General features: G+C 39.9%; 5 protein-coding genes, 1 long non-coding RNA gene and 1 pseudogene across 8 annotated transcripts in view; 3 read left to right on the plus strand and 4 right to left on the minus strand.

Annotated features, from left to right (window-relative positions):
* Positions 1–3,412, minus strand: part of LOC140557615 (uncharacterized) — a 16,557-nt gene extending 13,145 nt beyond the window's left edge. The window contains exon 1 of the long non-coding RNA XR_011979835.1: positions 3,330–3,412. This is a non-coding gene — a long non-coding RNA (uncharacterized lncRNA). The remainder of the gene's footprint in view (positions 1–3,329) is intronic.
* A 60,524-nt stretch (positions 3,413–63,936) lies between these two features.
* On the plus strand, positions 63,937–66,725 carry trh (thyrotropin-releasing hormone). The gene is made up of 3 exons (XM_072681035.1): positions 63,937–64,092; positions 64,302–64,515; positions 65,368–66,725. The coding sequence occupies exons 2-3, from the start codon at positions 64,326–64,328 to the stop codon at positions 65,940–65,942; spliced, it is 765 nt and encodes a 254-aa protein (XP_072537136.1). The 5' UTR covers positions 63,937–64,092; positions 64,302–64,325; the 3' UTR covers positions 65,943–66,725.
* A 7,449-nt stretch (positions 66,726–74,174) lies between these two features.
* Positions 74,175–74,349, minus strand: LOC140557851 (U2 spliceosomal RNA; annotated as a pseudogene).
* Positions 74,350–80,682: 6,333 nt separating this feature from the next.
* Positions 80,683–89,905, plus strand: rbsn (rabenosyn, RAB effector). The gene is made up of 12 exons (XM_072682231.1): positions 80,683–80,836; positions 82,527–82,803; positions 83,656–83,787; positions 84,215–84,315; positions 84,516–84,561; positions 84,662–84,823; positions 85,180–85,448; positions 86,834–86,904; positions 87,347–87,433; positions 87,530–87,632; positions 87,927–88,031; positions 88,773–89,905. Exons 2-12 carry the CDS (start codon positions 82,641–82,643, stop codon positions 89,871–89,873), a joined length of 2,340 nt encoding a protein of 779 aa, XP_072538332.1. The 5' UTR covers positions 80,683–80,836; positions 82,527–82,640; the 3' UTR covers positions 89,874–89,905.
* Positions 89,906–93,858: 3,953 nt separating this feature from the next.
* Positions 93,859–97,319, minus strand: mrps25 (mitochondrial ribosomal protein S25). The gene is made up of 4 exons (XM_072682232.1): positions 97,087–97,319; positions 95,363–95,469; positions 95,154–95,241; positions 93,859–94,239 (listed from the first exon to the last, which is right to left on the minus strand). Exons 1-4 carry the CDS (start codon positions 97,218–97,220, stop codon positions 94,047–94,049), a joined length of 522 nt encoding a protein of 173 aa, XP_072538333.1. The 5' UTR covers positions 97,221–97,319; the 3' UTR covers positions 93,859–94,046.
* Positions 97,320–99,635: 2,316 nt separating this feature from the next.
* Positions 99,636–111,348, minus strand: nr2c2 (nuclear receptor subfamily 2, group C, member 2). 3 transcript variants are annotated; one of them, XR_011979836.1, is made up of 16 exons: positions 111,168–111,348; positions 108,825–108,952; positions 108,172–108,273; positions 107,759–107,959; positions 106,535–106,640; positions 106,187–106,366; positions 105,850–105,997; positions 105,588–105,678; positions 105,278–105,408; positions 104,962–105,136; positions 104,650–104,771; positions 104,374–104,513; positions 103,236–103,373; positions 102,636–102,741; positions 99,940–102,281; positions 99,636–99,828 (listed from the first exon to the last, which is right to left on the minus strand). XR_011979836.1 is itself a non-coding variant. In XM_072682233.1 (15 exons), the coding sequence occupies exons 2-15, from the start codon at positions 108,882–108,884 to the stop codon at positions 102,107–102,109; spliced, it is 1,875 nt and encodes a 624-aa protein (XP_072538334.1). In that variant the 5' UTR covers positions 108,885–108,952; positions 111,168–111,348; the 3' UTR covers positions 99,869–102,106. The 3 variants fall into 3 exon arrangements, 1 of the variants encoding a protein (XP_072538334.1); XR_011979837.1 differs by lacking the exon at positions 111,168–111,348 and adding an exon at positions 109,634–110,401; XM_072682233.1 differs by lacking the exon at positions 99,636–99,828 and having other exon boundaries at positions 99,869–102,281.
* A 3,063-nt stretch (positions 111,349–114,411) lies between these two features.
* On the plus strand, positions 114,412–121,659 carry b3galt4 (UDP-Gal:betaGlcNAc beta 1,3-galactosyltransferase, polypeptide 4). The gene is given in 3 exon segments (XM_072682235.1): positions 114,412–114,861; positions 115,712–115,885; positions 115,888–121,659. Coding segments are annotated over 2 exon segments (1,170 nt in total). The 5' UTR covers positions 114,412–114,861; positions 115,712–115,849; the 3' UTR covers positions 117,022–121,659.
* The last annotated feature ends 237 nt before the right edge of the window (positions 121,660–121,896 follow it).

Consider the following 121,896-nt stretch of genomic DNA (forward strand, 5'->3'; position numbering starts at 1 on the left):
GAACCCACAACCCTGTTATCGATATCCTGGCGCTCTAACCGCTGAGCCACCACTGCCCGCTGAGCCACCACTGCCCACTGAGCCACCACTGCCCACTGTTTTGGATGATGATGCTCTGATTTAACATATCCTAACATATCCACCCCTTCACAGAGGCCACCGTAACAAGATGACCAATGCTTTTCACTTCACCTGTCAGTTCAGTGCTGTTAATGTTATGGTTGATCAGTATATATAAAACACACACCTACAGCGATTTCTGCTCTTCTGGAGTTCAATACATACTGGGCTCCTAATAAACAGTTGTCCATGTATTGGCCCGAGGCTGGAAGTTCAAGAGTGCATTACTGGCCTCGCGCTCTTAGGGTAGTTAAGATGAACCTCTATCTCCCCTCGTCACTTATTGGGCATCTCCTAACTGATGTAACAGAATTGACCGTTATTCTGACCGTTGAATTTTCCAATGACCTTGCGTTAACTTCAACAACCATCCACTCAGCAACAGAAAGCAAAATGAATCAATTAGGCCTTTATGTTATTATGCATATATGACTTCGGTGTAAATACGCCTTATGCTCCAGCTACAGTCCTGAAGAATTTAGGCTTGGCTGAGCTGGAGCTAAACACTGTCCTCCAGCTTGTCCAGATGATGATGTCATCACAAAGAATCTGTCCTCCAAGTTGGCCATGGAGCAGAAGTCAGGACCTCTTGACCCCATGTCAAATCAGCCGTGTCAGAATCTCTCTGGCACCTTCTTCACCTACACCTGGAACTACCTGCCACGTCTACCCAGGAGTTCATCTTAGTCCCGATCAGTGTTAAAGAGATTTAATGACACACTGCCAAGTCTTACCACCTTCAGTGAGCAACAGCAGCAGCTGCTGCTCTAACACATATGCAGCAAAGCGAACTGAACAGGATCAGTGAAGTGGGACCGACTAAAGTACAGCTAACTGTCAACACAGCGGTCCAAATGGCAACGGTCAGTCCTTTAGTAAACCAGAGAACCAGAGAAGGCTGGGCTACTCACACAGCAGCGTGTCTCGGGGCAGTCCCGCTGTTGCAGTGTGATTTCAGTGCTCAGCTGTTTGAACGCAGCCCTGCTCCGCGCAGATTACGCGAGCGGCTACGTCACAGAGCGGCGAGTCAACGTGAGAACGGGAATTGCTTTCCCACCCGTATTCCGGCAAAGCCACGCCCCTGCTATCGGATTGGCTACAACTTTCCAGCCGCCTCCGCTGTGATTGGTTAGTGGTATAACGCCATTCGGTGGACTGCGGCGAGTGTAATGTAGTAGCCAATCGCGGCGTATGTGGGTGTGGTTTGTCGCAAAAACGGGTGGGGCAAAAGCGACGTCCTGTGTACGTCAGTATAATGGCCTGAGCTTCAGACAGTGATGGGGCTGACTGTGTGGTCGGAAGCCTTGGGGGAGCTAATATGGAACTAATATGGTCGAAGAGCGTTAATGCCCTTCTCGGTAAAGTGGTGTTTGCAGTGTCGTAGGGTTCATTTCAACTTCAGGCGGGCGGTGGGACGGGACACACTGCTCATACCACCTGACCAATCATATGATGAGTGTTTTTTTTTACTTGTTATTAGCATTAAGTTTATTTACACTTAATATATACAAAAACATGCTTAATTATCCATCTCTCACCAGAACTACTCACAGTTATAATGCAGCATCACCACAGTCATGCTAATAGCTTTCTGCTTGGTTCATGAACATAGCTCATAAATATAACAATATAAAAATGTCCTGCATTTCTTTAAAGCCATACAAGCTGCTCTTTTAAAGATGCAGTTTAGCAAAGAATTCAAATTAGCAGGATTTTTTTACTGACCCTCAGATGCAGTCCAGCATCCAGGTCTGTCATCTGAAGTTTGCCTCTTTAGTTCAGAGGAGGAGATGCTGGGCTAATGTTGCTATCAGTGGACATAAAATAGCAACCTCATAAATCCTCATAAATATGAGCCCAGAAACATCTCTCTGCTCACTCAAAATGCACCCAGAGCTTCATTTGCTTCACACAGACAAACGCATCCATGGTATGACTTATTATAATCTATTACAACAAAGCTGAACTGTGAGGACTGTAACATTTTGCTTAAAATGATGCCATTAAATGATGCCACTAAACATACTTAAAATATGTATTAGTTTATGTAGTTTATGGCTATATATATATAGTATAAAGTTTGGGTATGCATTTATAGAAACAAGATGACAGTTCAGGCCATTGCTTTTTGTTTTTTGTTTTTATCGACATCAGCTCAGCATCTTCCATTCTAAACCAAAAAAAGCAAAGTGATATATCATGTATGGTAATTAGATTTTTTGCTGGACTATTTATCTAAGGTCAACTAAACTAAACAAACAAAACAAAAGTACTAAATAAAGAGTAGACACTACTAAAAGTGGCTTGCTAGCAAATTCTAACAAACAAGGCCACAGTTTTATTTGTATATATTTGAGGGTACCAGCTGCAGCTGGTAGTGTCTTACATTATGACTAATAGTCTTCTCAGTTTACCTCACATTTAAACCTTCAGAGCAGTCTTAAACTTCAGAAAAGTGGAGCTGTAGTATAGTCTCATTTCCAATGAGGTTTTTATGCACTGAGACGTAAATATAGTATAGGGTATATATATATATTTATCCCTATCTTTGGTGTTTTTTACTTTTTGATATAATGGGAATCGGACAGTTGTTCTTTACATTGTGTCAAAATGTTGTGATGAATGGAAATGCTGCAAAATTACATGGGATTAAATATTGTAACATTGACTTGGAGCAGATAAACATGACCTTTTGGCACCAAACCTAATTACAGACATGAGCTAGAGAGGCATCAAGCCACCCTAGCACCCAGCATTGAGCTGTGGAGCAGTGGAACTGAGTTCTATTGGAATGATGGTTTGTGCTCCATCCAACACTTTTTGGGAGTTTGGGATGAGGTGGGGTGGTGATCATCCAACATCTTGACCTCACTAACACCCTTGTTGCTGAAAGCAATCAAATCCTCACTGTGTCCCAATACATATGTCCCTATAGTGTATATGTTTCACATATTGTTTCATAATGAATAGACCAACAGAAATGTAGAATATAACACATTCAGCATAGAAGAAAAATGTGAAATGATAACCAATTCCAATTAAACCAATTAGTCTGTTCCACCAATTAGTATTAGTCTGTGCTAATACTAGTGCTAGCTAGTCTGTGCTAGCTAGTCATTCATTTCATGTACACATTCCATATAATAGACATATACAGTATATATGTGTTTAGGTGTGTTAAAGAGGAAGGTGTCAAAACATGGTCTTACCAAAGATTCAAATGGTCTCCTTCTCCAGTTGCATATGTGCCATTTTTCAGAGAAAAACACCTAAACCCTTCAGTCCAGTCTTGCCCAGAACCAGCAGCTGATCACTGTTTCAGATCGTGGCTGTAGTTCCTGTAGTGCAGGTCGGAGGCCACTGAGCCAAGCGGCTCCACAACAGGCTGTGAGAGAAAGTGGGAAAGACAAAGGCTTGTCACAGGCAAAATACACCATTTGTTCCCCTGAACTGAACGCATGCGAGAACACATAATGTAGCTTTGTTTTGGGTGTCACAGACACACACACACACACACACACACACACACACACACACACACACATACACACACACATACACACGCTCACACAAAGTGCTGATTTCAAACATTAGCCTACACAAAATACGTCAAACATTTCCATATGGAATCATCTTAGGCCAATAAAGTTAAATATAAGCTAGTTCATGCAAAACATCAATTTAATGACTTATATACTTGAAGACCATGGGCAATACAACTTTAGAGGCCTATACCACATGCCATGATTAGAATCTATATGGCTTCTGCAGGCTAGGGCCATTTCTGTGATTACTACCATATCTTGTCCATATCCTACTCATGTTCTCATAGAAATCATCTCCAAGCATCATTTGCAATTTTTTGCCTTCTGCCCTATGAAAGTAAGCTACTTGCAGTGAGAGCTAGCCAGGCTAAAGTACAGCCCCCACACAGCAGGGGTCCGTTTAAACCCAGTGTTACAATTACACTCTCAAAGTAAACAAGGACAGACCATGTACCCCGATTTACACTTTTTATTTAATAATCCATCTGTCAGACAGTGAAAACGACTTCTCTTTTTTCTCACTTATCATTATCCGCTGATATAAAGACCTGACATACAACATTGTTAAGCATTACACAAAGCAGTTGGTGATGAATGAATTAATAGAAATGCTCCAAAATGACATGGGATTAAATATTGATAAGATATAATTGAAAGTTAATATTGTCAAGAGAATAAGACTTTGTGGAGCAGATAAACATTAACTTATTGGCAACTTAGGGTGAGAATGTCCCACTGACCATAAAGGAAAGTGCTGAAAGTGCTCAAACGTATGATCTCATGGTGGACAAGCAGTTAGTTACAGCTCTGAAACCAATGCACTGTTCAGTGTCCAATAAAGAATGAAAATATCTGTATGACCCCTAGAACATTGTACACACACCAGTGCTACAGTTTCCATAGGTGTCCAGGTAGGTATACACACCAAATACATGTACTATTTCAGTGTCTGAATCTTGTACTTTAATGCTTGTTTATGCTTGTCTTTTAGTGAAGCAGACAACATATAATTGAACTGAACCCATTGTGTTAGCATCGATTTACCAGAGTTTTAACAAGGTCCACACTCTGGAAAATTTACAAAAAGAAAAGATTTCTACAAAGTAATGCCAATTACATAAAAATGTAGAATGTGAAATAGGTTATTAATAGGTCAGAAAACTATTTTATTCAGTCTTTGAATATTTAAATTAAAATGACTGACCTAATTCAGGGGTCCAGGTAGTTGGTGCTAGTAGTCTGACAATTAGTGTAATGGAAATCACCTGAGTGCAATAAATGGGTATAAAATGATGGTCTGAAAAGACCCGTCACTGGTTAATCAGTATTCCTGGCTACAAATACACCATGAAGACAAAAGTACGCTCCACACAACTCTTAGCTAATCTTATTGAAGAGTAAAAGTCAGGGGACGGATACAAAAAAAGTCAAAAAGTTAAAGCCATCATTAAGAAATGGATCGGGATAGAGCACATGTATAAATCTGCCTAGAGCAGGCCGTCCTCACAAACTGAGTGGCCACGCAAGCTAGAGACACCTAAGAGGTTAGCCATGATTCCATTCATAAAAGCATTAAAAGGGAAACATCCAAGGGGCTAAATACTTTCTACAGGTACACCGTGTGGTAAGTTGGAATGTTTGCACTCACTCTAATTTGGTCAAGTTGTATATAAACATATTATACCACATCACACCAGCATGCAAAAAAGCACCATGTGAATGAACTTGACAGTTAATATTCCAGTAAGAAGCAGTTGTGGATTTTATTGTCTTTTCTATAAGTTTCCAAAAATGCATGGTCTAGGTGTGCCTACACACACTCCGCTTTTTGAACAGAGCCTCACACCAGGCACTAGTTAATAGATACCAGTTAATTAAGTTAATGGTGGGATATTACTAAATTCAATATTGATTATTTTACAATGATTTTACTTTGCTCAGCCTATCAGAATACAAAGAAACAGACATAAATTACAGACATACATAAAACTGTATGTTTATTTTGATGCTTTTTGCTTTCATTTTTTTGAATGGATCATGGAAAGTTATTGTCACATTTGATACCATGTTGATTCTGTTTGTTTCTGAAATATTTGCATTTTATTCCTGTTGTTTGCTTGTTTCTGTTTAGCTAACAGCAGTGTTTATTAGAATCTATGACTCATCTATGAGATTTTTGGTCCAATTTGACATCCAAACAGGCCTTGAGTGTTGGTCATTAATATGCATGAGTGATTTTGACTGTCTGTTCCTGAGATCATGTGGAAAAAGAGGCCGTAGTATTAAACAGGGTGTGGTGCACCTCTTAAATAAGACTCAAATACAGCGTCATATTTTGCATCACATCTGGCCCAAAGTGTGTTAGGTTGTGCCCTGCTCTTCCTTGCTTAGTTTTACTGTTTATAGTAAAAAGATTAATTAAAGGATGCCTCTGCAAGCCTCTGCAAGCCACTTGTGTCCATACAACCTGAAAGGCAGGGATCTAATTACGTGACAGTGGCTAACTAGTTTGCCTGTTGTGAATTAGTTGTTTTTGTGATGTTATGAAGACCAATGCATTTACACATGTCTGCCTTTTCAGCCTACAACAGTTTAGCCCCACCCATTGATGCTGGTGCTATAATGAGTGTTTTAGGAAACGGTAACAAAAACAGTGGTAGAAAATGATCAAGTACAAATTATTTTAAATTTTTGTTTTTGGTAAATTGTGATTCAGAATAAAAACAAACAAGAAACATATAGCATATTGAACCTTTGATTATAGTTCACATTCAAAAACCTTGTTCCTATCATTCAGTAAGTTCAATAAATGTTATACTTTGTCCTTGATTTAAGGTATACAAAACAGATTATACAACAGTATTTTTTAGCAATCTCAAAACCTGTAGAAATCTTTAGAAGGCTATAATGTATCCATATAACAGGAGACCATGAAACTCAGTATAGCCATCAAATTATATAAACATTTTTAAAGCAATTGTGAAGACTTCAATAAAATAGCAAGATAATCCAGCTGTTCAGAAAATCCTTTACAATCTGGTCTTCAGCAACCGGCATATAGCACCAGTCAACATGCTGCGTATGCCTAATTGAAACTATTTTTTATATATTTTATACCTCTATATAATGCTTTGTGTAATGCTTAACAATGTTGTATGTCAGGTCTTTATATCAGCGGATAATGATAAGTGAGAAAAAAGAGAAGTAGTTTTCACTGTCTGACAGATGGCCACCCCATCCCAGCTATAAGCCCTGCTTCAAAACAACAGATTACGCAGCATTGTCTTAACGCAGACTTTAGAATTGTGGGATCTTACAAATGATGGGCTTGAAACATCTGGCACTGCATTTTCACCTTCTCAACCAAATAAGCAGACGTCCAACAGATGGCAGTAAAGTCTAAGCAACTCAGGCACTAGAAGCGGCAATGCACTTTTCCAAAGCCTCTGAGGGATGACTTTCAATTATATCTTAGTGTTACAATATTTAATCCCATGTCATTTTGGAGCATTTCTATTAATTAATTCATCACCAACTGCTTTGTGTAATGCTTAACAATGTTGTATATCAGGTCTTTATATCAGCGGATAATGATAAGTGAGAAAAGACAAATATTTCATTAACTGTTCTGAGGACAGGTAAACTACAAGACTACTTTAAGCTTATTGGCAAAACCTATGACAAGAACATAGAAAGTAAGAACTCATTAATAAAAGAAGTGTGAAAATGAATAGGCCACTGTGAAGGCTAATAGAGTAGTGATGAACGAAGGGCTAACGCTAAAAATAGAATTCAGTCTTGTATTTGGTATTCTACCAAATTCTAGCAAATATTCTTGCAAATCCAAGAACCAGTGAAATCAGTATACCTATTTCCTACAGTCCATTGTTTTGCATGATTTATAACATGCTAGAACCTGATACCAATTGCTAATGTTAACTAGAGAGTCATAAACAGTCATAAAGTCATAAGAAAACCAGTGCTATCATTATGTTAATTTTTGCTAGTGTCCCGGACTGATTTATTGACACACAACTAAATAGCAGTGCTAATAAACTGTATAACATGTATACTGCTTTTATTACTGTTGATGTACTGTTGGCGTGGCTTGGATTTTGAACTCAGGGTTGGTCAGCCTCTCCCAACTTTCTGAATAGTAAATCTGACTTGTCGGGGGTGTTCCAACTGAAATTTCCTAAGTGGAACTCAAAACGTCCCAGTTCAGATGCAAGCATTTGCGCTAACCAGTAACGGTCAGATGGCATTCTTCATCTGGTTTGCATACTGAGAGGCTAACGTTAATATCAAGTCAAGTCAAGTCAAGTCAAGTGGGTTTTATTGTCATTTCAACTATATACAGAGTACACAGTGAAACGAAACAACATTTCTCCAGGACCCTGGTCAGAACACAAGTGCAACACAGTACAAGTGCGGACAGACAACACAACACAGTACAGACAGAGAATAATAAATAATTGGGGGTAGTGTGCAAATTATGCAGTGTGTAATAAATATTGAGTCCAGTGAGGTAGTAAAGTTATGCTTCCCATTTTATCTGGGGTAGATGGTTGGAGAGAGAGAGAGAGAGAGAGAGAGAGCGAGTATGTAACAGAAAATACATCAGTTCAGAAGTTGAGTTGAGTTGAGGAGTCTGATGGCTTGGGGGAAGAAACTATTGCAGAGTCTGGTCGTGTTGGACCGGATGCTGCGGTACCTTCTTCCTGATGGCAGGGGGGAAAACAGTCTGTGTGAAGGGTGGGTGGAGTCATCCACAATGCTGGTTGCTTTGCGGATGCAGCGGGCAGTGTAAATGTCCAAAAAAAAAAGCTCTCATTCATGTTTCTTCCATATTTTCAGGGGTCATAAAAGTTAGCGAACTTTCTTTGACATAACTAACAACAACAACACTTCTCAAGAAATACTGTGGTCACATGAAAAATAGGGTGATAGCAGGGTGAGCAGGAAATACAGTAATATGTTTTGGGTCAACTGTTGAATCTTTGCAGCTCACCTTCAAAAGCACTGAAAATGAATGATGTATCAAATTTCAAGGGTTTCATCAGAATGGTAGAATGAAAGAAAGGATAGATAACATGGCAGCTGAGTTTTACCAGCATGCAATGCATCCTTATTCTTCACCTGAATCTTTCTGAATCAGATGTGCTGGTTTGTGACAGTTCAATGTGTAATGAAATTAAACGGACTCTATAAGATGATGATGGGGGAACAAACAAATATATGTCACACTTAGATTCCTGTGATATTGGAAGTGTGCACTCTAAGCAAACAGGGTTCTATATAGTACTGACCCATATGGATATTCTGATACATCACAATATCACATATTGGAATATATGGCCAATCCTTTATTATATATCTGCATAGATGGATATGTCTTTGATTTCCGTGAAGGGGGGGGGGGGGGGGGGTGATTCTTTGTTGTGTAACAATAATGTAAACCATCAACAAAAGGTTTTTCATGTGAGGAACCATTTAACCAGCAAAGAACCATTTATGCATCCAGTTGGTTCTCTTTCTTTTTCAAGTCTGATGGCTCTATCTTGAAAATCCCAGTATCAGAATCAATAGGTCTCAGTGGGATGGTGGAAAATGAAAAAAAAAAGAATAAAAAGGTTACATAGAAGAGGATTCTTGGAGTGAAATACGGCTGTGTGTGCTGGGACAGCAGGTCAATGCTTTTGGTGAGTTTGATGCTTCTGCTTTGAAATTCCAAGGAGTAGCAGAATCAATGATTTTCTATTGGAGGATGGAGAGATGAAGGAAAGGACAGCAGGTTGAGACAGACCAGTGTCATCAGTGTGAAATACAGTTATACAGTGGTTTGCTTGGTGTCAACAGCTGAAACTGTGTAGCACATTGATGACTCTGGTGGAAAGAGACTACAGTAATAACAGTGATTTTGAAGAGGTGATGAAAGGAAATGGTTTGTATAATGGTTTATAGTGTATAGTGGGTAATTCCACTGCCCACCGCTTGCCATACTCGAAGTTGGCTCACTTCCTGGGCAAACATACCACAGTACACGAGTAGTCCATACCTGTATAAGATGATTGAATTGTAAATCGCTCTGGATAAGAGTATCTGATAAATGTAGTAAATTGAAATACATATGTAAAGTAAGTGTACTAAAAAGTTTAAACATTTGTAAAGCCATTTTAGGTGTAATAATAACATTGCATTTTACAATAAAATGAAAGCAGTATGATTTGAAATGTAATAAATATTTAATTAGCTATACGAGATTGTAATGATAAGTTGACTAATACCAAATAGTGATTCCAAATGTCTAAATACTAGTGCAAACATTGTACATTAACTTGTGTACTTTTTTTGTTTTTACAAAGGTTTAAGCAATTTTGCTTATTTTTTAACAAAATGACATTGTACTCTAATGAGTTTTCTGTAAGTAATGTAACTAAGTTGATATACATTATAATGTAAATATTCTGTAGAATTCTTATCTTTTAATCTTTCTGTAACTCGTGCACTACTTTACTTAATGGTTAATACAATTTGAATATATATAGTTTTTTCTATATATAGAAAAAATATAATTATATTTTATATGATATTATATGGCATTTTATATTATATTTTTTATGTTCTTCTTCTTATTATTATTATTATTATTATTATTTTATAATTTAATAAATAAGATTAGAGTTAGAATTGTTTTTTGTTCATTGTTTTTTGACCTTACATACTATAGAGTAGAGGTTCTGTGAATACAAGAACAATAAGAAGTCATTTAAATGATGAAAATATATATTTATACCATAACAATAACATTTTTGTTTTGGAAAGGATTCAAGTTATTTAAAAAGAAATGTTTCAGGCCTAAAATGAATGTAATAATGTACTGGCTGTACGGGAGGAAACTGGCAACTAACTTTACCGTTTTTATTGACCAACAACAATAATTTGTCATTTTTGTGAGGAGGAAGATGAAGAGATGAACAGCTGGTTGACACTGGCAAGTCATCTTAATAAACTAAATCTCTCTCTCCCTCCCTCTCTCTCTCGCTCTCCTCCCAGTTCTGTCTCTGCTCAGTATCTCATCTCTTTTTTCCCCCCTTGTTACGTCTTTGGTTTCATGCGTCGGCCTCTCTCTTCTCTTTGTCACTTTCTTTCCCTCCACTTCCTTCGTTCTCCCTTTCATCCTTTGTCGGCCACCCACTTCCACTTTCCCTGCTGTGTGGGACCTCCCTATAGTCTCCGTATCTGCGCTCTGCTGGCCTTTTCTTTCTGCTCGTGGTGGTAAAATGTGTTTGGCTGTTGTTGTGTGTGGGGTTTTTTTGTGCCACCGCTCAGCCTGGGCTTGCTGAGAGCATGAAACATGTCCATTAAAGGCAAATAAACAACTGCGTCATTGTGAACCACTGGGCCTGAAAAGCTGCTAAAAACACTAGTGCGAGGAAAAAAGACGGAACTGGATTTCCAAAAAAACCTGCAAAGTCTCTCATTAAAAAAGAGCAAAAAAAGAGAAAAACACCTTGCAGCGAAACATCAAACATGTTGACGACAAACAACCAACCCCTTGCATTTATTCCTTACTCTTTCACAAATACACTCACTCAACATCTACACACTACAAATTCAACAAGCTCCTGTGCTAGGAATCACATTTGCTAGCATATAGGCTCATACACATAAACACCTATACACAGTCACACATACACAAACACACACACAGGCTGTTTTTCTCTCGCACATTGAAGAAAGATAATGGAAAACATTAGTGTGAGTGGACGGCTCTTGATATCTCGCTCCGAGCCGGCACAACGCACACACACCTCACACACACACTCCCTGTGGCTCGCTCCAATTACGCTTGGCCGTCTGGCCGCCGCGTGCTAATGGAGAACAGGCTTGGCCGGCCTGGAGGGGGGGAAGAACCATCCATCTCCACACGCACAGGAGGTGTGTTATACAGCTCATCCACTAAGGAAGGCCTGAGGACCCACCTCGCTGTGAGCATACACTCGAGAGAACAACAGCAACACACACACACACACATAAGTGTTTATGTGTATTAAATCCATCATTTTTTTTGTATTATTTAGTTGTCAAATTTTTCCCCTTTTCTCCCAATTTGATACTGCCAATTAACCCACGCTTGGACAAAAGCCCCAGGTCTCCAGCTCCACTGCACCAGCTAAAGAACTGGCACAGGCGCCAAGATAGCTTTTAGAGTGATGAGGGCAAAGAGCACCATCTACCCACCAGGAGAGAGCACAGCCAATTGTACTCACTTTGACTCTGATGGCAAAGTGGCATGGCTCGGGATTCGAACTCGCTACCCATGAGCTAATTGCCTAAATGGTCCTTTGCCTGGTATGGTTCTACATGGTTCTTTATTTATAAGAAAATTCTTGAGGAAAACCTGGTAGAGGGTTGTTTATAGAGCCCATTTGCTTGTAATGTAGCTGTAAAACTCACAAGTTCTCCTAACTCACTTTTCAACTCACACTCATTTTTTCATTTCTGGTTCTTCCCCTCAATTTACTTACTGTTTATTCCCATCTGCATGTTACGACTTCCCCAATCACATGATATCACCAGACTGGGAGGCTTTACACAATGGAGCGTTGAGGCCTGAGTAGATTCACTTGCCACTCTTTCCTGAAAATAGAAATGTACATGGCTTTGCAGCTCTAAAGTGGTGTGACTGTCTAACTGTCTGCCTGTTAGGAGACAGGAGATAACTCTCAAGTGAACAGAAAGACAGTAGATAATAGGTAATAGAAAAGGAAACTGAAAAAAGTATAGCAAAATGCCAGAACTCTGTAAGCACTCCGGACTCCTAAGGGGAGTATATTAGTATATTAAAGGCTTGTGTCAAAATCACGTTGCTTGGGAAACAAATCAAGTATCCCTTATGAACTTGCTTCATTAAAATACAGGAGGCTTCGGAGCCCGCAAAACACAAAACCACATCTAGTGTGTCTCATCTCAATAAAAGAATTTTAATAAAAGCACACACAAGCATGCACACACACATACAAAAGTGAAATCAGTAGGCGAGTACATTCATACAACCTTTGACCCCTAGTAATACACTAGCGTCTTTGGTTTGGGGGCTACTAAAAAGATGCATTTACTTCACCGCCCAGTCGAGAGAGAGAGAGCGAGAGATAGAGAAAGAGGGAGAGTTGTGTTGTTTGCACTCCCAGGGGGCCATCAAAATGGAAGTAATAATTAAAGCTGTGCAACACTTCTCTCTGACGAGAACACACACTCTGTAGCCTCGCTGCTTCCTCTGCCACAGGGTTATTGTTTTATCTTGATGACCCAATAATTACACTTAATAATAAGCTTAGCCTGGTGTGATCAGGTTGCTGACTTATACATGCAGACACACACACAGACACATACAAATGTGTATTCGTGTTGTTAGGGGTGGTCCCACTGACTTCTGTGTTACTGTATCCACTCAGCCTACAGCTAACCCAACCAACCCTACTGTCACACTGTCAGACCTGATGTTGAAATTTATTAGAATGAGGAAAAAAGCCTATAAATATTCATTATATGAATATACAGTGCACACACACGCACACACATTCAAAATGGCACCAATCAGCCATAACATTAAAACTTAATATTGCTTAATATTGTTTAGGTCCTCCCAAACAGTTACCAACAGCTCTGGCACATCTAGGCATGGTAAAGTCTTGGTATCAGGCACCAGTATGTAAGCAGCAGACCCTTTAAGCCCTGTAAATTGGGAGGTGGGGCCTCCATGGATCACATCCATGAGCCATGGGCACTCATGACCTAATGAACCACGTTTGGTAGGTTCTGTCCACTGCATACCAGGAACACCCCACAAGACCTACTCACCTCCTTTTACACTGATGCATCTTTACTTCACTATTCTCATGAGTAGCATCATTAGGGTTCATGAGGGATTAGCCACCTGGGATGTTTTTCCCAACAGGTTTGAAGATCCACACTTGCAGAGGCCTTGCTAAGTGCTGAAAATGCTACTTACTAGAAACACCTTTAAGTGCGTCTTAAGACTATATGTTAGAATTATTGTTATGTGTAATACCTTGTAAAGTACTGTCTATGGGCTTTTATAAGTTGTCAAAAGCAACACCGACTTCCTGCAAACCTGCCACTGTGTTTGTGTGATTTCGTTTACCTGCCCTCTGCTTCAGTATTCAGAGCATGCTGGGTGCAGCCGCAACCTCAAAAGGTCAGGACCCCCTCACACTTGGCTGGAGTGGCACTGTCGTGGTAGGCAGCATGTGAATGAGGCTAATTGCTGAGAGATGCTCATTAGCATAATGTGCAATGGAATCTCCCCGGCTTTATGCTGCAGCCGGAGACAGGCATTTTCACATTTACATACCGCCAAGGGAGCGGGTTGTCACTGAGGTGGCACTGAGGGGCTTCATATGGAAATCCCAAGAGTGAACTGCTCCTGAGGAGTGACTCTCTCTCACACACGTGAGTGGGGTCCAAAGGTCTAAGACCACTAATTCCATTTTGCATTCCGTTTGGATTTTAGATTTGGCATCATAAATGATTAACAACCTGAGTGAAAAGTAAGTATGGATGATGTTTTAGTACACTTTTGTTCAAATTGAAATATACAATATGAGCATGCATCATCTAAAAGATGAACACTATTGAAATCCTTCACATACACTCCAGAAGTGTTTTGTCATCGTCTCACTGGTGCTGTGTTAAATGCTGCTTGCTTATTTCTGGTACCACAGTCTGTTTTCATGCATGCGCAGACTGAGAAATCCAAGTTAAGAAGAGGCATACTCTGAGAAATACGACTACTGGGCTAAAATTCAGCTCTCTTTATTGGGATTTCTTAATCTGATCTCCAGACCTTACTCCATTCTAAGAAATTGGAGTATGCTGTTTACATGACAATAATCAGATAACTGAAGAAATTAACAGATTCATGAGTGCATGTAAACACACGCACAGCAAAGGACACCTTTTGCCTTTCATATCAATTATATAAAAAAGCGAACAATGGAGAAACAATATGATATACTGAGCACAGCAGCCGTCTACTGTGTGAACATTTCATGTTGACCTATAGAAATCATATGGAGCCCTGCAAGGACTTGGTTTTGGACATTAGGTAGAGCGGGTCCTTGGTAGGACTGTCCCATTAACCCCCTTCTTAGTAGCTTATTGGTTACACAGATGGAAAAGTGACATCACTGGAAAGGTGCCACCTCTTGTAATCGCAGTGCGAAACTCATGTGCTTCATGTGTCTTCACAGAAATGAAATATAATGATAACTAACATTTTTAAACACACTGTGCTGTGGTAGCTCAATTTTCTGCTATTTTCGCAGTGCTGTTTTTTCCTTTTTGTTCCAGGTAAGTATGTGCACAGAGAACTGTGGGTAACCAATGGCCAGGACATCAGTTGCGTCCTTCAAACCGCCCAGAATATATGCTGCATTTCTGGGATGTATATGAAGGGTCCTTAACTGGAACAATCCTCTATAACATAGCTGCCGAGAAATGCAGCCTACCTCGGTTGCAGCCTAGGTTCTGGAACGCAGCTAAGGACATTTTCCTTTAGTTAACATTTTGTAGAGCAAACTCCTGTGAGAACTTTACATTACCAATCAACCACTGTAATCTATAGTCACAGCAGTTCAGGAGTTCAGGAGAACTTCAGAAAGAAACTGTGGGCAGAACAAATAAAGAGTATGGTCAGGCTTTGCCTTCAAAACAACGACAGAGCTTGCATTGCATTCAAACAGTGTGGGGAAGGATACTGACCGTTCATTACATAAATATTCAGTGATGTTTAGATGGTGCATCACAATGACAGGGAAGGTGACTGACTTCCTCAACTGCTCATGAATTTGTTTACCAGTGCATATGAGCACATTATTATCTCGAAATATGGAACCGCCATGAGGGAATAGCCCTTGCATCACACTGTGCACCTGATCCTGGAGAAATTCAGTGCATCATTGTCAAACCACACACAGCAATCAACAGCCTAGATACAGCCAACAAAATAGCTCTCCATACCATGTTTAATTGCAGTTATTTATACACTGATTAGCCATTCCATTAACACCACCTCCTTGTTGTCCATTTTATCAACTCCACTTCCCATTTAGGAGCCCTTTGTAGTTCCATAACTCCAGGCTGTAGTTTATCTGTCTCTCTGCCTATTTTGTTAGCCTCCCTTCTTTGTTAGCCTCCTGTTCTTCAATGGGAAGGTCATGGTGGGTCATTTCCAGCACTGCAGAGACACTGACATGGTGGCGGTGTGTTGTAGCATGTGTTGCGCTGGTATGAGTGGATCAGACACAGCAGTGCTGTTGGAGTTTTTAAACATGTTAGCCCCACAGCTGGACTGAGAACTTCCTGTGGGCAACATCCTTTGACCACTGATTAAGGACTAGAGGTTGACCAGCACAAACTACTGTGCAGCAACAGCTTCTGTCTCTAACTGGACCGACTAGGAGTGTCCAAAAGAGTGGACTATCACCTATAATTCTAATTCTAATTCCAGTTAATCTGATGTTTTCAGGTGCTGATGTTTTAGTCTGATATGTGCTTGGTTGGTTGCATCTACCCAGCTAACATGTCAATGTGGGGCCTGTATGGGTCACCCAACTCGAAACCAAAACGTTTTGTCCTCAGGTTCCATGTTAGCCCTACATATGCATGCCTACCAAGGTCAGTGATGGGACCAAGAGGGGCTAAGCATGATTCCCATCTGGGTTTTACAATGAGACCTAGATGAGACACATGTAAGATTAAGGTTGAATGTAACAAAGGGGCTCATTTGGGAAGCCCAACTGGGTCCCAGCAACAAAGTATGTACAAACCCATGTAGAGCCCATGCCCACCTGGAACCCACCTCGCCATGTTCCACCCACAGGAGATCCACATGAGCATGTTGGCTGGGTCATTTTTTTGGGTACAAATGTCCATTTGGAGGTTGAAAACTTTGTTCCCAACCAGAACTAAACAATGGATTAAAAGTAGAGCTGAAACACTTAAATACATTGTCCTACTGATTGTGAAAATGTGAGAATTCCCAAAAATTATTCCAAGATTTACACTCCTCGAACCCAGTGATGTATCTTGGTGTATCGGTTTCGAGTATAAGCGGTTTCTTAACATCAGTGCTGCCACAATTTTCTATTTTGCGAACAATCTGAAGCCCTTTTGTGGATTTTAGCAACTAATCCTATCTCTTTCAGTGCAGTCTGTTCTTGTTTGGCACATTCGTCAGGGTTTCTGACAGAGACTGTTCCCTTGATGCATGAAAAATGTTGCACTTTTTGTGGAAGATGCACCTGCTGCTTGGAAGCTAATTGGATTCATTGAAACACTGTTCGTTGCCTCGTGTTGGTTTGAAAACCCACAAAGTGCTGACTGTTAGGCCTCTTGTGTAGCTGACACATTCAGTGGAACATGACTCACTTGTTTTGTAATTGTGATTCAGTTGCTTGAAACTTGTGGCGTTTGTTTAACTTGTCCATCCACTATAGATAGCAAGGTAACCAGCTGAAAGATATCCATTATTTTAGCTGCCACAAATTCCATCTATAAATTTATGCAGTTCATTATCCAGAAGCTTTCCTCTCATGAATATCCTTGCAAGAGAAAATCCATCTTTCAATACAAAAATGAATACAGCAGACTTTGGCCCAGGTTACTGATCGGTGTATAGATAGAAAAATAACAAGGAAAAGACCATTCCCTGCTCTTTTAAAATATATGAACATTTGGCATGTAAACACCATACCATACACACTCCAGATGTACCATACACACCCCATTACAAAGGCCATAAATGCAAGCTAGGCTGCATAATCAGCCTGTTTTTTAATTCATCATGGTTGCAATGTCACAGACACATTTGCATATGTGTGTTCATTCAGACTATTTAATGCAGCCAAAGGTGTCACTCTGAAATGACCAGTTCTTTGTACATCTTCATATACCAGTCTTAGAGGCACAGTATCATCAGAAAAAGGACTTACTAGGTATTACTAACATGTTATCAGTCCTAATGCAGTAATCATTATGAATGATTTGGTAATCATTAGGTTTAGCACATTTTGTGGTGTCCCAGAGGGCTCTGTTTTAGGGTTTATGGAGCTGATTGGTAAGTGTGAAAATAATGTAGTTATGAGAGTGAAAGACTGAAGTGCGGGTCTACACACAAGGTTTAAGAGGTATAAAACTCCACACTAACATTTTGCAACATGGCAGATATCACGGGCCTTCATCGTAAACCATCAAGCATTCCAAACTTAAGCATCCTGACTTCTGATGACGTCAAAGCAGAAAGCATCAGCTTTGATTACCATTTGCAGAAGCGAGCTGGTTCCCATCGCATTTAGTGTCCATATGCTGATAACGTTGGTTTTCCGAGCCTCCTGGTGAGGCTGGTGTCACCATATGACAGTTCCATATGTTATAGCATGTGGTAAAACTAAAACAAACGAAATGAAAATAATCTATACATACAACACTAAAATTCATGAACAATTCCCCCACATAAGCAATGATTGAGGGACAAAATAAAGAAGGTGGGGCTTATGGACATACTCTTAGTATATAAGTATAAAAAGCTCACAAGAATCAAATCAGTCTAAAAAAAAAAAACCCAAATGTTAGAAATTTAACTTGACGCTGGGCCTGGCTACTCTAACCAATTTTTTTGGGTTAAGTAGCTACGTTAGCTAAGTAACTCTGTTGATAGACCAATGTTATACAATAGTATAATTAAAACACAGATAGCAATAAATTCAAGTACCCAATATTCAGCTAGACACTAACAAATATCTGTTTCTAAATTATATGGATACAACTTCCAGGGATTAGTAAAATAGTGGAAACAAACTTTATAGCAAGCTAACGTTTGCTTAACAACAACTCAAATATAGCATTTCTATCTTCATAGGTTTCCTTAATAAGAAACAGTAAAGCACCTATATTCTATGGACGTGTATTTATTAACTCCAGTCAGTTGTGACTCTGCGCTGTTGCCTGATGAGAAGCAGTTTAACCAACTCTGCTCTAATCAGCTTCCTTAGGTGCTGGGAATCAAGTCTGAAAATGAACTCGCTGGCTGCGGTGTTTTTGTGACATAGCTACTAACCCAGCAGCTGGGCTAAACCCACACTATCCAGCATCTGGGTAGAAAAACTTACCCAGCAGTTTTAGAGAGTAGAATTTGCGCCACAGAACCACCTTTAAGTATTAAACAATCTTTACTTTGGAATAGATGGATAATGAGAGTTTGTTACATGAATCTGACAGACTGTGGCTATGTCTAGACTGTTATAACCTCCAAAATTTAAAGACACCCAGGTTACTAGCGAAAGCCCTTTGTCAAAGCTGGCGAAGCAGTGAAAGGCGATGGCCACTTTGGGATAATGTGGTGTTGTTGATACTGAGGAGAAGCACATCAACACCGGACTATGCTAGTTATGGGAATACGGGTTGTTACATGAACCTCCAACTGCGAGGCCTGTTTTTTTTCTTAAACTCGGCATGCAAGAAAGCAAAAGCCGGGGGAGTTAGTGGGTATCCATGCTCAGCTCAAAGCTAAAGTTAGCTGTAAAAAAACGAACTGTCTTCTAATTTTCTTCCGGTAAAATTTGAGAAAACCAAGCCTGGGGAAGCAAGGCAAAAAAGCAAAGCCAGCTACAATCGCTTCAGCTTGCTAACCGAACATCATTTTGTTCATTAATCATTAATTACAATACAGTGTTTTTGTTACAGTGCTAAAACAAAGCAACGCCAAGCAACAGGGCCGACCCAAGCCTTTATGGGGACCTAAGCAGATTTTCATTTGGGGCCCCCCATACCACCACATCAGCACGAGATTCTTCATGATTCCATAGGGAGAGAGATATTGTGCAATACGCTGAAGCGCCCGGGCCTTTATCGACCACCCAAGCGGCGCATATCTGCATTTGCCCAACAGTGGCAGCAGCCAACAGCAGGAATTGATGAACCTAGTATTGGTGTGCCGACTATAAAAATATTTATTTTAAAAGGAATTTATTTATAAAGATTTATTTTACCTGTGTAATACATTTTGTTTTATTATTCTATGTTTTTTTTTTTAATATGTACTTTCTTCCTGATATCTTGGTGCTCTTGGGGGCCCCCTGGTGGCATTGGGGCCCTAAGCGGCCGTGTAATTCGAGCATGCCTTAGGCCAGCCCAGCTAAGCAGTAGCTGTTAGTTGTACAGTGCCATAAACCAAAAAAGCCAATAAAAGAAAATCATATAATCATAACAGGAAAAACAGTGTGTTTTATTTGGAGGGCATGTAAAACAAAGTCACTCAAAGTTAGTAAGGGTGTTTGGCTCCATCAGGGCTGAATTTTAACTCCAATACAAATGAGAAACCTTTGCAATGTGTGCTTTGGTGTCTGTCAATTTGTGGCCTTTTGCATTCTCTCTAGTTAGTCAATCAATGCTCACGTGTGTACCATTAACTGTAATTCACATGCATATAAACGTTTACAATGTGTGCGTATATGTGTGTGTGTGCAAGTGCACCAAGTGCCGAAAAGACCCCACTAATTAGAGAGAGAAAAGAGTGACAGGATCAAGACAACTCATCAAAGGCTTCCCACACACAGACACACACACCCACCCACACAGAATTGAAACACTGGAGCAGTACACTTCCATGTCCCATATATGCTGTACTACAGATCCATCTAAATGAATAAACAGAGATTCTAATTGGCAACAGAGTCCTAAAATCTGCAGTCACTGTCAATTTAGGTGGCGGATTGTCATAGGTGTTTTGGAGCTGTTGATGACTTCTCTGAAGGAAGTATACGGAGGTCCTGAGACATAGTGTACTTGGTAGAAGGCAAGAGAACAAGCAGTAACAAGGTTCATAATTCCCTCTGACTTCAGGAAAACGCTAATTGCCTGGTTGTACCGGTACTAGAATGCGGATCATTTACAGTTCACATGCTGAGCCTCCGTCTCACTGTTAAGCTGTTACAGCCCATATTGCCGCATTAGGTAAACACAACCGTCAGTTCATATAAGCCATCAAATTGACTAAATTGTGAACTTTATTTAAAGGGGTGCTCAGAACACAGCATTTGAGCTCATCCCCAAAAAATCACACGTAGGAAAATGACTCACTTCTGTCAAGCTTGACGGAGCATAAATGAGAGAATGGCATATTGAAGGAGAGACTTTAAATTCTGCATCGCTAATAAGACACGTCACAGTTGAGCACAGAGCAACTTTGTAGCCCACCTTGTTAAAGTGTTCTTTTGACAACCTGCAATATGAATTACACAGCGTCTGTGATGAGGTCAAATTAAATCCTCCCCATTCCTCATATTTTCTCCTCATTAGGAATCAGTTGAAGTAGCATTCTTGATCTGTGGCTGGGGTGCAACCGAACATGTGCATTGTGTCCAGAATGCTGAAAAGAAGTATGACGTCTTTGTAACATTTTAAAGAGACAGAATGGAGAATGCCCTAACTTTTACAAAGATTTTATCTTCTTATCTGTTTCTTTCTTTCAGAGCCTGCCCGGTGTGAACAACTCCTCACAGACAGTAATGGGAACAATGATTGAACCCTTGATGCTAGGCCCCTCAAGCTGTGCACTTGTTTATTAACTACTCTGAAATCAATGCATGGATTGTTGTTAGATAAATCCCTTGACTTATAAATCACTGAGCTGATCAGTTATTTACCTCAGTCTTACTGAGCTCTACTAAAGCATGAGTAGACTGATAAATCACTGTGCTGATCAGTTATTTATCTCAGTGTTACTGAGCTCTACTAAAGCCTGAGTAGACCGATAAATCACTGTGCTGGTCAGTTATTTATCTCAGTGTTACTGAGCTCTACTAAAGCATGAGTAGACCGATAAATCACTGTGCTGATCAGTTATTTATCTCAGTGTTACTGAACTCTACTAAAGCATGAGTAGACCGATAAATCACTGTGCTGATCAGTTATTTATCTCAGTGTTACTGAGCTCTGCTAAAGCATGAGTAGACTGATAAATCACTGTGCTGATCAGTTATTTATCTCAGTGTTACTGAGCTCTGCTAAAGCATGAGTAGACTGATAAATCACTGTGCTGATCAGTTATTTATCTCAGTGTTACTGAGCTCTACTAAAGCCTGAGTAGACTGATAAATCACTGTGCTGATCAGTTATTTATCTCAGTGTTACTGAGCTCTACTAAAGCCTGAGTAGACCGATAAATCACTGTGCTGGTCAGTTATTTATCTCAGTGTTACTGAGCTCTACTAAAGCATGAGTAGACCGATAAATCACTGTGCTGATCAGTTATTTATCTCAGTGTTACTGAACTCTACTAAAGCATGAGTAGACCGATAAATCACTGTGCTGATCAGTTATTTATCTCAGTGTTACTGAGCTCTACTAAAGCCTGAGTAGACTGATAAATCACTGTGCTGATCAGTTATTTATCTCAGTGTTACTGAGCTCTGCTAAAGCATGAGTAGACTGATAAATCACTGTGCTGATCAGTTATTTATCTCAGTGTTACTGAGCTCTGCTAAAGCATGAGTAGACTGATAAATCACTGTGCTGATCAGTTATTTATCTCAGTGTTACTGAGCTCTACTAAAGCCTGAGTAGACTGATAAATCACTGTGCTGATCAGTTATTTATCTCAGTGTTACTGAGCTCTGCTAAAGCATGAGTAGACTGATAAATCACTGTGCTGATCAGTTATTTATCTCAGTGTTACTGAGCTCTGCTAAAGCATGAGTAGACTGATAAATCACTGTTCTGATCAGTTATTTATCTCAGTGTTACTGAGCTCTACTAAAGCCTGAGTAGACTGATAAATCACTGTTCTGATCAGTTATTTATCTCAGTGTTACTGAGCTCTGCTAAAGCATAAGTAGACTGATAAATCACTGTGTTTCATTATGCACTGAATACTGACAAATCTGTGAAATTCCCTTTTAACTTATGTAAGGCCATATGCATCTTTTTAAAACTTTTAATAAGTTAATATTTTCCTTTTAAAAGTGTAGCTCTACACCATTATGGGGGCAGCCTGTAGAGGCTGTACTACAAATTTAGTTTTATTACCAGATTGCATTTCTCAGTGTTTGTATTAGCTACAATCAGCAGCACATCAGCAGCACAGCAACAATAAAACCCAAACCAAATCATGAATTGGGCACAAAGGCAAAGGCATATGTCTGTCATATTAACTAAGAACAGCTCAAGTTGGCCTGAACACTTTTTAAGTTCATTGTGAGCATGCAATCATTTCTACAAATCTGTTTTACAGGCTGTGGAATCCAGCTGGAAGGTAAGTGCTATCTTAATCAGCAGCATGTGAGATGAGGCGTGTTGAGGAAACCAGCAAAATGAGCAGATTTGACCTTTAACAGTGACAGCATCTGCCTAGTCTAATCACATCCACTCCACACCATCTGATAGCCCTCTCAATCTGTCTTACCCAATTAAAAAGCTTTCCATATATCCAGAGATGGGGTTACGGCCGCTGTTGCCTAAACACAGCGAACTGATGTTCAGCACCACACTTCTGACAAAAAAATGCCTTTTGCACAAATTGTGGTATCATTTGCAGTTTGTAATGTAGCTGCTGTCATATCTGAACTATACAGCTCCATTTTTCATTATCTGTTTGAAATGTCAGTCATCCCTATATGTTGTGTGAACATGACTGTGGACAATAGAAGTGGTCTGAAATTACTTACAATTATGGATTCCTACTTTTACAAAATGCTACTTTGAATGGCACTGCCTACTTCAGGCACCCGACACTAACATTAGACTTAATAATTTGCATCACATGTTAATTATGTTATTACATAATTGCGAGAAATAAGGCTATATATAGAATGCAGCTGCTTGTTGGTTGATTAATCACAGTACGAATGAAGCATGTTCAATGATATAGCTAGCAGCTCCTGTCACAAGCTAGAAAGAAGCTATTACTTATTTCATACTGCTGGATAGAAATTATTTACCGTAACATTTTTAGTTTAAGATTAACTTTTGTTAAGATAACGTTTAAGATAATTTGCGATATAAAAGAAGCTAACAAAGGCACCTTTTACTGAACTGCATGTGTATAATAATTACATTATAATAATAATTAGCAACAATATTCTATGATTACTTCTGATTAATCAAAAGTTAAAAATGCTGGCTGGCACATCCTTGAATTTTTGGGCAAATAAATATGCCTAATATGTTGGCTAGAGAAAATTTTTTTATTGTCTTATAATATCTCAGTGTAGATTTTTAGAACTTTAGCCTTGAACACAATGACGCTCAGACACAGAAGCTTTAACAGAAAAAATGCTTCAACTTTTTAAGAGATAATCAGATGATCAATCTGATGATCCGTCCATTGGCTGGATTAAGCAAGCTAACAGAGGAGCAGCTATGTGTGAGAAGAGATTATGAGTTAGTTATGAGATTTAGTCCATATTTCAGCATAAATAAAGTGTAATCTCAACTGTAGCAATGCTGTGTTTCCATTGCTAAATAAAACCGCCAATATGTCACTAGGCTCTGTAATGATGTACAGGAGAAAGTTGGGACCAAACTTGGTAAGAGGATTCATTTGCATTTTAAAAAGTTTGCACAATAATCATATTAATTGTGTGTGTTAATGCATTAATGTTGACAGCACTAATTAATGTTTCAATGTTAGCTCAAAAGGTAAGGAGTTAATGCTTCACTAGCAAATTTTGACTCGTCTGATGTATGACATTAAGTATACTGCAATGCAATTTCCATAGAAAAAACACTGGAAGTAGAATGGGCCATACTGAAGAGCTCAGTGACCTTTCAAAAGTGGCACTGTCATTAGATGCCACCTTCGCCCCCTACTAGATCTTCCCCGGTCAACTGTAAGTGCAATGATTGTGAATTGGGAGCGTATTGGAGCAACGACAGCACAGCCATTAGGCAGTAGACCTCACAAACTCGACATTAATGCCCATAATTTTTTAATGGGATGTACAGCAAGCTCACACAGGTGTGGTGGTCAGGTGTACACATACGTTTGGCCAGTCAGTGAATCTGGAACCTTCAGCAGGTTCAACAAGTTCAAGTAAATCTGTTTACTGAGCAAAATGATCTCAGAACTTTAATTTGGTCTACTGAAAAACCAACGTGCTACGTGTCAATAGAAAATTAGAAGTTGGCGATTCTTGAATTTCTTTAGTTGTATGGCTTACTACAGCTCTCCATTCATTTTTCTCCATGAAACGACTTAAAATTCTAAATTAGTAACACAGCCGAGATCACCAGCTTGAGCAAGAGAAGAAGAGGTCGTTTTTTCTGAGAATTCAGAAAGATGGAGCGGAGGGGCAGCAGATGACTCACACTTCCCACTTAACTATCCCTGCTGGAGTCACCTATGCTGGAGCTTGTTATGCTATTGATCCCTTTAAACTCCTTAAACGTCTTTCCAGAGCACACACTCTCTGGAGTTTATACCGCCTACTTAATTTTTGCAGGGTTAAAATTCCCAAAAACAATGTGACTGAAAAGCAAGGCCATGTGATTTATATGAAGTAGTTGAAAAGCCAGGAAAATGTGAGCACATATTCGGATTATATACGTCCGTTGATGAAGAGTTTTCCACAGCCGGGCTCAGTCCTGTTTACCTGAATCTAAAATAGTACAGGACCTAATATAGAGCCCTGTGGGACAATTCTCTTGTCACAAATAAGGATGAGCTTACTTAGGAACCCTCTTCCTACCCTCTTTAACATACAGATGGATTGTTTGTGTGTATTTATATCTATATTGTATATATATATATATATATATATATATATATATATATATATATATATATATATATATATATATAATGGTTCCAAAAAACACAAAAGCGTTGGTTAGGTCAGGATGTTGGATGATCACCACCCCATCCCCAACTCCCCAAATCCTTTTTAGCCCTTTTAGCCAATCCTCCACAGTTTTGTCAGGTTGCCAGCATAAGAGACTACAACTGAATGGGAAGCCTTGCCCACCAGAATCTGAAACTAGCCCAAAACATGGATGCTGTAGTACATTTTAAAAAATGCCCCCAAAAATGACCCTGCAAATTGATTATTTTCACATTTTATTAATTAAATTCAGCTTAAATTGATCATGCTCACAACTGTGCTTTCAAACAGGAACCCCATGGGGAAAAGAATTCGAGAAGGAAACAGCAATAGTTCTTGTAGGTTGCTGTAGCTATCCATCTGAAGATTCTTCTATAAAACCCACTGTTTTCACACTTTTACAATTTTACTAGCCCCACTGTTTTTTATATGTCTAGCAATATTCTAGTATTACTGTCATTGCTTTTCTCAAGTTGCCACTAGAATTGCTAGGTTTCAAACTTTTTATTTAGTTCTGTATGAAGGTGAATGATCTAATGCTCCTCCTTAACCCCTTAATGCAAAAAGTTGGATTACACCTTAAGATGTATTACTCAGTAACTACAGGGTCTTCTGTTCAAGCTGGTGAGGCTATTCTTTGGTAATAAAAGGGGTTATTTTAAGAGATTAATTGAAGCCTTTTACGTTTGGTGTCAATATCAAATATGTCAGTGTGAATGCCAAACGAACTACATTGAAAATCAGTTTTTGCTTTGGTCAGTACTACAAGTATAAACACAGCCTTAGTGTGTCAGGGCCTAAAGGTCTAGTGTCACTAGAAAAGAATACCATGCCATGTTGCTATTGTTACTTTGGACACTTGAGCACAAGGAAAGTGAGGGTGAAACACTTAAGGAAAGTGAGGGTGAAACAGATATCTCAAAAGAGTGAAATAACCTTAAAATGACTTACTTACTTCTGTGCCTTTTCTGCTGCGTCTCTGAAGAGAGTCTCTGTGAAATCGCTCTTATTACACTTGTTCAAAATGAGGTTTTTATAAGAAAGTGAAGAGACTAGGAACAATAACTGTTGGAGGTGAAAAGAAAGGAAAAAGAGAGGATGAGCAATAGGTATGAGATAAAAAAAAAAAAAGAAGAAAATCTTCTAAGCAGGAACCATACATCAAAAACGCTCCTCTCAAAGCCGAGGCAAGCAGAAAAAGACAGGTGAAGCTGCAATACGTCAAAGAGGGAAAGCAACGGCTAAGTGTCGTGCTAACTGAATAACAAGGCTGCATGTGGTTAACATTCCTGACAGAAAACCTCATTCATTTTCAGTACAGTCATCTCTGGTATGCATCATTGACAGCAGATTGAATCACAGTGTGATGCCCCATATCTTTCACTTGGTTAGAGGCCAGCCCAGGCTGTTCAAACAGTTTGATCTGAAGGCTGATTCATAGGAGACTTCCAAATGTCAGGCTTCCCTTTCACTCTTAAACTTAATTTCAAAAGAGCATGAGCAATGAACACATACACACACGTCTGAAATATCAGCGCATGCGAACTTTGGCCAAAGGTGAATAAGTTCCAGTTGATTCGGTTGAGAGCACATGCTATTCGATATGTGGATCAACCATTCACTCACAGCGCACTAGACCAAGCATAACCTGCGCCAATGAAAGCATAAATTTATAAATCAGAGAAATGTGGAAGCAACGCAACATTGGAAACGATGGTTATCACTCTAATATTGAGTTTAAAAAAAAGCCATTCCTGGCACTAAAGCTACGCTTCTGCTTCATGTGATTTCTCAGTGATTCTATATTTTTAATGAAAAGGACCTAATCTATTCCTCAGTCCCTTTTAGTTCATTATTTTATTTTATTGTCATTTATTTATTTTTAACATGGGCATATTCTTTTTCAGAAACTATCACGGTGCACCCAATAATAAAGGCAGTATTGTGCTGTAACAACACTGTAGCAGACAGAAACCTTTTCCACAATTAAATTGCTGTAATAAAAACTCAGGAAAAAGTATTGCAAAATAGTCTTTGGCTATTTGACCTTATTCCCCTTATTGAATAGAGTGTGTAATGTCAGTTATGTCCACAGGGTAGCAGTGTTGTAAAAGGATGTCAATGTCTGAAAGCTGAGAAAGGAAAGTCGAAAATGCTAGAAATTCCTGTTCTACACCTCTAACAATCATTTTTGTTGAATGGCAAAAATGTGACAATCAAATGTATTTCTGTTGTATCGATGTTGCACAACAATTTGACCTCATTCATGCATACTGTACATCCTGTTTGTCAGACTAAAGTTCGATTGCAGTTTGCATTTAGTCATTTAGCAAATGCTCTCATCCTTAACTTCCAAAGCATGCAAACAATAAAAATAAAAACAACACAAAGTACATGCAGATATTCCAAGAACCTATACCATAACCACTTAAAGCACCTATTACAAACTTATTTTACCAAGAAAATAGCCCCACCAGTTTGTACAGAAGTCCCTGTAGTTACTGAGTAATATGTCTTAGTGTGTAATAAGCCCTTCTGCGTTAAGGGGTTATGACCTAAGATATACTAAAGCTTGATCTGGTTAAATGAATAAGTGCAAGTTTGGACAATGAAGCAATACAACCCAGAGGTAACATATAAAAGATTAAAGGGAACTAATACAGTGAACCAAAAATGATGAGCACTGTAAGAATATACTTTGTGAGCAAAGGTTTGTACATTACTCTCAAAAAGTTAGCATCACCCTACTAGAAACCACCCTAGTAACCACTTAGCCACACCCTAAAAATGCAATTTTGCATTATGTGTGAGATTAGATTTTAAGGACGATATGAAGATCCCAGAAGTGGAAAACCTGAGCTGGTGTGCAGGCTGTAGTTCTGAATCAAAGTGCATAGTTAATGAGGGGAAGAACCCCTTTGAAGCCTAGAATGTGAGATCCAAATCTTTGTATCTGAATGAGTCATAGCGGGAAACTTTGGGTTGGATATGGATCCATAGGGTACGAACTGTGCAGTTCATCTTAAAACACAAACCAATTGCCTGACTGTGTTTATGGCCTAAACACTCTCAAGTTTGTAGTATCATGCAATGCCATGCCTCTCAAAATGAGGTCCACATTTTGTTTCCGAGCCAATTTTAACATTGGCATTGAGCCTAAAGAAATGTGGACTCTATGCCAAAAGCCAAAAGCCATACATCGTACAGCAAAGCTATGCTATCCTTGATAGTGTTTAAGCCATAACCACAATAAGGTAAGTGGGGTGTGTTTTGAGCTAAATTACACAATTTGTACCCTGTAGATCCATAGCATCATGCTAATGCTTTCTCAGAGTAGTGAGAACAGAGGCTAACTTCTACATTCCACTCCAAGCAAATAGTTGGCATGGGCCTTTTTCCAAAAGTGTCAGGCATTTGAGGAAAATGGACCTTCCTAAAAACTTTTTACCAAATTCAGGAACACTATATTTATAGATACCAGTGGTTTGCAAATTGGGCACGCATGCACATGTCTGTACAATTACCGTACCACTACCACGGGTCATTTTAATTAAAGTGTAGTCATGTCAAATGGCACTGGGGGATTCTCAATACAAAGTCAACCAAGTTCGGACTGGTAAAGGTGCACGTATTTGTCACTGTACAGTGTACAGCGAAATGTGTCCTCCGCATTTAACCCATCTGGTACACTCACACACACTCACACACACACGTGTCAGGGGCAGTGAGTACACACACACCCAGAGCGGTGGGCAGCCAACTCCAGCGCCCAGGGAGCAGAGAGGGTAAAGGGCCTTGCTCAAGGGCCCAGCAGTGGCAGCTTGCCGAGCCCGGGTATCGAACCCACAACCTTGTTATCGATATCCCGGTGCTCTAACCGCTGAGCCACCACTGCCCCATGTACTTGGTTGAACTGACTTGGCAAGTTTGACTCACAAATACAAACTTCTGAGTACGGTGGGACGCTGTATGGTAATTTTGCAATTGGAACAGCAGCGTGGTGTGAAATGCATTCTGGGGTCCACACAAGTCACGTCCTGATGTATCCTCGATAACACAGGCAAAACAAGATCACATCCGGGCGTTCAGACTGTACATGGCTAGATGTGAGCTTTTAAATGGGGCAGTACTTGAGCTGCAACTGATGCCATTTCACAAGTCCACAGGAACACAAGCACAGACGAGGATGCAGATTGAGAATTGGCCACTTTGAGTGTCTTTCAGATGTTACGCACACTTTGCATGTGGTCAGGAGCAAGTGTACATTTTGTTTGTACTTACGAACATTTTGAGTCTGCAAACTCTTTAATGAATCTGGGTATTTATGAAGAAAATTGTGCGCAAAAAGATTTATGTGCAAATTCGTTCTGCTCGTGTTTTACGAACGAGCACACATATGAGCACAGTATTCAGCCTGTTGTCGCTTGCTTGCACTTTCTATCTAAACGTGACCCAATTGCAATAGCATGCAATAGTGCACAGCAGGAAAGGGTATAACAGGTATCTCAAAAGAGTAAAATAACCTTAAAATGACTTACTGCTCACTTCACTCACTGATGTGAGCAGTTGCACAATTGGCAAGTAAAGCTATTAACTTGGCTGTAATAAAAATGCTGCTCTCAGTCCTCTCTGTCTACAGCTGTGATCTGATCGACAGCTGTCATCTGGCTGGACTTAGTTCTGTGTGATGCTATATTTAAAGATCCTGTCTATTAGGTATATTATTGGTATATGGTATATGTTGGTATATGTCACATATATTTGAATGTATCACAAATATATGTTGTATATAAAGGAATTACATACATTTTATATATATAAATATGGCAGCTTTTTTACAACAAGTTCTGCCCTTTAATTAAAAATGGCTATCAGGATGGCTAAGAACACTACTAAAAAAGTAGAGTAGACTTATCTGGCTTGCTGAAGAATAATGTATTTTAATTCATCACATACAATATTTTAAACCTGTTATTGGTCATATTATTTAGGGAGACAAATGTAGTATATTTGAATACTGGAAGGGCATATCGCCCCTTCCCACCTTGTTCATTTGCACCTTTTTTGGTGAAAAACTGCTGGTAATTGGGCCTGTAGTTTTCTCATGGGAGAAGAGAGAAAATACCAGGATGATTGACCTGTCTTCTAATGTGTACAATCTCTATCCAGAAAGAATCCTTAGACTTAGAATAAACAGGGTCTGTATATATCCACAATAGGCCAGATAAGGTTCAATAGAAAAACGACAGACCAGTGGCTTTTGTCAACTTTAAAGCGTCCCTAGGGCACTGAAAAAGTCATCATGCCCACCATGTCCATTCTGAAATCATAATTTTTTTTGTATATGCAGCCCATTACACTGAAATCACTAGAACTTCTCCTTTGCTAAGTACTGTTTTGACCAGAGACAAAAGCTTCGGGGCTCTACTGTATTGCTGCCATTCACATCCAAGCAGCTGTTCAACCATCTGTTTATCTTTTGTGTTGCTGTCTCTATCTGTGCCCTCACCCTCCACCAACACCCCCACCAAATCCACCTTCAAATCCCTAGCGGAGAGACGCATTTTCTAGGAGATGCTTCGAAAGAAAAGCCCCCGATCAATCTCGTCCTACGCGAACACAAGTTGTCTTCGAGACCCAATCACCTCAATTAAAGTAAATCAGGTCCATTCATGGAAAGCATGAGGGTTGTCACAATGGGCTTCTGTCTTCACCTAAACAGGATACTGTTTATGTGTGCATTCGGTTAAAAGAATAAGAAGCTACTAAGACATTGGATATAGTATGTACAATTAGGCATTCAATGACAAACTGTATGGGAACTGCTTGAATGATCCCAATCAACATGCTATATAATGGCCCTGTCCGTGCTGCAGCCAAAAACGCCTCCTCCACAACGACTGTTGGTAGCTTGGACAAGTTTTGTAGAACACTGGGTGAAATCTGACTCATTCTAATAAGAAACTGTAGCCTATGTAGCAATGCTACATTTCTAAGCTGAACTATTGCTAAACAGATTAGAAATAACAGTGCAGAATATAAATCTGAGCTGCTGTCAACTGGTCAATTCTAACAGTAGACCAGTTGTATGCTACCTATATTTTGCCATGTATTTTACCTATATTTTGGTGTATTGAATAAATAAGTTGCAAACAAATGCTGCCACGTCGTGCAACCATCTGAATGCTGGCAATATTACAGTCCATGTTGATGCCACTATAGCCATAGCATTTTAGCATTAGTGATCTATAATAAACCAAGCAGCTTCTAGCACAAAAGCATATCTCTCAGTATATGCTTAGCATGCTAAGAAACAATAGACAGTATTATGAATTATGAAATTTCGAAATGGACTAATTACATTTGACACTCATTAATCATTTCTTCTAAGAGCACTATCTTCAGAGGACGGATGCTGTATAACATGCTAAACAAGCACACAATGGCTATTGGTCATTTATTTGTCATTCTGTTACAGTTTAGCAAGGAATTATTCTTTTCAGTAAACCACTTTATACATTTTTATCAGTGTATGAGTATGAAATCACATGAATAGGGAATCATGCAAATTGCAAACCAATGGCTACCAGAACAGTACTATATACATTTACATTTACATTTATGGCATTTAGCAGATGCTCTTATCCAGAGCAACTTACAAGGTTACTTGCATCACAGAGCCGGGTAATGTTAGGAATCCGGCCCAAGGACTCTTATTGGTGTAGTGCAGCATAGTCATCCAGACTATCCACACCGGGTATCGAACCCTGGTCTCCCACATAGTGTTGTAACTCAGTGGTAGGTAGTGGTGTTATCTGTTGCGCCACACCAACCTACTATATGTGGTGCATTTAAGAATTTTGGTAATAGGAGGACTAGTGACCTTACCTGTATTTAATAGCCGATACACATTTTAAGACAGAGAAGAAATGCATCTTTGAAAGAAAAAAAAGGCAGGACTTTTATTATGAAGAACTATCACAAATACATAGATATACAGTAGTGTATAGCAGGGCATGAAGCTCCTTTTTATTAAGATTTTCTTTTATCCAGTACAAAAACAAACTCGTCTGCTGTCCTAGTTTATTGCCTGGGTGTAGGCTTCTGCTCCATCATCCTCTACATGATAAACTCTGTATTTCCAAATTCATGTCAGTGTTCTGCAAGCTTGCCCACTGCTGCTTCAAGTGTTATTGACATTTTGATTATGCTGGACTGCCCCATCTTTGAAAGGTTTTCATTATCAAATAAAGACACAAAAGCCTCAAGTGTCTATCAACCTTCCTGTCTCTGACCTTTAGAACATTCCAGAAACATTTATCAAACATTCACAGCTCTCGCTGAAACAATGAGCTGTCAACTCTGCTCTTTACAAAATGGCTGCCTAGCGTGGTTCCACGCAGAGGTTCGAGACGATGAAGCCAAGAGCCGCCCATGACATTACAGAAACAAATAAGCAACATGGAGGCTGATGGATTTGAAGGCATGAAAGACAGATGCATTGTGTTGAAAGAAATAGCCAAAGATATTTGGCTTTAGCCAGATCATGAGGTTTCACAGATGTTAGCCAGTGGATACCATGGCAAGTTTTTGTGCCGTTATCAAGCAGAAATTAGGAGAAAAATTTCACCTATTGTGACTAGGATGTTAGGCTGTGGGTTACTGTTGTCATAGACATATATATGTAGACACTGTTATATTAGTCCAGACAACTTCTCATCATTCTCATAAGATTGTCCTGGCAAAGAAGATGCCTAGTTAGTCAGCAACCTGGGTCTGTACAAAACGCCATACCGTCCAAACCATGTCTCAGAAAGAACTCAGATTTACCTTTCACAGATAAGGCTGAACAATTGTTTTTGGTTGTTTTTGGCCACTATAACATTATGTTAAGAGCTACAAAGTATTATATTATTACTATAGCAAACGATTATTATACAATTCAATACTCACTATTTTATTTATTATATTTATACTACTATTATACCACTATGTATACTTTATATACTATTGTTGATTTCATCACTCTATTATTATTTATTAGACTACAACTCATTGTATTTATAGGCCAATAATAACATGCTTTACTTCTGTACTATACTGTATATTGTTGTGCTACTATTGTGTGGGCAGTGGTGGCTCAGCGGTTAGCGTGCCGGACTATTGATAACAGGGTTATGGCTTTGATTCCTGGGCTGTGTGTGTACTCACTGCCCCTAGTTCACTTGTGTGTGTGTGTTCACTACTACAGATGGGTTAAATGCGGAGGACACATTTCGCTGTACAGTGTACAGTGACAAATACGTGCACTTTTACTACTTCTTACTTTACACTATATTATGCATACATTCCATATAATTTATACTGTTTACTATTTATACTGCAATAACACCTGAATGCCCCCTCTAAAGTCTTATCACTGCAATAAAAATATAGAAAGCATAAAATATACAATATTTTATCTATATTTGCTGACTTTGTTCCATTTTTGCTTTACAGTGGTCAATTATTATAACTAAGATGTGTTATTTGGATATTTTTTCAACATTTCAAAGTGAATGAGTTGTGTTCTGACCTAAAAAAAACATTTTATGTACATTGAATTCTAAAGGGACATGCCACACTTATTTACCAATTAGGATAATCCAAATCCATGCATAACACATTGAGTGAGTTTTTACAATTTCTCACAACAATTAATTGTTTTGTACCACATTAGTTTAGGGCTAACACTGATACCCACTCGTCTGTTTCAAGATCCAAAGTAATTGGAGTCAGAAGTTTTTTTTGAACTCCATGTAGATCAAAAATGTAATGTTGAAAAAGAAATGCAGTGGTGGCTCAGCGGTTAGAGCGCCGGGCTGTCGATGACAAGGTTGTGGGTTAGATTCCTGGGACTGTTGGGCCCTTGAGCAAGGCCCTTTACCCTCTCTGCTCCCTGGGTGCTGGAGTTGGCTGCCCACTGCTCTGGGTGTGTGTGTTCACTACCCAAGATGGGTTAAATGCGCAGGACACATTCCACTGTGTGGTGTACACTGCACAGTGACAAATACATGCACCTTGACCTTTAAACATTTTAGTCAGAAGAACATCAGCTCCTCCATTTACTTATTGTGTATCAGTTGATGTATCGCAGCATCAGGCCGTAGTGGGCAGGTCTACATGTCAACATGTATGTTAGCTTCAGGCTAGATTAGGACACAATGAAGAAGCTTTTGTTTTTTAAATACTGTACTTAATAATAAATATTGTACTAATAAATAGAAATGTATGAACAAAATTTTATGTGGGACCAAATCTGGGGTGCCTTAAGGTGAGTGCCAGTAAAGAAGATTTTACTACAAATTTTGCAGCCAAAGAACAAGACAGTAAATAGGAACCAGGTGATAGTAGATAAGCATAAGGAACATTAACATAAAAAACCCTTTCTTACTCAAAGCTCACAGTCAAAAACTTGTCTATAGACTGGTTACTACTTTCAGACCTGTTTTTAAAACAGATATATTTATCAATGGGTTTTCTTTTTCATCACTCTAAGCAACCTCCCTTAGCAAAGTTTAAACATATTGACCACTATTATAGAGCATTAAGACCCCATGTTGTCACATCATTCTGACAACAAAACGACCTGTTGAGAGAAATGTCTGGAACAAGAATCTGTTCGGCCAGCAAAAGTTTCGCAATTAAAAATTTTCATTGCAACTCATGTGTAAATAAAATGAGTAAGTATGGCTGTAAGCTTCTGCACAGTTACCAGTGGAGAAGTGGCTGGTGTTTGGGGGAGTTGAATGAATGGGTGCATGGGGATTATTGAGGGCTGATGGAAGAGACTCTACTGGGCCATACTTCATTCAGCCCTGAGCCAGGCTATCTCTATTTAGGGGCGTCTGAGCGCAGAGAAACAGGAGTGCATCTATTTGGTTGTCAGTGAGTGTGTGTGTGTGTGTGTGTGTGAGAGTTGAGTGTTCTTTTTTATGGTGCTTCATGTGAGGTGGGAAATCAGTCTCTACGTGATCTGCGTTACTATGTACCCTCTGTGTGTGTGTGCGTGTACCTCTAGGGGAAATTTTGTTTGTGTGCATTTACGATTATTTAAAAAGTAGTCAACAATGCAGTCAACAGTTACTTTAGACCTGATTTCTAGATGTAAATTATATTTTTTAATTATTTATGCATGAACTGACTCTTTAGGCTAGGTTAGACAGGTTGTAAATTGCTTTTGGGAATTGGCAGCTGATGGCGAATCCAGAGTGTAATAAGTTTTACCTGGCTCCTCAAACCTTGTGCTAACATTCAATAAACATGGGCACCATGAGCTGTTGACTGAGGCCCCCTAATAGCTTTATTAAGCCCATCCAGTCACATGCTGCCCATAGGGAATATTGAGGGTCCTAAAACACAAGCACAGCACAGCCACATACATCCATTTAAATGTCAACTAACTCCCCTCTTCTGTCACTCTGCCTCATAATCTATAGCACAAATAAAAGTGCTATAGATTATGCAAATATTAATGAAGTTGATGCTGCCTTCTTTCCTCCTGCTTTTAATTCAATACAAATAATCACAATCACACACAGGAATTTGTCCTCCACCTTTAACCCATCTGTGCAGTGAACACATACAAGTGCCCTGGGCAGTGGGCGGCCGTAGCTGTGGCACCCGGGAAGCAGTTGGGGGTTAGGTGCCATGCTGAAGGGCACTTCAGTCATCTCCTGTTGGTTCAGAGGATTGCACTGTTGACCATCCGATCACAAGGTCACTTCTCTTACCTTCAGGCCATGGCTGCAAACTAATAAACTGTGCACACTTTGTAAACAGAAAACACCACTGCTTGAAATGAACCCAACAGCTGAGGTAAAAGGGAAGCAAGGAAGTTAAAGCAGAGAAAACAAGCAGGTATCTGCACTAGACTAAATCTCTTTTACCATCTCTTTTCTTCAACATCCGCTTCTTCGAAAACAAACTGGACTACCTCAGACTACTGCTAACTAGAAGGCAAACTTAAAAACGCTGCATAAGAAAGCCAGCAGGTGCTAGGCTAAAAGCTAACCCCGCTACAATCTCTTAAACTAGCTAACCGAACAGATGAGATCAATGTTTTTGTTACAGTGCAAAAAAAAAAGCTATGATATGCTTTGCTAAGTGGCTCCTGGGATTATTGAAAGCCCAGTATTCCCATAACATTCATGTCTATGACAATTATGGTCTAATGCGCTGCTATTATGGCAAGGGGGGTTGCGAGTTTGAATCCCGAGTCATGTCACTTTGCCATCAGTACCCAGAGTCAGAGAGAGCACAATTGGCCATGCTCTCTTTGAGTGGGCAAACAACATCTGTTAGCTAATGACTCCAAGCATGTCAGCTGCCCAGTGATGCTCAAAAAAGAGATGTTGGATGTCTTTATCCTCTACCCTCCTAGTGTCAGCAGTGAATGGATGGGTTAATTGGACAAATATTTGTAAAAAATACATTTAAAAATATATAGTATATATATTACATAATAATTTATATATAGTGCTAAAAACAAAAGTATGCTATGCTTTGGTATGTGGCTCCTGTGAGCCGTTGCAGTTCCATTAACCAGCAAATCTGAGCAGAATTGACTGTTTTTATTATACTACATTTACATTTAAGGCATTTAGCAGATGCTCTTACAAAGGCGCTTCACTATTTACTCAGGAAATATCCTTAGCTAAGGATCCTTACCTAGTTTGTGTGTGTAATATATTACATCTGACATTTTTTTTCACAAAGCCCATGTTAAAAGGAAATCAGTGTGTTTCATTCTAAGGCAAAATAACAGAATTTTTAATGGCAGTGTTAAACCATGTCAGCATTATTTCGCTGCAGAGGTTGTGTGTGTTTATTTGTGTCTTTTGTGTATCTGTCTGTGTGTGTGTGTGCTCAGTGTGTGTTTTAGTCAGTGATGGTAACTGCTCTTCTCTTCTCTTCTCCCAGGCCGCAGTGTCTTATCGATCAGCACAGGCCTGTTTAGCCATAACTAGCTGATCACACTCTGCTCCACACACTGCCAATAAACCACTGCTCACCACACCTGCATCAGCACGAACCCTGATTGTATAAAACTGCCTGATAGGTACCACATGGTGGCAGAGAGAGTGGCGGGCAGGATGTGTTTTTGTCATAGGGCAGCTCAGGACAGATCACTCAGATCATTATGAGACAGAACACAAGCTCAAATATCAAAGAAAACACCCACAATGTATTTCCAAGCATACAGCGATTTACGTATGTGCTTATTGAACATCTTGTTCCAAACTTTGGATATTAATATGGAATTGGTTCCTCTCTTGCTACTGTAACAGCCAGTGCTCTTCTGGAAAGGCTTTGGGCTGGATCTTGGAACATAGTTATGGGGATTTGCTTCCATTCAGCCACAAGAGGATTTGTGTGGTTACTGATAATCAACGATAAGCCCTGGCTCACAGTCAGCGTTCCAGTTCATCCCAAAGAGGTTCGGTGTTGCGTTCAAGGATTTAGACTCAGTACACCATTTCTTTGTGGCCTTTACTTTGTGCTCAGGAGCCTTGGCATGCTAAAACAGAAAAGTGCTTTTTCCCAAACTGTTGCCACCAAAATGAAAGTGCACATTTCGTTAAAGCATACATTCAGGCATGTAGCAACAAAAATTCAAACACAATTCAGAAAGCTCCCAGACAACAGCTTTGCCATCAAAACATCTGGTGAGTTTATGGAAGTAAGGTGTTCCACTTCTTTAGTACAGTCCAGGCAGTGGTCTCCAACCTAGAGAATCTCCTAGAAAGCTCCCTTCCTGCAGGTTTAAACTCAATACCAAATCTAACGCACCCCATTCTGCCAATCAAGGCAGTAATCAGCTGCATCAGGAGGGTTGGATTAGGGTTTACAGGAGCAGGTTTGAAGACTACTGCTGTAGAATCTATGACAATGCGGACTTGACTATGACAAAGTTGTCCTGGCATCTTCTGACGGTCAAACAGCATAACACATTTTGGGCTAGATACAGAAAACGCTGCCAGATGTACGGTATGGTGGGGTGTTAAGACTGTATGCTGTCACTGTAACACATTTGCCTTTATTATGTGGCTCTCTTGTTTGATTTTGCTGCTGTAAAAACTGACTTTCCCCGTGGGATAAATAAAGTGATCTATCTATCTATCTATCTATTTGCTCACTCATAAACACAGGCTACTGGTGTGTTTTATTATTTGCATGACATCTGACATTATCTAGCTTTATCTTCCATGTCCATTAGCAATCCATAACACCACATCACCCTTTTTAAAAAAATGTCACTGACTGAGTTAAATTAAATGATCTATTTTTTTTTCAAACATGTTTGGGCGCACAGGTCCTTATGAATCTGATGAATGACATTAAAACCAGATAAGGGCTGAAAGGGAATGTCATTTTGCTGTTCTGCCACAATTTAAAAATATTCTCTGACCATCCAAGCACTAGGATGCTTCAAGTGAAAACCTGCCAAGGGTGTCTTGCCACCACCTTTGACACTAGAATAAAATTATTATTACAATTGATGTCATTTAAACATCCTTGCCATTAAAATTAATTAGTTAATTAATCAATTAATGGATATACAGTAATATATTATAAATATACAAATTATACTTGATTAGATATTATTATAAGTATAGTAATATATAGCAATGTAGTAATACTACAGATATTGTGTAAATCAATGATAATCTTTGTTAGATCTGCACCTTGAACTTTCCCATTGCATATCACTGGCTATAGCTACCAGCTATAGTCAATTATGATCACTAACATTAATGTTAAGAGCCCTTGGCCAGTTAAAAGCTATTTGAATTAATAATCTAAGTGGGTGTGTGTATATGTTTGGCCCTATATGTACAATTTTGATACACAATGATCTTATGCAGCAATTTTTTCCCCATAAAGCTGAATGTTGTAAACTCATTCTTTCCCGTAAAAGGACAAATTCCAAGAAATCATCGAAGGCCCAATATTCCAATGAGATTTGTGTCTGAGTGTATATAAACTTCTGATCAAAATTGTGTAACTTTCAGGCTCATCTCCAATCGAAATGACTTTTATCTGACTTTGGCTGAAGAGATGATTGTAAAAACGATTGCTTCTGTGCTCTTGCCAAAAGAGTTTCTCGAGTTAAAGGTTGTTGCTTTAACTTCATCCCTGTGGAACAGAAAGAAGTCCACTACATTACAAACTAGATTTTAATGAAGAAAGACTAATGCAGTAAACTCATATTAAGGTATTGTCTGTTTATTTGCATGTTTTAGGCATTGATGATTATAACTCCAACAGTTTATAATGTAAATGATGTATAACCCAGGCAGTGTCACGTTATTATACACGAATATATGCAAAACGCCTCAGCTGGAGTTCAGAGGCAAAACTCATCTCCATATATCATCGTTTTTTTCTTGGTCTTTCTCTCACGGCGCACATGCTCTGAAGTCAGAGGCGCTCATCTTTGCATCATTTATTCACAGAATTCTATCTGCGTCCTACTCTTCCTGCGCTTTATCTACAGGCCATTATCTCTCAATAACCCACACAGTGGTTCTGCGTCTCTGCAGTAGAAGTCTATGATCACAACTCGACCCCTCAACACACACACAGTCACACACTGTTTTTCAGTCTCTCTCCCACTCTGTCACTCAATCTCTATCCTCTCTTGCTTTTAAAGTGGTAGTTTTAAAAAAAAATCAATTTACACCGTATTCCTGTTATCCGTAATGTTGCCTGTCAGCCAATAAAGACATGTTTGGTATCTGACATTTAGCCAAACATATTTAAAATGTTATCCTTCAAAAAAGCTGGATTTTACTTCTTAACTTATAATATATAAAATATGTTTTGTTAACCTTAGGCTGTCTTATATTGTAAGAGTTAAGATAAAACATCCCTAAATTGATTGTTTAAATAGCTAAATTACTAATATGTCTAATTTAGCATTTGCATATCCACTGCACAGGTTTAACTGAATATAAGCATAAAAGACTATGTTCTAATTTGCCTAAATGGAAAAACATGGAAAACAATGGAAAGACTTGCTAACCAGAAGCTGGAAGACTGTCAAAAGGATTTGGTGTCACTATTTGCAAGACTGCACCTAGATTCCTTTTATTATTAAATAATTTCCCATCATGCTCCTGGTAGAAATTTACAAGTACAGATAATGTTAAACAATGGAGCAGAAACAGAAGCAGAACTTGTGTGTTTGTTTGTTTGGAAAAAATCAATAAAAATAAATTAATTCATTAATGAATTAATTAAAAAGATGCCACAGGATGTGGACACAATCCTGGTTAAATAAACAAGGGAATAGAAAGGTGTTCTCATTTATTGTTTTTTCACAATGTCCACATTACAATTTGCATGCACAAAGACTAAAAACTTAATATTGATCATATTAAACACAGTTGATTTTTTTTTTTTTTTTTGGAACAGATGAGAAAAAGGTTATCCTGGCTATCCTAAACCATCTTACACCAAATGATCAAGGTGATGGGTGTGTGTTGTAACTTTAGCAAGACTTGTTGCAGGACTGAGTCCAGATTTAGGCTTTTTTTGAATATTGGAGAACTTTTTTAGATTTTTAGAGAATTGCATTTAAGATCTAAGGGTTAAGAGGGACCACACCCCAACTCCTTCTCCTCCTCTGCCCAGTGTTGTTTGACCTTCGTGTCGAGCAACAATGCACCCGCCACCAAGCCACCCAGAACCCTAGCCCACTCCTTATATTTGCTATTTTGTGAAATGTGACCATGTTGCTTCTGGTCAAATGATGAATTTTGAAACATAGGAAAATGCAAACATCCTACACTGACTACATGTTGAGTAACAGTGTAAGGTTGTGTAAGTCAGATTCTTGGTCTGAAGTCCAGAACCATTCCTTTCAGCAGTTCTTTCTGAGACCCTCTCCTTCATCATTTGTAGCTTCTCTTTTTATTTTTTTCTTCATTTCTTCTCTCTATCTCTCTCTCTCTTTCTCTCTATCTCTGTCTCCCACTGGTAGCGACTTGGACCGTGTGCAATAGTGGCTGATTGATCTGATCTTTCTGTGTCAACGCTAGAGCTTGGCCACCGTCGATATCACAATTTAGCTTCATTCCCTTGAGTGACCAACCAGAGAGCTCAGTAATTTAGATTTTCAAAAAAAAAAAATCTGAAATAGCTTTCATGATACTTAAAGCCATTTCTTTCACTGAGCAAAACTCAAAAGTGAGCGCAATTTGCTCGACGTGCTTTGGGTTGAGGCCAAGGTGAGAAAGAAGTGTCTCCAGTTTGTTATTGGAGTAGAAAGGGGGTTGACATGTTTCACTTTGCAGGCTAGCGTCTCACTGGAAGGCACAACAGCATTAGCCAGTATTTTGAACCCTTGACCCTCAAGAAACCACCGCTGCTCTGCGACCCCTGCAGCATTCCCATGTCCAGGCTGTTGTCATGGAAACAACCCATCTTTTAATGACATGACATTAGGAGAGGTACACATGCACACAGCTAGCCCTCTCCATACGTCTGTGCTCACAGCACTGCAAATAAAGTCTTCCGCTACTTCATGCACACTAATGTGTCCAAATGTTTGTGGACACCCCTTCAAATGAATGCATTCAGCCACTTTAAGCAGTGGAACTGTGTTCTCTGGAATGATACTGCTCCATCCAATCCTTCTGAGATGAGTTGAGGAGTTGGGGGGTGAGGTAGGGTGGTGATCATCCAACATCCTGACATCACTAATGCTTTTGTCACTAAATACAGTCAAATCCTCACAGCAATGCTCCAAAATCTAAGAAAAGACTTCACTGGACAGTAGAGACAATTACTCCAACAACGGCAGGATAAACATTGTATGTAGTAATGTGCAGTAAAGCAGGATAAATGTAATACTAGATTTCGGAAGAAACAATAAATGAGCAGGTGACTCAATACTTTTGTCCATATAGCATATGTATGTTGTCCCATATTATTTTATAGATATGGTAATATGGGACAACATAGATAAACTAAATGGACAATAATATACATCTGCAACACTAGTTTATGTATGTATTAACTAGACAAAGACCAGTAATAGAGAGAGCACAAATAACAACCAGGGTTTAGAAACTGTGAAAACTAGAGCAGGTTATCCAGGCAAATCCTGAGGGCTTGTTGGGACAACATTTGAGGAGTTAGAGTGTTTCTAAAGCTTTGAAATTTGCATTACCTGGCATTTCCTAATAATAGTGAACACGTCATAGCCCTAACAAGCTAATTAAAGTCTAAGACCTTGAGAAAATTCATCTGAGAGCTCAAATCTCTTGGGAGTGTCTTTTGCATGGTGCTTCTGCCCTTTTCCACTCTACAATTCAACAAAACAAAAATATTACACTGATCTTGTTGAGAAGAAAATGTTGAAAAGAATGTTTCATCCTTAACTTCATAACTTTTGGAGATCAGTTCTACTCTTCACTCACTTAACACAGAAACAGAAATTCTGACCAGGGATGCTCAAACATTTGTAAGCCACTGTATTTCCCCAGATTCCATCTTGTTTTGTTACCATAAAAGTAAATCTATTAAAGTTTAATTGCATTAATTACAACAATACTCTGCTGTGAATCTGCTGAGAGAGAGAGAGAAAGAGAATTAATGAAAGTTAGGAGAGTTAGTAGTTATAAGATTTAATCCATATTTCAGCATAAATAAAGTAAAATAGACAGTAGTGATGCTGTGATGCTAAATAAAACTGCTAATACATCACTAGGCTCTGTAAAGAAAGTGACCTTTAGGTGGAAGTTGGGGACAAACTTGGTAAAATGATTCATTTGTGTACTAAAGTTGCAATAATTCTGTTGCTTTTGTTGCTTTTAAAGCATTTGATGCATGAAAATAACTCATGGTGAAAGCTATCCAGGCTTCACACTATGGAGTTAGCTGCAACAAAAAGTAAGTCTCCAAATGAAACCATCGGAGTAAAGTTTACATTCTCACATCCAAACACACCCAGAAAGATAAATTTGTCATGTTTGGCAGAAATGCTTTTTTACTAAACATGATTATTAGGTACAATATTTGGAACAAAGTATTGGGACGTTTACTCATTCATTGTTATTTTCAAGATCAAAGGTATTAAAAAGAGTCTGTCCTGTTTTATTAAAGTAACTGTCTCTACTGTCCAGGAAAGGCTTTTTTACTTGATTTTGGAGCCTTGCTGTGAGGATTTGATTGCATTCAGCAACCAGAGCTGTTTAGGGTGTTGGATGATTCCCATCCCACCTCATCCCCAACTCCCTATCTCCTACCAATTCCAGAAAACACAGTTCCACTGCTACACAGCTCAATGCTGGCGGACATTTTTAGGCTCCTACAGAACAGTTGAAACAGGCATCTCAATACATTAGGAAAGGGAGAGAGTGAAAACAGAAAGGAGGGGAAAAGAAAGGGGTTTAGAGGTAAAAAAAAAATAGATTTAAAAAGGGTAGGCACCAGCACCTAACCACAAATGGACTTGTGTCAGCAGACAGCAGGGTTGTTTGTAAGCCTCAGAGAGATTGCATATCATATATCATGAAAAAGGGATTGTATATTTTTGCCATATTGTCCACTGCTTAACTGTCCTGCTCATTGTAGTGTTCTTGCTGTTCTAACACACTTGATTCAATTCATTAACTAAATAATGAGCTTTCCTGGGTTGATGATGGAAATCTATGATGGATACTAAAGGAAGTGGATGGTAAACCAGTCAAATAGTATGAAATGTTGAGTGATGATGAAGTGTTCACAGCTTTAAATGTAATGATTTCCAATTCATGAAGATTTGATTTTTTCCATGTCATGAAAATCTGATTTGTGAAAAAAAAGAATTATAAAAATATAAAAATATATCAACTCCCCAGCCCATATGGTCTATCCATAGACATAAAGCTGCAATTTAATTTTCAGCCCATTTGATTGATTCATTGATTTTGAAAATCAACACATAACATATGTCCACTTATTATTTCCACAGTACGTTAACCTGCCTATAAATAGTTGTAATGATATTTTAGCCTGGACTAGGGCATGATACAGAGTATCCAGTCAGAACAGAGGTGATTTGCATATATCAGTCTTAAAAGCCCAGTAACCCAAACAGCTTTATTTAACTTATTTATTTTTTTAATTTTTTAACCAATGTTCTCCTCAATTTAGCTGAGCCAATAAACCCACCCACTCACTAGGACTCCCCTTAACACATGCAAGGGGAGAGAACGCCATCTACCCATCCAGAAAGAGTAGGGATAAAGGGATGAAGAGGTGTTGCATGGAAAATGGCCATGCAAACTAACAACATGAACAAAATGAATATAAGAAAGATTAGATTAGGAGCTACATTGTGTGTGATGTGCAGTTGGGTCATGCATCAAGACAATGATCCAAAGTGCAGAAGCATGTCTGCCTCACAATGAATATAAAATATGAAGAGTAAACTTCATGAATCATGGTCCTGACCTAAACTCTGTTGAAATGCTGTGGCAATACCTGAAACATGGAGTTCATACACACAGGCCTGCAAATCGCTAACCTGAGAACATTCTCCCCTACTAGTTAGATTGCAGTTATTGCTGATATGGGGACCTGACCATATATTGAAAGGAAGGGAGCAATAACTTTTTTCCACAGGGGAATTGGGTGTTATCTTTTATTAATTATAAATAAAGTGTCTATGACACTGTTGTGGTTTTGTTCCCTCAGGCCCCCTTTTATATGCATTACTAGTTTCTGGGTTTAGATGTAATGTCGCACATTCAGGAATTCCATGTCCCATAAGAAATCAAATAATAATCACCTGGACTTGACAGAAGGCCATCACTCTTATAGCTGGTCAATAGAGCAGGCCTAGGGGAGGTTTATCCTTAGACCTGATTAGATTCACTGCAGTGCAGAACAGACTTCCCTTCGAGAATAGGGAGATGTCTTTCACAAGTCTGCCATTTATTTTAGCAAATCACATAACGGTCCAGTCATGACCCAGAATCGATACACAGATATTACAGAGCAGTGAGTGAGGGCTGAGGAGTCATCTGGAATTCTTTCCTCCCAGACAGGCTCTCTTAGATATCTTTTGCTGGTGATGTTAAATCTGAAGGGTATTACAGCATACATTTAGGTTTATTCTGTAACCACTTATGCCCTAATCCCTCTATCGTCCTTGCACTACTGTCCCATGTCCCTTATCTATTACTGCACCAGAGATTTGGCCTTACAATAATGTTGAGTTGAATTGAATAAAATATCTGATATTTCTTTATAATAAACTGTAACTCTAAGGGGGGTTAATTAAAGCTTTATTCATGTAATGCTTTAATTGCAGCACCAATAATAAATAAATGGACATTAAAAAATGTTAATTTTTGTTTTTAAATGTTAGTGCCAGAGTTAGCTATCTGAAGCCTACAGGGCATGTTATTTTATCCATATGTTTATGCTGTGTTTTGAAGCTATCGCTAAGATAATGCTAATTTCCGCTATGCACCTGACAGTTTCTTGCTCATTCTAAACAGATTAATTAAACAGACATTGCTTTACTTTAGTGTTGCCATGATGCTTTTTTTTTGACAGCCTTGCACACCTTCCATGAAAATCAAACATGTTCACTCTCTTTCTGATGGTAGATGCTCTATACTTTGACTCATATTGTGGCAAGAGCTACCTGTAATGACATTTTAGGATTCTTGGACATCTGTACACATCTTGCAGTTCGCTCCTGGGCTGAAGTTGCTAGGACAGCCTGACCTAGCCATGTTGGGAGTCAAAATCAACAAAATTAAGAGCACATCAAACTAAATGTCTGAGGTTTAAAAAAGACAGGCTCCTCCAAAATCCTCTGCAACGATGTTCTAATAATTTGTAGCTGATGTGGGGATCCTGAATCAAATCAGGGATCCTAACTTTTTATCTGTGATTTTTTTTTTAAATGAATATAAGAAAGATTAGATTAGGAGCTACATTGTGTGTTATGTGCAGTTGGGTCATGCATCAAGACAATGATCTGAAGTACACAAGCAAGTCTGCTTCACAATGAATACAAAATACGAAGAGTAAACTTCATGAATGGCCTAATCATAGTCCTGACCTAAACTCTGTTGAAATGCTGTGGCAAGACCTGAAACATGGAGTTCATACATACAGGCCTAAAAGATTTTTAAATTAGTGATACTGATAAAAGTGCACGTATTTGTCACTGTACAGCATACAGCGAAATGTGTCCTCTGCATTTAACCCATCTGGTAGTGAACACATACGTGTTAGGGGCAGTGAGTACACACACACACCCAGAGCAGTGGGCAGCCAACTACAGCGCCCGGGGAGCAGAGAGGGTAAAGGGCCTTGCTCAAGGGCCCAACAGTGGCAGCTTGCCGAGCCCAGGAACCGAACCCACAACCCTGTTATCGACAGCCCGGAGCTCTAACCGCTGAGCCACCACTGCCACTGATATGAATCTGATCTCATTTTACATCCCTGGTGTTTGCCAAATAAACCGAAACCAGGTTCTGAGCAGTAACTTTTATAAAGTAGTAAACGTTCATTAATTGAAATCTATCACAGAAATCTAAGCATGTTTAAAATGCTTCGGGCCCTAGTTCACCCTAGCTAGAAAGCAATTCTGGACCAATGCACAAAGACCTGATGGGAAGTGATACTTGACAGGAAGTCAGGTTAGGGATACCGTACTGTCACTTGAACATCTCCCTTCCCTAAAGTCAGGACAAAAACAGTCCGAGTTCATCTCATTCAAACGCAGAGACAGCTGGTCAACAGAGGACATAGTGGACTCTTTACATGAAAACAGTAATCTGCATGAAAGTGATTCATATTTTTTATGCTAAAACTGCAGTGTACAACGTATTTTGTCTTCTATAACACTTCAGGTAATTATACAAGGATTGCAGGTTTGAATCTGAGGTCAGAGAGAGCATAATTGACCTTGCTTTCTCAGGCTGGATAGATTGCATTTCCTTCCAAGATCACTCTCAGAGTGATGTTGGCCAGCACAGGTGTCTGTTAGCTGGGCTGTCTGATAGGTGTCTGTTAGCTCTCCTCAGAGCATGCTAGCTACCTAGCAATGCTGCATCAGCGACAGTTCGAAAAAAAGAGGCGGTGGCTGGCTTCACGTCACTTCTTCATAATTATGTTAGAAAAAAATAAAGTTAAATTCTTAGTTTCATATTTTTGTTGTTGTATTTGGTAAGCTGGCTCAGTTTACCAGCAAACTTGTCTTACCAAGAGATTAGATGAGACACATAGACTCATACTGCCTTTCTTATTATTGGACATTAAAACACAAATCTAAATTTAATCATTGTTAACCCCTTAAACAGCTTATGACCTGACCATGTGCCAAAAGTGTTATTACAAACTTCTATTACCACAGAAAAGCACCACCAGTTTGCACAGAGGTCCCTGTAGTTACTAAGTCAGTAAGAAGTAAGAGGTTGACACTGTAAATACATTTTTCCCTACTGGTTTTTAGATATTTCAGTTGTAGTAAGAACTGTTGTTGAGTTGTGGTTGGAAATGTACATACTCATGCTCATACTCACCATAGATGTAAATGGAATGGCAATATTAAACTTTTAGGTTCACCTAATATTTGGTTAAATGTTTCTTTGTAAGTTGCACTATGACTAGATGTTGTTTATATTTATCAGCAACCTTCTGGCAGAATTGGTAGAGTCTGTGTTGATTTTCTGGCACAGATCCAGCTTTCAAGCCCAGTCCACATATGGTACTTTCGACAGGGTTGAGGTCAGGACTTTGGAAAGGCCATTCCAAAAGCTTAATGTTAGCCTGCTTTGTCCACCATGCTCAACAGTTGGTTTGATGCCCCTGGGGTTATTCATCGTGTCCAAAAAACTATATCTTTTTTTTCTGACCATAAAACTTTTCTTTTGCTTGAAGGTGTTGATCTTGGAGCAGACACTTCTTTCTTGGACGGCAGCCTTTCAGTCCATGGTGTTAAACAGATGCCAGGTCATGGCAGGCCTGTGCCTTGGTGGTTCTTGGACTGTTTCTGACAATCCAAACCAATTTCCTCTCAGCTAACGGCTGACAGTTTGGGTCTTTTTCCAGACTTGAGCAAAGTGGCTGCAGCTTTCAGTAACTTGTACTTATGTGCAATTGTTTGAACTGATGATCTTAGAATCAGTTGTTTAGAAATGGCTCCAAGAGACATTACTGACCTTGTGTGACCCATTCTTCTCATATCTGCACTGAGCTCCTTGGTCTTTTCCAATGTAATGTGGTTGGTCGATCCAATGAGTACTTTTAAATAAACTGTGGACATAAGAAGCTGTCAGCTGTAGTCAATCATGATCACTAACAGAAAGTTAAATGACATTTAGAACTCTCAGCACCACTAATTTAATATGTGAGCTTTTATATTTTGACCCTGTATGTATAGTTTGGATTTTAGACCCCCCCCCCAACATAAAATGCACCAAATTCTTGCTTTTTCTCTTTTAAAAGATGTGTTTATACATTAGTGTGGACAAAGATATCTATTTAGTGACAATTGAGACTCATTGTAAATGTTCTATATCAAGCGTTATTTCTAGAACTTGTACATTCTGCAGAAGTTCTTTAACTCTTCATGGATGAAGATGGTCACCCACTACACACCAGCATTATGGACTAAAGGAGCAAGTTCAGTAGCAGGTTGCTGTCACAGAGCTGTTCTGCAGACAGAATTAGGAGATCCTTTGTTCCGAGAGCAATCAGACTCTATAACTCTTCCCAGTGGGGCCAGAAGAGGGAGGAGGAAGGATGAGGACTGAGTCTCTTATATTTAATCATAGGTTTAATCTGCACTATTTACACTTTACTGTACATCGTGTACATCTGCACTCCTGGACACTACTGACACTTTACTTTAATATCATATAAGCACATAGTTACTCAGTATTGTCATCTGTCTGCATCGTTCCTTATTCTTTATAACTGCACTGCCTTTCATCTCCAGTTGGTTTCAAATGCATATTTTTTGACATTTATTCTATTTATTGTAATTTTTGTAAGTATTGTATTGTATTATTGTGCTGCATTGTGCAATTTCTACTGGCTGCTAAATTTCTTTCGGGATCAATAAAGTATCTATCTATATATCTATCTATCCTTTTAAAAGGTTCGTCAATGCCACTAACATCTCCTAAAGTCAGAGAAGACAAAGACAAAAAATATTGACAGGTTCTTCTATGAAAATTGTGCAAATTATATATATATAATGTACTGTTCATTTGTCATCTTGCTTGACCTAACCTAGATAACCAATTAAACCATGTCAATTGTCTGATAAGTTAATTTATAATTTACGTTACTTTACAACATTTTATGACTTTTTTACAGTATGTTTAAATCGTCCCATTTTGATTCTCAGTTCAGTTATTTACTGTAGTCTACTGCAGTTACATTTGCTAAAGCTTGGCGATACAACACCTTTAACGCTTACCTTGGCCTATTGGTGACCTCAACCTTTATCTACCCTCCTGCCCAAAAGCTATCCATTATCAGAATGCCCGTTTCTCCAGGGAGAAGCCAATGATAATACTCTATGCCATGTTTTCTTTCTTTTTCTCCTCAAAGTTTCCCTTTCCGTCAGAGTTGCTGAGCCCTCTGTCGTCAGCATGTGTGTGAGCGCTGCTGTGTTGTGAAGGCTGACTGGGTGACTAAGCCCGTAGCTTGTCACCAAGGGAGAAGGAGCATCACCCCTTGACCTCTAATGCAATGCCATCCTGACACAACCTTGCAGCTGTCAGTCACATATCGTCATAGTGACCCCTGTCAAAGGGGTGTCACGAAGAGTAAAAGGGAAATGGCGTATGTGTGTGTTGAGGGGTCTGTGTTGGACTGTGCTGTTGTCATGTAACTCAAAGCCTTGGGTCGGCGTTGGCCGTGCATTTATTTGTTTGTTTATCCGAGTGTGTCCGCTGCCTTTCTGTCTGTCATCCGCTCACTATCAGTCCTGGCAGTGTGTGCATGTGTGTGTGTGTGTGTGTGCGTGTGTGTGTCCAGTCCGTCATTCAAGCCAGGGTATTTGGGACTATGCTGTCCACTCTATTCTCATTCAAGCTTAGGAGTGTGGAGTGTTTGGTGATGCTCACAAACTTCCTGTGAACCCTCCATTGAAACGGAAAGCACACAAATCTGTGTAAGCTGGGCTTCTCTGTGGAATCTTCAGAAATGAATGGGATTTTCTTGTAATAAATATGTTCTGTCCTGTGTACATGTTCCCTAGCATGCCACTGGATCAATAAATAAGGTTGTTAAAGCAACACTATGTAGCATTCGTACCTTAAAATTGCAGTTTATAAATTATTGTGATGCTCCACCTCTAATAGGGAGAATAGCATCCCTGTCATTGCTGTGTTGGGCTCAACACACTGCTTACTGCAGTGCACTTTGGAGAAGCAGGCATGATAACGCTTGTGAGAACTGTCTAATGCTGTACTATTACTCTGCTATGATAGTGAACATGTTTCTCTCACTTTCAGGGACAGTTCTGCATCTTTCAGCTTGTCCAGAAAATGTTTTGGCTAATGTGGTGGCTTAAATTGTGAATTACACTTCCCAACTTTCCAACTAAAGTAACACTATGGAAAACAGGCATTTCTTGCTCCTGGTTTCCCCCTACAATCGGGATGTGTAATGTGCACTAAGGACATGTTTTCCTGGACAAGCTGAGAGATAGAGAACTGAAAGCAGTGCATTTTTGTGAGTTGCCTGATTTTGCGCCTTTGTATTTTAACTGTAACAAATAAATGTACCATACATGAAACCAGATATATGTTTTAATCCTATGTTGAACACTATGTTGAACATCATTCTAAATCAATTCCATGTCAAGACACATCAACACTTACACCAAGACTCCTGCTCATTGATATGTCTGCACAAAAAGCCAACTACCACACTATTATAAACCACATAAAGCACTACATGCTAACATCATTAGGGCATTGCCCCACTGAACAATGGTTTCAGATGGTCTAAGCTGGTCTTTGATGGTTAAAAAGCTGGTCATCCAAATGTAAACATGCCCTATGCAGGTAAGCCAACTGGTTAACCAGTTCTTGGCCCGCATAGTGCATGTTTCATTTGGTTGATCAACTTAGTCATGGTGGTCCTGCTGGTCATGTTGGTTAACAAGTTAGGTAATGCCCTATCCTGGTCAGAGCTGAGGCCAGTCTCTTCAGTTCTCTTCACTGGCTTCCTGTAGCTGCCAGCATCAGATTCAAAACCCTGACGCTGGCCTACAAAGCCAAGAACGGACCAGCCCCTCCATACTTGATGGCAATGGTCAAAAGCCAATCAGTACAAGAGCCCTTCGAGCTTCAAGTACAGTTCGGCTTGACCTGCCATCCCTCAAAATCCACAGAAGACAAGCGTCCAGGCCTTTTTCTATCCTGGCACCAAAGTGGTGAAACGAACTTCCTCTGGGTGTCTGAACGGCAGTCGCTCACTGTCTTCAAACGCAGACTGAAGACCCTCCTCTTCTGAGAATACTTGGGCGAATATTAGAGTGGTCACCTTATTGACTTGTGCTTAGTAATGTCTAAACTTAGAGGTATCTTTGAGGTTCTAGCTCTAGCTGAGGTTTTTCTTGGGTAAATAGCAAAGCAGTTTTGTAAGTCGCTCTGGATAAGTGCCTTAAATGTAAATGTAAATGTAATGCACAACTTCTTGTGGGTTATTACATTATTGTAAATGCAGTCTTGTGTTTCATTCTATGCCATGTGCAAGCCTTTACACTCCTAAAAATAAATGCGCTCCCTTGACATAGAAGAACCAATTTTGGAGCCCTAAAGAACTATTTTACTAGAAATGTGTGCTGGAGAAAACTGGCATCACTCAAAGAACCCTTTTGTAGCACCTTTATTTTTAGTGTAGGGTTTTTTGCACTGCATGTTACTTCAGAAGCACACATTATAGAAACTCTGGAAACTGGAAACTAGTTTTTTTGGAAGAAATCTTGCACCATTTATATAAGGATTCAGAGTGACAGCAAATGATCAGTTGTGTTTCTTATGTCAGCCCATGAAATGCCTCCGAACAATACTTCAGATGATTTGTGCAGCAAAATTGCCTTTGTTGTATTGTTATTTAGTCTTGACAAATACCAGCTGTCATGCGATCCGCTCTGATAAATTTGGGTTTCAGTACAATTTTACTATGTAATTAAAAAAGCCTAGCAGTGTGGAATTAGGCAAGGCTATGCTGATTGGCTGAGTCCACCACAGAGAAAAGAAGAAAGTAGTGAAGCTCTTGTACTTGAAATGCTTGTCTCTCTTCCAGACGGAAGGTTTGATTCTGCTCACTGTGGCTCTGTTGCTCATTCACTCTGTCACAGGACAATTGCTTAAGAAGTGAAATGAAGGAGTTGCTTTTACTAAATCAAACCTTCCCAGTTAGTCAAATGCATTAACATTAGCATTCACAGAAATTAACCTCAAGTTCAACCATTCATTTAATTTCATTCAACTTTAAAGGTTCCTAGTGCTGTTACATTTCTTTAGTAAAGCTGGTTTAGTAAAATGGGTGAAAATACCACCAATGGGGTTTCTACTACGGCTACAAGTCAAAAAACTTATTTTTAGTGATATATAGAACTATATACACCAATCAGCCATAACATAAACACCACTAAAGTGATAAACACTGATTATCTGCATGTATCCATCTACAGTGGCATCTGTCAAGAAGTGGATCTATTAGGTAAGTAAACAGTCATTTCCTGAAGGTGATGTGTTGAAAGCAATACAAAATGGTCAAGCACAATCATAGGAGCAACTTTTCTAAGGGCCATACTGTCAGAGCATCTTCTGGACAGGTCTTGTGGGATTTTTCTGGTACACAGTGTAAACTGGTGATGGTCACTGAAGTGATCCATGAAGGCCCAACCTCACAACTTACAGGACTTCAAAGATCTACAGCTAACGTCTTGGTACCAGATACCGCAGGACGTCTTCAGAGGTCATCTGGAGTCAATGCCTAGAATGGTCAGATTTGTTGTGGTGGCACAAGGGGGACCTACTCAGTATTAGGCAGGTGCTGTTAAATATTTCCTGTAAATATTTGATGGCATATGTGACAAGAGCATTAATAAGGTCAGTATGTTGGATGATAACCATCCCACCTCATATCCATAATTTTCATAACCCACTGCTCCACAGCTCAGTGCTGAGGGGCTTTATACCCCATGTCTTATAGCCCATGCCTGGCATTACACACAGTGCCAATAGCTTCATATTTATCTGCTCCAGAGAGTGCTATTCTATTGGCAGTACTTCTCTACAGGGGTTAAACTGTCTTTTGTGCATTTGCACACCTGTGTTCATTTGAAGGGGTGTCCACAAACATTTAAACATATAGTGTATATGACTGTAGGATAGGAAAGACACATAAATCCACTTATGTAAAATAGCATGATAATAATTGGGGCAAACAGACAAAGCCCTCTTTGTTAATGACATTACATGACATAATTACATATCTTCTATATAGTCACATTTTTAATGATCAACCCTCAGGCAACTGTGTGTCTCAGGGACAGTATCCGTGGATACAGTGCAAAGTCCATTACAGGAGCTGTGTGAGCTCTGCCAAAAGCTGCTAAAGCTATCTCGGAGGCAGATATAGGAAAGGAAGTGACAGGTCCATTGAGCACAGGCTCGAAACAGAGCTGCATGTGGAGAGCCACTCGAATGGAGCTACGTGGAGAGGCCCCCCATGGTGAATAACATCGCCACAAGCAAGTGGCTGCTTGAGGGGATTCATTATAGAAGAACATCTGCCTAGAATTGTTTTTCACCTTGCTACCTATAGTTCAATACTGCCCTCACGGTGGAAGCATTGCAGGCACAGTTTAGAACCCTAAACCAGAACTGACAAACATGACTTTGATGTAGTAAAGCCAGGATTAAAATTAGGGCCTGGTTTATGTGTAGATTTTGGGTTGAGGGACAAATGTAAACTTTTACTTTTACATACCTTAAAGGTGCTTCCATCAATAGGGTTCTTTGAGTGTTGCCAAAGATGAACATTTGGTTCCATTAAGAACTATTTTTGTAAAGAAAATGTGTGAGCAACCTTTTATATGTTTAAAGAAGTGGATGTAAAGTTTTTTTTAATCAAATTAAAGATTCCTCTCACTCACATCTCACATAAGCCTAGTTCTTTATGAAGCCAAAAAATATTCTTCCATAGCATCACTCATAGAACCCTTTGTAGGACCTTTATTTTTAAAAGGGTAGCTCAGTCCTTAACAACACAGGAGGCACACGAGCATACAGTATGTCAGAACAGATAATGCAGTATTTTAGCAACAATTTACGCATCTACTGGTGACATCCCAAGGCTGCGAGTGCTTGCCTGACATTGCCAGATATGCTTGATATGCAAGACCATAAAGTTTAGTCAAGAAGCACGTTTCAAGTTGCGACAACATTCTTAAAAAGCAGCTCCAGAGGCTCCCGAGTGGCGCATCCATCTAAGTGTTGGCAGTATCATGGGGAGATCATAAGTTCGGTCCTCTATTCCACAGTCATTCGTAGCCGGGAGTCCAAGAGAGTGTCATTTGCGTCACTCTCCCTTGGTGGATAGGATGACCCTCCCTCTTCCCCATTATTCAGCATGATGTTAGCCAGCGATGCATTAGCAGCAGATCAAGAAGGATGTGGTTTGCTGGTTTCACATGTCTCGTAGGAAGCACATGCTAGTAGTCACCCTCCCAGTGCGGGTGGTATTGTATGATGTGGGTAGTCATGTCTAATGGGAATTGGTGATGATGAAATTGGGAAAGATAAACTGTATGAATAAAAAATGGAACGTGATAAAAGAATATATGTGACTGAATGGTTCTAGGCAGTGTTGTCGATAAACAGGAAGGCACAGAGAAATAGCAGCCTACTTACAGCTAAAGAACATCCGGCTCACCAACAATGTAAAAGTATCTCCTACTCTACTGAGCAGCGACATGCTGGACCATGCTGTCAACTACCAAAAAGCTTCAATCAGCTTCTCTCTAAAGAAGATTATACAGATCTGATGGCCCAACACCATCAGAAATGAAGATCTGTTTTAGAGGTCAGGGGCTGCCCTGGAGGAGGAAGCCATAAAAAGATGCTAGAGATGGATTGGCCACACCCTTCTCAAGCTTACAGAAGTCCCTAGGCAAACCTTCACCTGGAATCTCCAAGACAAATGGTAAAGAGGGTATCCACACAGTACCGGGTGCAGAGACCTGGATGCAAACAGGAAGGAAAGGCCTAGGAGAGGGATGACTTGACAACTCTCATTAGTGGCCTATGTTTCAAGAATTACCGCACAGTTAAATGAAAACCATCAGCATATTTGAATATAAGATTTTTTATAAGGCTGGACCAGAGTTTCTGTTTAGGGACCACATAATTACCTTAGGGGAAAACCTTTTACTTCTAATTAAAGGCTGCCCTGTAAACATCATCTAAAACAGAAGGAAAAATGTAAACCTTTAATTTATTTCTCTTTGTTTAAGCTCTTTTAAAGGGCAAGCGTCTGATGACGACTAAAGCAATTCTGTGCAGGTTTAGATGATTAAATGGATGTTTTATTTTAGCGACCAATCAGACACTTGGAGGTGAGTGAAAGGCAAGGGGCACTTAGGCTAAAAAAACTGTAGGTGTTCTGCACAGCCTATTTGTCCTGGGCTTTACACTGCATTTTGAACACTGCTTATGGCTGCACATCTCCCTGTTGCTAAGCAACGACTGTATAACAACAGTCAATCAGCTGCTGTACTTATCCCCCCACGTGTCTTTGCCTGTGTTTGGTTTGGTTTTTGGCTCTTCCCTTTGTCCCGCCTTCTTGTCATTACCCTTTTCTGTGTGTTCTCTGTAGTCCTGCCTCCTTGTCATTGGTCCCGGGTGTTCCCATTTCAAGTCTTGTGGATAAAAAAAAAGCTTTGTCTTTTGTTTTTAGTTCAAGATTTTGTTGTTGTTGTTTTTGTTATAACACTATGTATCACTATGAAACTCTTGTGAAGCAGATAGGACAGCACCAATTAGAACTGTGTAACACTGTAACATTTAAAACCCTGTAAAATTACTCTACTGCCTTATTTCAAGCTTCTTTTATATCCAACACACAAATTCCACTACCCAACAGTATAGGAAGCAATGTCTAAGTCAAAATCTTACAAAATGCCCTTTTTAATGTCGACTGTAGTCTCAGTCAACCCCATCATGACAAGCATCCAGTAAAATAGTAGAGAAACCCCTTTGCTGTTATTACTTGCTGTGAACATGATGCATAGCCAAACACCAGCTTCTGGCAGCATTCCTGAGTAAGCTTAGCCCATTCCTTATGGACAATGGCCTTCAATTGACTAATATTCATGGGTTTGCATGCTGCAACCTTCAAATCTCATCAAAGGCTTTTTTATGGGGTTCAGGTCAGGTGACTGTGATGACCATTTCAGAATCTTCCAGGACTTCTTTTGAAATCAACCCTTGGTAGACTTTGGTATGGGGTGCTTGGAATAATTGTTGTGTTAGAAGGGGCCAATGACACCCAAGCTTCAGCTTCCTCACAGAAGGCATGATTTTTTCTTCTAGTATTTTCTGATACTTGAATTGAATTTATCATGTCCTTCTGCTTTCCTCATGCTGCAGGTTTTCAGTGTCAGCAGAAGCGATGCAGGTCTAGAGCATTACTGAGACAATTGACAATTGTCTATGCTTCGCTATAGACAGGGTTTGCTTTTTAGCGTATGCTTCATTCTTCCTCTTCCAGACACATACTGGAACATTTCCAGGCCAATGGTTTAGTTATGGAAGAAAAAATCATTGAAGGTTGTCTCGCTTTGTAGAATCCTTCAGATGGGATCCTGAGGGATAGCCTTTGTGTACCAGTATCACCAAATCTAGCCTACAGTCTTAAAAATAAAGGTGCTACAAGGGGTTCTTTGAGCAATGTCATAGAAGAACCACTATTGGTTCCATACAGAACTATGTTTGTAAAAGAGAGGTGAATGTAAAGAACATTTAAATTGGTTAAGAACCTCTACATCATGGATCATTCATGGAACCAAAATCGCTTCTTCTATGGCATAGCTTTGTACTTTAGCTGCAGCCTTCATTCTGGGACTCATCTGCTCATAGGTTCTCATAGCCTTTAGGTAATGATGACTCCATGTGATAAAGCATTTTGTAGTAAGTGCCTTACACAGATGAATGTGAACAACCGTCCCTCTGCTTACTGATTTCACTTAGGACCACAACCAAGCAAAAAAGCTTCAAGAGCCCTACTCAAGAAAGGAGCCTACTAGAGTTTAAGACTCTTCATTACTGTCAGGCTGATGAGTGTATATTTAGTCTCATCCTGTTCTCCAAATACGAACCTGCCCTCTAATTGTTATTATTATACATCACTGTAGTAGAAACTCTTGCGTGAGACAGAACTTTGTGATTAGCAATAAAGGGTAGTTTTAATAACACAGTACTGTACTAGAGGTACAGTTTCTTTTATCTGCTGAAACAGTTGTACAATTTGAAGACACAATACTGTCAGAAAACACTGTGGGATTAGTCACTATATATGATGTTCTGTCTGACTTTTGTCTGATTATGTGGGGCCAATCAAGATCCATTATTTCATGATCTAATTGATCATTTTATAACATGTTATGTCCTTGATCATGTTAAAGGGTCCATATCTTACATTTTCTTGTATTTAATATTTGAATGCAGTTCCAGTCATTCAGGATTTCTCTTTGTTCATATAAAATAGTGGCTTGGGTGAAGACCATCTCTGCGGTTGAGGTCCAAACACTCCTGAAAGCTTGTCTACGAAGTCAGCGCAGATGCCGCTGCACCAATTTCGAAGCCAGCAGTGGAGCACAAAGAGTCAGCTGAACAGTTCACTTCCTTGCCTGGTACATAGGCATGGGGCCAGACTTCTTCTTAACAGTGTCCAGAAGCATGCGGTAGAGCTTCTTCAGGACCTTGCTGTGTCAGGATGAGAAAGAGTAAAAATGGAAATTCTAAGGTTTTTGAGGTTTTTGTGGGACCTACATATGATTTGAAATATTTGTCCAGTCTTTTATGTGCATATGTGGCAGTATACCAGACACCAAGATTTCTAATGGGTTACTGTAACTACATATCTATTCCATTCGCTCCCAGTCATTTCACTTTTTATTTATGAGCATCATTGAAGTACAGATGAAATAGTTCAGAGAAAAAACACTCCTGTGCTCTTCTGAGATGTGTTCACTCATTGATTAAGAGATTTATCTATCTGTATTTTAACTAAGTTTTCAGCAAAATGCACTAGATGGAGATCACGCTGAAGTGTTTCGCAGTGCGTGTAGGGACTTGGCATTAGGACTCAGTGATAGCACAGTGGTTTGAGTGTGGTTAAGAGACTCATCCGCTGAGAATCATGTATCTAAATTCAGTTGAGTTCTGTGTTATTTATACAGCACTTTTTACATGAGTCATTGTCCCAAAGCAGCTTTACTGAAATCCAAGTCCAAAGCCTTAATTAGTGAAGTCAAGTGCAGCAAGATCCCAAAGGTATGAGGAGAAAACGCTGAGAGGAACCAAGAAAACTTTGGAAATCAGAGTTTTAATAGGGTCATTCTATACCAGCTGACCTAGAGCATGTCCAGCCACCTCATTGAGAAATGAAACTATGCAACCTTGTTTTTTTTTTTACTTATATTTTGAGGTATACACACACTTTATGTCCAAATATATCTCGGCGTTTCACCCCAGCATGTCTAGTCCGTGTCAATAAGTATTGGAGAGCATAGAACTCTCAGGAGCAGATAATCAATAACCAGGTATGCGCTAGAGGCATTGAACTGTGGAGCAGTGGACCTGTGTTCTCTGGAATGATGATGCTTCATCCAATACTTTTGGGATGAGTTGGGAATGAGGTGAGGTGGTGATCATTTAACATCCTGACCTCACTAATGCTCCCACAGCAGTAGAGACAGTGACTCAAACAAAAGCAGAAGAAACAATGAATGAGCAGGTGTTCCACTATTTTTGCCCACTTGTCCGTTTTATATAGAAATGGTTGTTTGTTCTACCTTTGTTGGAGTAACTGTCTCTACTGCTGAGTGGCACATTCCTTTAAGAATCCAGGCTGTATATTGAAGTAAATGGTGGTAGAGACATATTCAAGTTAACACAATGCTTATTTATATCTTCCACTTATATCTATCCGTTACACTACTAAAGGGCAGGCCGAGCTCTCTTTATGTCACACACATGCGCATACAACTCTGATGAGGAAGGAAATATGAGGAGAAACCATTATGATATAAGCTGCTGGTTCTTGGTCAGACACAACAAATATATCGACAAAGAACAAAACAAGCTGCTCATTATAGGCCAGAGCACATCTACACCCAGCTGGTAGCATGAGCTGGCTCTTTCTACTGTCTTGGATACATAATTAATTGGTGTGTGTGTGTGTGTGTGTGTGTGTGTGTGTGTGTGTGTATGTGTGTGTGTGTGCCTGTGTGTTCATGTTCAACCTGTAATTACTGTTTCTGAAGACACAGGCTGACAACATGGCCTATTAGGTCAAATCTCCTTGTCTACTAATTGTTCTTACCACTGTTAATGTGTGTGTGTGTGTGTGTGTGCCTGTAAAAGTAATGTGCAAAGGTTGTTTATCTGGACAGTCAGCATTTATTACTTTAAAACAATCACCTCTACAACAGTACATCATGTTAGCTTAACCATTTACACCCCTGTCCTCTGGGAGCTTCAGTATTTATAGTTATCATGAAATACCCAGTTTACCTAATCAGTTCTTCATCAGGTCAATCAGGTGGGCGTCTCCTGCAGTGTTTTCTAGTAGAGTGCAGACTTCATGGTTCTATCAATTATGGCAAGCAGCCCAAGCCCTGAAACAGCAAAGCAGTCCCACTCCATCACATTACCACCACCATGTTTAACAGTTGACATGATGTTCCTATTGTTAGCTATATGCCAGACCTAACAGGACTCCTCCTCCTCCTCTTCCTCCTCAAACTTCTCCCAGCTGGCCACCAAGGTCAACAGACATTGATAACTGGTTTAATGTTGGTTGTAATGCCAGGTGACTAAAATTTAATATCAGGCCAACATCTAATACTGACGTAACAAAATCCAAAATGTCAAATGCCATTAGCATTAAATGCTGATTATGACATTAAGTTGTGAGGCATGGTGCTCAAAACCCAACGTCAGGTGAAATCCTGGACTGCTTGTGAAATGTATTTTTGTATCTTTTACATTATCATAAAAACAATTATGTAAAAAATGCTAAAAGTAAAGCTTGTTTTTGTTTATTTATTGATTTATTTTGTTTTATTTATAGAACACCAAAAATGAAAGGACTACTAGCAGATAGCGGACCACTGTTGGCCCACTAACGGCAAAGCTGGCGGTCAACCAGCATTTTGTTCAGCGTTATCTAAGCAAAATTACACTTTTCATCTGTGTGTGAAGAGAACTAGTACACATGACAACTATCTGGGAGGTCAGAGGGTGAGCCAGCAGTGGCGACCAGACAGTGGGGTGGGCTGCCAACCTTATCAAGCCAGTGAACAGATATATGCTCACTGTCTGGAGAGATGATTTGGCCATATAGGCTATTAAGGTTATTTATTAGTCTTGGTTAATGTATTAGTGTTCATCAACACAGTTGTAGGATTTTAGCCCTATTTAGCTTCCTCCCACAACTTTAGCTGAACAATATTTGAAGCCACCCGACCACGACATCCCATCCATGGTGGATGGTCCTCAGTTTTGAAAAGCAAAATATGGTCACCCTCATGCTAACTACATGCAAATTGATAAACTGCTGTGTTTTGCCAAACAGCTCTTCCTGGTTTCCTCCTTTATTTCCTCCTTCACTTCCTCTAATATTTCCCTCTGTCTTTCAAAGGACTTCGTGATGGTTACTGGCAGTCTGGAACAGCAGTCGTGACGGCGCATTTAGAGGTATGATTTATTCCATTAGGCGCTCATTCCCTCGCCGCCGTTCTCCAATCAGTGGTCCGCCACTGTACGAGGAGTTTGCCCGGATTTTGGAGTGACTGCGCTCGCATAATCAACTCATCTGGGCTTTGAAGCAAAATGAGCAGAGGATTATTTGCTTTTCGGAATAAGTTTCGGCCGCTTGGGGGGTCTCGGGGGGGATTACGGCCTTGTCGGCGTGGAGAGGAGAGTGCCCACCGGACTGCAAACGGACATCCAGATAATTTGATGGCGCCTTTAATAGACCATATCTCAACACCTGCGCAATCGAGGATCGCGCGTGTGATCCGGCGCCTTAAACGCAGACATGCGTGAAGTATGGAGTGGAGATGTCCCCGAGGTGAAGCTTTTCGGGCCATTTAATAGATCTGTGCGCAAACCCCTTGTGGCTTCTTCATGACATGCTTAAATCATTCACATTTCAGACAGCCTTAAGCCTGCACGCGCTGAAGTTACAACGAAAGAAATAAACCTATAAAAAAGTGTCTCGTACATCCAGTCTGGAGAAATCAGTCTGAGATGTGTCCGTGACGCATCGATCTGTAAGCTCATAATTCTGCCTCCCGCGCATAAAGCATACCTGACTCTCTGCAGCAGCTATCAATTTTATGAATGAATCCCTTCACTGTAATCCGTCAGAGAGTCTCCAGCCCGGCGCGAGTTTTTGTGATCCCACCCGTATTCCGACAAACCCCACCGTCTGCGCTAGGATTGGCTAGCAACTGAAGCCTTGATTGGCTAATATCATCCATTAGCCATTCATTGCTATCAGTCAAATTAAACTACTAGAAAATCCCTGCACAAGAGGTGTGGTTTGCTTAAATATATATATATACATATATAAAATATATAAAATAATAATAATAATAAAATGTGGAAAATAAAGTAGCCTATTAGTGAGTATGACCTGCAGCCAATGATAGAACAAAGGGGCGGGGCTTCTCGTAATATAGGCGGGCATATTATAAGGATTAATGTAGACTCTACCTAAGAAAATGAATACGTCCATACCCCCAAATTAAACTACTAGCCAATCCCAGCGCTGGGGGTGGAGCTTGCTGAAATACAGGTGTGTTGTCTGCCAGTAAGAACTACTAGCCAGTGCTGATACCTAGTAAATATAGTAAATATTATATATGTAAAATTATATTCCGCAACATTAAGCTTGCAGTTTTTATACAAAACACCTAGCTATTGTAACATTGGAGTCTATTGACAGCTAATTCTATACTTTTATTTTAGCACAATACACTAACAGTAAAGACATTTGTCCCTTATAGTCCCATCACAAATCTGCCAAGCATAAGAAGTATGGAGGTGATGTGTACATATTTGCATTATACATTAATGAACTGAAGTTATATGACTTTTATGTTTTCATCGATGTAATGCAGTAGTTGTCACTATCCCTAATCCCTAATCCTAAATGTAGGAACTAGTTAACCCATTCCTTATTACCCTGATATTTTAACGCCTGGTTGCCTGGGGTGATTGTAGTATTCGCTGTGTGTATTCTAGTCTAACCCCCAGGTAAATGTGGACAGTGGACTGGGTGGTGGGACAGCCCGGGACCAGAGCGCCGGAGAGTTTCCCGTATTCTCAAATCCCGGTGTTGACAGGTATGCTATATGGACAGCAGTATTGGGGCACCAGCTCAATCATTGTTTCTTCCAAAATCAAGAGTGTATGCTGCATTTGTGGGAGTAACTGTCTCTACTGTCCAGGGAAGGCTTTCTAGATTTTGGAGCATTGCTCCAAATGCTGGATGATCACCACCCTAACTCATCTCCAATGGATCCCAAAAGTACTGAATTGAGCACCATCATTTCAGAAAGCACAGTTCCACCGCTCAACAGCTCAATGCTGGGGGGGCTTTATACCCTTTCTAGCCCATGCCTCGCATTGGGCATGGTGCCCATAGGTTCCATAGAGTCTAGCCTAATCTACTGGCTATACTTCCCTACAGACAAGGGCTAGACAAGCTGAGTGTGTGCCTTTGCAGTGGGCGCATAGCTGAATGCATTCATTAGAAACACTTGGACGTACAGTGGACGCTGATGCGTGAGAAGAGGTGGGATACTATCAGACAATCCCAGTGCAGGGGGCGGAGCTTGTCGGCATACGGGTGGAAGCCGTACCGGGTGCCACACAAAACTTGTGGGCCTACTGGGAGCCGCAACCCCCTCCTCAGGTCAGAGCCCGCAGTGCACACGACTTCCAGATGATGAATCAATGACATCAGCCAGACGAAGCCTCCGTTGAAGTGACGCTCGTGCGGCCGGTCCGACGGGGGCGGGAGCGGCTATATAAGTTCAAACTTTAAAGGAGCACACCACTAATCTCGGCCTTGACGGGTCAGCAGCGGTCAGGAGAGGAGCAGTGGGAGGGAAAAGCAACTTTGATCGAATCCCTGAAACTATTAGACCTCCGTCTCCGGGGTTTCTACACCGAAAGCCGAGTCAACGTCCTGCAATTGAGGTAAATAGAGCCATGGCTTTACCTGATTCCACATTTACTTCTTCATCTATTCCATATGAAGGTACAGTTTATTGCGTCACTTTATTTTTTAGTGGGCTCATAAGCTACCATCCATACAGTTGAACCCCCTGTACTGATCGGGTATCGACCCCCCAGTGCTGAATTAACACCCACTGATGGTGTTCTGTGTGTTTTCGTGTGTGTTTCAGCACCAGGGTCCAGCTGAAGTGGACATGAGGGCAGCGTGCCTCATCCTCCTCTCCTCCCTCGCGCTGTGCAGCCTGAGCGGGATGCAGTGCCAGAACATCCCTGCTGAGGAGGAGCCCGGAGAGCGCCCGAGCCTGGAGGAGATCCTGCAGCGCGCGCAGAGTCTGCTCATGCGCTCCATCCTTAAGAAGATGGAAGAGGAGGAGAATGCAGAAGGTAGGCTTTTATATCTGTCGAAACGTCTTGCAGGCTATGAAAGGAAGCACCTGAAGTCTTGTGCAGCATTCCGTTAATCCAGCCTTTTTTGGGATTTGTACCATAAAAACGTTAGGTAGCCATTAGATTGTTGTCTGTAGAGCATTGCATGCAAGATCATACATTAGGAAAAGGGGTCTCCAGCCAATTAAGTTTGAAAAGCCATATACGTGCAGTGCCATGCACTATAACTGAACTATGCAAAATACGTGTAAACGCAGCATTATTGGTGTTTCTGTAAAAAAAAACGACATCGTTATCATTTGAAATAATTTGATAACATGAAAAAGTGCACATCCATGTTTAGATTAGGACTGGACTGCACATTTAGACTACATTCAAATGGGGAATGCCAATATTCAACAACTAGAAACACATAACCAAAAGTACCAAGCGAAAGTTTTCAACTGCAGTTCAGCAAAGTAAGTAAGTTACAATCTGCAAAACGAACGGACCAAGCTGTTAATCCTCAAGTAGCAACCCTAACCTGTTCATGTAGCCTGAGAAAGGAAAATAGCACAAAACAAAAAGTGATGAGATCCAGGTTATATTTTATGGTGAACTCCCCATTCCATTTATTTTATAACACGTGTTTCCACACTTTTTAAAAGTCACATCTAGATGTTCTATTGTTTTGTTGAGAAGATAATGGACCGTCAAACACTAACTTTCCATTTAGAAAAGCTCAGATCTGGACTAATAGGACCAGATGGAATTGTAAAATGGACATTATTGGGTTAATATAAAAAAAAACGTTTATTTCTTTCTAAACGTTTTCAAACGTTTAAAATGTTGCGTTTTTCTCTCTTTCAGAAACGTTCGCGCCTCAGCCAGAATGGTTAGAGAAGAGGCAGCATCCGGGCAAGCGCCAGCACCCGGGCAAGCGCGAGGAAGAGGAGGAGGAGGAAGATGACGAAGACTACCCTGACCTCCAGAAGAGGCAGCATCCCGGCAAGCGCGAGGACGAAGCGGACTTGATCGAGCTGCAGAGAAGGCAGCACCCGGGCAAGCGCTGGATGCTGGAGACCCCCGGCGCGCAGGACGGGCTTCTGAGCGAACTGGCCAAGCGCCAGCACCCGGGCAGACGGTTCGTGACGTATAGCAAGCGGCAGCATCCCGGCAGGCGCGAAGCGGACGCGGACGAGCCGGACTCCGGTGACTTGTGGGAGATGGACAAGCGACAACATCCGGGCAAGCGCTTCTGGGACGCCTCGCCTTCAGACGCGTCCGCCGGTGGCCCCTGCGACCTCCTGGCCTCCCCCGGATGCAGCAAAGCCAGCCTGCTGCTCGAGCTGCTCCACAACGCGAGCAAAAACCGCGCGGAGGAGAAGAGGCAACATCCGGGCAAGCGGCTGGCCCTGGAGGAAGATCTAACGGAGCTGGAGTAGAGCGAGTTAGGTGTAGAGAATTCAAACCGTATCAATAAACAACTTCACGTCATTTTTGGGTTGTTTTCACATTATCCTTCTGAGCCACATGAGATCTGGGGCCGTAGTTTGGGGGCTGACTTTTGGCAAACTGGAGAAACCTCCATCCTTCTGCTGCGTCCAGATATATTTCCAGCTTATTATTTTGATTAGCGTTTAAATGACATGAGGCAGACCGATTCTACAGTCCTGTCAAATAGACTCTGCGTAAATCTGCGTTTTAGAGCGTTTTATTCTGTGCTTTCCAAGCGGAGGGTCTTACGCGTCTTATGCGTAATTACGCACTAAGCGCTTTTACTCACCCGTGGCCAAATTACTCTTTTGCCAATATCTGTGACCTGGCTCTGCAATTAGGTCTTTGTACTAGTTCAGATCAAAGTTCAGTACGTTGCAAGCTCCAAAAGAGCTGATTTTAGTTTTTTTTTTTTTTTGAAGGAAGAAAAAAAAAAAACAACAGCAAAAAAAGCGCAAGTCTTACCAAACTAAACTAGGCTGACATCTCATGTGGCCAGCAAACAGAATGCACCGGTTTCTGCTTTCCACAATAAAGCTCTTTGTGTTAGTTCTGTAAAACTCGAGTGGATATTCCCCACGCGAAACGGGTCGCGCGAATTATTTTTCTACAGTATGTACGTGCATGAGTTTGAGAACTTGTCGATCTGTAAATTATTTTTGTTTCTATGGTTATACAGCATAAATGTAAATTACAATGATGTATAATAAAATGCTTTCCATGAGAATGACTGCAAGCGCGCCGGAGAGTAGACCAGAAGGGAGCGGTACGTGTGTGCATGTGTGTGCGTGCGTGCTTGTATGCTTTCCTACATTTTCAGGACAAAAATGATCTAATTTATTGGGGTAAATAACAGAAAATCACGGGGAAAGTTATATATATATATAACCGGTCGGCCAAAACCATATGCCTAATAATGTGTCATGGCATGGACTCCTGGCACCAGGCAACAGATGTAAGCAGCTAAACCTAAATCCTGTTAGTTGTGGGAGGGGCCTCCATGGAGCAAATCAATGATATTTGGGTGCCCATTGACCCTGTAGCCAGTTCACTGGTTGTTCTTCATTGGAGCACTTGAAGTAGATGCTGACCTCTGTGTACTGGACACACCCCACACGACCTGCCTGATGTTTTGGAGATGCTCTGAGCTAGTTGTCTGTCCATCACACATTTGCCCTTGTCATTTGGCCTTTTGGCTTGCCTAATGTTTCTGCTTCAGGCACATCACCTTCAAGAACTGACGGTTCACTTGCTCCCTAATATGTAGATCCCACCCCTTGACACTACCATTGTAACCGGATAGTGTAATTCACTCAGTTATTACTAAAGGGGCAACAGATTGGTGGGGCTATTCTTTGGTAATAGAAGGTTAATTCTATGGTTGATTGGTGTGCGTTTGTATATATAGACCTTATATATGTGTGTGTGCCTGTCTGAGTGTGTGTAAAGAGAGCATGTGTCCTGCATGACAGGTAAAGTCATCTGATCAATCCCTCACTTTTCTAACGAGGCAATTAGGAAAGGTACTTGGACATGCGTTCATTTATTCAAGTCAATAACATACTCGTTTCACGTCAGTTTCTCTTTCAGCCAATTACACGTGCCACGCAGCCCACCCTGTCAATATAACCCACTCACTCTTTTGCGTTTTATTGATCAGTCCTACGCTGCAAACCAAGTGTCTACTTATTATCCATACTCGTATCGCCTATGCTGGTTCGGGAGCAGACAGTGGTTTGTGTTCTGCTGGGTTGTGCTGATCTGTAGGCCGTAGCTGTGAAGTCTGTGTTCTCAGTCACGCCTTTAACCAGCTCAATAAGCGAGAAGTAGTGATACAGGATGTCTGTTAATGAGCTTCAGTAACATCCAGGCAGTAAGGCTAGCTCGACTCCACAGCTTCATTGAACTCGATGCGTAGGAGGGAGACTAGCCCAGGCTTTCATAGTTTTGTCCTTTCTAATTGCTTACATGTGTTTCATGCAACAAGACTCTGTTCAGCTCCAGAGCTGTTCACCTAAACTGTACTGAACCTTCCCAACTCTGTCGCAATGTACGCCCTGAAAAAGCAATGCAGTAAATGTACTTAGTTCATATGTGTAGTAAGTATAAATAACTAAACCCAGGGACCACGACGTATACATTAGGGTGAATTATTAAAAGGCCATGGGAATGTCATGAAAGAAAATCCACCCACTCATTCTGCCCAGATGCTTTTTAAATGAGGCACAAGACAGGGGATTCCTTTACGATACAGATACAGGTCATTTAGGTTTATGAATATGAACCATCGGGACTGTCAAATCAGATCTGGGAAAAAAATGTGATTCATGCAGAATTGATTAATGAGGCTTGTAATGTGAACATACCCATTAGAGGGTATGTGCAAGATGTCACAAGTGGCAGGAGTCCCTGCAGCCATGCCCACTGAGTAGCAAAAAGACTAACTGAGTGGCAGCGTTAGTGCTCGGTGGGAATGCTGCTAAAACACAAAACATCAAAAATGGTGGGAATGGTGGTTGTGCGATTGACTGTACAAACAGATTTTGCAAGAATTCAGAGCTATCCTTTTACAGACTGTGCTAAGTTTGGTTAGAAGGGAAAGCAAATTAACCTGCAGTCTATTAAATGTGCCTGTTAACACCCCTAAGGCCACTCACTCACATTTTATGCACACATATGTTTTTACCTCTAAATGTGTGTGATTTGAGCTTTAGCTGGACTTAGCTGGACTTTCCTAGCTTCACCATGGACCATTGGTTCTTTGGTAATTTGGATGGATCGCTGTTGTGTTCAGCTGCCTTTAACTTGAGCAGATAATTCTTCTTTTCATTCCTGGTTTGGCTGTTTCGTTTATAAAGGCAGCCATGTTGCAGAATGTTTGCCACTCAGGGGCCGACTATTATGGACATTATACTATATATACACTATATATACTATGGAAATTAATAAGGAGTTGGACCCTCTTTTAAGTTGTAACAGCGTCAACTGTTCTGAGAAGGCTTCCTACAAGATTTTGGAGTGTAGCTGTGGGACGTCTCCATTCTAGTTCATCCCAAAGGTGGACCTCTATGGTGCCTCTATGGACCATGCTTTTTGCACTGGGGCACAGTCATGCTGGAATAGAAAAGGGCCTTCCCCAAACTGTTTTCACAAAGTTGGAAGCATACAGTTGTCCAAAAGACTTCACTTAGTTCACTGGAACTATGGGGTCTATAGGCCCCTGAAAGTCAACCCCAAAGCATTATCCCTCCACCAAATTTTACAGTTGGCACAATGCAGTCAGACAGATAACGTTATCCTGGAATTCGCCAAACCCAAACTTGTCCCCCAGACTGCCAAATAGAGAAGCATGATTCTTCACTCCACAGAAAACGTTTCACCTGCTCCAAAGTCCAGTGGTGATGTGCTTTACACCACTCCATACAATGCCATTGTACTTGAAGATCTAAGCTTGTAGGCAGCTTCTTGGCCATGGAATCCCATGGCACGAAGTTCCTAGCACATTACTGGAACTCTGCAGTTATTAAGTCAGAGGAATGTTGGTGACTTTAATGCACTATGCACCTCAGCACTAGGAGACCCCACTCTGCAACTTTATGTCTTATGCAATTGCTGTGGTTCCTAAATACTTCCACTGTTTCAATAATACCACTCACAGTTGATGGAATATCTAGGTGGGAAGTAATTTCATGAGCTGCCCTGTTGCAACAATCCTATTATAGTACCATGCAGAAATTCAATGAGCTCTTTAGACTCACCCATTCTTTCACTAATGTTTGAAAAGGTAGTTTACAAACATGGCTAGGTGCATGATTTTATACAACTGTGGCAATAGGACTAAATGAAACACCTGCATTAAGTAGTAAGAGCATTAAGTAAGTGTTTTTAAAGGTATTGTGGAGAAGAGTTACTTTTACATTTTACTACATAGACAGAGCCTTATTTTAGCCACACCCCTGTATTTAGACCAGGAACTTTGTGAGGAGACATTGTGGCTGTACCTCATGGCCATGTAGTGTGTAGCTAGACTCCATTGTTTCCAAGTAAATGTGTCACAACATATAAAAAAAGGGATCTAACACTAAATTGTCTTTATTGTATGTTTTAATGGAAAAACAATTGGTTAAATTTTGGTAGTAACATGCTTGTTGTGGTAGCGAGAAATATTTAGTAAACATAAACAAAAAGACAGGTCAATCAAAACAAAACTATTCCAATATAAAGTGCAAAAAGTTAAAAGTCTAAAACTTAAAAAATATTTTGCCTAGTTTTCATGTATTTATGCAGAAAGAAGGACACAAAGTTCTCTACTCTGTCCAAGCAGTCTATGTGTGAAAGTTATACCTCAACAACAGTCCTTGTTTCTGTGATGTCACAAAAAAAAGTATTTATATGTATCTGCCTATTCAGTCGACAGCAGTTTAGCTCCACTTCCTCACTCTGAAGTTATAAGAAGTGTTTCAGTGCAGACTGTTTTTGCAATGAGGTACAATGCAGGGGGTGGCCTATTAGAAAAGAGTTAATTTAAATATATCAGTCTTAAAGGCACAGTAACAAAAACACCTGTTAGATTCTAAGGAGAACATGAATTTCTATATATTTGCATAAATATATTTGTACATTATTGTACATATTAACACAGAAACATCATCAGTGGGCATATGTGGGAAGTCGAATGTAATAACATTGTCCCTTCAAGCTGAAATAACTACTTTGATGCTATAATAGCAAGAGACAAGTAGAGGAATTGCATTTAGTGTTTAATCCTTTAAAACAGTGTTATTACAAACTTCTATTACCAAAGAATAGCCCAACCAGTTTGTACAGATGTCCTGAGTAATTACAATAGTTGCCGAGTAATACACCTTAGTGTGTAACAAATAAAGTGTTTTGCTTGATTTATTCACCACATTTAAATAGTATCAGACATGTGCAGCATACTGAGTTAATGAACAGGATACAGTTTGTCCATAGTTAGTCCAAGCTTTTTGTTGTCCTCTTATGTAATTCAACTGATGTGGTGATTCTGTAAATGTCATGCGGAAGTTTGTATGATTTGATGATCAAATTATGTTGAATGAAGAAAAATAGATCATTTTTAGCTTCAGCAAAACATACATCTCTATTAAATATTCTTAGACCTATTTAGGTGTTGGAGCTGGATCACGTTTAGGTCACTAATGCTTTCTCTTTTTTTCCAGGAACGAGTAGGTGTATGCGCATGAGGATGAAAGAAATGTATGGGGCGGGTGCACTCACGACTGCGCATAGCGCCTTCTTTCTGCTTCTATGAAATGAGGTGGAGGTACGGAGAGCAGCTAATGGCCTGCAAGGTGATGTGTGGGAAGAAGCATGAATTGATCCCAGAATCGAGGTTCACTGAATGAGAAATGTGTTCATCATAAAGTACTGTCACACTCTAAAACCTCTTCTAATAGCCATAGAATACAAGTGTGTGGCGGTTTTACTGAGTACATTCTATACAAATACAGATGTAAATAGCCTTTGATGAGCTATATGTTATGCAAGCAAGTTAAACTTACACTTGTCAGGCAGTACTTTGATTTCACTTACTGATTTTAGGGAGAATTGTCTAATTACAAGAGTACTTCTGATTATAAGTGTGCTGAATATAAGAGACAACTAAGGTCATATATATGTATGTCATATATATATATATATTGCCACCCTGTTTGGGCACCACTGGTAAATGTACTGGTGATGATTTTTAATTTTTTCTATTATAAATTCTCTCTAAATTCAGGAAACAAACTTAAATATGAATACCGTGTGCACATTTTAGACAGTTCCTATTCATTTACCAAATTTAACAAAAAAACAATGCATTTAATATTACATTGTTTTTGCAATATGTTAAATTAATCAAACATTTACACAAGACAATTTATTATAATTGTTTACACATACATAAGCCAAGAACTTGGTGCACAAATATATATATATATATTTAACCTGCCAAGGCCTAGACCTTTTAACCTGCTATTGATCATGATTGACTACAGCTGGTATCTTCTCCATGCCCTCATGAAAAGGGTTTGTTTGATGGCACTTACTTGGTTAAATAGCACACAGTACAAACAAGTTCAGTGCAGATCTTGTCAGATTCTGGTGTGTGAATCTACACACGTCAGGATCTGACAAGATCTGCACTGAACCTGTTTATACTGTGTGTCATCTGGAGTCATTTTTGGAGTCATTTCTCAACCACTGCGAAATGTCCAAAATCATCAGTTCAAACAAGTATCCGCAAGTACAAAGTACTGGGAGAAGCAGCCGCTTTGCCATGGTGTGTGAGAGGCCCACATTATCACCCTCAGCTCAGAGAAAATGAGTTCAGATGGTCAGGAACAAACAAAGAACCCTTTAGAAGTAACAAACTGTGAAAATACTCAATTGTGATTGAAACTTGGACACAACTGAGTTGCATGTGTGAACGTCCACTTATTTTATAAGACATTTAGCAGTTAAATATTCAACATTACTCTAGGCTTAGTAAAAAATGTTCTTTGCAGGTTTTGATGGCTTTTTAAGCTAAATTCAGAGTGGTTTCCTGCAAATGAGAGTGTTCTCTTCATGTCACTTGTTGAGAGATGATGAATATTTTCTGGCTCTGTCGTGGTCATTCATTTTGACTACAATCACACCCACACACATGACTGACTATGTGACAGTATGGTGCCCAAAATGTTCCCAGAACTGCTGGAATAGCCAGTTGTGATTGTAACTCGGAAGATATAATGGGTTAGGTCAGGGGCACTGCCAGGGATTTTGGCCACCATGAAAAGATATTAAACTGGGCCCCACCGGCCCCTGGCCAACTACCCTGAAAATCTAAAACTGTGACTACACTAGATTTCACCTAGCAATGCAAGACTAATATCCTCTATAAGAAAAGTTTGGAAGATCATATTTTACAGTTTAAATGTACGTTTAATTAAAATATTCTTGAATAGAACGTTCTCTAAATGTTAAGTGCACCAGCAAAACCAACATCTGCCGTTGTGCATACTCAGTAACTACGGGGGACTTCTGTAAAAACTGATGAGTTTATTCTTTGATAAGAGAAGTTTGTAATCACACTTTGGCCCACCGAAGGGCCCAAGGCTGTTTAAGTAGTTAACACACCACTGTTCCGTCTTCGGTTGAGACTAAAGCTCCTTCGGCCAGCCTTGGCACAGCATAGAGGCAGGGACAATTCATTTAGTCTGAATAGCTGTTAACCCTCTTTTCTCTTATAGTATAGGTCATATACTATATGATGTGTATTGTAGTTTGTTGAGTCTATTATAAATAGGATTTTAAAAATCAATAAAAAAAAAACATTTTGAGATTTTATATGAATTATTCCATGAATGATGAAAGCTGAACCATTTTATATTGGGAAATATATATATATACAAATTGTTTGAAAACAATTTGGGTCCCTGTCACACACAGGCCCTTAAAACCATCCTAACGTTTCTGTGGTAGCTTTTCTGTGTTTGGAAAGATGCAGTGCAGTGCACCTCTCACATGGAATGATCTTTGGATTAATTGCAGGTTGAAATAGTTTAATAGTTTTTTAAATTAATTTAAAGTAACTGTCAAAACCTGTTATAAATATGTTTGTTCTTAAAACATATATGCATGTATGTGTATTCAGGGTGTATTATTTGTGTTTACGTGCTGCTTTCTTAGCCAGGGCCCATTTGTGAATGAGATTTTATTGTGACTACCCTGATTAAATAAAGGCAAAATTAAAAAATTAAAAATAAAACTAGGCCCTGGATGTTTAAGAGATTAAATATCTCTGTTCTTTCTCAGCCTGCAATATTCCCCTACTCCTGTTCACTTACCACCATGCTGGTTTCTATCAGGCTTTCCAATATGCACTCCATCATGACATATTGGCCATGTCTCAATACCTGGTGAGCTGCCTACACTTTGAGTCATCAAAAACGCCTCCCTAAAATGAACTTAGATGCCTTAAATATTTTAAGTACGAAGGTATTACGTTACGTCAAATTTGAAGGTTAGCAGACAATTCCAAGGTGTTTTTTTGTGCATAAAGTTTGCCAAGAACAACCAAGAAATTCTAGTTGTCTGAGAAGCAAGCTAGTCAACAAAAGGACTTAACCAATGACCTTTTAGTCACATACCCACCTCTCTAACCTTTAGGCCACAATTGCCTGCTCCCAGAGGTATTGCAATACCAGGTCAATGTGTACAACTGGACAGAGCAAGCCCCTAGTCCATCTTCCTGTTGCAAAAATCCATTTCATGGACCTATCAAATATGAGATATTAAATTTGTAAGAACAGATACTACCCGTAGCCACATGTTGCCTAAAGTTAACATAGGTTGTTTGTCCAGTGTTATGCAAGAATTACAGTTTCTTTACTGTGGCTAATCTAATTTAAATGCATTTATGCTTGTGTTTGTCAAATAAAAAAAAGTAGACGATGAAATGCCTTAATATTTCTTTTACATAAAAAACAGTCAAACCAGTACTTTAGTACTTAGTAGAGCACCCTTTTGCTGTTATGACCTGCTGCAAATGTGATAGATATGCCAGACACCAGATTTGTAGCCCATTCCTTATGGACAATGTCCTTGAGTTCACTAATATTCTTGGGTTTGTGTGCTGCAACCACCTTTTTCAAACCTTCTTCAAACCCAGCCAAGATTCTTTGTGGGGGTAAGGCGATTGACCACTCCAGAATCTTCCAGGACTTATTCTGAAACCAAGCCTTGGAGGACTGTGCTGTTGACTGTGCTGCCCTCCCTGAAGTTTCAGCTTCCTTGCATAAGGCATAATATTTTCACTTAGGATGCTTGATAAAATTCATCTTGCCCTACACATGCTGTACGTTTCCAGTGCCATAGGAAGTAAATTAGCCACAATGCATCACTGAGCATCACTGAGCCATGCTTTACTGAAGGCAGGGTGTTATTTTCAGCAAAGGCTTCATTCTTCCTCCTCCAGATATACTGCAGATCCATAGGCCTGAAATGTTTGATTCTATATAGAACCATTATCACCTAAACAGCCGTTTGGATGCTTAAATGGCTTTTTGGCTGGTTAAAGGATTCTGTTCATTTTAGAGGTTTTTAGGTTTTTTACAAAAAGAAGGGATGGGATAATGAATGAACTGGGACATTTGTCACTTGAGGTGACTGGGAAATGTCAGCCTCATTGAAAATCTATCAGTGTTTGTATAAATATCATCCCTTATTGATCACCAAACCTGTAGACCTATACACACACCCGATTTAATTCTTTTGGAATGCCTACTCAGTATTACTTTTTTTTATTAACTAGACATAATTCAATCAATGACTCACACTCACTCACACTCACCCACATACACACTCAATTCACTCAATTGAAGGAGTTGTAACTGGTGGCCAATATGCGTCTATACTTGTACAGTCTCTTGTCTCATTCTGATGAATATGTTTATCTGTTTCCATTTATAAATCATTAAATACAGCCTGGGCCAAGCTTTTGGCAATTGTAAATAGGAATTGTCACCTGAATCAAATATCCAAGCTTTCTCTGACTCTTCAAGCCTTGAACCAACACTCATCAACCATGCACTCTTCTAAACGACTGCATAAAGATCTGAAAACCAACGTAATCCATGCTCACAATGCAGGAGAAGGCTATAAGAAGACAGTCAAGTGTTTTCAGCTTGCAGTTTCTACTGTGTGGAATGTTATGAAGAAATGCCTGTTCAGTTGAACTGTGGAAGTCAAGATCTGGAAGACCAAGGAAACTCTCTGAGATACTGGACAATCAAAACTCCCATATGGCTGCCAAGAACCTGCAGGATGTTTCAACAGAGTCAACTGCTGTAGCTTTAGGTTCTGTAGGCTGAATAGGTGGAAATGTAAAGGTAGTGTTTTTGAGGCATCGCAACAACAATGAGAATTTAGGAAATTCTTTCAAAGCAAAGGAAATTAAATAATTTGCTGATTAAATACACCATACGGACAAACAGTATTGAGAGACCTACACATTATACCTACAGGAGCTTTCATGATATCTCGTTCTAAATCCACAGGCATTTATATGGAGTTGCCCCCCGACCCTAACAGCAGGTTTGGAACCCTGGAGTTATTGAATAGAGCAATGCAGAGCCCTGGAGACTTTTATGCACTATGAGCCTTAGCTCTTGACAACCCTGCTCTGTAGTGTTAGATGGCCTACCACTTCATGGCTAAGTTGCTGTTGTTCTTAAGCACTTCTACTTTTTAATAATACCACTCACAGTTTATGAAGAGATATCTCGAAGGGAAGAAAATTCACAAACTGACTTGTTGTAGCAGTGGCTCCTATTACAGAACCACACTGAAATTCAGTGAGCTCTTTAGAACCACACATTCTTTCACTAAGGTGTGCAAAGGCAGACTGCATGGCCGGGTGCTTGTGGCAATGGGACTGAAAGATACATCTGAGTTTGGTGATAAAATGGTGTGTCCCAAAACATTGTTTTCTTCCTATAGTGCAGTGTATTTCTAAACATTCCAGTTACTGAAATTTCCCGAGTTTAAAAATGGAAGTAATATGAATAATATGGATAATAATCAATCCATTTGTGCCATGATTCATATTCTTTGACTCTTTGATTCTCTTAAAAAGCCTATGGCAAAAGTATTTTTACAAACTTCTATTACCAAGAAATAGCTCCGCCAGTTTGTACAGAAGTCCATGTACTTACTGAATAATACACCTTAGTGTGTAATAACTTAAATGACATCACATCAGTGTTTCAGTATTTAGGAAGTTCTGAAAATAAATCTGGTTTTGTGCTGTTGATTCTTTTGGTGGACGTTTTCCCCAGCAGAAATCCTGTGTTTGTGAAACAATCACACTATTCCTCTGTCCTGTTCAGACATGTTAAAGTCTGGTTCCCCTGGTGTGTATGTATGTGTGTGTGATGGGTATCAACACTTATTGGGGATGTCCTCTAAAACAATTCACAGAACCCTCCACACTGCACCGCGGAAATGAAGGGCCTGTCGAGGCTGTAGTTAAACCAACATAAGTGATGATAGGAGTGACACCAGTGTATCTGACTGAGCTCTCGGTCAAAGCCTGCTGTTCCTTAAATAAAGTTTCAGCCTGCTGTTTCCATAGCAGCCTCTGCTTTATCGCTTTATCACACTGATCATGGTGCCAATACAGACGCTCCATTCAGCTCCACCATTAAAACCCAAAATAAGTTTTAATAAAAATCATCACCTTCTCCTTTAGAAAAGCCTTTAAAATCCCATCTCTTACTTTTTTTCTTGTTTTTTTTTTATCCTGACAACATTTATGAAGGATTATGTACGAACATATTATATATATATATATATATATATATATATATATATATATATATATATATATATATATATAATAATATCATATATGTATGTAAATATGTACATTTTCTCAGTTTTCGCTTTTTTGATTAACCTCATGTTGTACCTCGGCAACGGGACTGAATTATACATCTTTTCAGTTTGATGATTTAAAGGGGTCGCCAAATACGTTTCTCCTTATAGTGCAGTGTATTTCTAAACATTTCTATTACTGTAATTATGCAGTGTTTCTACATATGTTTTTAAACATTTTATAAGCATGGAGCAAAGAGTTGAAAGGGAGTAATATGAATAAACATCTTTGTACAAACACCCTTTCCTTAGACTCTGTATGCAGTATGCATTAACCCCTCAAAATGCCCAAAATAATTTTAAATAAAAATGATAAGCCTTAAAAGTCCCATGTCCTACATTTTTCTTGTTTTTTTTTTTATCATAACATCTGTACAACATACAACATTCATAAGGGTTTATGTACCAAAACTATAATATTATACAGTATATTATAAAAATATATATAATATATATAATATATGTGCCATAATTCACTTTTAAATCACCATTTTCTCTCTTTGATCAACCGCTCTTAGTGCCTCAGCATTAAACAATGTATTATTTTGTTACTGTGCCTTTAAGAGTGATGTATGTAAATGAGTTCTGTTCTGGTTTGTTGATAGGCTGAACAGGTGGATATATGCAAATACGGTGTCTTTCCTCATGGCACAACAATAATGACGAATTTACAAGAGGCTGTTTTTTGTAGCTTAGTTTCAATGTATGAACTTTATGGTCTAGAGATTGAAACTTTAACTATAAAAAAGTGCAGAAAATGAATATGTCCATCATATGGGTCCTTCAGACTTCAGGACCAGCAGAGTTACCAATTTCCTTTTCCTTTCAATTTCCGGGGAATCGTTTCATTGATGACAGCATCTGCTTTTCCCACACCCAGGCTCATCATTTTCATTTGAAGGAAGAGCGGTTCATATGTTGATAGATGCTGGATGCTGAAGTAGTTTGTGAACTGCTGTTTCTGTACTTCTTTACAGGTTATTTCATAGAAGTGCAAAACATAAGTAGCAATGGCCTAAGTATCATTTTAGGCACCTCTACCCACCTCTAAGCCGAAGCATAGACAAGACACAACAGTTAACACAAAATTATACTGAATAAATATTTAATCAAGTGTTAACTGAATGTAAGTGTGATCATCTACAAAGCCAATGTCATCAGAGGTTATACAACCGTGCAGTAACATTAGGTTCCACCAATGCCTCTACACATGTCTTCATCAAACTGCACAACGATCTGCCATCTAAAATCTTTTATTTAATTTTTTTTTAAATATATTTTAGTAATAGAAAGGGTTCCCAACTGCTTGGATAAAACTTATATACAATGACTTACATTAGAAGTTAAGAATATATTTTTTTTATATAAATAAGATAAGATCTGTTATTGGTCCCACAGTGTATATATATTATTTGTGAATTTCACTACTGTGTTACTATATACTATGACAAAAGCATTAATAGGCCTGTCACTATAATTATGTTATTGATATTTATAGATGGACATGACCTTAATATTTTTTTACTGACTTTGATATTGCCCATAGTCTTTCATGTGGGGCTGGGCGATATGGTAAAAAAAATACTATATCATGATATTTAAAGACATTCACGAGACATAACGGTAGTGACAGATTCTTAAAAACCACTATTCAGATACCTTCCCATACAGAATACAGTTATTTTTGTTCAACATCTGCCGCAGTTCATCTTATTAAACCTCGTCTAGTTACACTGTTTGTAATGAAACCTGCAGTTGATCAGTGTTCTTTAAGCACTAACAATATTCTCGATATGCTTAGAAAAGCATATTGTGGATCATGATAACAAACTTAATCGAGTGTTAGCTGAATATAAGGGTGATCATCTACAAAGCATTGACAGCAGACTCTTCACAGAGATTTTTTTTCTATTGAATCTAGTGTGTGTGAGGGACGCATGTTCTCTGTTGTAATATGCAAGCGCCTGGAAAAGTTAAGGGACAGTATAGCAGGCATCTAATACCGCTCAGAATTATAGTTCTTCTAATTATTGTTATCAAAGTAGCTACTTATCTACTACTCTGGGTTTGCAGTCAACTATTTATAAATCTTCAGAAAATGGGCCTTAACTCAGTGAACGCAGTGTTAGAGCTGTTTTTATGTGGGATCTAACAGCGCCACCTCCTGGTGATACAGTGTTTGCACAAACAAAATACTTACACAGCGACATCATCATATTACACACACTACACATATTACTTAGAATAAAAAATTAAAAACGTATGTGACATCAAAACTTTTCTTTCATTACATATTTTTCATTAAACGATCCTGGCATATTTAAGTTGATATATTAGCTACACATGTCTTCACCAAACTGCACACCGATGCAATAAAATCCTAATAAATCCTGAAAAAATCTTTTATTTTATATATTAATTTTAGTAATAGAGAGGGCTCCCAACTGCTTGGATAAAATCGATATACAATGACTTACATTAGAAATTAAGAAGAACATTTTTAATGAAATAAGATAAGATAAGATAATCTTTGACTAGTCACTGTGGGGAAATTCACAAATAATATATTATTTGTGAATTTTCTCACTGTGGGACTATATACAATGACTGTGTAAAAAAAAAAAAAAAAGTGAAAAAACAGGGGTTTCCAAAACTAGAGTAAAAAAAAAAAACATGCAAAGACTATTTGACTCCTAACAACCATACAATACTTGGTAGAAGAGGAAATTAAACAAATCAAACAAAGGAGCTACCGGTAAACCAATAGACCCCACCCCAGATTCCAGACCTTAACATCGTTGAATATATTTAATATTAATTAAATAATGACATACAAAAAATGATTCAAGCTCTAAGACTTAACTTTAGAGGCGGGGAAAATACACTGAATACAAGTGTGTTGAAAAAAGAAAGATGTAATAAAGGTAAAAGGTGAACTTGCTAAATAGTAAAAAAAAATCTAATCTAAAATGTATTTATTTTTTATTATTATTAATTTTATGGTCTTTGTAGAAATAAATAAAATAAAATAAATGTATGTCATTTTGCACAGTCCTGCTTGTTTTTGTCTCATTTTTCTATTGTTAATAAAGTAATATTTAATAAAAGTACTCACATGTTCACTGAAGTGCAAATGCAGTAAACTGTAGTAAAGTAATATTTTCGCTCTCCTGATGTTAATGTCCCTTCCGAGCTGCCGTATCAACTGAACGCAGCTAGGTCACGTGGCCTACCGTGTGATGAGGCTGGGCTGCTGCTGCTCTTCTCTTGTCGCGCAGAGTTTCGTGTTCTGCCCCTCTCAGTGGATCAGATACGGCTGACCAGCACATTTACACCCACCTGAACAGCTCAGAGGAATTGGAGTGAGTTGTCGGGAGGACCTCCGCCTCGGTCTGCTGTGAGTTTTGGGTCGGTTTGTCTGGTTTTAACGCCGTGTTTATGTTCTTCACAGGCTCAGACTGGCGCTAGCTCTGTTGTTGTAGCCACTGTTGTTGTGTTGTAGCGGTGTTTAAGACAATGACAGCTCAGAAACGGTCAAATTATCGATGTTTCTTGACGTGTCTAATGTGTTTAACCAGGGAAATACGACTCTCAGGCCTGTCAGAACAGTGTGAACATATTCAGGATCATTACAAAAGCCCCTTCAGTCCACGCCTAGCTAACCTGTATTTAGCTAGTGCTAGCTAGCTAGCAAAAGCTAGCTAAGCTAACCTGCTTTTGTTCAATTTCATACAAGTTTAATGAACGTTATGTTTTCATGCACTGTGTTGCTATCGTTTCATTGACAACTGTTATGTATCGGTAGCTACTACCAAAACCACGTATAAATAATGCTAGCTATATATTAACCCTACCCTAACTACAAGCTTATGAATGGTAGCTATAATACATGTTCATGAATGGCCATTAGTTAGGTCAGAAACGCCTTAAAATCATTATGAACAGTGACCTGCTGCTTTCCAAACAGTTCCCCACATTCATCCATCCATCCTGTTAAGGCTCAGATTTTGCAGGTTCCTGATCTTCCTGTGTGTTCTTCATTAGTCAGCGGTCAGTGTTCTGCCTGCCAGCTTCAGCATAGATCAGTTACTAACTTTTTAACAGTTTACAGATAGATAGATAGATCACTTTATTTATCCCACAGGGAAAGTCAGTTTTTACAGCAGCAAAATCAAACAAGAGAGCAGCATGATAGAGGCATAAAAGCGTAAAAAGTGATTGTAGTGCAGTAATAATTACATTAATATAATGTAATATACAGAATGAATTATGTGTAATGTAACAGTGCAGTAACTACATTAATATAATGTAGTGATGTAAGGCATCCTGGGGTATCATTACAGTATAGAGTTTTATCACCAATAGAAGCCTTTCTTATAGGTTGCTAATGATTTTATTTCATTCATCAGCATAAATAACACATGGAATTGTCTACAGTTCTAAGCTATATTGATGACCCTCACATTTTTAGCTTTGTTGTTGTTAATGACACCCCTTCTAATGTTTGTTGACCTAATGTAAAGTTGTAAAGTTGACCCCACTGCTGACACAGCATGCCTAGTCCCTGTAGACAACTACTGCCAATGGAATAGGACTCTCTGGAGCAGATTAAATGAACCCATTGGCACAATGTCTAATGCCAGATGTGGGCTAGAGGGGTACAAAGCACCCCAGCATTGAGATGTGGAGCAGTGTGTTCCCAGGAAAGCCTTCCCTGGACTGTACAGACATTAATTCAACAAGAGCAGGATACAGTTTTGATGAGATGTTCAACACTGACTCAGAAGATGTCTGAGCTTTAACAGTAGAGATGAATATGGACTCACTGCTTGGTTAGAGACACTGTTGGACTTATTTTTGCTATGTGCCGTGTTATAAATAAACAATTCAGCCATTTGTAAGTGTAAAATGGAATACTTATGTAAAAGGGATCCAGTTGCCCCTTATAACTATTAATTTAATTAAGTAACTTATTTATTGAGCAATTAATAAGGCCTTAATTGAAAGTTTGTGGTGCAACCATTTCTCTTAGCCACATATACAATGTCTTATTCAAACGTATGTGTCCTTCTTGATGCTGTTCGCAGAGTGATGGAGAAGCTCTGGGGAGGGCACTGTCTTCAGTCAGGTGTGCTATGAGCTTTTGGATAGCACCCACTGTGCTATAATCCACCCAGCACATCCGCTCCAACCCCCGACCCATGGCCTCCGGTTACCCTCCTCCGTTTGAAGGCTCGACCGAGGTGAAGGAGGGCTTCCTCTGCCCTCTTTGTCTGAAGGACCTGCAGTCTTTCTATCAGCTGCAGGACCACTATGAGGAGGAGCACTCGGGAGACAACCACCATGTAGGAGGACAACTAAAGAGTGAGTGCTTTTTACTGCCTGCTCTTAGAATGGTTAAATCAGTGCTTCTCAATCCAAATCCTAAAGTAAGTCCTGGCCTGCGCATTTCAGTGTTGTCTGTACCCCAATATGCCTGATTCGGTTCTTCAGTGAATTAGCAAACCCATCCTGTCTTGACCTGGGTGTGCAGGAGTAGAGGCAAAGACCATGATTGAGAATGCCTCCTGGATTAACTGGTAGGGTTGTTCTTTAGATCTTAAGATCACCTTTGTTTAATCCAAGATGAGAACAGAAATGTGGTTTGAACGGAACGTTCTAAACATGTCTCCAGTCTTTAGGTTTGGTTAGATGTAGGAAAGATTCATTTCCCACTGTGTGCACCCCAGTTGGTTGATGTTTAGTGCACCACCCTGTATGAATTGTCTACTATATGCAAACAAAAACAGATTCAATGACTCACTCAGTATAGTGAGTATCAGAACACGACCACTAACTGCACAAAGATGATTGATCCATCTTTATAGGACAATGATAATACACTAAGCATGGTCACACATCTCAAGTGATATGAGTCTGGTGTTTCAGTGGAGAGCAAAGTCGCATTCTATAGTTTGAGTGGGGGAACATTTTGGCATAAACTATCAAAGGAACCCATTGTCCTAATATTCTCATTATCAAAAGTTTATAACAATTGTTACAGTGAAACAGTAACAGATGTTTGAATTGCATTATTATGCTATTGTGTTATTATATCAGTGGCATAAAATGAGTAATATTGTTAATGCAATTATTTAAATTGCTCTAAAAAAAAAAAAGTTGTCAAGCCTATGTATTGAAAAAAAGTATGGGTAAAATTTCCATGCTGTTACTCAGGTTTGGTGCAGAAGGCAAAGAAGGCCAAAGACAAGCTCCTGAAACGTGACGGAGATGAGAGGACAGAGACCAGCTATGAGTCTTTCTACTATGGAGGAGTGGACCCCTATATGTGGGAGCCTCAGGAACTGGGTGAGACTGAGTCTGCTGGAAATACTGCTGATGCCAGGGCATAAAACCTACTAATTATCCAAACGTTTTAATTGGAGATGGTACCCTTCCAGTACTCTGTGTTATGCTGATATAAGTAGAAAGCATTGGACTGATAATATCAGTGCTAGAAAAGAGTAAATCCAGTCTGTTTGTTTAAGTAATACTAGGCCAAAGTGTCACAGAATTGTTTGTAGCTGAAAATATTGAATTTGTATCAGTCAAAACTCATTACTTCAGTATTGGTTTTGAAAAAAGACAACATAATATTGTTCCCCTACCCTTTAAATGTTATTTAACTTTGTTTATGGATGATGTATTGCAACTTGTTTTGTATGTAAGTGTTTAATAATTGTAGCCTGGTCTAAGGCCTCAAAAGTGTGTTAATCCTGTTTGTGTGTTTGATTAGGAGCCACCCGGAGTCACCTGGATCTTTTTAAGAAACACAGAGCTGCCAGGATTGACCATTATGTCATTGAGGTCAACAAACGCATCATTAGGTTGGAGAAGGTGAATTTTTGGCTGTGCTACTGTTGCATCAATGCTTGGGTGAACATGTAATCTTTAGGAAACCGTATGATGTTTTTTATTCATACAATGGCATTTTTATAAGCTAGTGCCCAATCAGAGCCTCATACTCTTGAGTAATGAACTACATTCTAAATATAGAGCAATGCAAGTAACATTCACATTTCGTCTGTTTTTCCCAGCTTACTTCCTTCGACAGAACCAACATGGACGCTGGGAAGATAAGAGGTGGGGAAGAGATGTAGAGATACTCAAGATATGGTTACAAAGTTTCCTTTGCCTTGCGGTAGTTACAGTGTTGTGACCAAAACACGGTTTGTTTATTCAGCGTTGGAGAAGTCAGTGGTGCCATGGGTGAGTGATCAGGATGTACCGTTCTGCCCAGACTGCGGGGGCAAGTTTAACATCAGAAACCGCCGCCATCACTGCCGTCTCTGTGGCTCCATTATGTGCAGGAAGTGCATGGAGTTTGTGCCTCTACAGCTGGCCTGTAAGTTGCTGCATACACACACGCACAGACAAGGGTTTGCTTTCAGACAATCAAGAAAATAGTTTTTAAGGATTTATCTGGGCAATAAGTGCTTTCTTGCTCATAAAAGTAATTGCTTGTTTTGATTTGATTAAACATCTAGCATACTTAAACATAATCAATACTGATTAGCAGATTAGCGCTAATCCGGTGGTATTTACAAACACAAAGCTGACTCAAGGAAATCTTGGAAATGGCTAAGCTAGCACTAACACGTCACAAAGGGTAGCCTAAAGGTTCTGCACAGTTCTGTATGTATATTACAGATAATGACTGTCAAACTTGTTATTTATAGTACACTCTGCATTTGTTGTCAGGTAAACTAACCAGCAGCACCCGAGAGGCACTGTGTGTGCCAGGCAGTCCCGGGAAGGGTGGGTCCCCTGGTGCTGGAGGTCCTGTAGCACCACAGCAACAACTTCCACGTCGTGGTTCCATCAGCAGCCTCTCCTCAGTCAGTTCTGTGCTGGAGGAGAAGGATGAAGATCGTATTCGCTGCTGCAGCCACTGCATGGATGCGCTGCTCCGTCACCAGCGCAAGCTGGAGGAGAAAGACCACGTGCCCGACATTGTCAAACTCTATGAGGTACAGAGTGAGCGAGGGCTGAGGTCGGATATGTGGTGCACAGTTTAGTGTTATACTTATCTAGCTGTTCTTTAAGGAAGTACTTCAGTGCATAATCAATAAATCTGCATAGCTACTACAGGGGAAAGATGTGGAGAAGTAAGCAGTGACTTGTAGATTTTTCTGCTTGTGATAGTGTAAACTAAATAAAATATAAACTAAAGTGGTATAACTGTCAATCAGCTGTCTTAGCAAACTCTATTGCGCTACTATTAACTAGCAAATGTGGTGTGGCAAGCAGAACTAAGGGTGCTTTCACACTTGTTTTGTCTGGACATTCACACTTTTTAGTTTAGTCCAGAACCAAAATAGCAGATATAAAATTTAGTCTGATCAAAAGATCCAGTCTGGAGCAACTGCATCATGGTTTGGTTTGTTTGCAGGGTGGAAACACAGACTTTCAGACCAATAACAGGAAGTTGAGGCAGACTATCATCACCCATTAAACAATAGAAGAAGAAAAAGAACAGGAGAAGATGTGAAAATGAGCCGTAGAGGAGGAGGTGTATTTAATTGAAATTTGGTTTAGTCAAAAGTCAACCTAATAAAAACATGCAATAAATGACGAAATGTATACGTTATTTCCGGGAAGGATGAGCGTGAGTGAGCGGATATGACAGAACGGGAGAGAGGCTCCGACTTCAGATGCACTCACTTCTACAAACCAATCAATGTCAATTGTATAGAAGGTGATGAAGACTGGACATCTTGCAAAATTATTAAATTAAAATGTGGAAAAAACGAAAAACTAACCGGCTTAAATTAATACGCTGTACCAAACACATGAACCTTGGTTTGGAAACGGGACCTGCGTCCGGACTTTCAGGAGAGAAAATGCCTTAAAACTAAGCAAAACTAAACTAAGCTGAAAAAAAGACTGCTGTCCAGGTTTTAGTTTGTGAAGGAATGCAACTGCTAAACTATCTTCCATTTCAGCTGTCATTGAAAGCCCGCTTTTCCTTCAAAACATAGAGCAGTTTGTAATTATTTACACACTAAACACACCTGATCCAGTTTATCAAGCCTTGTGGCAAATCCTCATGTGATAATCAGGTGGCTGTGATTAGAGATACAATAAAATGAACATGAATAGAGCAGCAGGAAAATCACTAGAAGCAAGATTTCTGCCTTCTGCCTTCTACCCTTTACAGAAATGCACTGCATTCAGAACACCAGCAATAGTTTGTTCCCTATTCTCCCATTTGTCAGAGATATCTTGTGTTTATCTTTCAGCTGAAGTGTTTCTTTGTTCTCACTGTCACTGGCAAAATTCCCACCAGTCACTTCCTTTCACTGTGGTGTATTCTTCATGTTGACTTTGTCCTCCTGTGTCTTCCTGTCTGCAGAGGTTGAGGATGTGTATGGAGAAGGTGGACGAGAAGGCTCCAGAGTACATCCGCATGGCTGAGTCGCTCAAGTAAGCCTTCCTGCCCTTGGTGTCCAAGCGGTACCATAAACCTTATACAGAAACACTGAGCCACTTTCCATGCATGAACATGTAGCTCCTTCAATACAAACATATATGTACACAGAAACATCAAGTAACATTGTAAAGGTAGTTTTTAAATGGGTGTTGCTTGCTTGCATTGAGCTGTGGAACAGATGGTGCTCATTCCAATGCTTGGGATGAGTTTGGGAATTTTTATGTAACCAAGTATATTCATTGATATCACCAGTATATTCATAAATTTATATTTTTATTTGAGAATATCTTATTATAATAAAGCGATAAAGCGATTCATTGACCACATGGCTTTATTATAACAGTGATCGGGTTGGTATTGTCCAATATTTAGCATTAAAATTGCTGATGCTGTCATCATATACATGTTTGTACAAAGCTTGTCTGTCTTCTGCAGTGCCGGTGAGACCGCCTATAATCTGGAAACTGCTGGTGTTCTTAGACTGGAGGTGCAGAAGTACTATGAACATATTGATGCTCTGAGGTAGGCTGCATGCACAGGTATTACATACATAGACCTGCTGTGATTTTGATAAAAGTGCTTGTCAAATTTGAACCAGTGCATGTTCATATATTGTAGCAAGAAGATTCTAACACTAGGGACAAAGGATGAGGTGCAGCCACATCCAAGGACGCTCCAGCTGCAGAGGATGGTGCGCTACTCGGCAACATTGTTTGTACAGGTGAGATTCCTATACTGCATATACTCGCACAGTCTGCATTCGCAACTGCTTAAAGGGGAATGGTTACCTATGTCTACTAGCAAATGGTTTGGATGTACTGAGCTATGGCCAAGTTCCCTATCTAAAACTGCACAGAGGATCTCTGAGATGGAAGTGAAGAAGGCTTGACTGTATGAGTGCTCATCTTTAACCCAGCCCCTCTGTCTACTTGAGAAATGTATCTATGCATATGTTCCCTTGTAGATCCTCATTTATCCTCGTGTTCCCTCGTATTTCCTCGTTCTTATTCTACAGGAAAAGTTGTTAGGTCTGATGTCTCTTCCTACAAAGGAGAAATATGAGGAACTGAAAGAGAAGAGGAGAGAAGAGCAGGAGAAAAGGATCCAACAAGAGAGACTGGTGAGGATTTGTATGATAAAACTAAATATGATGTTAAAATGAATTCAGTAGTTGAGAGATAAGACATGTTTGGTTCTTTAGTTTTATAGTGGAGCTGAAAGGCTAGTGTAGCTAACAAATAAAAGAAGGCTATAGGCAGCAATTTGGCTTTCTTCATCAAATCATCACACACTTGCCTCATATTGTGGGAATTTGTCAAAATTACAGACAACATTCAGGCTTCAGAATGGCTACTACTACATAGTTTTATTTTTGAGAGGCTGCACTCTTCAGCACAGTAAGCTAATAATTGCTTTAGTAATCTCTCTGCTCAGACACACCCACTACACCTGAAAATTAATCCAGGTGTGTTTAAGTAAGAAAGTTGCTACTCTGCTGGAAGCTGTCCCTCCAGGACTGGATCTGAAGAGTCCTATATTTATGGAAAATCATTCTCAACAATATGTAAAAATAAGCCTATGTGCCTTTTCAGATGCTTAGCACCTCATGGCCCTGTGTTTAACTCCCCTACATACATACTTACAATTAGCAGGCTCAAGATTCTCTACAAGGGAAGCTTTTTGTGTCTGTGTTTCTATTAAGACATCCATTTGTCCTCCTCCAGACTTAGCAAAACTGCTTTGTTACACTGTAATATTTATTTGTAAAGAGCTTTTTACAACTGATGTTACAAAGGAGCTTTAGAATATGAACATAGAACAGTCCTTTTAATCAGTTCCTTTCTCCTTCTTCCACTTGCAGGCAGCCCTGGAGTCACAAAAGCGGCGGTCTGAAATTGACAGGAACCGTGCTACCCTCAGTGCTAATGGAGATGCCCCCCGGCCTGCCCAAGGACCTCGCATGACCAAAGCTGGGGGCTGGTTGCCCTCATCAGACACCGTCCACTCACGTAGTCGTGAACTGGATGACCCTCTGCTACAGCAGATTGACAACATTGAGTCATTCCTGCGACAAGCGCGTGCGGCCAATCGCACCGACGAGATTGCCATGTTGGAGGAGAACCTGCGGCAGCTGCAGGACGAGTTTGATGCCCAGCAGACCAGCAGGGCCCTTGAGCTGTCTCAGCGGCTGGCCGACGAGGAGAGCCTGCAACAGAGCCAGATTCAGTACCTTCAGCAGAGGGAGCTGGAGGGTAAAGTGCACATCAGAGCAAGATCCTTGGATTTCGGTGAAGGAAAAAACGCAGAAGAACGTATGGAGAAGGAACATGATTCTAAAGAAGATCTAAATGCAAGCCCGGTTCTTAGTCCACTGCTTAAGACTCAGTCGATTAAATCATTTCCACGTTTACCAGGAAATTCTCCACCGCTGCAGAGAGATCAGCGTACGCCAACACCCCCTGCAGGGGAGACGCGGAACAGCAGCGGCACTGTTTCACTAAATCCATTCGATGAGGAAGATTCCACTCCGATTGAGGAAGACCCCACAAACCCTTTCAGTGAGGAGATCCAGAAAGAACACAGCCAAGCATCAAGCACCCAAAACAAAGAGTACAACCCTTTCGAAGACGAGGAGATTGAGGAAAAGGAAGGGAAGGACAGTGCCCCCAGCAATCCCTTTGAAGATGACGCTGACGACGACGACAGAGGTAACCCCTTCAAACTGACACCTAATGAGACGCCAGCTGCTTCAACCAATCCTTTTGATGACGACGACGATGACGACGGCCCGGCAATGGACGACTTAATCGAGGAAGAGTTGCTGCTGCAGCAGATTGATAACATTCGTGCGTACATATTTGATGCCAAGCTTAGCGGACGCACCGACGAAGTGGAGTTGCTGTCACAAAACCTGAGAGAGCTACAGTGCACCCTACAGGAGCAAAAGAGAAAAACACACTGACCACCGTCCAGGTTTTTTTTTTTTGGGGGGGGGGGGGGTCAAGCCTTGCTCGGGTTGTGGTGAAATGTCAAGAGAATACTGGAATGAAGGACACCTTTAACATGTCTTTAAATATCTTGCCATTCTTCTTAGTCAAAAAAGACTGCTAATAAGTGCGCACACACAAAAAAGACCCACTTCTAAGCACTCCTGATGTAGGGGGCACCCTCAGTCCAGCATGGTTTGGTGCTGCTCAGAAACACCTAATAAATCTGGACCAGGTGTGTCTGAGCAAGGAAATCACCAAACTGTGCTGGATTGTGATCCTTAAAGACCAGGAGAGTTTCCCTCACAGGAGAGTGCTGACTAAAGCACAAAGACATGAACTTATAACTGGACGCTCATTTGAGCTCTTGTTATATAGAGATAAGTAAGGTTGGATGAAACAAGACTTAACAGTTAAACCTGGAAAATTTCTGATCTGCACTCATGATTAAACCAGTATGTTGGGGTTCTTTAAATCCAGATCTGGTGGGCCAGTGTTTAGTAAGGTTTAGGAATCTCTCTGCTCAGACATACACACTACACCTAAAAATAAACAGACTGTTTAATCAAGGTGTGTTTAGGTAAAGAAGTTGCCAAACATCTTCTGGATGCTGTCCCTCCAGGACTGGATCTGAGGAGTCCTACATTTATGTTCTTTATGTAATTTATGTCTTGGTTATATAGAGCTTTTCTAATCTAATATTGTTAGCTAATCTAATAGAAACAGCCCAACACTTGTGAGCCAAGCCAACAAACGTACCTTGCAGTGGCGATTCAAATGCAAGCACCTCAACCGAAAAATCAAGCACTTTCTGCACACAGTCACCATATATGGATGACTAAGAGTGGCTCAGCAGTCAATTAGCTGCCATAAGTTGAAATCCTCAGCCATTCCACTTTGCCATCAGTGCCCGGAGTCTGGGAGAGTACAAATTTCTGTGTCTCTCTAGGTGGGCAGATGTTTGCCGGCACAGCCGTCTGTTAGCTAATGCAGTGGAGCTGGGGACCAGGGGCTTTCTTCAGAGCGAGGTGGCTGCCTGGCACTGCTGTATCCGCAGCAGTTCCAAAAGAGGCAGTGACTGGCTTTGCCTTTTTCGACAGAGACGTGTTAAGTCCTTACCCTCCTAGTATTGGGAGCACTGCTAGTGCTAGGGGGAGCTACAAAGAGGGGGTGGGTTTAATTGGCAGTACTAATTTGAGAGAAAAAGGGGGGGTACTAAAGAAATTTTTAAAAAGTCACCACAAATGGAGAATCGATATCCTTTGAATTCATGCCATTTTAAGGTTGACATTACGTTTTATGAGGTTTGTTTATTAAAGGGACACTCGACAACTTTTAAGTAGAAGTTTGACTAGGCTGGGCATGACACTATTGTCAACATGTGATAAATGCTGCTTTCTTCACCTGTACAGTTAACACATTTTTAGCCCAAGTGAAAGCGCAAGGTTTAGGGTGACATATTTTATGAGAGATTTTAGACTTTAGTGATAAATGTACCATGCTGCCATAACCAATGACCAACAGGCTACTTGCTGTACATGACTAAAGTTAGCATGTAAACATGGAGACACAAAGGCAAAGCATGTACGATGACCCTTGCATGCAGATGTTATGTATGGCATTACTACATACATGTATAAATTTCTTTGTGGTCAGTTTGTTAGCAGACTAACAAGTTAGGAATGCAACCTTTGGACGAAACCCCTTTTCACATGTTGGCCTTAGTATGATGCCACACGCAACAAACTTGTGGAAGCAAAAGTGGTGGAATGTCCCATAGGCAAGCAGTCACAGCATCGTAACGCCCCACTTTACATGTTATTAATGTAACTAATCGCAACTTGAACTAGCTTTGCAAAGCTTCTCTATATGGTTATGCTGTATCTTTACAGACTTTTGCAGTCCTTTTCGATGGCAGTGTTGGATGTATGCTTATTTTCTCTAAACCTCCGCTCTGAAATGGATATCCTGTCTAACACTAAATCAGTTCTGTGCTGTTCAAATGTCCTTCCTCTACAAACCATTTCACTTCAATTGAAAATTAAGAGCGTTAATGTTTATTTGATTGTTGTGTTGAGACTGAGGTTTATTTATCTCAAAACAAGCAGTATTCTATGTCAATTGTACCACTAAGAAGACACGTCTGCACAGGGCCAAGCGCAGAACGTTCCTGAAACACGCCTTGATGTTCTTCTAACAAGTAGGCCGAAGTAATGTGCTTGTGGCTAACGTGAATGAAATGTCTGGTAGCTTTTGAATAAAGATGCCTGTTCACATTTTAGAGCTATCAGAACACAAACAAACACTGCACTAATAAAAACGACCAAGTAAAATGACAGGGGTCATATGTATATTTTTTTCTTTCATGATGATAACTTTAGTAAGTCTGCATCACAAAATGCTAGTATTGCAGTTATACTGGAGACCATGATATTCCCAGCAGTATATTAGTAACATCTGTGGTTAAAGATTGGCTTCTATTATGTTACCCTAAACAGTTCACATTTGGTAACTATTTAACAGAAGTGATTTCATGAAAACATTGCCTTCCACAGAAACTCTCACCTGCTGATTAATGAGATTGTATGCTTTTAATAATATCATCTGCTGCTGATTTTATTAAAAAAATTATTAATTCAGTTTTTTGCAAAGTAAAGCAGTTTAGCTAACAGAAGCACCTGTCCATGTGTATCTGCATATATTTAAAACGCTGCATTTTAACCTCCTGTACACACACGAATGCTTTTTAAGATTTCTGAAAATGATGAGATTGTTACAGTGCACTTTGGTGAAACCCCAAAGTGTATGTTTTTTTTTCTATATAGTAAATAAGGCACAGCTTCTGCCTGATGAGTTATGGGGTCATAGAGAGCTGCCCTTTAAACACCCTTTAAAACCCTTTTAACTGCACTTTAAACACCGAGAATTCCAGTGTTAGTAAATGTGTTTTAGCTTTGTGTTGTATTTAAGCTAAATATGTTGCGACACTAGCTATGTACGAAACTGTGCCTTATTCACTATATAGGGTGCTACTTTGGGATTCTGCCAAGTGGTGTCTGAAAACAGTGCCCAAATGTCAGTGCACTGTAAAATTCCCACAATGCATCGAAATGTATAGTGTACAAACAATCTACACTAAACAGACATGGAATACCCATAATCCATTGTGTTGTTTGGTTTGAAGATTTGCATACAGCTTCTCAAAGAAAGGCCAACATTCTGACTGTTTACGAGACCATTGTTGCCAGATTTACAATAGCAATGGTTTATTAATAGGCCATGTTGGTTTGGTTTACCATTTGCGATGCACTCCACTATTACACAGAAAAGAGCTCACACACAACCACACAATCTTGTGGAATTCTGTTTCCTGTAATAGTGCTCTATATAGTGAGCTGGATTTTCACACATAGGCAATAGTGAATAGGGCACAATTTCAAACACCTGCTTTTTGAAGAATTTTACATAAATATGTTTGAGATGTTAGCGCCCCCTGCTGAGGACATTTTTGTGTTCTTCTGTAAACAGGGATTTTCAGAAAGCTGCTGGAGATTGAGAGCTACTTGCTACCTTTTAAAAAACACTCAGATAAATGCGACATGTTATTAACCTCTCAGCTACTTCACAGGAAGAGACACAGCTAACAACAGCTTGTCTTGTCTTGGTGGACATGTACACACACACACACTAATCTAATCTACTGATTCATAAATGCAGAATATCACATCTAATCATCAGTGCTGATTTTAGCTTTTGATGCTTCTTGGCTCACAGATGCTGATAAAACAGGTTGCATAAGGTTAAAAATTAAGTATTTACATTTTTATATTTGTTACTATGTAAATGATTCGGATGGCAAAATAAAATTACATTACAAAAAAAAGCTGCACACTGCGGCAGTCTAAGAAATCAGTATCAATCTGCTGCACAGACTGATTTTGGAACGGTAAAGTCCCAACATCTTGTAAACAAAAGTTTATTTCTCATTTTTAATGTAACAAAAGAAAAATGACAACTGTGCCAAGGCTGCATATTTCTAATGATTTCTTCAGTTCTTTTGCACGACACTGACATAAAACTGAAAGTTTTTTTTTTCCACAAGATGACTTCAGTCTTTTCAGGCATTGAAGAAAAATCCCAGACAGTCCTTAGTCCTCAGAACTAGCAGCCATTTTGGTTCTGTATTTGCCTGTCATCTCTTTTGGCAGGGGCACAAGGCCAGGGTGCGGAACTTGACCATCCACTTCACTAATGCACTCCCGCAGGAAGTACTTCTTGGGTCCGAAATTTGCTGGATTCGAAGCTTCCATCTTGGCCGTAGCTTCAGCCTGGAGAACCTTACTGTGAAGATAAAAGAGGAAAGTGGGGTCCATGACTTACAGCTAGGAGGTCTGCTTTTTTCTGTGCCAATATGACAAGAAACATTGTGAGACATGCCACAACATCACTGCACTGATCACACTGTAAATCGATTAAAATCAAATATATATATATATCGATATACTGCATATATCATCAAGTCTCAAGGCCCGGGCAAAAGAGGTCATAAAGCTAGCCAAGTAGCATCTGCTTACTTAAAGCAATACTATGCAGCATGTTTACGCTAAAAGAGCAGCTTCAAAGTCTGATGGTACTATTCATTATGACTTGGATCAGATCGGATCAGAACGACGTCAATCATTGCCACTTCGGGACAGAACACTGCTACTGAACTATGGAACTTTGGTGGAGCTGCATGAGACCTTTCGCAAGAAAAAAAGAAACAAAAAACAATGCACAACTCAAGGGTCTGTAAAATCCTATTATCTACTATATTGGTTTTCACTTTATACTTGTTAAGAAATGCACAGTATGCTTCGTATTAGAACAGTGGTGTAAAAGTTAAGAAGTCTCCACCACTGTAGGGGGAGCCCATGAGCAAATAAAACAATTCTCACATACTGCTGCTTTAATTGGCAAACATTCTTTGCAGCTGTGTTTCTCTATTCCTTTCAGTATTCTGGAATCTGTGCAAGGCTCTTCATAGTACCTAACAGTTTTGTTTGAAAAGAAATTACTCAATTACTTGTCATAATAATTATTAGCTAATATTCCTTAACCCCTTAATGCAGAAAGGCTTATTACACACTAAGGTGTATTATTTAGTAACTACAGGGACATTTGTACAAACCGGTGGTGCTAATCTTTGTTTCTCAGAAGTTTGTAATAACACTTTTGGCCTGTTGGCAAAAAAAAAAACTAAAAAAAACACTTACTCTGATTTGCCCAGAATCTTCTTCACATGCTGTGTTATTTCGTTATAGTCCTTTCCTTCCACGTCCACCAACACCTGCTCTCCGCTATCTGTGGTTTTGTTCACACAGAAACCACCACAGCAAAGTTTAGCAGTAATACTGCCGACTGACACATGGTAGTGTTTCTGGATTTGTATGTCAGGGGAAATATATAATAAAAATGTACATACCCAGGTAGAACCGGAGGAATGGGGACGGCGTCATGTTTTTGAACATCATTATTTGAACCCATGGATTTTTGTACTGGATTTGTGGAATGTTGAAGAACACAAACTTCCTGAAATGCACAAGAAAAAGCCAACAAGTTAAACCATGGTGATTCTTCAAATATGCCTAAGAAAGCAGGTCCAGAGCTACAGAATGTGATAAGAATTCCACTGCTGTTCTGTTATTAGAATGGTCCCCAACTAGTTCGGCGATATTCTTGAGTCGTTGTCTGCACAGCTTGTCTACAAAGTTGATCCACAAATGTTCAGGGCAGTGTGAGGACCATTCCAAAAGCTTTTATTTATTTTTTTTAACAAATCGAGTCTGTTTATTTAGTAAAGGGTGGATCTTGTGGCATGTTTGAGATCATTATCCTTCTATAGAAGCTGCATACCCATGGGCAGGTACGTAGATCCACCCTGACGCTTCACAGTCAGTGCCCTTTTCATGAAATGCGGTTCCTTTTTTTCCCCTCCAAACCTACATTTGCTCGTTGTGGCCGAAGAGTTCTATTTTGACTTGATCAGTCCACAGCACTGTCTGGCTCTAGATGTTCGGTAGCATACTTCAGATGCTTTGGAGTTCAAGGACGAGTCAAGGTTTTCCATGAAAATCATGTTTGTGCAAGCACCACCCTTTTGACTCAGGTCAACCTTCCTGCATGTGCTTGGCAGTCATATGGGGGTTTTATCATGATATTTTATCGTATCGTGATCAATTTTGTTATCATGATACACGCTTTTCTAAGCCTATCGGGAATACTGTTAGTGACTAATAAGCACAGATCAACTACACGCTTAATAACAAACAGTGCAATTAGACAAAGAGCAGCAGATGTCGAATAAAAATCACTGTATTCAGTACGGGGAGTATTTGAATAGTAGTTTTTTAAGAATCTGTTGCTACCAATGTGTCTATATATATATATATATATATATATACACATATACATACATGTAACGCTTAGGGCGTTATGGCCAAAGGTGGCCAATTTCTGGCACAAACAAGGATAGATAGGTGGGTGGATGGATGGATGCACTGACTAACTAACTTAACTGAAGGACGGAGGGTTGGCTGCTACTCTAGGGGCTGGTCACCCAATCAGGGGTTAGCTGTAAGCCAGGTCGCCTCGACTCTTTAGGTAAGTCCTTACACTGGATATTGGAACACTGCCGAGAGGATTTTATTACATAAAGCCACAAGGTAATAAAATTACTGAGGTACGGATATGAGGCATCTGACATGGCAAGAAATTATTATTTATTATATATATATTTTTTTTACAATTATTTGTAAATAAAAAACAGCTAACACTACAGTCTGATAGTAAACATGATTTTTTCCCCAAATAACTGTACACTATTTTACTATTTTACTTTACAGTATTCACGTATGCTTTACTGTACGCTATATGTAACATAATATATATGCTTTTAGAAAAAAATGAGAAACAATATTTAGAAAATAAACGCCGGCTGCTGCCGCTTCTGTGGGAATGAGCAGATTTATTAGATTGTTTAGTTGCTTATTAGTCATATTTTCATTTTCCACTTTAGCTAAACGGGGCAGTAATTTCTCTCTGGCCTCAGAAGTGAAGGTGGAAACGGGTAACTCGGATAAGAAGGGGTAAGAAGGGGTAAGAAGGGGTAAGGTTATTTTCAGGAGAGGTTCACCGAGGCGGACTGACCTTGCTCCCTCGCTCAGCTCCCCGTGCGTGTTATAATTCACCGTCATTATCTTCACTGAATTTTTGAAGACGACTTCTCCTTTCTGAAGGTACTCCAGGGTCCTCCGTATGGGGAACCTTCCTTTCATCGGCATGATTACAGCTGTTTAATTAAAACGCGTGTGTGTGTTTGTGATCTTTCTGTGCAGAATCTAGCTCATGTTCCTACTTTCCATCTGTGACTCTGGCGCATGTAGCTCGGACTGTACGAAATCGCTGCCGCCACCTTGCGGGTTGGAGGGTAATTACGTTAAACTGAGGGGAGGAGGTTGTAATGGTGTGCAGTTTGTTCTGTACTGATATTTATTTCTAAAAAAAAAAAAAAGAGAGAGAGAGAGAGAGAAATCATCGTGGTATTTGTGTGATTATCTCATTTTAATTCAGTAGAATCATGCTTGCAAGGGCGGTTCTAGCTAGTACGGCACCTTCAGCAGCCCTTCTGCACACCTTCCAAACCCTCTGAGGGCCTAAATGCAAACGGTTAATAGACATGAACGTTAATAATTCATTATATGTAATATTGTTTTGTATTCATCTATGGATTTTTTATTAATCTAAGTGTTAAAGTCTGGATTAAGGCCAAAGTACCAAAATATTGGACATTTAGACAATATTGTCTAAAACATTAGAAATGGAAATCATGATGATTTCAGCGCATAATGTTTTTTAGTGGTGCAATAAATAATATATTTAATATGTAAGATATTTCTTGTCGTTTCTTGTATTTTTTGTGATATCAGTTTTCTAACATAAAAAATTAATACCTGGGGACCTGAGTTTCCCTAATTAAGGAATCACCCGTATGAAAGAGTCTCATTATGCACAGCTACCTTATTGCTAACAAAATATACACAACTATAACTGAAACTGACATCTAAAAACTTTTGGGTATAAAATATCTGTAAGGCAAAGTCATGAAGTATATCATCCCATCTCGATGTAGACCTTCACAGACTGACTTTGCAGATTGGAAAGTGTGAGATATTTAGGCCCGTAGGCCTCTGGCATTATTTAGCCTATATCTAGCACCTGTCAGAGTATGAGTAGAAGGATAAATTCACAGATAAAGATGCAGAGGAGGTGCAGCAAATAAGAAAAAAAGCCTTTGCTGATTGATGCTACAAAGTGTGTTACGAGAACTGAGTAGTGTGCAGGGAATGATGATGACATTCTGCCTCGACTTTCAGATACCACCCTACCAAAATCCACCACTGCATGCTTGTATGTAAACTTCAATGTTTGGGTTTGTTTGGAAACAAACGGGTAAAACTCCTGAAACAAAAAAGCCCAATCAGGAATTTGCTCCCTGTAGTATCTAGGTAGGGTATAGCTAAGCAAGCTCTCCTATTGGTTAGGCCTTCAGGAGCTGGACTGAAGGCCTAATGCAGCTTTAAATGCTGTGTTTTGTCATAAAAAACATTAATTAACCTGTGAAATGAGATAAATGCAGTTCTTTCTCTGTGTAAACTTCAGCATAGTGCATAAGACAATTTCCAACACCATCATTAGAAATTGACAATGCAATTAACCAATCACATTTGAATTTACAATAGATGGGACCAAGAAAAGGAAGAGGTCACTCTGGGCCTTCTGGGGGGGTCTAGATACATAATAATTAGAAATGGGGAACAGCGGCAGCTGCTTTGTGCCACAGCTCCTTACTGAAATGCACAGTGAAACCTGTACATTTAAGGGGAAACTACTGTATACCAGTTAAAAAACAAATCTAGAGTGGCCAGAAAATGTTTATATGCATTGGTGCTAACATATCACTGGAACCCCTTCAGAGCGCTAACCAGTAATAGAACTGTGCCCAACTGTAATAGTTGTGGTGTGTCAAGTGCAATTAACACTTTCACCAGACTTTAGTCCTAAATGAAATGCAGTATGGCATTGACTACATATGTGGCTTTCACAATAGACTGCAATTTTTCTTGTTATTTTAGGAAAACTTTAACAACTTACAAAACAAAAAAGCTTAAAGCTTGCAAAGAATCTGCTACTGAAAAGATATCAGCAGACAGCCAACAATTAAAGCGAGAGGATTAAGCAAAACGACACCAACAACACAACTGGTGTCATTTGTAGATCCTCTAATCGTTTCAAAGATGAAGACAATGGGACAACGAGTGCTCAGCCATGAATCTGTGTAGGTGAGCAACCCTCTAACAGCGAGGAATGGGATAGCCCTGCCTAAATAATGGGAATCAGCCATTCCAGGACTGCTCTCCAAGGTGCTGAAACCACAACTACATCTCAGCCATTCTGTTTAAAGGCAATGACATTCTAATGTTAGCAGTTGGCTTTAAATTTATAGAACAAGAATACATTGGGGTGAGGGGGGTATCTAGAACAATATGATTAGGACGAAATGTTCTAGAACAGTGTGTGAATGAGGGCAGAACATTCTAGAGCAGTGAAATTAAGTAGGCCCACTCCTGTGTGAAGGTAAATGAAAGATCAGTGTACAGAGGATGAACACTCTAGAACAGTGTTTGCGGGCACTGGGCTTTATTTATGTCAGGCTTGTGGCTTGGCAAGCAGTCACTTTTGGGTTCCTTGAGCATGGCCCTTCACCCTCCCTGGTACGTGGGTTCACTGCACCAATGGGTTAAAGACTGAGGTCAAATTCCATCCAACACGAATGGTGAATGTGGTTGCCTTGTCTTGTAAGGATGGGTCCGGTGCCATATGAAGATGTTTCTGTAGATTACAGGTAAAAAAAAAAGGGGTCAAGTGGATGTAAGGGTCATACAGGTGACCACCTGTTAATGAGGGCCATCTGTTTAATGAATACACACAACTGTTTTTCACCTATAAAGACCTGGGTACAAACTGGTTTCCTTTAGACTGAGATGGGACATTGACACTGAGCACTCGCAGAACAAACACCTTCTCCCTACATCTCTGGTCTCCTGCCTTTCCTTCCTGGAACAAGAAATCAACAATACAACAACAGGGAACTATCATGCAATAGGGAAATATCAAAAGGTTATAAATACTCGCCAATACTTACTCTACTCTGTACAATTAAAAATTCAAACTTTCGATTAACCACAACAATTCATAGATCTTAATGGAAAAAAAGGAGTCTGTGATGGCAGATAACAGTAATTTACATTAGCAGTAGATATATATATATATATTTGTTTTTTTAAAAAGTCTTTGTTGACAAGACACTGAGGTCATTCATTTCTTAAGGTACATAAATGAGTTAATTTAGCAAAACAAAGACAAAACAGAAAAAACTGAAGACAAAAAAAAAAACAAACAAAAAAAAAAACAGTTGCCTTTAATTCATTAGTCTCTGGCAGATAAATACATATTTCTAAGCCACAACAATTATACTCCACCTTGATACAGCATTTAATAAAATGCATTAAGCTACCCCATGCACTGCAATGCACTATATACAAAACAGCTTAACATCTCATTGCCAGAGAAAGAAAAAAAAAACAGATAAAAAATGGACATGCATTCATTTTAATGAAATTACATGTAGTATAAATCTCATTAAACATGTTATCACAACAGCTTTAAAAACAGTCTTGACGGGTTTAAAACCCAAATATTTAGGTAGGCTATTATACAGTACATATACATTTCAGGTATGTAGCAGATTTTTAGAACCTTATGGTTGTCGTTTACCTTCTCCCCTCCCCCCTCAAAAAAAAAAGGCAAAATGTTGCATTTCACAATTTCGTATAATATTCGTAAGTGCATGACTGTACTTTGAGTACATTTCACAGAAGACACAGCTGTCATGATTGCGACTGACATAATAGTATGAAACACGCTGAGCAACAATGGCTTGCGAGAAATAAATTAAAAACATGGTGGATCCTAGCTACGAGAAACCAGCTGGTAAAGTCACAGATGAATGCTGTGAGGTGTGGAGTAAACGGAGAACTTCCTTGACGTGACTCGAGTTGATAAATAGTTTCATAGAAAACGTTAAAAAGTTAAAGTCTATGAAGAAGGAAAAAAAACAAACAAACAAACAAACAAACAACAAAACTATCACCAGTCCTTCATATTCTAATGTACGCAAGATGAATGAGGAAAGAAAAAGTGTGACATAACAGCCAGAATAAGTGCATCATACTACTGTATGCTGATTGTCCGGATAGCAGAGGTGTTCTGTAATATATCAGTGAAAAGATCAGGCTAGTATGGCTGCAAGAAACACAAACAAACAAACTAAGAAAATATTATAGCTGTTGGAGACATAGGCTCCATGTGTATCGGGCATTTTGGGGCCCCAATCAAACATACATTTAGGCTAAAGGGGATTTTGAAATAGTGATTCATCAAATCACTATTTAGTCCAAACCTAGCTGAAAGCAAAAGTGCTAGTCTATTAATCTGACTGTGGAAGGCAAAAGAAAAAAAACTAGATCAGAGGTCTTACTCCGATATGTCTTGTAGATTTGATCCAGGGCTTCTCATTTTAACATCCTCAAGTTATAGGGACACTGATGTGATTTTTGAAGAAACTACCTCAAGGCTTCATGAATTGTATGTGGACAAGCGGCCTTGACTAACTTCCATAATTACATTCTATGGAGATGCTTACCGAATGCCAGCGGACTATATAATAGTCCACCGAAACCCTTAATACACTGATGGTCATCATTAATACAAAGTCTTGTACATGGTGGAAATTCCAAGTAGCCCTAAAGAAGGAAAAATAAAATGTCCAGATGGTAGAACTCCCAGTTCCATGATGCATCACTTTCAGAAAACTACAATGCATTAATCTTAAGTAACATCCACCTTTAGTCAGATGGCCTTGCTGCTACGGCTCTTACGTAGGCAGAGCTTGCTTGCATTAGGAAAACACAATGTTCATGAAAGAAAGGAGAAGAAAAAAAAAAAGAAGAACAAATGATCTTCACAACGTTTGCATCCATCAGCATGAAGGCAAAGGAGCTGCAGGATTTCAGTCTAGACCTGCAGGTCCAAAGAGGTCTGGTTGTGGTCATGCAGTAGGGCCAGTGATCTGGCTGTTGTAATCTGCAGTCTCCATTTTTAAGATGTAAGGGATGATGCTGTCTATGGGTACGTTTCCAATTAGTCCAGTAAAGAAAAGCTCCTCTGTTATGCTGGAGCTCATCAGCCTCAATGCAGGCAGACGCATCAGAGTTCGTGCCAGCCTGCAAATTCAATCAGAACAAGCAACTATGAGCAAGATGTTGGATGAAATGGTCAAACTCAACACTAAATCCACTAAATCTTTTAAACAATGGTGTGAAACAGTGATTTAGTAGTGTAAATATCCCGTCTATACTTAGTAAACCATAGTAAAACACTTAAACGAATGCTTAAAGGAGAACTCAAGGTCATGTTTTCATTTTACACTGCATTGTGAAAACAAGCTGCCTATTTGGAGGATAATAAACATTCTAATCTAATATAGAGAAGACTTAATATAACTAATACTTGATGCTTTACGATACCTCTTATGAATACCTGGATAAGCCCCAGGACATCCCTATCAAAGAGTGTACCTGTAAGTGTCGTCTGGATAGGTCTTCTGCACATAGTCCTGCAGCTCCATCTGCGCTTTCTCCTGGAACTTCTCAATCTGGCTGCTGCTACTCAGACCTGGATGATCTAGAAAAATACAGGATTATTTCAGCACCGCCAGAATGTCCTGGTATCTTTCAATTTTAAATTATCTTTTAATTAAGAGCCCAAAATACAGATTAAGCTTTATAACAATGTTTAATAACTAGTGTCTTGTCCCAGAAATCTATTAAGATGGATTTATGTACATAACCTCTGTTTCAATTGAGGTTATTATAATAATAATAATAATAATAATAATAATAACAACAACAGTCCAGACTAAAGCACTTCCTGTAACTTTAGTTTAGCGGGGTGGAATGAAACTGTAGATTCATATACATACACCAAAATTTCAAGCTGTTTTTTGCAGCTTAGCTTCTGTACATGGACTAAACAGTTGAAAGTTTATTTTAAAACTTCATTAACATACTACATCAAACTCTTAGATTGCAAAAAGCAAAGAAACTATGATTTCCATGATTTAATCAACGGTAACTCCTTAGTCTCTGTAGAAAAGAGGAAAGGGAAAAGGTGTTTACCTGGACTGAAGAGGACAATGGCTTTCAGGTAGGCATACTCATAGCCATCTGTTTCCAGCTTGGCCATGCTGTTACAGAACTCCTGCAGCTTCCAGATGTGCTCCATCACCAGCTTCACACGCTCACTAGACAGCTTGTCTTTAACACAGAAGACGAGTTTCTTTGAGGTCAGAATGTGTTGGGTGATCAACAACCCACCTTACCCCCAATCCATAAGTACTATGTCATAAGTATTAAATGGAGAACAATCAATCACACTTCCACTGCTCCACAACTCAATACTGGGAGGCTTTATACCTCTCTAGCCTGCGCCTGGCATTAGGCATGGTGCCAACCGGTTCATGTTTATCTGCTCTAGAGTGTCCTATTCTAATGGCAGTACTTTTCTACAGGGACTAGACAAGCTGCCTGTGTGTGCATTTGCACATCCGTGCAGGCAATGGGTGCAAATTATTACAGCAGAATGTATTTGTTAGAAGGGGTGTCCACAAACATTTGAACATAGTGTATTATCAAATACTGGTAAAAAAAAAAATAGAAATCAAATCTAATTACTGTCTAACGCAAATATTTTTTAAGCAAACATCTGTAGCAACAGATGGGAATTCTGATATTGTATGCATACCTATTTTTTTAACTACTGCTACATGTTGGCCCATGCAGGCTGTTTAGAACAGTACATTTCTAATGTAGTTTAATTAAGTCTGTCGTGATTCGTCGTGATACATTTATGGGAGAAAAGAGAAAGCTTTAAAACCTCATTGTTCTCATTTTATTTGGATAGTACGCTGTAGTGCGACACATATTATCTACAGATGCTTAAACTGTAAACAGGCTATCTGGTTAAACTCATCTGATTCTCAACAGTGTTAGGATTAGGGTCAGGACCAGAGCGAGGATTAGGTTTTCGGTATGGTTTAATTTAGTAGAACGTAAGTGAAATTTAAGTTCATTATCTACAAAGCATCCAACATGTACTATCCAAATAAAGTGTTAACTTGTGTAGTCTCATGGAATGTGATGAAGTTACAATACAAATAATCCTCAGGATATTTAAAGCCCAGGTTGTCTTTTTAACCAACTTGTCATTGTTATTCTACAACACTAAGGCACTGAAAGCACGTAAGGACGGACATACCGTCCTGTATACTTGTTTGTAGATGATTGACGATGGCAGCCAGGATAGTGGAGAGGCTCATGACCTGAGCGCACTGAGCCAGACCTAACGTGAACAACTCATTCCAGCATGCCCGTACCAGAGACGTGTTACACTCCTGCCTACAATACAAATATACACACAAGAAGGAGAATACATGTACAGGTACAGGGTAAAGGCAAAAAGGGTGTTTAGCACAATGATACAGACTGTTAAAAAACATAAAATAAAAAACACAAAACATACAGCAACACTAACCCGAGAGCAACGAAGGCTGGTATAGAGCGCGCCCAGTGCATGGAGAGAAAAAGCAGACGAGATGCAGACTCGCAAATATAATGTACATTCAGATATTCAGGCATCGGACTGGGCATTGTCAGCTAAAGAGAACAGAGAGTAAAAGAGACATTCATGCTGTGAAATACATTTTTTTAAATAAAATACTTGTAAAATAAAAGTTTTTTCCAGTGTCTAATATTTATAAATATTTATAAAATCTAGATCACTAGATAAAATGTATTAAAAGAAATCGGGAGATATCAAGTTAAAACTGCAAAAGTTTGCACCAACCTTAAAGCTGACGTGTGTATCTGTGAGTAAAGGACCTTCCACTTCTATAAGAGGCGTAACCTGATCTCTGCTGATCACCTGTATTGTGGCCCCGCCCACACAATCAGCCTCTGACAGGTTCTGCCCCTCAGCCACCTCATTGGGGTTTAATGCTTTGGCCAGGGTGTCAAAGGCACTGTGTCAAAGACACACAATGTTTTTACAGTCAACATAAAGTCATTATACACACACCTTTCACCAAGCACACATTTTAGGATTGTCTATTTTAAATACAGTATGTATACCCAAAAAAACATCACACACAAACACACAGTACCGTGTAATTTCACTGGCTGACTCCTCTTGCTGGCTGTCTGAGGTATCTCCATTATTAAGCGAGTCATTGAGGTTGGCCAGTGAGGTCACCACATTGGCCAGCGTGCCAAGATCGCCATGGCCGGTCTCTGCCTGAAGGTCAAATGAAGCAGCACAGTTACCATATTAAAACCAAAATATCATCATGGTTTCAAGCCAAATACTATGAACAAAGTAAACCAATCCAAGAGGATGTTGATGCATTATAAAACATGTTCTATAGCATTAGCATATTTATAACCATTAATTATTATACCGAAAGATGTTATTACCTTAGTGTCTGTTGCAAGGAGTAACGTGCCATCGGCCTGGATTAGAGGCTGCTGGATGTTCACTAGCATTCCAGGGTCCAATAACCCCGAACTACAAGGACAAATTTAACCAGTGAGGGCATGACAAAAAAACAAAGCCTGTAAGTTCCAATCTGCCGAGTAAGTCAAACAACTAATTTGATGCATTGTGAGTGCATACTGTGGTGACATCAAGGCACATACATCTGACCCAGAGTTGAACAAAGATGTCAAGAAGTTTTACCGTGTGCCGTCCTTCTCTGTGATAAAAGTTGGCGTTGCTATGAGGGGACTTCGTAAATCTTTTCGGATGTAGATTTTCTCAGTAGAGGCAGCGCAGTTAGCAGGCTTCTCTCTGGGCAGGTCTAATGGCTTCCTCTCACTCTGTACAGCTGCAGCATCACACACAAGAACCTTCAAAAAATCTGTAAACTGTTGACTAATACACACATTCAGATGCACATTCACCAACATGCAAATGTTTAATTCATAATTCATTCATAAGTTGTGTTTACACCTTTGTCAGTTCCAACTTATAAGGGTCAGTGACAAAACAAAACAAAACAAATAAAAACCCTTACACTCCATCTTCATGCCCATCTCAAGGCACTTCCTGAGCCGGCAGAACTGGCAGCGGTTGCGATGGTGCTTGTTGACCACACAGTCTTGGTTACTACGGCAACTGTAAGTCAGACTCTTCCTGACGCTTCGCTTGAAAAAGCCCTTACAGCCCTCACAGCTAACAGCACCATAGTGCCTTCCTGAATAACCACAACCACAACCACACATACACACACATTAAAATGGCATCAAATGCATCTGGTTACATTTTAAAGTGTACTAAGTCCGTTTCTGGACGTATGTATGCTGTACTGGGTTTGTGAAATTGTAGAAGATGTATGTCATGGTACGAGTGTGTGCGTTTCTACCTGAGGCTTTATCTCCACAAACCACACAGTACTCTACAGGCTGCGGTCTGCCCACCTCTCCTCCTTTACCCAGTAGCCTCTCCACAGATACTGCATCTGTAACAAACTGTAGCACAAGGGGTCACACAGGGAAGCACTGCAAAGCACAACGAGGCTTTGGCCTCTACTACTAGGCAACTAGGCAAGACACCTGTGTGTTTCAGAACATTTTAGAAGAAATTAAGGACAGTCATTTCCTCTTTTTACCGCCACACTATTAATTGCTTAGTGGCCATTTACTGCAAAAGCAGTTTATTCGCAAATCTTTATTGCCTTTTTTCATAACAACTGTTGGACAAAATGTGAGTGTATTTGTCTATGAAATAAATCCCTGATAAACCTTAATGCCAAGCCTTGAACGCTGCTTTAAAAGAAATACAAATGTGCCCCTGACTGATCACTATTCAGCAATATATGGAATTTCCCATAGACACATTTCCAGGTTGCCACTTCTGACTGAAGCAAACAATTGCTTTCTAGGCATTCTCTCCCTCAAACACACAACTCTTAGACTTAGAGCTTATAGGGGGAGTACAACAGTTCTCGGCTAAACATACATGACGACCAACATGACTGAGTGACCTGGAAAGTAGAGGGTTGCCATTACTTAAAAAAAAAAAACGTAGATCATTGCTGACCATAACCTTTGCAGCACCACTCGAAATATTTAATGAAATTGTAATGTCAACCTACTGAAACCAGTTACCAAGTTAGTTGCCGTCAAATGTTGTGGTGGTGGAGTCATTGGTGCCAAAAAGCTTTGGAAGTCAAAAAACAGTTGAATTTGTTTAGATCAATGGCAGTGAAGGCAGAGAGTATCAAGCCTTATGGCTGCAAGGAATCATTTTGAAATAATATTTATATTATTCAGAAAACATTCAGCCTTGGTCAGTAAAACACCCACAGATTGTTTAAATGATGTGGGTTAATTTAGCAGAAGCTAGAGGCATTAGCAAGAGATAAAGGCTGCTTTTTAAGATAAGCGAAAGCTACAGCCAACACCAGTAATGGTAATGTACTTGTTAAGGGTGACTCTGCTTTCCTCCTCAGTTAACTCTGTATCTGTTTCGTACTTTGATGTGTCACAGAGCTATTCATTTTCATTTCTGCAAACAATAATTAAACAAATGCTTCACAGACCCTACAATGTCAGGCTGGTCATGCGTTTTATTAGCATGTGTGTACCTGTATTCGTCCAGGAACAAGACTGTCGGCTGTAGTAAAGATGAGCTGTTTCGTGCTGGGGCTGTCGGGGGATGTCAGGATGACTTTGCCTGCTGCTGTGCCATCATGAGCAGCCAGAATAAACTGCTGCTTGGGCACACTTGCAGGATCCACTGTCGTCACGATCTGGATCTTCTGGCCTGTCTGCTGATCAGTCACAATCTGAATGCATAAGTGAGAGCAACAGAAGCATAATTGTTATTATGGAGGTTTCATTTTAGCGTGATCAGTGCAGAAATGTGGAAATGTGCACAGAGCTGTTTTGTATATGTCTTTCTCAATGGTGTAAGACTATATGTGTGGAGAATGAATGACAACTGTGTAAAAATCCATCATCCTGTTTATCACAGTAAGACAATGCAATGTGTGTGTACCTGTATTCTCTGAGGCGTGGTGACTGAGGGGTCAGTGGAGATTATCTGAATGCGCTGAGGAGAGGCATTCATCACTGGGCTGTCTGAAGGAGAAGACTGCATCTGCAAAGGCATATGTGCACGCAAAGGCATGTTTTAACCACAAAGAATATCATCCTAATCGCATACAGACAGAGCAAATTGAGAAACATGGGGTCAGACGTTGTCTTGCTAAACTCTTCCTTAGAGGGTCAAATGCAGTGTTTCCATGGTGACCAGTCATCCTACACAAGAAACCTCACGGTATAAACAAATATCACACTGTGTCTTTCACATAAGACAAAATGTAGATCAAATTAAAATGCTTATGATTTTTTTAGACTCTCCGAGTTCAAGTAAACGCAATTTGGATATACGTCAGTCACATGGTATCATAGATGTTTATCATATGGACTGATTTTCACACTGATTTTCTTCCATTTGTTGACAATTGTTATACCAGAACAACGCCTGAGGATAAAAAGAAACAGAAAAACAGGCCATCTGTCTAGCTCACTCACCAACACCACCTTCAAACTAACAACTATGGCCAACTCTCCAGGAATTTCTATGCATTAAGAGTGTGCTATTTAATAATTATCACTCAGACACACACACACACACACGTCACTCACCTCTGCAACCTGCTCAGTGGTCACTATCTGCTGAGCCAGCATCTCCACACTGGTTGTCATGGCGATATAAGGTCATTACTGGTGTCTGATTGGACCAAGGCCAGTGCCGCATTTGTTAACAGTCCCACCTGTATAAATTATGCATGATAAATTATTGTTCAGTTCCATTTTTATTGCCTGTTGGTTCTTAAAAATTAATTGCCAAAAAAAAAATATCAATAGATTACTTAATTACTAATATAATCGTCAGTCTCGGCCCAAGATCAAGGGCTCTGTGTAATCACCAGACACATGCTTTACACCATATTATCACAGCTATGAAAAATACTGAAACATAGTGGTTTGCAAATGCATTCTAGGTCGCTTTTCTACAGAGGATTAACCCTAGTCTTGGACTAAACTGTAGCAGTGGCAAAAAACCTTCCTAGTCTATACACAGGCTTTAACTCTATAGGCAGTTTGACATGTTTCCCAGACAGGGATTGAGCCTAGTCTTGGACTACAGAGCATTCTGCCTGGCGATTCTCCATTGAAAGGACTACACTTCACCTCTTTCTGGGAAACCATTCAGTTTCCCAGTCCTGAAATTCAACCTAGTCCTGAAATTCACCTCCTATTCACAGTATATCCAAGAAAGGCCTGTTCATCCATCATTTCTCCTTAAATGAAGTGTATTGATGATGGTGATGTTCGCTCCCTTTGCTGCAGTAACAGCCTCAACTCTTCTGGGAGGGCTTTACACTAGATGTTGGAACACTGACAACATGATAGAGGATTAGTTCGGGATCACAAACTCCACTCCAACTCACCCCGAAGGTATTGGGTGGAGCTCCATCACTCCAGGGAACGCTGCTCCTCTAATGCTCAGGGCTTTATACCCCTCTAGTTAATGCTTTGCACCCCATTGTATTAGCAGTGCTTTTCTATGGAGATGGCAACGAACTTACTAACGAACATACTTACTACCTTTAAAAATACACATAACTGTAGTATGAGGACTGCAACACACAGAAACTAACCAGTGTACAGTTTAGCATTAGGACGTGTGTTTCCCTACTGTTTCATCCCGAGTCTGGACACTGTCTAAATCCCACCCTTGATGAATGAATCGCAGTTGCCAGCAGGTTCAGTGTCGTCTTGCATATCTCCAGGCATTTCTATTTTTACTCCCAGTTCCCAGTGTACATATCTCGGTGCCTGAGGGCAGCTTGGACCGAGGCTGCCCGTGTATGTGAGGTCAAAGCAGCTCAGATTAATATCATTATTTGATATTAGTGCTTACGTAACGTGCCCTTGCCCTTGTAATACTCGGCTCTCAGTTAAGACGTTTATCGCTTATTGCACACGGGGGCAGGGGTAGTATTTTGTAACGGAGGCTGGTGTGAATCAAAACGCCTCTTTTTAAGACGATGCTCTGATGGTAGCTAGTGCTGAATGGCTGGGACTAGAATGGTCCAAAACCAGTGGAAGATAGCAGCGTGTTTAGGGGACGGGTTAGCTCTGGCCATCAGTTCATCAGTGATACAGACTACATCCCAATAAAACTACATGAACGACTTATATATATATATATATATATATATATATATATATATATATATATATATATATATGCAGTTGTTTTATTGATGGTATAACTCATCCACACCGCTGACATGCGAGGAGAAAACATATGCCGAGTGCTGAGAGGCTGCCCAAACGCCGTGGCCTCATGAAGGGTTTAAAAATGTCACAAAATGGAGAAGCTGGCTGACCGCCAGCGCCAGGACAACAAACCCTCAGTCGGCGCTTAAATCAATTAAAAGAAAGACGACCCCGTTTTCACATAAACCAGCGACAGCAACGAAGGCGACCTCCAACGAGGGAAAGCAAACGCGTCTGGTGTTTTACGCGCTGCGATGAAAACCGAAAAAAGCCGCCCAGCGCCCCCAGGAAGGCAAAGGTAAAAGGGTCGGGTTCACCCGCGCTAGCTAGGATACAAGCTAACGCGCTAACTCGGCTAGCACTGCCTTCGCGTTAGCTAGCTAACTGCTGGTGTGGCGCTCGGGTTCCTCCCACTAAAAACACACCGAGCGAGCGCGAAAATGCTGCTTATCAGCGAGCAGACAGTGTGTAAACAGTCGGTGTGTGTATACGGCCGTGCTTCAGCAGGGCAGGCTTTATCATCAGCCGTTAATTGATCCCTGAAGGCAGCGGCAGCGGCAGCATCGCCCGGGTTTGGAGCTGAGCTAGGGCCTGCCGTTACCGGGCCTTTGGTGCACGAGCGAACTGGACGGAAAAAATCCGCGCTTATTATTCAGCTGATTTTAAAGCAGCATTACTCCGAAATAAAACACGACTTACCTGCAAGGTTGGCGAATGCAGGCGCGCCCCGTTGTGTTTGTTACGAATTATTTGTTATTGTTTTTTGCACTGTGAAAGGTCATAGTTCGTGACCCCGTTTCGGCCTGTTGGGAGGAGTGTGTGCGTGTCTGCGTTGTGTGTGTGTGTGTGTGTGTGTGTGTGTTTTTTTTTTTTTTTTTTTCTGCTCGCGCCGCCCGCCTCGGTTCTCTTCGTTCGCGCAGCGGCGGCAGCGGCTCCGGCAGCCAGACGGCGCGACGTCACCCGTCTGCTTCCCTGAGAGAGCGCTGATTGGCTATCGCTCACGTCTGTCAGTTGGTTATCAGGGTGCGAGAACGCTGATTGGCCCGTGCGTACGTTATACACACCTATAAGTGTATATAACGTCTGTAAAGACGTATTTGTAACATTCGTGTTATTACAACTATTACAAACAAGAACAACAATAAGAAGAAGAAGAAAAGGAAAAGCACTTAGTATATATTGTTATTCCTTTTCCTCTTATTATTAATATTGTTCTTGTTTGTAATAGTTGTGTTTCTGGCGAGTGTAAGAAACATTGTATTTTATTAGTAAATAAACAAAGTGTATACTTCTTAAGAAATACGCTATAAAAACTACATTTTAATTTTTTTTTCTAAATCATAACTCATTTATTTAATTCAATTATATTATTCATATTTTCTGGCCAGTGTATCTATTTTGAGCCTGTGACACGAGTGGCCTTTTGCATCACAGTTTTTTTCTTTTTTTACAAACTTACCAGAGGAGTAATTCACAAAAACAATATTTCTCTTGTTTTCAAGATAACTTACAATCCTCAGCTTTGAGCTAAATTAACTTTTAAAACTTGCTTTTGGAAATTAAGCTTAAATTTGAGGATTGTCCAATAATCCTGCTTTGTGGAATATCCCCTTGACCAATTGAAGCTGAATTATTGTTATTACAGTGCAGTGCACATGAGCCAAAACATTAGTATATTTATTATGCGGTTGTTCTGGTGTGCGCGGCTAAAACCGTAAGCACTTTCGACAGTGGAAAGGGTTAGCATGGTTAACCTTTTTAATTGAAAGTGCTGGCTGTGTCTGAAGCTAATGGAAAACATTTGTGTTCTTTGGTTAGGTCACCTGGATTTGGGGACAGTTCCTATGTACAGCCAGCAACACATTTGTCAGGGAAATGTTTTTATTTGTCTAATAATTTGCATGAAAACAAAGGCAGACAATGATTTCACCAACCACAAAAGAGCAACAGAACAGAAAGCAGTTCCACACTGTCCTTTAGAATCATGTCTTTTTCAGGTCAGAATCAATCTGACGGTCTATACATCTTACTCTCTACTTAAACTGTACAAAAATACACAATGGTTATGATGAATGGCCCAATAAAAATGCTCCAATAGTAACAAAATCTCTTTGCATGAACTTCATAATTGTTTGGAGATGCATTTGACTGACTGACACGTCTTTGTTGTTGCCCAAGTGTGGCCTGTTAGACTGGTTCTTTAAACAGTTAATAGCTCTGAATATCAACTCTTGGTTTGAGCCCTGTGTTTTAGCTGTGAAGACTGCCATTGACAACATCAATAAACATGAATATAAAACATATTAGGACAGGTAAATGCAAGAATCTACACATAATTTCACATAATGCTTTCAGACAGGTTACACTTCAGATACGTTTAGATCATCCGCTCAGTTCAGAAGTGGAGTTCTCTCTCATTATTTCTTTGTCCAGGTTGGTTGTTAGCTGTATATGATCAGACTTTACCGAACAGGCTGTAACTCAAGCACTTTATATAGTCTATATTATAATTTTGATGGATATAAATGAAAATGTATAAAACACATGAGGAAATCTAGCTGCAAATGTGTGTGTAATGTGAAGAATAACATCAGGCGATATCAATCACTATGTAACTGCTTTGTATGGGTAACTCAAGAGACAGACCTGCCATTGTACTCAACAGAAAATGATCACATGACCCGGGTCTCATCCAGCAGAATGACCTAATGAGATCAATAAATGTTCTGAGTATCCAACATCCACCAAAATCTCAGATAAAGAAGAGATGATCAGTGACAGTACTTTTCTGTTCCTTTCTCTACAAACACTGGGGAAGTCAAATTGGCTGGTACTGAAAACCAGCAGACAGTATAGATTATTATAGACTGGCATTCGAAAGGAAGACAAGGACTTGCATGAGATCGATATTCTTACTGTCTCAAATTCACACTTAAGAAACAGGAGTCAAGCTGCCAAGACAAAAATAGGCCCCATTTCTTCTCCAATATTTGGTGAGGTGTCTTCTTGGCTTTATGAGACATATATTGTAGGTGTACAACCATGTCAGTATCCCAATGTTAGCTTTGTTAGGCTTTATATGAGCCATGGGCCTCAACACAGCCCCCTGGGCCCACCCCACCTCTTCGTATGGACGCCAATGTATACGTTATCATTAAGTTCTAAAGAGATGACAGTTTATAAAAGGATTTCCATCAATGCAAAGAATCCTTTAATCAGGTAAAAAAACAACATCTAAATATTAAAATAGTTTTTTAAGTGGTCATGTTTTTTGTGTGTTCAAGTTTTTGAGTGTTTGTAAGTGTAGAGCCAATTTAAAGAACCATATACAGTGGTTTTTTTTCATCATGTAGAAGAACCATTTAATCACTCAAATTGAGTCTTGCAGTGTTCTTTACTAGAGAACCATGTTTGAGTGTAAATCAAAGGATCACATATAGCTTCTATACATTTTCCATCATATAGAATCATATAGATTCATGTAACTATACAAAAAAGGACCTATATTAGCACCTTTTCGTTAAGGAACCCATTTTTAAGTGCAGAACCACTTTTATAAAGACACTTACATACTTAAATAAACTATACACAACACGTTTTTCATCATATAGAAGAATCCTTTGAACAGATGATTTGATCATTCAGCTTCTATGTTTCAAAGGATCTTTAAAGAACTGTACATGACAGCTTTCCTATTAATGCAGAGGACCCCCAGTTAAGCATTCCAGAGGTTGTTGGAGTGTCCTGTATGGATCCACTGCTTTCCATTCAGCATCAGGTGGGGTTGTCTTGGCGCGGATTCAGCATCGGGTGACCACGGACCTATACACTATCAGGGGTCAAGCACTATCAACTGGTCTGAACCGTCCTCTGATGATGGCAGTGACAGGGCTGCGCCGCTGGAGGGCGCCCCGATCAGCGTGCAGTATGTTAGAAACAGGAAACGTCAGTCGTGACAGCGTCCTTTTCTATTTTCTTCACTTCTTTGGGGAATTAAAGCGTCTTTTCAGCTACAGACCCAGAACACCGTTTCGTGATGATATCCGGTGGCGGTGGGGTTTCTAATTACACTGAAATAACGTTAAATATGACCCAGCTGACGTTGGAGGGTTATATTCGCGAGCGAGGCTGGTCATCAGGGGAGCTCGTGGGAAAAGCCATCCCTGACTCTATGAACAAGATATGAGCAGCTTTCTGCCCGAAACACACCTCGCGTGGAGTGAGTGAGTGAGTGTGAGTGTGTGTGTGTGTGTGTGTGTGTGCGTGCGCGTGTGTGTGCGTGCGTGCGTCTCCTGCCTCGCCATCGACTAAACAGCAGCAGCAGCAGCAGCAGCAGCAGCCGGACGCAGGGACCAACTGAACATCACCATCAACTCTCTGGAAGAGGATAAAGGTTTGTAGGACTGAACCAGTTTTCAGTCCAGAATATTAAACAGGAATCTTTAAGCTATTCATATTCATTGGCAGTAAAATATCAAATATTGACGTGTTATTTTAAAAGGTATTGACAGCGTTAAGGAGCGTTAGCTACAGCGCCCGCCAGCAGCAGCAGCAGCAGCAGCAGCAGCGTTGGGCTCGCACAGCCTGTCGGTCGCGGTGTTTCGCTATTAGCATTAAGCTAAGTGTAAGCTAGCTCAGCGTTTCAGTGGCCAGAAGCCCTCTAGTCCTTAACTGGGGACAGTTTTTCACGCTGCGTTTCATTTCCATGTCGTTATATGATCTGTTGGCTGATAGCGACGCGCTCAGCTTGTTTATTATTGCACTGAGACCAGGTAGAGGTAAAAGGGATGCGCCGATAGAGGAACTGACGACAGATGCCGATATCCGATGTTTTCTTGGTAGCTGTAGCATAGCTATATACACTGTCACTGGCTGTGTTTGTGGACATCCCTACTTATGAATGCGTTTAGCTATTTTATTATTTTATGTTGCATCCATTGCTGACACAAATGTGCAAATGCACACACACAGCTTGCCTGGCCCCTCTCTGGAGCAGATAAACACTGAAGCTATTCGTATCAGATAATGGTATCAGTGGTATCCCATACAGGTGCCTCGTCTCGTTAGTCCTGTCTAACTGCATGTGATGCAGTAATATCTTTATATATAAAATCCTTAAATAAACAAAAAAAGCATTGTGCTTAGTTTTGGATGGTATTTTTGAATGTGGCACTACTGGTGCATAATATTATTTTTGTCATATTTTCAATATTCACCAAATTGTTTGGTTTCTTTTCATGTAGAGATAAAGAAAACCTGAAGATCTCATCTGCCCTGGCTTCACTTTTGGGCTCCTTCGGCACTAAGCTTAGACTCCAGACTTTCTTCACCTAAAAAAAAGACAGTATGCATGGGGAGGATGGAAGGAAAAAAGAGCGAGCATGATAAATGGTGAAGTGCAGATAGAAACCACCCCCTAAGGTTTGTGATTAAACGGTCATCCACAGGAATGATGGTCCGTGGCTTGTGGATCTGCAAGGTCCGTTTGGGCAAGCGAGTAGGACACCCTGGGCTGGTCCCTGTCCTGTGCCTGCTGGTCTTCACCTGCCTCCTAGCAGTCCTGTTTGTTGACTACATTGAATCCTGGGTGACTTCTCTGGGAATGAGTAGAATAGGAGGTGCCCATGGAGGGGTTCTTCCTCAGAGCATGCCTCCAACCCGCCCAGAGGAGTACCTCCTTATGCCGAGCCCTCTTGTCTGCCAACGTGCCAAACCGTACCTTATCACCTTAGTGACCTCAGCCCCTGCCAACCAGAAGGCTCGCCAGGCCATCCGTGACACCTGGGGTGGGGAAGTGCAAGTCCGGGGCCACCGGGTCATGACCCTGTTCATGGTGGGCCAGGCATCAGACCCTGGTCTCACCAAGCAACTGGTGGAGGAGGCACGGGAGCGGGGGGACTTGGTGCAGGGTCGCTTTCTGGACTCTTACGCCAACCTGACTCTGAAGACGTTGTCCATGCTGGCTTGGGCTCGACGCTTCTGCCCCCAGGCTCGCTTCCTTGCCAAAGTGGATGATGACGTGATGTTCAACCCCAATGCATTGTTGCATTATCTCGCCGTTAACTGGGAGGGATCAGAGAAGGAACTAGGAGACCTTTACCTTGGCCGTGTTCACATGAGGGTGGCCCCAGACCGCAACCCGGCCAGCAAGCACTTCATGTCCGAGGTTGGTTTCAGAGGCACGGTCTTTCCTGATTACTGCAGCGGAACGGCATACATTCTTTCTCGGCCCACCGTGCTAAAGCTTTCACTTGCAGCTGCTGCTATGCCTTTACCCAAACCTCTGCCTCCTGAGGATGTATTTGTGGGTTTGTGTGCCCATGCAGCAGGCATCATACCCACCCATTGCCCGTTCTTCTCTGGAGGACCACACGTACCATATGGGCGCTGCTGCTACCAAGCCATGGTGTCCGTCCACCACACTAAGCCGGAAGAAATGCTCCACTACTGGACAGATGTTCATTCCACAGCTCCATGCTCCTGGTTGGGAGTCCGGACGTCACTTGGCATTTGCAAGGTGAGGGCGTTTCTAGGGATCTTGCTGGGGTCATGAAAATCTGGAGAAACAGTTGGAGAGCCAGCATTTGAGCATTTTGTTCACTTGTGTGAGGTTGCACAAATGCCTGAAGAAGCACAAAAGGAAACCGTACTACACAAGCAATCACTGTGAGCTGATACCATGTAGCTTTATTTTTCTAATGTGCCAGTCACCAAGTACTTGAATGTATGTATGTGTGTTCACTGTGCCCTGAGCACCTGCCTTTGGTGGTTGTGTGTACATAGGAAAAATGTGAAATTTCAAGCACTAGCCATAAAACGTACCATCAGTGTTTCCTCTACCTTGCAGTCTATGATAAGTATCTTCCGTTCTACACCTTAAATGTTCTATAAGTAGCAGTAATCTGAGGCTCTGAGATAACTGGACATGGCCGTGGTCTCCGAAAAATGATCCGAACAATTGATGTAGTGGTGATTGCAGTAATATGCACCAAAGTTTGTTCAAAAGTTTAGAATAACTTGCTAAGTTTAGATGAAATATGTCACTTTGCTTTCAAGAAGGTAGAAACCTCAGGCTCCTGCAGATGGTGTTGCATGAAGATGATTGGGCTATAAATACCTGTGTGGTGTTTAACAGGATTTATAGATGGAGGTGGTACAGTGCAGTGAATGTCTTTTTTTGATGAGTGGAAAATTAGCTCGCAAAGCAGATGTTAATGACTGGTGAAAGGGAGTGATTGCATTCGGACGTGGTGTATGGTCAGGTGTAGGTGTAGGGATATACGGGTTTTGCCAGCAGTGGCAAAACCCGTCTACAGGAAATTCACTCCTGAGCAGAAGTGAGCAAAGGCAGAAATAGTTTGTGATGGACCTGTGTGGACATTTAGTAGCAAAGCATTTTTTCTCTCACGAACTGTGAAACCCACATGTGGCCCCTGTCCATTAGTTTCGTTTTTTTGGGCCACAATTCTGATGAGAATTTCCTGTAGACGGGGATCTTTGCCACTGCTGATAGACCCGTTTGACCGTATCCTTCGATTCACCTGCAAATTCAGCTACTTCCTTCACACTGTGGCCTTTGACACCCCCAGATGCAATCTCTCCTTTTTGCCAATCATTTACATCAGCTTTGTGACCCATTTGCCACACATGGGATTAGACATTCACTGCACAGTACGACCTATTCTCAATCTATCAGTCCTGACACACACTCTGCAGGTATTTATAGCCCAATCATCGTTATGCAACAGCATCTGCAAGAGTCTGAAGGTACTACAACCTAAACACAAATTTGTTTTGTTCAGGGGATAAAATATGTGGATATAAATTCTACAAACAATTCAAACTAAAATTAGTAATTTCTTTTTTAATCTATGGTCAAAAAGTGAAGAACATAAACAATAAACTGTAATGATCCATTTACAAAAGGTTTTGGTCAGTTTTCTTTGCCTTAATATGACTAAATATGATTCTGGATAATAATTTTATGCTAACTTAATTCTCAATGCTATGCAGATTTGTCAGTCATTTTAGAATATCTGGTTCATCATTCTGGACACATTTCTGGACAAATTTCTTAGTTTGTTTCCCGGATTGTGGATTAAGCCTAGTTACGGACTAAATTGCAGTGCCCCTGCTGGATTACTATTGGAAATTCTTTTAAGTATAAGTCATAATCTAAGTCTGGAAACCAGTCGTCAGCGTCCAAATAATTGCTTAAAACCTGTGAAGTTACACAGAACTAGCATGTTTGAACCATTTCATGCATTTGTCTGCAATTATGTGGGTTTTACACTGTTAAACATTTGATGGGTATTGTGTTTATTCTGTGTATTGTTATTTATTGAATGGTTCCTTTTAACAAAACTCTTCCTTTACAACTGAGTAATGCATTGCAATGAGACTGTTTAAAACTGGAAGTGTTAAACTTGCTTTACCTCACTCTTGTACATGGTCTTCCAGAGTCATGTGGCTGCCTTGTGAACTAGCAGGTTTTTTGCTACATTTTAGTTTTGTTGTCGGTCAATAGTTCAATAGTTAGTTCCATGCTATTAACCCACTCCCTTAACTAATTGAGATGCTTTTACGGCATTTGATCCCAGTGAACAGCACGTGGACAAATGTGTCATGAATTTAACAGTCGTGATAAATGAGTCTGTAAAGCAAAAGGATGAAATCACATTCAGTAAACAGAATCTATGATGTGATATAGGTGTGAAAGAAGGGTGTAGAGTTAAAAGAATGAACTGTAGTTATACTATTTAGACACCAAACAAGGTGTAATAGGAGCTTTTTGCAATCTATGCTTTTATCGCAACAGTCAGGTTGACCAAGCAAACGATGCAACCTTTAACAAGATGAATCTTGTAAGCACTTTGTAAAGCAGGGAGGTTTATGCAAAAGTTAAATCTAGTTAAATCTACAAAAAAATCTAAATAGATGATGGAGCTATGCAAAATCATTAAATAGGATGCCTTGTTGAGGGTGGGAAAGTGGGGTCAGATTCTTAAAGGAGTATTTTAGCAAAATACTAACATTGCTAGTAATGAATGGAAGCTTATAGAGGGAAATTATAATGACACAATGAGAATTCCTGATCAAACTAGGACCAATGACAAAGAAAGAAAATATGCTTCCTTATTTTCTAGACGAAATGGCAGGAGGGAGAGTGTATTGACAGAAGGGGCTCAGGCCGGTGTTATTTTTTAGTTTGTGTGTTGGGTAAATGTGTTGTGTAGCAACTGTGGACAATCAACTGGTCATTGTAAGGGATGAATTATGATATTAGAATCTTTTGATATTAGGAGATAATTGATTTCTAAGGAAATAATCAGCATCTGTCAGATGTTCAGAGTTGACTAAAATGTCAGGTCAATATTTGGGGCGTATTTATTGAATTCTAGAGAGCATACACTGTTTAGGCAGGGCTTAAACAGCGTTAAAAAGACTGTGGTATCTGTGTAATCCCAGTTTCTACATCTCATATGTTTATGTATCTCTTTCAGTATATAGCTATATCGAACCCCAGGTGCCGTATCGATGCATCCCTAGTTAACTGTGTTAAACCTCATCTAGGATAGGTAGCACAGTGTGTAGAAACGCTATGGAAAGCTTTACTGAAATTGCCCTGAAGTGCAAGTGTACTTCAAGGGAAAACTACTCACTCAGCCATGCTAACACTAATAGTGAACCATGGATGGAAAGCCACTGGATGTCGAGACCCCCTCCACAATAAAGTATCATGGAAGACTGGTATTTTCCCTGTTTAAAAATACCTGGTTCAGCCTGGTTTAGGAGGTGTGTTTGACCTTGTTAACAACTGGTTCTTCTACAACATTGCAAAAAGAATATATTAGTTGTGTGAATGACCAAAGCAGCTTTTAGGTGTGTTTTAAAATTTACATCTAATTTGACTATAGAATTTGTGGGTTGAAGTTGAGTGCATTAGAGGCAAGACCAAGCTGAAAGCTTAAGAACAAGACTTTGTCGAAGACATGCCAGACTACTGTTTGCAGACAAGATGCCCTTGCTCTCCATTGGTCTCATGAACATGTACAAGTCTACCTTACCCAACCGTCAAAGATGGAAACCACCAAGGGTTTTAAAGCTTTTCCATGAAATTATTGGGAATAGTTTTCCCTGCCCAATGAAAAGGTCACAGACTGAATGCAAATGTGTGGCTTGCTCTGCAGCTTGCTCTGGCTGAGTGAGTTCACCAGTAGGGTCTGGTTCAGTTCAACGAATATCTTGGACACTGGAGTAGTTTCCGAGACCCAGATTAACCTAGATGTTTTCGATGTGATTCACCACTGATTTTCAATTTAATCCAAGTCTTAATCCACCTCAGGTAAACCAACCCAGTAAATTCATCATTGCAGATGAATGAATCTTGCAATTCAGCATTTTTAAATGTCTAAGATTTGTTCACTTTGAATTAAAAACCTTAAGTGCAGAACCTTCAGCCAAAGATCGAAAAAGATAAATGCAGGCCTGAAAGAGCAGATTTATAAATAAGGACCAAAAATGGGTGTAATGCTCATAGGAGACATGTATTTATTTATTTATGTGTGTGAATATGTATTATGTATCAAGACAAGCTAATAAGGTCGAAGTTTGAACTACAGTGCAGTGCCAGTGGTGAAGCGCATATAATTTAGGTTTAGACCTAATCTAGGAATTGAACTGAACTCAGTTCAGTATTGGTTTCATAAAGATAATAAAAAATAGATGTGACTGGTTTGCAGTTTCTCCTCATATATCTGGTACCTCCCTATCTGTATTTATTTAATGCATTTAGCTTAACATATAGCATTCAGTGTCCTCGCAAGTCCAGGTTAACCTACACAAGTACAGTTTATCCTATATGAAACTGGACATGCAAAACTAATATGAGCACTACAGCCTGTCTATTTATTACCTACTCCATATGTAGTCTTAATAATACCAATAGGCCAATTCCAGCAGTGCAAGCCCCTTGTGATTAGTCAAGTCTTTATCACAGCAGCTCTAAATCACTGGCTCCAAGCGGCCTATTGTCTCATGTCTGAAGGCTCCAGAAATGTAGATGTGTGTGTGTGTGTATCTTTACACAGGTATGTGAATGAGAGCTCACATACTAACTTGTTGTCTGTTCTGTACAACATGGATGTGTCATACATGCACAAGATCTCCAATAAAGCACAGATTCACAATCTGAGTTTGTCTGTGCACTTTTTGATTATTTTTTTTATTTATTTATTTTTTTTTTGGGGGGGGGGGGGGGGGGTTATTGGGTCTATTTATTCATTTAAACATGATTATCAGATCATATTATATAATTAATATTTTTTTCTAGATGTACTTGATCAGTCTAGACAGACAGTTTATGTGGAATTCAGTTATTTAGCTACGTTGGGATTAATTTAGCTAACAGACACTGGACTTCACCGTC

The sequence above is a fragment of the Salminus brasiliensis genome, chromosome 6 (assembly GCF_030463535.1).
Source record: "Salminus brasiliensis chromosome 6, fSalBra1.hap2, whole genome shotgun sequence".
NCBI classification, from domain to species: domain Eukaryota; kingdom Metazoa; phylum Chordata; class Actinopteri; order Characiformes; family Bryconidae; genus Salminus; species Salminus brasiliensis.

What these genes read in the sequence shown, in the direction of transcription:
- trh (XM_072681035.1), top strand. Translation starts at nt 64,326, where the DNA reads ATGAGGGCAGCGTGCCTCATCCTCCTCTCCTCCCTCGCGCTGTGCAGC. An exon ending in AGAGGAGGAGAATGCAGAAG is followed by an intron (nt 64,516 to 65,367) that starts GTAGGCTTTTAT and finishes TCTCTCTTTCAG; the next exon opens with AAACGTTCGCGCCTCAGCCA.
- rbsn (XM_072682231.1), top strand. Translation starts at nt 82,641, where the DNA reads ATGGCCTCCGGTTACCCTCCTCCGTTTGAAGGCTCGACCGAGGTGAAG. An exon ending in GTGGGAGCCTCAGGAACTGG is followed by an intron (nt 83,788 to 84,214) that starts GTGAGACTGAGT and finishes GTGTTTGATTAG; the next exon opens with GAGCCACCCGGAGTCACCTG. An exon ending in TGTGCCTCTACAGCTGGCCT is followed by an intron (nt 84,824 to 85,179) that starts GTAAGTTGCTGC and finishes ATTTGTTGTCAG; the next exon opens with GTAAACTAACCAGCAGCACC.
- nr2c2 (XM_072682233.1), bottom strand. Translation starts at nt 108,884, where the DNA reads ATGACAACCAGTGTGGAGATGCTGGCTCAGCAGATAGTGACCACTGAG. An exon ending in CCACGCCTCAGAGAATACAG is followed by an intron (nt 107,960 to 108,171) that starts GTACACACACAT and finishes TTATGCATTCAG; the next exon opens with ATTGTGACTGATCAGCAGAC. An exon ending in TTGTGGAGATAAAGCCTCAG is followed by an intron (nt 106,367 to 106,534) that starts GTAGAAACGCAC and finishes GTGGTTATTCAG; the next exon opens with GAAGGCACTATGGTGCTGTT.
- mrps25 (XM_072682232.1), bottom strand. Translation starts at nt 97,220, where the DNA reads ATGCCGATGAAAGGAAGGTTCCCCATACGGAGGACCCTGGAGTACCTT. An exon ending in GAGCTGAGCGAGGGAGCAAG is followed by an intron (nt 95,470 to 97,086) that starts GTCAGTCCGCCT and finishes TGTGCATTTCAG; the next exon opens with GAAGTTTGTGTTCTTCAACA. An exon ending in AAGATTCTGGGCAAATCAGA is followed by an intron (nt 94,240 to 95,153) that starts GTAAGTGTTTTT and finishes TTATCTTCACAG; the next exon opens with TAAGGTTCTCCAGGCTGAAG.